The 125,693-nt window shown below is 38.9% G+C and overlaps 1 protein-coding gene across 1 annotated transcript; it reads right to left on the bottom strand.

The window, feature by feature from the left end:
• Positions 1–8,711: 8,711 nt before the first annotated feature.
• GPR149 (G protein-coupled receptor 149) lies at positions 8,712–80,824 on the bottom strand (the record flags this gene model as incomplete). Its single annotated transcript, XM_081301819.1, has 4 exons — positions 8,712–9,284; positions 72,541–72,989; positions 78,760–78,952; positions 79,844–80,824. The coding sequence occupies 4 exons, from the start codon at positions 80,822–80,824 to the stop codon at positions 8,712–8,714; spliced, it is 2,196 nt and encodes a 731-aa protein (XP_081157945.1).
• Positions 80,825–125,693: the final 44,869 nt, after the last annotated feature.

Here is a 125,693-nt window from a genome sequence, read left to right as displayed (position 1 = left end):
TGGTTGTCTGTTTTTATTTTGCTAACTGCTTTCTCGGCCCCTGTATTCGGTTTGCTTGCAACTTGCAGAGTCCATAGAATGTGGTTTTCTTCCTTAAACACTCTGGCCACAGACAGCATGAGGTTGTTCTCCCTTAGGGTCCCTTGGACTCTGTGAGGGACAGTCTTTGGCCAGATAATAAAAATTCTTAAAATTGGCTTTTAATTTGGACTTAAGAGTGTTTTCTGAGTGGGCACCCCATAACATTCTTGAGTTTGTTTCCAACATCAATTCAAGCAGAAGAACCTGTGATTCAGTACGTGGTACTAAAAGTGAAGAAATGAGTTCATCATCTGTCACGAACAGCCTGGACCGCATTTACATATGTAATTAATTTTACGCTTCATCAAAGCACTATCTTTATTTGCCACCTTTTTCCAGTAGTCTAAGAGCAGCATGTGTACCCACCTTCAGTGCATGGCACTTGGGAACGTAAATGAACAGCACTTTTAAGATCTGGACACTCACTTGAAATCATATACTATCAACCAGGACACTGGGGATTGGTACAAACTATTCTGGACTGATAGATTGGCCCACACAGGCTTTCTGCTTACTGGAGAATATCCAGTTCATTCATAAGTCTAACTGATCCACAAGTGCTGGAGATACCCACTGAACAAGGCAAGTGTGATGAGCTTTCATTTCTTAGTGCTGAGTGGGAGGTATGGGCAGAAACCATTGTGCTATGAACTAAAGGGAAATGCTGTAGGCCATCCAGAAGGCCAGATCACTCTGCTCAGTACTGAATAGATGATATTTGAGTTCCTGAAGTCTTATCTATCCCCAAACTGAGTCTCAAAAGAACTTAAGAGAGCTCAGTTGTTGTAAATCCCTTGGCTAAGAAAGGAACCAGAAAAGATCAGAGTCTCCTTGTTGTAGAGCTGAGATTTTCTGAGAAACAGGCAGCTTGAAGACAACCCCTTCTTCAAACCCTGAATCTTATGATCAATTCAGAAAGATTTCAGACCTGCTACTCAGAGTATTAGGAATGAGTTTATTGAAGGAATAGGGGAAGAGGACACTTAAGGAAAATAGTGAATACTCTCAGAGAGGAGGACAGCATGCCTCTCCTGCACTCCAGTTTTACTGGGGATCTCAGAGAAGTTTCCAGAGAGTCCCGCCCAGGCCCACCTCTTGGCTTTTGGCTGATAGCAGCATGACATCAGGTTGTCAAGTACCCACTGTCATGGCAACTCTAGGTCATCTTGGTCCATGCTGACCAGTTTTAATTGGAGTCTTAACCTACATTCTTACATATTATATTATTGGGAAAAATTATCCCTAGCTTCCTGAGTTTCAGGATCTGGTCACAAGAGTCTCCTGGGTTTCTCCCATTGGGTTGGGGCTGCATTTTCTCCTGCAGATTAGTTTGCTGAGGAATGTGACCTGTCCTGTCTACTTAGGCCAGACCAGGCTGCAGGTAAAGTGCTTCTTGGAAAAGAAAGCATGTGGGGATCAGCACAATGTTTTATAGAATTATTGTCTTAATCTCATGTTCCCATATTTGCATCTGTCTGTCCCCAAACATCACTAGAGACTAGGAGTCAATACTGCCTAAGTATAAAACTATCATAGCTCCCATTTATCCTGTGGACCCTTTTATCCGCCCTAAAATTATTCATTTTCCCTAAAGTGTCCTTCTTCCCTTTCCCCTCCCTTATCAGACAGGAAGAAGTTGGCCCACTTTATGCATGTTTTCACTTTACCTGTGGTCAACTATAGTCTAAAAATATCAAAATAGAAAATTCCAGATAAACAGTTCTTGAGTTTTAAATTGTATGATAGTCTTACCAAAATGCTGGAATCTCTTACTGTTCTACTCTGTCCTGCTGGGAATATGAGTCACCCCTGTGAAGTATCCTCATAGTGTAGGCTGCCGGCCCTGTACTTAGTTAATTGATCCAGCGTGGTGGTATTGGAGTGCTTGTGTTCATGTAACCTTTTGTTTTGTTTTGTTTTTTACTTAATAATGGCCCCCAAAGTGTAAGAGTAGTGCTTCTGGCACTTCAGATATGCCAAAAAAGAAGCCATAAATGAAAAAATGAAAGTTCTCAGCTTAATCAGAGAAGGGGAAAAAAATCTTGTTGAGGTTGCTGAGCTATATGGTAAGAACAAATCCGTCTCTAAAATTGTGAAGAAGGAAAAAGAAACTCATGCTAATTTTGCTGTTGCACCTCATACTACAAAAATTACAGCCACAGTGCAGAATATGTGCTTAGTTAAGATGGAAAAGTGGTTGTGTTTTAGGTGAAGGACATGCACAGAAAACATGTTCCTGTTGACAGCAACAGGTTGCACCCAAAAGCACCGTGTCTGGCTTCAGCTCACAATGTGGGAGTGTTTCATCTCAACATCATTAGAAAGGTAAGTTCAGAACAATGAGATAGTCTAAGAGGGGAAAGAAAGAGAAGAGGGATACCACATTCATATCACTTTTATTACAGTATATTTCATAATTGTTTTATTAGTAATTAATTTTAATAACTTAATTACCTAATTTATGAATTAAATGTTATCATAATTATGTTTGGGTAGGTAAAACATTCTTTATCTTGACATGGTGACATTTGGGTCTGATATTTATGAAGGTCTAGGAGTAGGTTTATTGTTCCCTTTGGAAGATAAAGCCCTTATTTGACCCCTGCCTCCACTTGGAGATAAGGATGATAGGAAGACATGGTGATGAATGTGACCCTAGCTCTGTATAGATTATAAAAGTATGGATATTTGTGAGGAAGGGAAAAGAGGTAAAAAGGGAGAAAATGTTTCTGTGTCACATCAGGAAGAATATGGAAAAACTTTTAAAATAAATTAGTAGATTCCCATGTTCAATTTTGGAACAAACTGGACATTTTAATTACCTTGAAAATGAATTTGTAGAGAACAGCTCTTCCTAACTATAACTGGTACAGTAAAATCATAACTAACTTAAAATCAGCTGGGCAAAGAAATTGACCGATTTAAAAAGTATTACTATTGTTTTTACTAATTTGTTCTCCAAGTTCCCTCCTTGCTAGGCAAAACGGGAATAGTGGGACCCTCTTAAAATTGCTAGCTAATATTTGTCGATTTCTTCAAACCAATCTTTTTGTTGTCATTACTGTTTTTGGTTTTGTTTTTTGTACTGGGGACCAAACCCAGGGGCACCTTACCACTGAACTACATTCCCAGCCTTTTTATTTTTCATTTTGAGACATGGTCTTGCTAAGTTGCTGAGGGCCTCCCTAAGTTGCTGAGACTGGCTTTGAACTTGCAGTCCTCTGCCTCAGCCTCTTGAGCTGTGGGATTACAGGTATGTGCTACTGCACCCAGCCTCTTTAGGACAGTCTTGTTTCAGGTAATTTTGAAGTTCCACTTCCTATTAGGCTTTTTTCTCTCTGTTCCCTTTCTCTAAGATGGGGCATGATTGAGATGTCTGGCATCCCAGGCCCTGTCATTGACTGCTCTTCTGAGGCTGCTGGTTTGATCTGGTGCTTTGGCCTGTGCTCATTAATGAAGTTTCTGCTAATGCACTCATACCCATCATTGCCTGGTGGTTGGCCCTGGCTAATTTAGTCTTGCTTCAGGAGTTGTGTCCTGGGCCCCCTGCAGTGGGCTTTCCCTTCCAGTTGGTTCACTGGCAGGTAGCCCACCTGAGACTTTCAGCTTCTGGCTCACTTTGCTTCATCTCAGCAGTCTCTCTGGCAAAAACACTAGCTAGATCATCACCTGCCTCCTCATCTCTTGAGCAGTAAGCAGCAGCTTCTGCATCTCTCCTAAGCTACGTGTGTGGGGAGGAAGGTTCTAAAGTGCAGTTACAAGTATTTTTTTTTTTTTTGTACAGTGAGCCACCTGAAAATTTGGTGTAAAAACAATCATTATGCTTATGTAGTTCATGCATCAGGAATTTGGACAAGGCATAGAGAAGAGAGTTTTTCCTTGCTGCAAGATGGGTGGTATCTCTTCTGGAAGGCTTACTAGTTTGCATCTAGAATCATTTGGAGGCATCTTCCCTGGAATATCTGCTGGTGGCTGCAGGCTTTGGCTGGAGCTTGGTTGGCTGTGGGCTGGGAGGCCTCCTTGTAGCCCCTCCCTTGGCTTCCCTGTGTGGCCTCCTTTGAGCCTTGCAGCATGACAGCTGGGTTCTAAGAGCAGGTGTCATAGAGCAAGGAGGAAATGTTTGGCATTAACTAACCTCAGAAGTCACACAGCATTTTACTAGTTGAGACGGTTACAGATGTCCATCTGGGACCACATCTGGAATAAGACCCAAGGTCCATACCTAGCCTACAGGGAGCTACTGACCTGCCTTTCCCTTCCTCACCAGTCTGCCTCCACCTGCCTGCACTCTCTCCCTCTCTCACTTATCTATATTTGTGTTGACCTCCTGGATGGTTCCACAGCATCCACAAGCACCCTCCTGCTTCCAGAAACTTTTGGCTCTCTTTGCTGGGCTAGGATTTCCCGAGAGAATCACAGTATGCATCCTATTTTGAGTCTCTTGTTCATGAACCTTTCCTGACTGAATTATTAGAAAATGCTCTCAGTATTTTCCTTTACTCTAATTTTTTTCCTCAGCACTTACTACCTGATTCTGCTTTTAGTTGGTCTCCTTGGTACTTAACACATGCATGCATGCTCACATGCATACACACATACACATTCACTACTCATGATGGTGTTATATCCAAATAAATCCATCAGAAATTGAGTGTATCCTAAGCTGAAAATGTGTTTGATGCTCCTAACTTGCCAAACGTCATAGCTTAGCAACACGACCCTCCAAGTCCCGTTGTCTGCCTGAGGATCCTGGGCTAACTGGGCACTCCAGCGCAGTGATGCCTCCCAGCTTCTCAAGAGATTAACCTACCATGTTTCACTAGCTTGGAGAAAGGTCAGAAAATTAGAAGTATAGTTTCTGCTGAATGTGTATGGATTTTGCATATTTTTCATAAAGTCAAAATTTTTAAATGGGATCACTATATGTTGGTACCATTTATATATGTATATATGTAATGTGTAGTAAAGAACCTGATCTTATCCAGAGAGGTGTAGTCTCTAATGCCCTACAATGTCATGCTTGATCAGGCTGTCTTTGAGGTCCTTGGCCCAGACAGACAGTAATAATGTGATTGATAGTGGGGGCTTTGGGGCTTTGATAGTGCTGGCTTGACCTCCAAAGGGGCTGGAAACTAGCATCAGTCTGGTGAGCAGTCCATCCTGCTTACCTCTGCCCCTACTGTGATGAAACCCATTAAAGACACTGGACTCAGTTTCAGATGGCTTTCCTGGTTGGCAATATTCTGCATATGTTGTCACACACCGATGCCAGGGAAGTATTGCTGTCCATGACACCACAGGAAAGGTGCAACATAGATTCCACACTTAGTTTTCCTGGATTCTGCTCTATATACTTCTAACCTTGGCAGATTTCAATTTGTAATCTTTTGCCCATAATAAACCATAACCATGAATGTAGTTTCCCATGAGTTCTATGACTCCATCAAGTGAATATGCAAACAGAACCCTGTGAACTTGCAGTTGTGTCAAGAGGGAGGCAGTCTTATATGGTCTGTGTTCACCAACTGCAGTTCCTTGACTCACAGAATATGTATATTTATGTATGTATTTTGTTTTCTTCCCAGTTACAATTCCAAGTAACTAGAATAATTTGTAATATGTAGTAGTCATCTATTGTAGTGAAGAAATGAATGGAATTAATGGAAAAGTACAGAAATTAAGAGGAAATCTGTGAAATCCAACCCTGTAGAATCATGTTAAGAAAGCCTCCAAGAGATGCATAACCAAGTTCTCCTTTATTATATTCTGAGAAATTCTGTCTTCAGAATGAGTTGTCTCTGACAGTCACAACTTTTGGAAGTTTGGAAGATTATGTGTTTTTATTATTCGAGAGGTGTAGGAATTATGTTTGCAGTTTGTAAGTGTCGCCACCAGATGGTGACATTTTTATTAGGTAGCAAGTTGTTTTTATCCTCAGATACATCAATTTATGGAGAAAAGAGATAAGCTATCCAAAGTACTTCCTAATAAGAGCAACTATGTGATCATATTTTACAAGAGTAAGAGATCGGAATATATCTATCACAAGATATCAGTAAGGGTAGTTCCTGTGCCAGGAACACGTTTTGATCATTAGAATCACTCTAAGGAGTAAACAAGCCTGAGCAGACTGTGTAGTGAACTTCCCTCTCCACTGTCCATGTGGGTCTGGAGGAGCCACATGTGCTTGTTCACAGATCTGCCTGGTCTTTCTTGCAGACCCAGCCACTGTTGGTTTAGGGGTCGAGGTGTCACAGCTTAGCCCTATGTTGTGATGAGCAGGTTTCTTTGGGCTACATCATCCCAATACTTCTTCATACAGCAGAATTTTGAAATGTGCCTCTTGTGTCGTTCAGTACCAAGGGCTGTTCAGGGTATATCCTAGTGGGTTTCGTTTTCTCAGTCCCCAGCTGTGTTCTTCTCCAGTGAAAAGAATGTGGAAGACAGCAGGGAAGTGGGTGCTGTCTTCTAGCCCAGTTCCTCTGCTCTTCTGACCTGATTTCTATCGTCTTTCCATTCACTGTGCCCAGTTAAAAGGGGTTTGTTTGCATTCTTTACTGTCTCTTCAGTTTTATTATGATCCTGTTTCTAATTTCCTTGTTGCCCAAAACTGCATTTTTAAGTAGCAGTATCATATACCTCTTCTTTAGAAAATGATATGTCTACATTTATCAGTCTGTCTTTTAAGCATTATTGGAATATTCCATTAACCTTTATTTTTAAAAGACATTTGATGTTAATGATTGATAACATTAGACTGATTTGACATTTGTCATTGTGTTAAAATTTGAATTTATAGGTATGCCTTATTTGAGACTTGATTGCAAGCATTACTAATGGCATTGCATTTGCTTCCCAAATTTAGATAACGAGATATTGAGTAGTTATGTAAAACATGGAGAAAGTCCACTGAGATCATCATTTTGAAAATTATTTTTTCTTGGTGGCAAAAAATGCCTTCTAAAAATGAAGTCATCTGAAAGCCCATTTGAATCAGCTTGGGATTTCAGTTTGGTATAATTAAATCACCAAAACGAGCTGTTCCAGGGAACAATTCACTCAATCTATAAGTTAATAAATGAGATGTGAGTGAGGTGGGCCACAAAAATGTCATTTCAGTAATTTTGGGAAGTATTTATGTGATATATTTACTATCCACATACAGAAGAGAAGAATAAAGCAGTTTGAGGAAAAATCACTTCATAATGTTTGAAATATACATCATAATAAACTGACAAAGGAGATTTTGCAACTTAATGTATTTTGAAATTAATCTTGAAAAGTCTACCTTACAGTCATTTAATAGAACATATTTTGAATCATTTCTTTGGGAGAACATATCTTTGGGGAAGAAAGAAAACAGTGCTTCAACTTAAAGTAATATTTGAAATAAAACTGTGCTTCAAGAATGTCTAAGTAATTCACCCAACTTGCACCTTAGGGACACTTTTGTTTTAGACTTAGAGGGTTTCCCTCTACTTTATCCTGCACCTCTTAGGACTTAATCTGGAAGTTTTCCCAAAAAATTTCCATTCAAATAAACCAGACAGTTCAGGATGAAGTGTACAATTACAGCCTTGTTGAAGCTTGGATCTTAAAAATTCAGGTAGTAGGGTCTTGTCCCAAGGAAAGTGCTGTTGGGAAGAAAGGGTGACTCTATAGGGTCTGGTGGAGGTCCTTGGGTGGTTGGGACATGCCCTTGAAGGGGAGTGTGGGATGGGTCCTTCCTCTGTCCCTTGCTCCCTGGCTCACCCTGACCTGAGTGGCTTTGCCACATGCTGCTACCATGATGTGCTGCCCAGCATAGCTTTAAATACAATTGGGCCAACCAGTCATGGACTGGAGTCCCTGAAATTGTGAGCCAAATAGACCTTTTCTCTCTGTAAGTTGATTATGTCAGGTATGTATTATAGTAAAGGAACACTAACACAAACTTTTACAATAATATTTGAATTAGAGACTACTTTGAATTACACCTGTAACATACGACATACTAGTTTTATAGGCTAGCTGTTACATTTAAGAGAGAGAGAAAAATAAGAACCAGCATTTATAGAAATGAAAGAAACAACTATTTATAAACTAGAGACATGCGTATTTCCAAGATGGAAGCTAATTTGCTTTTAAACACAAGAATGTATTTCCCAGACACAGGTGTAAAGATAACACAGTAATTGGAATAAGCTTGCTTTGCTAGCCACATTTAGACAAGGCTCTTCAAATATAACTTGAAGTTTTGCTACATTGCTTCCATTGTCAAAATGCCTCTTTCCCCCCTTTCTGTGAAGGCCAACACTGGGTGTAGAAACATGTGCATGGGATCAGTATATGCACATGACAAACACAGGCAAACACATTAGTAAACTAGGCCAGGATTTGACTTAGAAAAGATTTTTTTAGAAATCAGATATGACAGGAAATCATTTAATTACCACAGTGTGTGATCTTAGGTAGCACATAAGATGCACTCAGTGTCTGCACTGGTTCCAGTTCCTCACACTGAGCATAATCAACTAGTAGAGCAGTGAAGCTCACACCCACGGGAGATGGCAGGACCTCAGCCCTGGAAGGAGGGCTGGTGCGCAGTGTGTGGTGGCAGGGTCCCCTCTGCCTGTTAGAGTGGCCCATTGCTAAGTCCCCTTGCCTTCCTCCTCCCTCTTCCTGTAAGCTTGATTGAGCAGCTGGATTTCCTCCTGGTAGCCCTCCCTTTCCTGGTGCTGCCTCTTGCTGTTCTGTCTGTGAGCTTCCACGGTGTCTGGAATGGAGATGTTGATGTCTCCATCAGGATTGCTGGTGGGTAAAAAAAGGGAGTAGGAAGCCGACTCCCCTAGATCACATGAAACAAATCTGTTCTCTTTCCGTGAGTAGCGCAGAGATGGGGATCTGACTTGGGTGGAGGACTGGCTGATGTTGCTGATGATTGACACAGTGTCCAGGGCCTCCTCATTGTCGCAAATTTCAAGAACCTCGAGGTGTATTTTCACACTGGTGTCCGCAAATGTGGAGTGAGACTCCTCTGAGTTTGGTTCATGGCCAACGCTTTTAGATCGATAGACTTCTATTTTCTTAGAGGTCGGGGTTATTTTTTGCCCTTCTGCGCTTACCTCATATGTAGAAAGAGAGAGGGTTTTCCCTGTAGGTGCCTGGAGAGACACCGTCCCCTGGAATGCACACAAGGGAATGGCGAGCCCACCACCAGCACGCTGCGGACAGAAACAACATGTTGTTATGGAAAATGAGTCTCTGAGAGAGGCATATTTACAAATTTATTTTATGCATCAGAATAGTAAAATTTTTCTCTTTCAGAACCATTTCCCTAGAAACTGTTTATAGATATAGGAATCATGTCACAAAAGTACCAAGCTCAGTTTCTCCAAGTTCAAATACAGCCTCTAAATGAGCACAGTCAGGAACCTTTCTTTGAAGATAAGGAGCATATTTCCACAGTTGAAGGCAAAATGAATGTACTGATGGGAAGGAATAGAAGTTTCTAAGTGAAGAGTTTGGGCATAAAATTGAATGCATATTTACAATATAGAGTTGCTTTTATATGTTTGTTAAATATTCATTTACATTTAAAAGTTTGCATAGGTTGAAAGAAATGCCAACTGCATTATCAGCCTGTAATTTTTTTTCTAATTAGTATGCCTGAGAGAATGATGATTGTACAATGGTGACTCAATTAAGTACAAAAGCTATTTCAACTTTTTGGTTTGAACATTCGTAAGAGGAACTAAATGTCATCAGAACTATGCTGCAGTGGCTTTCTTTCCAGAGAAACCACAGTCATTAAAGTAACCCAACAATGGAAAACCCCTCTACATCACTGCAAAATCTTTCATAGAAGTTTAAATCTTTTCTATTATACTTTGTATATTGTTATTTTTCAAACCATACTCACCACTGAGATGTGCTTAAGAAATGGAGAAGAAAATAAAATTAATTCTTGTGAAAGTCTGTGCTTCATATTGCTAATTCATCCCTTTATACTTTCAACTGACCCTTTTTCCCCTGCATGTTAATTAGTCTCACAAGCAGATGGCAATATGCAAAATTTCCCTGTACAATGGTTCTCAAAACCAAGTTCCTAGACCATCATCATCATCTGATAACTTGTAAGAAATGCAAGTGTTAAAGCTGAATGCTAGACTTCCTAAATTAAGACACTCTGAACACAGGGTCTAGCAGTCTGTTTTAACAAGCCCTCTGGGTGATGCGGTTCTCTAGTAAAGTTTGAGATACATTGCTCTAACTACAGAAATGTCACAGTTCAATAAAAGAAGGGTGTGTTGGTCTGACATTCTATACATGTGCTTACTACCCTAAAAGCCTGGATTTACCTAACTGTTTCTGTCTACCAGGGGAATTGATAGGTAGCTACTGGTGTTTTACCTGTTTGGGATGGCCAGCCTTCCCAATTTCCCTAGGACTGTTATAGCATTGAAATTTCTGCATTTCCAGAAATTCCTCAGTCTTAGGCAAATTGTTGTTGAGCGGTGGAGAGTGGGAGCTTGGTTACCTGTTTTCCATGAACATTTTGTATCTAGACCCAAGAAGAGTGACTAGAGGAAGCACAGGATCAGGTCCCACTTTTGGAGAGCAGCTTGGGTTCTCTTCTGTTCAGAGAAGTCTGTATGACAAAGTGTACCACAAACTTCTTGGGTGCTTTTACACTGTGCTCCTTCAGTGAATTTCGGGAATATGAAGAATGCATTCTGGTATGTGTATGGCATGTCTCCAGATTTTCCCAGTTACTCCCTGTGGAGAAGTTTTGAATTCCATTTATCCATAAATGGACCTGGGAACCTGACTTCAGGGCCTTGTACTCCAAGGGGCCAAAAACTTTAACAGCATATTCTATAAAGTTCAGTTTGGCCTTCTGCCGAGGCCGAGGACTTCATCAGCTCCACTGAATGATGTGGATGAAGCTGGAAACAACACTGAGTTTCACAGCTGTAAATAGTGGTGTTTGGTGGCAGCTTTTGGCAAAGAGAAAATGGCCTCCATGTTTATTAATCTATTCATTGAACATTTGCTAATTGTTATATGCCAGAATCTTAGCAAGCATTGGGAGTGCAGAGATCCCACAGATGGTTGAACAAGTAAGACATGTCAAGATAAAACATTTTTAGCTTTAGGTGTAGTAACTGAGTTACCAAGTTCTATGGGATCCAAAAAATGATTACCTCTGATGGAGAGATTAAATGTAGGGGTGGCACTTGAAATTGACCTTAAGAATAAAAAGATTTGTAGTTTTAAAAGCCAGCCAGCCAGCGAGCCTGCCTGTCTGCCTGCCTGTCTGCTTCCTTCCAATACAAAATGTAACAGGATATTGAGCCATTTTAGCTTATTTACATACATGTTACACTTCTTGCTGATTATGAAGAAGAATTTATAGCATCACATTGTGAAGCTAGTTTACATATATCCTTTTAAATGACATAAACATCAGTGTTACCGTCCTTAGTATCAGACTTTACAGGCCTTGATTTCTGAGTGACACCTCATAAGTTGAAGGACTATCCTAAAAAATGTCCCAAAACACTTTTGTTATCAAAGACAGAAACTTCTGTATTATTTTTTAAATAAAACTTGAATGAAACATTACTCAATCAGAAAATCCAACTGTCATGTAGTAAAACTTATAAATACAGCTTTCTTTCTTTCTTCTGAGAGTAAATCTGAAAACTGAACTCCCTTACATGATACTTTGTTATGAGAAAAAAAAAATCTACCTCAGTGCTTCATAAATAATTTCTAACATTTTTTACATGATGTGATACATTATGTAAACAACGTGCTATGGACTATACTAGCTTAAGACAAAAATATGCTACAGAAACTTAGTTACTAGGCAGTCCTCAGTGGTTTAGACATGTCTGTCTAGGGAGAATTTTCACTAGACCATTTACCACGTAATCACGTACCATGTTCTTATGTGTACCAACTTGCACCACTGAAAAGCCATTAATATATACCAAATGAGATGATGAATTATGTGCATCTGATTTTATATTTCCACATAATGCACATTGCAATAACTCCCCCAAGATAACCTTCCCTTCAAAGGATTAAACCAACCTCACTAAGGTAGCAAATGACAGCTCATTAAAATTGGCATTTCAGAATTGCATAGAACCAGGGTTTGGTTAAGTATAAAGCCTGATTTTCCTGAAATAACATACAAAGACCTAAGTTATTAAAATCATTCTGAAGCATTCTCATTCAAATGGATGGTCTCCATTTAAAAGACATAGGGGCAAGAACACAAAGACGACAACAAAAATCAGCCTGGTTAAAAATGTGCAAAAAACTTTCATAGATAACTTCTCTAAAGAAGATCTACAAATGGCCAGGAAGCATAGAGAAAATGCTCAACATCACTTCTTACTAGGAAAATGCAAATGAAGACTGCAGTGTGATACCACATGGCACCTGTTGGTCTGACTGTTATTTTAAAAAATAAACCATAAATGAGGAGAATGTGTAGAAATTGAAACTCTTACACACTGTTGATAGGAATGTAAAATGTGGTAACTGCTACAGAAAACAGAATATAAGTTCCTCAAAAAGTTGAAAATTGGAATTATCACATGATCTGGCGATTCCACTTCTGGGAATATACTGAAAAAGAATTTAAAATGGTCTTAAAGGGATATATGCACACTGATGTTCATGGCTGCGTTATCTGCAATAGCTAATGTGGGAGCCATCTAAGTGTCGACTTGTTGATGGGTGGTTAAGGAAAATATGATATATACATATAATGGGATATCATTCAGGATTAGAAAGGAAATTCTGCCATATATTACAACATGGATGAACCTCAAAGACATTATACTAAGTGAAATAAGCCTATTGTGGGAAAATAAATACTGTATGATTCCAGTTCTATGAGGTAATTAGAATAGTCAAAATGTAAAGATAGGAAGTAAAATAATAGATTCTAGGGACTGGGGAGAAAGAGTAATGGCAGAAGGGGCAGGGGGTAATTGTTTAATGCACATAGAGTTTTAGTTTCAATAAATGAACAGAGTACTAGAGATAAATGGTGATGGTCATGGCATTGTTATATAAATATACTTAGTACCACGGAACTATACATTTAAAATTGATTAAGATAGTAAATTTTACGTGTATTTTACCACAATTCAAAAATTAGGGGGAAAAATTAGGAGACAGATTATATAGAAACAGATATGAGCATCCATTTATACTATTAATCCAAAATTGGCAACTTAATTTCAGCAAAACAGTATTACCCGTCATTTTAAGCCAATTTATTAATTACAATCATGCTGGGGTGTAAATATTTAATGTATAAATTTGCTTTGGTTATAGAGTTCATGAACAGTTACTCCATGTGATTCATGCCGCAATATACCCATGCTGAGTTATTATGAAAATATTGGAGAAAAAGTTCCTTAACCTGGATAGATCAAGGGATAAGAAAATCCAGGAAACTTCCTATGTCATGACTCAGTTTTTACAGATGAGTAGAAATATCTGATATAAATGCTTTTGTGTAACATTCTTCTAGAGGTCCTAGCTGGGCAAAAATCAAGAAAAAGAAATAAGGAGCATAAATGTTGAGTAGAAAAAGACAAGAATATCTTACAGATGAAATAATTTACAGATGAAAATATTGTAGAAAATTCTAGAGAAGCACATCCAAAAAAGAACTCATTAGGGAGTTTAGTAAGGTGACTGAGTGCTAGATAAGTAAACAGTTTTTGCCAACAAAAAGCATATTTTGAGATGGTCCTATTCAGAAATAACAAAGCTATAAAAGTGTGTGACACTTTATGAAGAAAACACTACAATAATGAGAAATCCAGAAGAAATTACAAACAATGTTTTCTCATCAGAAAACTATATTTAGATACAAAAATTTGATTAAAATAAGTTTTAATCAAAAATCCCAAAGAAATTTTATTTTGGAACTTAAAAAATTCTGCTCAAGAATTATTTGCTGGAATAAATATGCTTGCAAATAACCAAGAAAATTGGAAGCAGACTAATGAGGTGGACTTTCAAATAGAAAATGAAGTTATAGTAGCTAATAGAGGGTGTTAATGGCAAGATTTGATAAATATGTAAAAGAGGCTAGACAGTCAGGAAGCTAGTTTAGTATATAATGAAAACGGCAATTCAACGTATGTGGGGTAATTGTCCTTTAAACAACAAACCCCCAAATCAAAATAAATAGGAGAAGGATTCAAATGAATTCTTTACATGTCATCGGCTGTACATTACAAAATTAGATCCCTTTTCATTTCACGTGAACATTTTAAAAAATTGTTAATTCTTTTAAAAGCCTAGGTCAATGAGAACTTTTCAGATCTGGACTGAAAACTGGGAGTCATGAAGTAAAAGATCGACATATTTGATTGCCAAAAAAGAACAAAAATTGAATTTCCCCTGTAGAATATATAGTATAAACAAAGACAGAAGGACCACAGGGCAGATACCTGTAGCCTAGGTAAGAGAGCATTTACTAGTTAAAATATAGAGAGTTCCTCTGAATCAATGATAAATCTCCAGCAGGAAAGTGGAAAGGGAAATTAAGCTTAAGTTTAAAGAAAGAACAAAACATGGCAAATGCACAAAAAGATTATCAATTTCACCAACAATAAAAAGCAAGTAGAAACAATGAATCATCTTAATTTCTCAGATTGCCCTCCATGAAAAACAAAACAACAACAACAACAAAAAAAAATCTCAGAAGAAATAAAAAGATTGATGTTATCTTTAGGGTACATTTTTGACCATATTTGACTGCAAAACAAAACTACATATACTTACCAGCAATCTTATTTTTGTGAGTCTGTTCCACCAAATGTCAGCACATAGTAGTGTTTATTTCAGCACTTTTGTAAGCCCCTGGTTAGAAACAACCTAAGTATCCATGGTTTGGGAAATAATTTAATACATTGTGGTAGAGTTATATACTGGGAACTCTGCTGAATGAATGAGGTAAGGCTGTACAGGCTGCATGGGTAAAACCACTTCCATACAATTTACATTATAAAAGCCAACTGCAAATCTATATTATAGTTTTCTTGTAGAAAAATACCCACCAGAAATCAAGCCAGAAAATTATTCAAGTATAGGAATAAAGTAGATACACGGTACTTCTATACTATAGGCCTAGAAAAAATTTTGAAAGACTACCAGACAATTGTTTTCAACATTATTTTAAGATTTTTTCATCTCTAAATTGTATCATTTTTTCTTTGTTACTGTGGTTATTATTTCAGTTATGGAAATGTATTGGGTAGTGGAGGAGGCAGAGACTCTTACTCATGATGGTGTCAGCCCCAGGCCTCCAGAGTTGGATTCTAAACTACATTTGGAGTTTGCTTTCTTATTAGGTTAGGAAACAGAAGATACTCTGGATGGAAGGTTATGTCTCAAAATCTTGCCCTCATGTTTTGGTTGATTGGAATAAGAGTCCCAGTTGGGGTATATAGCTAATTTCTTATTCACATTTTAAAGAATAGAAAATGCCACTAAAATAGTTGAATTATCACAGTCTATTAAAATAATCTTCTGGCTCTAGTTAGACAAAAAGTTACAGCATTCTCAGAGTGCTAGAGTCTATAATAAGTCAGAATCTCCTCCCTAATTTTACTGGAAAAACTGTTTTATAAATATTCAAGTTCAGTGTCCATCATTGTAAATGTAAGAGTTCTGCCTGGGGAAAAATAGAGAAGGAACATGAATTACAACCATAGTGCCGTGCTGTCCACGGATTTGCAACCCATTCAGAAGTTCAAGAACAATTTTTTTTTTTTAAAGAGAGAGAGATAGAAATTTTATTATTTATTTTTTAGTTTTCGGCAGACACAACATCTTTGTTTGTATGTGGTGCTGAGGATTGAACCCGGGCTGCATGCATGCCAGGCGAGCACGCTACCACTTGAGCCACATCCCCAGCCCCTCAAGAATAATTTTGAAAAGACACCAACAGAAAATGGCAATAAAGCTTTATGAGAAAATGAACATTAATTGTGTGAAGTAAGAGATAATACAAAAACCTATCAATACTGGCTTAATCTATCTTTACACTGGTGCTGAGCTGAATAGTGTCCCCCCAAAATTGGTGTCTACCCACCTCTGTGAATGTGACCTTTTTTGAAAATAGGGTTTTTGCAGGTGCAATGAAATTGAGATGAAGTTATTGAATTCAAATGGGCCCTCACACAGCTATTGGTATCCTTAGGAGAAGAGGAAAATTTGGACACACACACACACACACACAGAAGTTGGCCATTCGAGGATGCAGATAATGGTTGGATTTATGTAACCACAAGCCAAAGAACACAAAGGATTACTGGGAGATACAGAGAAGCATGAAAGGACCTCAGGAGAGTGCACAGCCCTGCTGACACCTGGATTTCAGATTTCTGGGCCTCAGAACACAGATTTCTATTATTTTAAGCCACCCGAGTTTGTGGTGATTTGTCTAGCAAAAATGCAATACAATGTTTTATGCAAATAGGTACAAAAATTTATATGTAAATGACTTTATTTTGCAAAGTCCTACAACTTCCCACTTTTTCTTGGAGACAGGCTATGTGGTTGCTTTTCTCCAATTCACAGAAAATATAATCTCCTCAAGGGAAAAGAACATTTCCAGTTGATCTTTATTTTCTCTGACATTTGTAACAGTACCTAGCACATAGCAGGCCCTCAAAAAATATTTGTTGAATGATTATAATTATGCATGAATAAATGCATCTGTAACATTGACCTTACATGATTTTTAGATTCCATATTTTAACCTTCTAAAGCACAAAAAATAGGATCATTTTTTTTAAATATTGCATTTACAACTTTATTTTTGTATTTTGACAGTCCTATGTAATATGTATTGGCAGTCATAAGTGCATCAGAATGTTATATTAGAATGTATTCTTTTTAAAAATAAAATATATAGAACTTAATTGCATGTGAAAATGTATTGCATGATAAAGAATGATAGATTCAGAGAACATAAAATGATTCATTTCATAGTCTCTGTTTTCTTTCCATCAAAAAGTCAATGAATTAGCATATGCTGTCAGAAATAATGATGATCCATTATCGCTGTAATCCTGAGTGGGTGGCAGGGAGCCTTTTTATTTGGAAATGAAAAGCAGTATCTAAACCTCACAAATACTTCAGGAGGGGGAACATGCCATGTGAGCACATTAGCACAAATAATCTACTGTGTTATTTGACTCAGACTTACTGACCTTGGGTACATTGAATACTTTTTATTTCTTTGCTATACGCCTCTAGGTGAATTCAGGGTGAAATTACAATATAAAAAGAGTTCCTTTTAATTTCGCTCCTAACAAGGTGAAATATTCTGTTGATCTGAATCACTCAACTTCAGAAAGATATAATATAGCAGGTAACATCATACCCATTTTCAATGATCTGGGAGGTGGTCATGGGTTTTCTGCCCTGGAAAGGAGGACTGTATCATTAACTCATGAATAATCCAAGTGATTGACAACGCAAATATAAATAAACTCATATAGATGACCTATAGGTGATTTAGATGACTTTTAGTCTCTAAAAATGTACAAACTGAGAAATTTAAGTCAAGCAAGACCACCTAAAATGGTTTTGGGGAAAAGGGATAGAGACACTAAAAGGAAAAAAGTAGAGTGAGAACTTGGTGAGGAAAGGAAAAGCCAATGTTTAATCATTTGCTCTTTGGAGTTTTACTCAGTAAGTAAAATTACGTGGTTGCTGTCTTTCTATTTACTTATTTATTCAACTCCCAAAGTTTCTTTGCAGTATACTGCCATATTCATGTAAATATTTAGTAAACCCAAGTAAGAGCACACAAGAGCTGCTAGAGGCAGGATAGGACAGCTTTGATCAAAGGCCACCACTGGCATGGAAAGGGCCAGGCATGTGAACACACTTCACCATTAGTTCTCCCAGGACTTAGGCCCATAAATTAAGCCTTTTCTTTATAATGATACAAAGCCTATAACTGATTTAAGATTGATATTCTCATAGCAAGTACTTATTGATACCGCTAAACACAAGCCACAGGTCAGACTTCTTGCTGAGCACCTCCACTCTCATAGTTAATATTCACATTAATCTTATGAGAGACATTGATTGTCACCATCACACACACAAATGATATAACTGAGTTATAGGTGGTAAAACAAATCATTTCTTGGCAGAGTCAAATCCAAATCCAAAGTCACTTTCTCAGATCCTCTACTGTTAGCCATTATGTGCTAGGAGCCACAAGCAAATATACGATGTATGGCACCTTTGGTTGTAAAGTGACGCCAGCTAGCCACTGAGATATGATTATGTTAAGATTTACATTCATATGGAAATTGGACTCCCGCTGTTCACCTTGGCCTGCTACCGGACTTATGTTACGGGACTCATGGAGAGTTCCCATTGGTTGGGGAAGGATAGTAGAAAGGAATTCTGGGGGAGGTCCGGGGGACCCCCGGTTCCGGGAGGTGCGCGGTTCCGGTAGACGCCCGCGTGGGAGGACAGGGTTTGGCTTGCCGGCGCCTAGAGAGTATCGGCGGCTTTTTCAAAATAAAGTTTTGTTCCTGCTTGAGTGGCTCGTGATTCTGTGCCCAGCCAAAACTGTGGCAATTATGCTATTTCAAGGTGTAGTGAAAATATGGGTGGCCTCTCACTCTCCCACTGCAGCTAGAAGCCTGAGATAAAAGATGGAAGACATCCCACTCTCTAATTCCTGCAGTGTCTTGTGGATATAGGAGAGAGAAAGCATTTATTCACATTAGGATGTGAGGGCATATTCAGAGAAGAACCATAAGAAAATGGCCTTTAAAAGGTAGTTTTAATAGGCAGAAAAGTGAGACAAGCATGTTCTAGGCAATTGGAAGTTGGGAAAATCACATAGGAAGTGAAAAGTGGGTCAGGACAGGTTTGACTCAGGGATGAGAAGCTGAACACAGATGTGAATTTGCTTGTAACCCACAGACAAGGAAGAACCTCTGTTTCTCATTTCTATAATTGTGGAAACAAGTCAGATACACTACTACCAGGTGCTGCCCTAGGCACTTTGCGTGTAAATCCTCGTTTAATGTAATTGTAAGCATGGTAAAAGCATTTTCATTTTGCAGATCAGAAGGTCAGGTGTGAAGAGGTAACTAACTTGCAGGGTTCCTTAGGGAAATTGAGGTTGAGTGGACTGGGGATATAGCTCAGTTAGTAGAGTGCTTGCCTCATATGCACAAGGCCTTGGGTTCAATCCCCAGCAAAATAAATAAATAAACAAACAAACAAACAAACAAACAAATAAATAAATAAATCACAGAAGGAAAGTGAAGTTGGAACTCTGATCTAAACTAAACTCAAGATTCCAAAACCATTCCATTGTGCCTCTCGGGACCAAAGAAGACAACTGAGGATCCTGTGAGGGGTGCATTGGAGGAAGGACAGTGGGCTAGCAGCGGGAGCTATTAGAGGTTTTAAAAATCTCATGTGCAGAGTAAGGATCTGGACTTCAGTACTGGAAGTAGAAGTGGCAAACCTGGTGAGGACTTGAAAGGCAGTAGAACTCTTGGGACTGTGGACTGTGGAGTGACGTGCACTGGGCATTAAACCCCATGGTCACTATCTCTGTAATCCTCAACTTTCTAAGCCTCAGCCATCTCATGTGCAGAACGTGAATGTTAAGCAAGTGAATGCACCTGCAACAGTAGTGGGACACCTCACACATAGCAAGTGCTCCAAAGACATTAGTTGTTTTTGGAAGGTGAAGCGAGAGGAATCCAAGATGTCTTCCAGACTTCTTTCCCCATGCCTGGTACCAGTGGTTGAGATGAGGAAGAAGTAGGTAAGTCAATGCTATCAAACAATGTTTTATCTCCTGTTTAGCATGTTCCTTTTATTCTTAGAAATTAAATAAACCAAGTAAAAATCAGAGATTAGCAGAATGGATTGAAATCATGTCCAAACTATGTATAATTGTAAAAATGAGTTGGTAGAATATAGAAGAGTAGGAAAAGACATATTATGCAGAAATCAATCAAAGGAAACAAGAGTGTCCATATTAATATGAGAAAAAAGAGACTTCAGAACAAAGAAAATTATCAGCAATTAGGAAGATTATCATGGAGTAGCAAAAGGATCAATGCACCAGGAAGACATAGCGATCCTAAATGTACATATAGCAGACAACAGGGCTGTAAAATAATAAGACAAGATGGTAGAACTGAAAGGAGAAAGAATCAAGTTTGCAATAAAAGAGACTTCGACACTCCCTGTGGACAACTGATAGACTACATGGATTGAAGATTAACACCATCCACCAGTATGATCTGATCACCAATCTGTAGAAAATTTTATAAAAGAAAATTCCACCTAACAACAGCAGGATACACTGTATTTTCAAGTATTCATGAAACATAAACTAATATAGACCATGTCTGGGCCATAGAACAAACGCAGATAAATTTAAAAGAAATTAAATTATACAGACTATTGTTCTCTGGTCATAATGGAATCATGGTAGTAAAAAATAGCAGAAAGATCTAACAGGTAAATCTTCAGACTCTCAGAAACTAAACAAAACACCTATAAATAACCCATGAGTCAAAGTGTAAGTCATGAGGGAAATTAAAAAATTCACTGAACTGAATTAAAATAAACACGTCAAAATTCATGCTAATGCAGTTCTGACAAGGAAATTTAAAGCACTCAATCCACATACTAGGAAAGAGAAATGGTCCCAAGTCAGTAATCTAAGCTCTTACCTCAATACATTGTTTAGAAAAAGGACAAAATATACCAAGCAAATATCAAGGAGGAAATATAAAGATAAGGGAAGAAATCAATGAAATTGTAAACAGAAAAACAACAGGGGAAAAAGTCTATGAAAAAAAAAGTTGCTTTTTTTTTAACAGATCAATAAAATTCACAAACCTTTAGCAACATAGATTAAAAAAAAAAAAAAAGGAAGACACAAATTTCCGGTATTAGGAATGAAACAGAAGAAGTCAACACAGAATCTGCAGACATTGAAAAGATAGGAAATACTATAAACAATGTTGCACATTTAAATTTGACAACTTAGATGAAATGGACTGATTCCTTTAAAAACACAAAAACTACCACAACGTACACACTATGAAATAGGTAGTCTGAATTTCCTTTATACCTATTAAGACCACTGCAATCATTATTTTAAAATGCCAAAAAAGAAGTATATTCAGGCCCAGGTAGTTTCACTGGAGAAATCTATCAAACATTTAGGGAAGGACTAATATAAATTCTGCAGTCTCTTGCAGAAAATAGAAAAATACTTCTTCATCTATCTAATAAACCAAGGCTTGCCCTGATACCGAAACTACAAAAACAATACAAAATAAATAAAACTACAGATTGATCTGATTTATGAATATAGATGCAAGCATCCTTAACAAGTACTAACAAAAGGAATTCTGAAATCTATAAAAATAATTATACACCATGGCCACATGGAGATTATTAAAAAATGCAAGGTGGGTTCAATACTCAAAACTTAATTGATGTGATCAATTAGTAGGCTAAATAAGAAAAATTACATGATCTTATCAATTGATGCAGAAAAGTATTTAGCAAGATCCAATATCCATTTGTGACAAAAACAAACTCAGAAAAGTGGGCATAGAAAAAAAACTTCCTCGCTTTTATAAAGACATCCATAAAACTCTAGAGCTAACGTTATATTTTATGTTGAAAGACTACAATCCTCCTAAGACCATATCAAGTCGAGGATGTAGGTGCTCATCGATTTTATTCAACACACTGCTGGGAGTTCTAGCCAGTGCAGAAAGTTAAGAAAAGGAAACGGGTTATACAACAGGAAAGAAAGAAAGAAAACTGTCACTATGTGGAGACGACATGATTAGTCTAGGTAGAAAATCCTGAGTAATCTACAAAATACTCTTAGAATGATTATCCTACGCAGGATTGTAGGATACAAAGTATATGTACAAAATCATTGGTATTTATATGCACCAATAATGAACATGCGAACATAAACAGTTGAAAATATGGCGCCATTTACAATTGCTGAAAAAAGTTACTTTGATGTCAATCATACAAAACACATATGTACTTACATATTGGAAACTACATGGCATTCTTAAATCAATGATATGAATAAAGGAAGACACCTATGGTGTTCATGGACTGGAAGACTCAACTAGTAAAGATGTCAATTCTCTCCAAATCAAAACATAAGTTTGATGTAATTCCTATCAGAATCCCAGCAAGACATTTTTGCAGATATTAGACAAGAGTCTTTTAAAGTTTATATGGAAAGGCAAATTAACTAGCTAAAAATTACTCTTAAAAAGAATGAATATGGTGATAGGAATCAGTGTTCCTATTCCTAATGTCAGTAAAGGTACAATAATCGACACTATGTTGTTGATAGAGGGCTAAACACACAGATCAGTGGGACGGAATGGAGAATCCAAATGTAGATTCACATGCATATGCAGCTGATTTTCTACAAAGATAATGAAACAATTCGGTAGAAATAAAAGAGCCTTTCTTACAGACAGTGCTGGAGCAATTGGACACAAGTAGAGGAAAAAAATTAACCTATATCTATCTCATACTTTATTCAAAATTTACTGTTGAAGTCAAAAAGATGTAAATATACAACTTCTGTTTTAAAATGTAGCAAAAAATCTTTGAGCTCTAAGGCTGGGCAAAATGTTGTATTAGACTGGAAACCAAAATCAAGATTCATAAAAGGTAACTCCATAAGTTGGACTTCATCAAAATTAAAGACTTGGGTTTTGTGTTAGAATCTGAAGCAGTAGTTCTGTTTGTGGACCTGAGATTCTGCACTTGTTAAAAGCTCCCAGCTGATGATGCTAAGGCTGTGTTTCACAGACCAAACTTGAATATCAGGAGACAATAAAATGCTTGGCTCCTTACAGCTCTAAAATTACATGACTTCACAGATAAGTAGTTTTTGTTATTTTATAGTGTAAGCAATGTACAGAAGTAAAAGAGAATTCAATTTCAATTTAGGGAATAATAGAAATCCCTTAAATGCCTGCTTATAGCTAAATACAATACAAAACAAAATCTTACCTTTTCAAATACCTTTAATATGTTCTAAAGCATTTTTCAAAATTTTATGGCAAATGATGAACCTCTCTGATGAAAAACTGGTCAAGTGCAGCATGAAACCATTCTACACTGACCTTGTAGGCACAATGCGCCCTGTCGAAACCATTCTACACTGACCGTATAAGCACAATAAGCGCTGCTGAAATGGATGTGTCATTGCATTCACTTTACTTCACATTTATGGGAATTGTGTTCTCATATTTTCAATTCATACTTTTAAACTTGTCTGAGTCCATAAGCACAGCCATCACAGGCTATAGAAAATCCTACAGAAATTTTGAATTATAGTGTGTCATTACTCTTGGGATTATTAGATATGTTTTTTTCCCTTTCTCTGATCTAATAGAAACTAAATATCTTGCCTCTAAAAGTGACATTTCAACTCAAATGTGGTATATATTCAAGCTTATTTCCATATACTATCAAGTTTTTTTCTGTTTTTCTGAGATAATTGAGTAACTTGAAAGGAATGGCACACTAATTTAGAAAAATAAGATTTCATCAGAAATAAGTGGATCCTAAGAATTAGAATGATTTTGATTTTCCTTCCTGCCTTTCTTGTCTTTCTTTCTTTCTTTCTTTCTTTCTTTCTTTCTTTCTTTCTTTCTTTCTTTCTTTCTTCTCTCTCTCTCTCTCTCTCTCTCTCTCTCTCTCTCTCTCTCTCTCTCCCTCCCTCCCTCCCTCCCTCCCTCCCTCCCTCCCTCCCTTCCTTCCTTTCTTTCTTTTTCTCTTTTGGTCCTAGGGAGTGAACCTAAGGGCACTTTACCACCGAATCATACCTCAACCCTTTTTATTTTTTATTTTTTCCATAGAATTTTTATGTGTTCTTGTTAGTTACAAATAATAGTAGAATATATTTTGACAATATCATGCATAATATCATATATACAAGGAGCATAACTTCTAATTCTTGTGGTTGGACATGCTGTGGAGTTTCACTGGTTAAGTATTCATATGTTAACATAGGAAAGTTGCGTCCTATTCATTCTGCTGTCTTCCCCATTCCCATCTCCCTCCCTTCCAGCCATTACCCCCACCCCAATCTAATTTAGTGAACCTCCACTCCTCCCTCCCTGCTGCCTATTTTGAGTCAGCATCTGCATATCAGAGGGAACATTTGGCCTTTGGTTTGGGGGCATTGGCTTATTTCTCATATTATCATAGCCTCCAGTTCTATCCATTTATGAGCAAATACCATAATTTCATTTTTCTTTATGGCTGAATAATATTCCACTGTGTTTTATTTTTTTATACTTAGATAGGGTCTTACTAAGTTGTTTAAGGCCTCGCTAAATTGCTAAGGCTGGCCTTGAACTTATATCCTCTTGTACCAGCCTCCTGAATTATCAGAATTATATGCATATGCCACTGTGCCCAGCCAATTTCCCATATTTTAATGATACACATTCATTTAATAGGGGTGTTGTATCAGTTGTAAATATCCTACTAAAAATGACTATAAGAAAAAATATTCTTATATCTTTTTGGCTAGATTAGATGAGGAATAAAGATATATTTTTATTTGTAAGACATTTTCAAAAGATAAAAACATTGATTTGGATAAGACTTCTATGCCAGAAAAGGTTCATTGATGGTGTTTATGAAAGATGATGAGAATGTTTGTGTCAGCATATTGTAGCAAAAAAAGCATCAAAGTAAAAAACACACCTACGGAGATTAGGAATGTCTTGGGACAGGGGAATGGTGACAGGGACAGAGTAAATGGGCACACTAGATGTTGTTGGAGTGATGAACATGTCCTAAAATGGATCCATAGGGATGTTTCAAACCCAGTAACACTAGAAATCACTGAGCTGTGTGCTTGAAATGTGTAAATTATACAATATGCAAATATTCTTTGATAAGGTTTTTTTTTTTTTATTAAACTTCAATGACATTCAGGAGACCCTGAAATACACACTGTTCCACCACTAAATAGGTGCATGACCGTGCAAACAGTATTCTCACTAAAGGTCTCTGTCTCATTATCTATGAGGATGGGGTAGGGCTAGGTGAATCCCAAAGTATTTTTTTAATCTATTTTAGCCAATATAAAAGAAAGCCCACTTTCATTTCTTGACAAGTATCTAAGGGATGCTCCTCTAAAGGAAACTGCAATCACAAAATTTCTATTAATGATTGCCAAGAGATATTATGGAACTAAGACTTCTGAGGACACTATTTTAATTAATGAAGCACTGTGGCTTATGGAATGTTTTCATGCTTTCAAAATTTCTGAAATCCAAGTCACTATGCATGCCACAGTGAAAACATGTATGGTGAGAAAGCATAATAGGGGAGAAAGTGAAGCTGATTATAAACAATGTTTTATGTGTGACAAAGACCTTTGTAAACCTAGAAAGAAATCAATAAGCAGGACTTACTGATGCTTATGCTGTCTTAACTTAAACCCTCCACCAATAGGACACATTTATTGGGCACTGGATACTGCTAAGAGACCTTGTGGGATTCTGCAAATATGGGTACCTATGGGTATGCATATGTGTGTGTTATATATCTGTGTGTTGTATGTGTGTGCATATAAAATAATTTTAGTTAACTTTTTTGATGATAAAATAATATGTTACTGATTAATTTTTGAAACTGATACAGTATTTGAAGAATATGAATATGCACCAAGCATTCTTTAGGTTATAGCGAATTAAGAATGACTTTTATGTGATTTTAATGTTAAAAATTCTTAATCCTTATGAAAAAAGGGTTCATCTTATATAGTTTATATGGATCCTACATGTTAATCTGAATAAATGCAATTTGCTTTACAAATTTTGCAAAATGGAGGAAATTTCTCTAGAAAAGTCTTTGATATTTCTTCTTTCGACAGCTATTTGATAAATCTAATATTTATACCAAAAAAAAAAAAGGGGGCAATACTTGGCGTTATCCTCTGTGGTTTTTACCTGTTGGTGCAACTAACCTGGGAATCACCACAATTCCCTCCCTGTGTGCCAGACTGGAGCTGGCCAAGAGAAGAACTAGGATGGAATTTGGAAAGTGGAACCAAGGCAGTGACTATGACATCGATGGTCTTCTGATAGGCAGGCAGAGACAGAAGAAGAGCTGCCCACTGGAGGCCAGTTTGTCATCTTCTTTCTGCTCTGCAGTTCTTCTTCCTGACTGTGGCACTGAGACTGTCAGTGCCCACGGATGCACCCCCAGAAGCTTGGCTATGGACACACAGTGACAACAGCTTCTCATGGACAGCTCTAAAACCTTTTCTTCCTTATGCTCCTTCAGTGACAAGACATATTTGGCTTCTCACACTGAATAGGTGAGGCTCCATCTCTAATCCTCCAACTTGTCTTCAAGACCTTCACTTGACTTCCTCAAAACTCTCAGATCAATTTCTGATCCTATAATACTCAGTGCTTCTGTTCTAACAGGAATTCCTATTTGCAAGGAAAAGGAAAATCCAAGCACAATAGTTTAAAACAGTGATGACTTTTAACTAATTCAAAACTCCAAACATACTCTGCATGAAGGTGGAAAAACATGTTCCAATCACAGGCTCTCCCTCTGCCAGTCATAAAATGAAGAATAAAGGAACGGCCATGGATTTACTAGCAACAATACAATAAGGCAGAGTTGGGTCCCAAGCATAGACCTCTAGAAGTAGTGGTTACAAAAAGAGGCAAAGCATGCATCCACCTCCACAAGCAGCTGTACATAAAGAAGATGACTTCCAAGGGCTCCAAGAGTTTAGACCATAGCCTCTACTTTGGCAAGAGGTGATTTGAAGTGCTTGGTTGTTCTGCAGATCGTTTCTGCACACAGTTCCAGAGATCTGTGCAGTCAGAACTATTTTCATAACACTGCTAAGGCTTTCTTTGCCGTATTCCCTGTGTTGGCATTTTAATTGATGTTGCAAAAACAGTAATGGATAAAACTTCCAGAACTTTAACATGAAGCAAGGCACTGATTCCAAGTGCTGTTGGTAATCATTGTATATTTCATAACTAAAACACAGAATAAAAAATAAACCAAGGATTTCTTTGATGAAGGAGAATATCATCTCCCCGTTTTGCAAATGAGGACACTGAGATATTTTTTAAAGGTCAAACAGACAGTAAGCAGTAGAACTGGGATACTAATCTGGGCAGTATGACTCCAGAAAAAAATAGTACAATCTGATTCATCCATTCACTGTATTTTTAACAGAGTACTTAATCAGAACCAGGCCCTGTTCCAGGAATTGAAGACAAAGAGTAATTATCCATCTATCCATCCCTTATTCTCTCTGTGCATGCAGAGAAATCTATGTTTTCTTTTTTTGCCAATAGTTTGATTTTTAGTTCAGTTGCCGCCCTCCTCTGAGTACTTTTTGGTGTTGCTTGAATTTTAAAAATAATGAGGATATGCTATTTTGTAGAAACAATAAAGTAATTATTCTTAAGACAAAATGGAATGCAACTCAGTTTTTTTTTCTTTTGAAGAAAATACAAAGTAAAATTGCAGGTCTCAATTCAAAGAGTATAAAAAGGAAGCTTCGTTCTTTCTTCTCACTCTTAAATTTTCTTTACTCCCACTACTTCCATAGCAATAGAACACAGTGCGTGGAAAAATTATTTTTGAAAACTAATTTGGAAGACAAGGTCTCCAAAATCTACCCATCCTACTTAGCAAATATTAAAGCAATCTTTTTAAATACAGTATTACAAAGAGTCTTTAGAAAAAATTAACTAAAAATCCTACTAACATTATTGGATCTCAAAAATGGAGAATGCTAATGATGAATGTGCACCTGTATGCACATGTCTTAGAAAGTAACCACTTCCCTTCAGAGGAAGGGAGGCCTGTGAAGGTGAAATGGCATCTTGGACTGTGGTAGTCCCTCTATACACAGGACACATGTTCCCAGATCCCACTGGATGCCTGAGACCATAGGTAGTACCAAACCCAAAACTTACACCATGACTTCTCCGAAATATGCATACAAATGTAATACCGGTGCCATCTAAAGTTAACTTATGACTTAGTTAGGATGTGGTTTCAGCAGTAGTGGCCCCTCGAGGCCTGGGAGTAAAAGCATGGATTTCTTTTTGCCTTCCTCACAATTTCACAATTTTACCTCAGAGCCTTGCAGGTTCAGCATGTGATTTATTCATTTTTTAGATTTGGAACTTCAGTCTTCTCACTTAAAGGAACTATTTTATGACTTCTCTGTCTTATTCAAATGGCCAGCATGACTACTCTTGTGCATTGAACCAATATTAAGTAAAATAAAGATTGCTTGAACAGAAGCACTGTGATATCAAGACAGTACCTCTGTCACTAAGAGAGCTCCTAAATGACTAGTGAGCATGGATGAGGAGGGACCGGGCAGGTTTGCACAAGATCCCATCTCTACTCAAAACGGCACATCAATTAAAATCTATAAATGTTTTTATTGCTTGAATTTCCATTTAATATTTTTAGACTATTATTGATTTCAGGTAATTAAAATTGTGGAAAGGAAATTTGCAGATAAGTGGTGACTGCTGGATTCTTCTTATTCCTTGGTAGAGAACAGCATATACAACATCAGGAACAGATTCAAGTCCTTGACCTAAAATAGTTGTATGGTTTCCTCAGAACATGTTTGCTAGTTTTTTTTTAATTGATGAAATTACTAAGATTTCTGTGTTAATATTTTCTGTTAAATTTGTTTTAATTCACATTAGTTATTTGCATAGTGGACAAGACAACCATATGCACAAATGCATGTTTTAGTTTCATGAGGTAAATACTGTTGCTGCTCCAAAATCTGTTTTTTAAAAGTTCTGAGAAGTTCATAGCAGGTTTTTCTCTGACAAACTGATAGGGTTTCTGCACAAATGGAATGTGGTAATGAAACAGTCTTATGAATCTAACATAGGGCATCTAAGTTCTTAGGACCAGTGATCTCTGTATTACAAAAGTGTTTGAAGAAAATTAAACGAGCTGATTGGAACTATTTGTTCTTTGGGGATTCAAGCTTACATCTGTCCTTCAATCTTTTAATCCAGTATTTTCCAAATTTGAATCTTAATTTGGTGGCAACCTGACCAAATAAGAATTACCAGAAGGGCTAGATAATAATGCAAGTTTTCTTACCTAATTTTGTAGTTATGATTTGTATGCTTTTTTATAATCTCATGAAAAGTACAGTATTCAAATCCCACACATCCTGGATCCATTCATTTCTAATGTGTCAATATTAAGAAAGGAGCAGGAATATCAGGCCCATTTAGAGACACTCCACTGGAGAAGTATTACATATGGGATCACTTGATGATTCACATTATCAGATAATCTGTGAAAAATCCCTTATAAGAACATTGTGGGCGGAGAATGCAAAGGTCTTGTGAAGCATAAAAGCATGATATGTTCAAGGAACCCAAATTAACAGAGCAGGGTGTTCAAGAAGAAGGAGTCGAAGGGGAGAAGAAGCTAGAGGACCAATCACGTAAGCCACATTAAGGAGTTTTAACTCTGTCAAGGGTTGACACAAAGAAAGTCACATTTTTTTTTGCAATTTTTTTTTCTGGGCTGTGATGTGTAGAATAAACACCATGGATTCAAATAAAGAGATAGTAGGAGATACAGAGTAAGGAGGGCAGTGAGAAAGAATGGTGAGTAGAAGAGCCACCAACAGTGGTAAGACACTGGCATGTCAAGATGTATTTAAGGTACAGAATTTGATGTGAGGTGCGACAGAGAAAGAAGAGAAAAGAATGTTCACTAAATATCTAGCTTGGGAAACTGGATTGATGATGGGTTTCAGTTCTTAAGGGAAGGAACACAGGTGAGAGGCAAGTTTGGGGGATGTGGTAGTTGAATCAAGGGAGCTCAGGAGTTCAGCACTGAAGAGCTGAAATTGAAATGCCTGTGGATCTCCAGCTGGGTAAATTGCAGGAGGTTGGATATTGGAGCCTGAGGCTCAGGAGAGAATTGACCTGGAGTATGTATTTGACATGAAATTGCATCAGAGGAGTGTGTGAGTGGGAATCAGGTCCGAAAGGACACAGACATTGAAAGAATGAGCAAGAGATAGGCGGGACCACAAAGGAGGCTGGGAAGGAGTCCCCCAAGTAGGAGGGAGAAACATAGGGAGGTGTGACGTCACAGAAGCTCCTGAAACGCACAGGAGGTCAGGGTGGGACAGCTCATCGGTTCCTGACTACACAGGCACGCAGGTGAAAATCTGGCCACCGCCATGGGATCACTGCCAAGGTGAACATGTGGGCTCTTCCTTCAGGGTTGGCTAATGAAACCAACACTGAAATGCCCCTGGGAGATTTCAGAAGAAATCCGTGAGCCTTCATCAGTGTTTACCAAGCATTCCGATTAAATAAGCCTGAGTTTTAACTGTCAGTTCCAGTTTTATCAAGCCCTCTTTAAACATATGTTAGAACTGGTCATTCCATTTTCTGTAGTTCAGGAAATGACAGAGCTATAGCTCATCCTGCCTCCTCCCCTCTTTACACTGAAAACCTAGACAAGAACCTACGTGGATTGGATCCAGAACTCTTTGTCCTTTTCTACCTCCCCAGAAATGCTTGGTCCAGGCTAATCTCAACCCCTGTCCATCAGACTGATGTGTGGGATTTTAGGTAAGGTAAAGTACCATGAAGAGAAAAGATGGTTATTCATTCTATATTTTCGGTGCATTAGTGAGTGTCTGGAACACAGTTCGGCCTTAATAAACATTTATCCAATTAACAGATGAAAGGAAGAGGAAAAGAGCAATCGTAATCCTTATGTTTGATAAAAACTCACTGTGGTCCAGCCCTCACCCACCATCCTAAAGCCTGCCGTGCAGGGGCTTAGTAGGCTGTTTCTCTGGCTATCCCTCCAGGCTATTGGATGTGGTACAATTGGAAAAGATGTAAATATTAGAAACTAGCTGTGTGGCAGCTTTGACAGAGGTTTGTTCCTTGAAATTTAAATATCATATGCTCCCTGGGAAATATTTAATATAAAATTTTAATTCACCCAAGAGCTGGTTTTTAATATTGCTTGCTTGCTTGTTTTTTTTTCATTTTCCTATGAATGTACTCTCTCTTTTAAAATGCAACTTAGAGTTAAATAGGAAATGTAACCTTACAGCATTTAATAAATGATTTGAGAATATCTCACCCTCAATAATACCATGAAAAACATTACAGTTAGTAAAGATTGTGGTTTTTTTTTTCAGATGATGTTCTTCTTTTTAAACAGATTTTTTTTCTCCCCATTGAACTTTATTCAATACCATTATCATCACTTACTACAGGGTAGTTTTGTCAGTATTAACTCTGTATAAATTCTGGCTTGAAATACCTTTAGGTTATTTTGTTAACTTCAAACTGGAACACTATTTTCACCCGGGGACCACAGGTATCAAAATATTAGCTGTTAATATGCTAAATGTATCCTAATACTGAAAGTTATTATGCAATAAAATGTAGTCCTCAGTGGCAGTCAGGCTTAGCAAAAATCATAATAGATGAATTATGCTGAAAATGGATGAATATTCTTGTCCCTGATTGTGAAAAGTATACAGTTAATTATATGTGTTGACTTGAGTGGACTTGGCCAGGCATGGTATCTCCCTGAAATCCCGGGAACCTGAGAGGCTAAGGCAGGAGGAGAGCAAGTTTGAGGCCAGCCTGGGCAACTTAGTGAGAAGCTATCTCAGAATAAACCAATCCTCAGTATGGGGAAAAACAACCAACCACTCCACAAAACCACTACCAACAACAACAAAAGGAGTGACTGGATTAATGAATGCCCAGATGGCTGGTAAAACATTATTTATGGGTGGTAAATTAAGTATGAATAGCCCAAAAGGCAGCTCCCAATGGTGACACCAGAACTGTTGCTTTGTCTAGATGCCAATCTTTATGGCTATTCCAGGTGTCCAAGCAACTGTGCCACACCTCTTGCCCCATCTTCATGAAGCACTTTGTGATTCTCTTGTGCCTTAATTTAACTAAAATGCGGAGAGAGCTGCTTGTGAAAGATAAACTAAAATAAACATTTGTGCTGATGAGAATCAGTAGACCCTAATCTGGCATAGGAAAATATTCCTTCCTAATGTGTTTGTGTAAATAGCCTCTTTTACTCTTCAAGAAGCCCTTCAATGTCAGATTAAATTTAAAATGTATTCATGAATTGCTCCCCCTACTTTTAGAAATGAATACATCCCAAATTTAATATTTGGAGCTAATATGTAATACAAATTAATTAATTTAGGGTCAAAATTGTGTGTCTAGATAAATTAAATTCAAACTGCCAAGATGTGATCCTATAAAAGCATTTACGAGTTTGTTATTCATACAGAGTTTTGCTGTATGAATGTTTTTTATTTTCTTTTTTTTTTTTTTTAAAGAAAATCCACTTGCTATTAGGCCAGGTATCCAAATAAATCTCAAGCAAACCCAAGCCCAGCTTCTTCTGAGCTAAGGCAATGTCAAGTATAGGATTTAAGAAATGGGAACAGCAAAGCCAATGACCAGGCTCTAGGGACAGAAAACTGAAGCAGCGTTCCTACAGCTATTCTGTTCTTTAATCTCACAGATATTATGTTCCAAACCAGTGTTTTCCAAATCTGAGTGCATACAAGGATGGCTTGGGGAATGATTTAAAAATGCAAATACCAGGATTCCACACTCCAAGATTTGAGTTAGTTTATGCAGACATCGTTAGGTAATCCTAATGTGCAGCTAGAATCACATGCAGTTTGAAGGGCCACTTTTGTAAACAAAAACTGGAATAGGCAGTTCAGTGTGATGTCATGATTGATGCAAATGAGGCTTTCTCCAGTTAAAATATTGAAACTACTTGGCTTCCTTGAAAGGCCACTGTGAGCACCAGAGCCAGCTACAGACACCAGCACTTGCTGTCATTCCCATGAACTTATCTATTCCATACACTCTGCCACAACCTGACAGAAAAAAAACCCTTGAGTGGATGTGCCCTGGATGCTCTCTGTGCAGTTTTCCAGGTAACAAAGCATCTCAATGCTGCCAATCGACAATTGATGGATCACTTTGATCTGAGAAGCCAAGATTTTTCACTTAATATTTTCCTTGAGTGTCAACAAAATAAAGTTTTAATCTTTGATGTGCTATATTTAGAAACTATTTCAGCTCTGTTCTTCAAATATTTCAGGGTTAGTTTTTCTTATAACTAACAATTATTTTGAAATATTCCATACCATAACAGAAATATCTGATTGCTTTAACTTATTGACAGTCTTTATATTGGCAGTGGTAGGAGTGAGGCTATGCTACATAAAAGGATATGTGGCAGAACTCACTTAATTTATCTAGGTTTAGTTGAAGAAATAAAAGTAATGATTTGAAGCCCACCTAAGAGAGAGCAGAGAAGTCCTCCTGAATATATTTAGTAAATGTATTTTACTCTAGGTGTAATATAAATAATCTTCAATTTATTAAATGATGAATCATAAGGATCATTTAGATTTCTTATATTTTCCTAAGAAAAAGGTTCATAGGAATATTCACATTAATTAAATCTATTCAAAGAATATATTTTTGATTACATTGAAGCAAAAGGTATCCTTCCATATATTATCAGTAAGAATATATACAAATTCATTTAGTATATGTAAAGTAATTTATTAATAAAAATAATTTATGGGAAATTAAAGTATATGTATTTTGTGTATATATAAATTATATATGTTATGCCTATTAAGAACTATGACTGTACTGTAACAGTACTGCAAAGTATATTTAATAAACTAAGTCTCTCAATGAAAATAATTGGAGCCCACAATAATTAAAGAATTGAAAAAATGAAATACAGCTGTGAAACTTAAATTCTAGGGGCTTAAGAAAAGCTTTTAAACTAAATAATTGATAAAGCAATTCCAATCAGAAAAATATTTACACAATAAAAATAAAATTAACAAAATTTTCCTTTAAAATTGCTGATATATTGGTATATATATTCAATTCAGTTATTAAAAATTTCTCCTTCAGGGAATTGACTTTAGATGAATTGTTCTGTTTTCTATCTGGGCTGGAATTGGGGGGTAGGCTTAGGTCTGGGATGGGGGTTGCAAGATCTGAAAGAGGAAGAAAAGCTCTGGTTGGGACTGCAGCGAGGGTGACACAGGACCTGTGCACCTGGGGCCAGCCTACAGGAAAGCGGACACTGCAATAAGCCTGGACAAGTGGAGACCCTGTGCCTCAGGCCACTTCTCTATGTCCTGCTGAATCCCAAATTGCTTTAAAAACAGTGAGGTGGACCTGCAGAAGATTAAGTGAGTTGACCCAGCCTGGAAGAACTGGGGACGGTAGGGACTGAAAACCAGGGGAGGCTGAGGAGGCCACACTAAACCCAGTCAGATCACACACTGCTTCTTGGCTTCTTTGAAGCCAAGAAGACCACGCACAGGAGATGCTCGAGCAGTGCTTGAACACAGGGTTTCTCTCCTAGGAAGGAAGCAGGATTTCTCCTTCTGATTTTGCCTCGGCCATCCACAGCTATTCTGGAATACTCAAGAAACATTCCTCCGCTTGGTACCATGACGTGTGGACTCTCTAGAACTCTTATCAAGTCACTCATGGCCTCTCTTGTGCCAAGTTCTGACTGGTGCTGTGGTGGCAGATCCACCAGGACTCAGTCCCCTGGTCAACAGGTACATGCTGGGCACACAGAGGTACCATGACGTCCCTTGTTCCTGGAAGAGATGCTATGGCCTAAATGTCTGTGCCCCCCAACTCATGTGTCTAAATCCTAACCCCCTGGTTGATGGCGTTAGAAGGTGCAGCCTTTTGGGGACAGTTCTACCCCTATGAATGGGATTAGTGCCCTTATAAAGTAGGCCCCCAGGAGCTGGTTTGCCTCTTGTACCACAGGTGGACACAGCAAGAAGTGGGCCACCTGTGAAGCAAAAGGCAGTCCCTCACCAGGTGCTGTGTCTGCTGACGCCTTGACCTGAGGCTGCACAGACTCCAAAACTGTGAGAAAAATGTGGTTATTTATGGCATTTTGTTACAGCAGCCTAAGCAGGCTAAGAGAGGAAGAAAGAAAGAAAGCCACGTATGAGAGGGACATGGAAGCAAGGGCCTTTCCTCTCTGAGTGCTGGAAGTTCAACAGGGACAGAGACCTCTGAAGATTAAAAACCTGCAGGCATTTTCCTAAAGCTTTCCATAAGGCTTTATTTCGAGTAAATTAAATTTGAAAAGCAAATTATAAATAGCTTTAACTAGTAAAGAAAACTGTTTTGTTATTGTTTCTATATTTTCAGGCTCTTTTAATTATGTAGCAGAATGCCTTAAATATAAAAAGGATTATTCAAAAGTAACGCCTACTTGGTTCATTAATAATCACAAGTGTGTAGCTCTGCAACAGATATAAACAACATCAAAAAGAAATACCAGCTGAGGCGATCACATAGTTGTCGTGGAACATAAAGCTGGGATGTAACTGGGCTGGGGAAGCCCTAATACTATGAAGAGAGAAACTCTTTGAAGTGGAATCTGGGGACTGTCCAGAGTATGAAAGAGAGCTACAGACTATAGCATTTTACGGTGGAAAAAAAAAACCTGGGCTCACCTAGTTCCAGGTGTTGTCTTTTCTCAAATGCCCCATTTTACAAGAGGGAAAACAGACAGAAAGCCTGCCCTATGTCCCAGCACCAGAGCCAGAGTCCAAATTCTGCCCAGCAACAGGAAAGCCACCCTTGATTCCAGGGTTTATGTGACTTAGCTATATTTGCTCTGTGCCAAGTCAGGGTAATTCAGGTGTCTTTAGTTGGAATTCCATTCTCAGGCTGACCACTCTCTCTGGAAAAAATGTAGAATCATTATTTGTGATTCTTTTAGGCAGAAGGTAACATGTGAGCCATTGCTATCTCTTCTTTGGCTCTCCTGGAAACTTCTGTGGACTGAATTGATATGTAAGTTGACATGGCCTTGAATGCATGTTTCTTATCTTATTGTGAGCATGGGTGAGTACATGCTTTTGTGTTTGGGAAATATATATTATGAAGATACGAATGCTTTTTTGGGGGGGATGGGGTTCCCATTATGTTGCATACACTGACTCCAACTCAGGATCCTCCAGCCTCTACCACCCAAAGAGCTAGAATCATAGGTGTGTGCCACTGTGCCCAGCTGAGTGTTTCTTAAACAGTTCAAGTAGGTCATGCACATTTGAGTTTCTGAGTTGTATCTGGGCCAGTTTTTGTCTGGAGACTTAATTCTTATGTGTTGTTAGCCAGAGGCATAATTTGCTGAAAGGAAACTCACAGTATGTCTGGTATGAGACAGGCCAAAAGTAATGAATTTGGAGGTTATGCTGTCTGATTACCATCTCCTATTCGGGGAGACCCTGGAGATGTAAAATCCAGAATGGGTACACTACTTTTTGTACAGTGTGTGAGCACTTAGAAGCTTAAAACTCAAAAGAAGCAGTACAGCTACAGTCCCCTTGGGTAAAACTCTTTGTATAATTTCCAAAATCCAATCCTTGTCTTCTTTGTGAATGACTGCCTACTATTTCCATGGTTTCTTGGAAGAGTAAATAGGTAAAACAGTTAAAAGTGAATTCTGGAACCTGTCACTCTAGGTCGAATCTTGACCCCACTATTCATTAGCTGTGTGGTTTTAGTGGGCTTTTTGTTGTTTCTTTATTATCAAGTCTAAACTTGGACTCTACCCTTAGGAACTGGTAATTGGCCTGGAAAAATACAAACAGCTCTGACACATGTCCATTGCAATAACTTTGACAAATTTCTCTAATTATCTGATTCTTCAGGTGCGGATAAGGGAAATGATTAGTGACTCCTAACAAATATTAGTTGAACATGAATAAATACATATTCAGTGAATGACAAACCCCTAAGCTGCTTCATATTTTCAGCTTGTTTTACCTCAATTCTTACCCTTCTTTTTAGTTGATAGAGCTGAGAGTCAAAAAGAGATCTCATAATAGCTGAGACTCAGAAGTAGGAAGTTCCAGTTTTGAGGCACCTGAGTCTAACTCTAAAGACCCAGAATCACAACTTATACAGTAGCAAAGAGCTAGACATCTTTTCTGAGGATCCAAGAATGCCTGTCTGCCTTTGTTTACAACAGTGTCAGTGTTGTACCTGATGAGGTACAGGCCTGACCTCAAGGGTATACCCTGCTGAGGGGTGGGAGGTGCTGACTCACAGTGGGACTCTATGATCATAACAAAGAGCCATATACAGACGTTTAAAAGAAGAGGAGCTCCAAAACCAAGCCTGTGTCCTTGCACAGGAAGCTCTTAATGGTGTAAAGCAATTCCCTAAAGCAGCGTGCATCTTATTCTCAGGAAGGGACCACCTCCCACTTTTTTGATTCCACTAGGATTTGCCTTAGAGAGACGGTGTTCTGTAAATAAGTTATTCCTGTGAAAGATGTTACTAAAACCTACAAAATTAGGAAGCTGGTAGAGTCTAAATCATTTCCCTAGTTCAATCATCTGCTATCTCCAGGTGTCTCATTAAACTTCAAAAGTTGTGACTTTTCTTTCCTCATAGGAATGGTGGAAAACAAATGAACCATATCTAAAGAGCTAGAATTTCCTTTTTTTTTTAAAGTTGTTCATGGACCTTTATTTATTTATTTATATGCAGTGCTGAGAATCAAACCCAGTGCTTCATACATCCTAGGCAAGAGCTCTACCTCCTAGCTACAGCCCCAGCCCTAAAATTTCTTATAGTACCATATTATCATTATATCAGGGAAGTTTTGGCACTTTCCAGAGTACTAAAACATCTATCCTGAAAAGAAAAAAACAAAACAAAATTAGAAATGGTTTTGCTCAGCGTGTATTTCAGGCCTATGCTCTATGATTACATTTGATAAAGCTTGAGATCAGACACAACTAAATTAAGTGGTTTAGGGGTACAAACAAAAGTGGTAAAAGCCTAAAAAAAGAGGTGGGAGATGATTGTCCCAGGAGTTTGAGCACCATTTACCTTTAGAAGGGGTTATGGGGGCATGGGGGTCAACTCATCAGGATGATTTAACAATCATAAATATATATGCATCACACATCATAGCACCTAAGTACATAAAGAAAACTGTAGCAGAACTCAAGACAGGATTAGACCGCAAACAAAAGTAGCAGGGAACCATGATGTCTTACTTTCAATAATGGGTAGAATATTTGGATAATAAGATCAGTAAAAAAACTGAGGAACCAAACTACGAATCAGGGAGCTACACTTAACATTCCATGGAGCGGTCACACAGAATAAATTCTTCTTAAGTGCCTTTGGGACATTCTTCAGGATGAATAATATTTTAGGTCGAAAGACAAGTTTTAACAAATTGAAAATGATCAAAATCATGCTGTGTCCTTTCCAATCACAGTGAAATAAAACTAGAAATCAACAGCAGAAGAAAGATTGGAAAATTCACAAAATTTGGAAATTAAACACCACCTACTGTGCCAGTAACAGATGAGAAGATAGAATTAGATTTCAGCTACTGAAATGAAAGTCAAGATGAAAAAACTATCAAGCCGCTCTATTCAAAAAAATTTATTAATATGTATTTTTTAGTTATAGTTGGACACAATATCTTTATTTTATATATTTATTTTTATGTAGTGCTGAGGGCCTTGCATGTGCTAGGCAAGTGCTATACTGCTGAGCCACAACCCTAACCCTCAATTTTTGTAGTGATGGAAACATTCTATGTCCTTATTGTCTTGTGAGGCAGCCACAAGGCATGTGTAGCTACTGAGTACCTGAAATGTGGCTATTATTACTACAAAACATATTTTAAAATTTTATTTAATCTTATTAAATTAAAAAAGCCACATGTAGCCAGTGGCTACATTATTAAGGAGTGTAGGCTAGGTCCCAGAAATCTGAGAAGAAATGGCCAATTTAGATTAATTAGGTTAACTCCTTTAGACCTAAGAGAGGAATAGCTGGGTCAAATGGTGGTTCCATTCCTAGATTTCCAAGGAATTTCCATACTGCTTTTCATGAGTGTGCCTTTTCCCCCACATCCCCACCAACACTTATTATTGCTTGTATTCATAATAGCTGCCGTTCTGACAGGAGTGAGATGAAATCTTAGAGTAGTTTTGATTTTCATTTCTCTAACTGCTGGAGATGTTGAACATTTTTTCATACATTTGTTGATTGATTGTATATACTCTTCTGAGAAGTGTCTGTTCAGGTCAGGTCTTTGGCTCATTTATTGATTGGGTTATTTGATTTTTTGGTGTTTAGCTTTTTGAGTTCTTTATATACCCTAGAGAATAGTGCTCTATCTGATGTGTGAGGGGTAAAAATTTGCTCCTAAGATGTAGGCTCTCTATTTACCTCACAGATTGTTTCTTTTGCTGAGAAGAAACTTTTTAGTTTGAATCCATCCAATTCACAATAGCTAAGCTGTGGGACCAACCTAGATGCTCCCAGTAGATGAATGGATTAAAAATGTGGCATATATACACAATGGAATATTACTCAGCAATAAAAGAGAATAAAATCATGGCATTTGCAGGTAAATGGATGGAGTTGGAGAAGATAATGCTAAGTGAAGTTATCTAATCCCCCAAAACCAAATGCCAAATGTTTTCTCTGATATAAGGTGACTGACTCATTGTGGGGTAGGGAAGGGGAGCATGGGAGAAATAGATGAATTCTAGATCATAGGAGGGAAAAGGAGGGGCAGGGGGTTAGCAATGATGGTGGAATGTGACGAACATTATTATCCAAAGTACATGTATGAAGACACGAATTGGTGTGAACATATGAATATGAAAAATTATGCTCTATTGAAATGAAAAATTGTGCTCTATATGTGTAAAAAGAATTGTAATGCATTCAGCTGTAATTTATTTAAAAAAATAAAGAAAAAAGTAAGCTAAAAAAGTAGACTAACTAGGTTAACAACTATGAGTTATGCCAGAACAAAACTGAGAATAGTTTTAAATACTGTAAGACTTAACAGAAACCTAAAAGTCTTCAATGCAGTATACAGACGTGTGGACGTTGATTGAATGGCATGAATCTGTAGCTGCCCAAGGCCTGAAGGTAACTGTCTTCTAAGTGGAATTCCAGCTCTCAATAGCTTCTGTCTACTGTCTATTATGCAAGGTGACTTCTCCCTTCTTGTTTTGTAAAAGAATAATTTTTTTCTCACAGATTGCTATCCAGAGTGGTTGCACCAATTTTCAGTCCCATCAGCAATGCATGAGTATACTCTTTTCTCCAAATCCTTGCCAACATTTATTGTTGCTTGTATTAATAATAATTGAATAGTCTTTATTTTTTCCTGAAATATAAACATGGTAAAAGATAAAAAAAAAAAAGATTGCAAGGCTGACATACAATGCCTCATATGAGGAAGTCTACAGTTCATGTAAATGAAAAACTATAATAAGGAAGATTGTTTTAAGCTGGAATGTTTTTGAAAAATAAATGAGTGCTAGGATACTAACCAGCCTAAAAGATGCAATGAATAAGAATCCCAGGAAGAACTATATTCTTACAATGTAAGCAGAAAGTTAAGGAGGTAGATTTGGGTAACTAACTTTAAAATCAGGTTTTATAGTAACTTTGAGAGTGGGACTAATCCATGGTTGCCCAAAAAAAGTCCACACTCTGATAAGTAAAGGTGGTATTCTCCAAACTTTGATGTACATAGCCAAAAAAAACCCAAAAGGGCTGGGGATGTGGCTCAACCGGTAGCGCACTTGCCTGGCATGACAAGCGCCTTGCCTCAGCACCACATACAAACAAAGATGTTGTGTCCGCCAAAAACTAAAAAATAAATATTAAAAAATTTTCTCTCTCTCTCTCTCTCTCTCTCTCTCAAAAAAAATCATGGGAATCATTTAAATTTTTTTTTGATAGGAAAACACATCCAGAGGCTTCAGAATGTTTAATATTTGAAAAGTATTTATCAACTAATGCTTTCCCAGATCCTTAGGCTCAGATAGTGACAGCAGCTAGCAAGAATTATAAATATGCTTGTGATTCTAATTTTGAATCTAAGGTACTGAGGTCATTTAAATTCTGAAAGACTCTCACTGGAACATTTTGTACCAAGCAAAACTTTTTACATTCCCCTAATGAGCTTTAATTTATTCAGATCAAGCTTTTTATTTATTAGGGAATATTTGTAGAGTGAGGGATCAGTGTAACTACTCTCATTTAATAAGACAGAAAACAGACACTAAGTAAGAAAGGCAAGCTTCTAAGTAATTGTTGAACAAGATTCATACTCTTTTTTGGGGGGTGGGTACCAGGGATTGAACTCAGGGGTACTCAACCATTGAGCCACATTCCTAGCCCTATTTTATATTTTATTAGAGACAGGATTTCACTGAGTTGCTTAGGACCTCGCTAAATTGCTGAGGCTAGCTTTGAACTTTCGATCCTCCTGCATCAACCTTTTAAGCCATTGAGATTGCAGGCATTTGTCACTGGGCTCAGGTCAAAGATTCATACTCTTAAGAGGCAGGGTTAGAAAAGGTCATGGTAAGAGAAACCAGGCAAGGGAGAGGTCCAGGTGGGGCTTGGAGGAGGACAGCTTGTGTTCAGACACTGGATGCTACCATGTGTATTTTATACTGGATCTCAGAGACTGCACTACACCAGTCATGTGCTGCGGTTGGCTTGTTCTGGCTCATGAAATATTCAGGAATCTTGTGAGCCAGTGTTTAAAAATTAAATTATATAAACCTATGATATACTTTAAAATATATTATACACATTAAATTATGAATTAAAAAGCTACATTTAAAACAAGGGTAATGAATATCAAAACTCACCACTCCCCATTGATTCTGCTTTGCTGTTATCTGTGATTTTGAGATGACATGCTCTTTTGTATCTTGGAAACACTATAATGTGCTTGTCTCTTCCAACTCTGACTCAGTGATGTCCCTTTGGTAATGTGAAACCAATCACAGTGAGAGCACTTATTCCAAGACACTCAGCAAGTGCTATAAATCAGAGCCTGACTTATTGTTTTATTGATTGTCTAGACTTAAGATAGTAATGGGAAAAAGTTAATAATACATAGTAAAATTAATAGTTTGTCCTGCTTGTAGTTATTACATTGTAACCAGCACAGAAAATTATATATATGAAAACTATTATTTGATTCAATAGGAAAGTAACTTACGTTATTGAAAAATGAGTTTAACAAAAGTCTTTGTTGTCTCACTTTCATCTTGTTCATTGTTGTGTGGAAATGTAACCAGCATCATGCTATCAGTTGCAACTTTAATCTGACTTTGGATATAAAATTTTGCTAAAAATCAACCAAAGTATTCTGTGAGTATGAAGTGGCTATATGGAAGAATCAAGTGGCTATATGTAGTTAATGATATGTAGATAATGATACATTAGTAGTTAATGATATGTAGTTAATGATACAGTATATGTTATATGTACATATGCTATATGTAGTTAATACACATTTTAATATCATTTGTAAATTGTGTGCTATGCATCCTTTATATCAGTTAAATTTGTCATAAACGTATACATTTGCATCTACATGCATAAATGAATAAATGTGTGCGTAGACACACAAGTGCACCCACACATTTTGCCCACACAGCTAGGTAAATAATTGCTACACACCCCTGAAACGTTAATCTTAGTTCAATTTACTTATATATTAAAACAAAAATAAACATCTTCTGTGAGTAGGAAGAGAAAGAATAAAACCAGGCAATGAAAGTCTAAAGTTTAAAATTTCTTTCTACATTGTTAAATAATCATAAATAAAAATTAAAACAATATTAGGTCAAATAAAAGACCTACTTTCTTGTAGTCCTGACTTTCTTCAAGACTTAAAAAGGAAAGAATGTTCTAAATGTAGAAAAATTGAAAGAATTCCTGCTAAAAACTGGAACAAGACAGAGATGCCCTCTTTTACCACTTCTATTTAACATAGTTCTTGAAACTCTATACAGAGCAATTTTTAGACAGATGAAAGAAATTAAAGGGATTCAAATAGATAAAGAAGAACTCAAATGATCACTATTTGCTGATGATATGATTCTATACCTGGAAGACCTAAAAAATTCCACCAGAAATTTTCCAAAACTAATAAATGAATTCAGCAAAGTAGCAGGATATAAAATCAATACCCATAAATCAAAGACATTTTTTTACATCTGTGCAAATCCTCAGAAAGAGAAACTAGGAAAACCACCCCATTTACAATAGCCTCAAACAAACAAACAAAAAAATCTTGGAAATAAACTTAACGAAAGAGGTGAAAGACCTCTATGATGAAAACTACAGAACTCTAAAGAAAGAGATTAAAGAAGACCTTAGAAGATGGAAAGATCTCCCTTGTTCTTGCATAGGCAGAATTAATATTGTCAAAATAAGCATACTACCAAAAGCACTATACAGATTCAATGCAATCCCAATCAAAATCCCAAAGACATTCCTCATAGAAATAGAAAAACAATCATGAAACTCATCTGGAAAAACAAGAGACCCAGAATAGCTAAAGCAATCCTTAGCAAGAAGAGTGAAGCTGGCAGCATTACTATTCCAGACCTTAAACTATACTACAGAGCAACAAAAATAGCATGATATTGGCACCAAAATAGACCTGTAGACCAATGGTTCAGAATAGAGGGCACAGAGACAAACCCACATAATTACAGTTATCTAATATTAGACAAAGGTGCCAAAAACATAAAAAAAGATAGCCTCTTCAACAAATGGTGCTAGGAAAATTGGAAATCCATGTGGTGTAACAAAATGAAATTAAATTTCTCTCTCATCATGAACAAAACTCAACTCAAAGCGGATCAAGGACCTAGAAATTAAACCAGAGACTTTGCACATAATAGGAAAAAAAGTAGGCCCAAATCTCCATCATGTCAGATTAGGCCTTGGCTTCCTTCATAAGACTCCTATAGCACAATAATTAAAACCAAGAATCAATAAATGGGAGATGCCACTCCCATGCCCGGAGGTCTCTTCTCTGGACACACCTTGGTTACATCGGACATGAATTCCCAAGTTACCTCCAAGGTCGCTGCCACTGAACCAGAAGTCTCCTGTCAATCAACAGCCACCTGAACTGTTACTGCCATTGCTGCTGTCTCTGATTCCTCTGCTGCCAGCCTGAGATGGCCTGGAGGTCTTCTTTCTGAGTGCTACTACCAAAAAAGAAACTGCTGTCCCGGATGCATCTGAAGCCAACACTGCTGCTAACCGCTGGAGATAGCCTGGTGACGCTGCCTCCACAGCTGCAGCTGCACTACCGCTGACACGCTGCCTGCTGCCAAAAACCACAGCCACTGCCACTGCTACCATGGCCTAGAGGACTGCTTCAGGGAGATCCAGGTTTGGTTGCACTTGGCTGCACCCTGCTGCACCCATTTGGGGCCACCAGCCAAGGCCTGGGGCCCAGATGCCAGCAGGTTTACCACCACAAGAGTCTCTTTCTGGGGACTCCAGTGGGACCTACAGGTGCAGTGCGGGGTGCCTGTGGGTTTGGAGGAGCCTGGGGTCTTCCTGCTGAGAGTGCTGTTGGCCCTTGTCTTGCTGCTGCATATCAGAGTTGCTCCTTTGCAGGAGTCTATCTCTGGTGGTCTCTCTGCAAGTGAGAGCAGCATTGAGATCTTGGTACTGCAGTGTGGCTGAGCCTGAGGATATCTGAAGCCCAGATCAATGAGATAGAGACTGGGTTTGTGAGCACTGATGTAGGTTTGGTGAGAATCTGTTGAACACTGACAGAGACAGTTCCACTTTCCAGAAAGATTTATTTTATTTTATTTTTTGATTCACTAATCTCTACCATATTTGGAACAGAATGTTTTTTATCCCATCAGGTGTGGAGGACAAAGATATACGAATGGTATTTTGCATTCTTGTTGTGTTCTTATGTCTTCAATTTTTTCTCTCTGTTCATATTCTTCCTTTCTCTTGTCTATTTTCTTTCCAACTTTCCCCCATCCAACAGCCAATCTGTTGGCCCTTTTTCCACTCTTCCTGTGAAATTTTACTTCTAGCTTCTCTCTTCTTCCATAGCAAATATTGCATACTATACTACCTCTGTTCTCTCGTCCACCATTTGAAATTGTAAATCATTTAAACAAATATTCTGTTTGTACTTTAGATAGTTATTGAACTCATTATTTTGATTTAATATAAGAAAGCAGTAGACGCCTTAGTGGGAGCTAAACACATTAAAAACATGAAAAAAAAAAACAAGGGAATAAAGCACCCCAAGCAAACCAAGATGCTTCAAAACAGAAGCCACTGATTACTCAGTAGAAGAAATGTCCAAGAAGGAGTTCAGATTATATATAGTTAAATTGATATGTGAAGTAAAGGATACTATAAGGAGTGAAATCAAAGAAAAAATACAGGAAGTGAAAGACCACTTCAATAAAGAGTTAGAGATTGTGAAAAAAAAATGAGCAGAAATCCTTGAAATGAAAGAATCAGAAAAACAAATTGTAAATTCAATAGAAAGCATCACCAAAATACTAGACCACTTGGAAGACAGAACCTCAGACAATAAAGTTAAAATGTATAATTTTAAAAGTAGAGTTGAACATACGGAGAAGATGGTAAGAAACCAAGAACAGAACATTCAAGAATTATGGGATAACATGAAAAGACCAAATTTAAGGGTTATTGGAATAAATGAAGGAGTAGAGATACAAATCAAAGAAATGCACAATCTTTTCAATGATATACTAGCAGAAAATTTACCAAACCTAAAGAATGGAATGGAAAATCAAGTAAAAGATCCTTACAGGACACCAAAATGTACAAAATTATAGAAGACCCACACCAAGACACATTATAATGAGAATGACTAACACTAAGAATAAAGATAAAATCTTATAGGCTGTGAGAGGGAAAAAAATCAAATTATGCATAGGGGGAAACCAATTTGAATCTCAACTAATTTCTCAACCCAGACCCTCAAAGCTAGGAGATACTGGAATATTGTATTTCAAGCTCTGAAAGAAAATGGATGCCAACCAAGAATTTTGTATCTAGCAAAATTAAGTTTCAGATTTGAAAATGAAATTAAAACATTCCATGATGAACAAAAATCAAAAGAATTCACAACTAGAAAGCCTACACTACAGAGCATTCTCAACAAAATATTCAATGAGGTTGAAGTGATTAAAAAAAGTGAAAACCAGAAAAGGGAGGATCTACACTAAAGGGACATTCAACCAAATGGGTCACTAAGACAAATCAAAAACAAGAAATAAATCAAAATGTCAGGGAATACAAATCATATCTCAATAATAATCTTGAATGATAATGGCCAACTCATCAATCAAAAGACACAGACCGGCAGATTAGATTAAAAAGCAAGACCCAACAATATGCTGTCTTAAAGAGACTCACCACATAGGCAGAGACATCCACAGGCTGAAGGTGAAAGAATGGGAAAAAACTTATCACTCATATGGATTGCATAAACAAGCAGGGGTTTCCATTCTCATCTCACATAAGGTAGACTTCAAACCAAAGTTAATCAGAAGACACAAAGAAGGACATTTCATACTTCTCAAGGGAAGTACATATAAGAAGGATATAACAATTATAAATATTTATGCCCCAAACAATGGAGAATCTGTGAACATCAAACAAACTCTTTTCAATTTCAAGAGTCAAATAGACCACAATACAATAATACTGGGTGACTTTAACACACTCTCTCCTACTTGACAGATCTCCCAAACAAAAACTAAATAAGAAAACTATAGAACTAAATAATATAATCAGTAATTTAGACTTAACAACATATATAGAATATTTAAACCATCAATAGCAAATATGCTTTCTTCTCAGCAGCACATGGCTCCTTCTCTAAAATAGGCCTTATCTTTTTTTTAAAAGAGAGAGAGAGAGAGAGAGAGAGAGAGAGAGAGAGAGAGAGAGAGTGTTTTAATATTTATTTTTTAGTTTTCTTCGGCAGACACAACATCATTGTTTGTATGTGGTGCTGAGGATCGAACCCGGGCTGCATGCATGCCAGGCAAGCGCGCTACCACTTCAGCCACATCCCAGCCCAATAGGCCTTATCTTAAGCAACAAAGCAACTCTGAGTAATTACAAAAAATCAGAGATAATACCCTGCATTCTTTCAGACCACAATAGAATGAAATTAGATATCAATGATAAAATAAAAATAGAGGCTACTATAACAAATGGAGACTAAATAATACACTATTGAATGATGAATGGACAGTAGAAGAAATCAAAGATGAAATTAAAAAAAATTCTTAGAAGTAAATGAGAACACAGAAACAACATATCAAAACCTCTGAGACACTATGAAGGCAGTACTAACAGGAAAGTTTATTGCATTGAGCTCATTCATTAAAAGAATAAAAAGTCAACAAATAAATGACCTAACACTATATCTCAAAGCCCTAGAAAAAGAAGAACAAATCAACACCCAAAGAAGTAGAAAACAAGAAATAATTAAAATCAGAGCTGAAATCAAAACAAAAGACACAACTGAAAAAATTGAAAAAACAAAACCTTGGTTATTTGAAAAAATAAATAAAATAGATAAATCCCTGGCCATGGGTTTATCTCAAATTACTAAACTCAAATTACTAAAATACAATATGAAGAAGGAAATATCACAATAGACACATCTGAAATACAGAAGATAATTAGAAGCTATTTTGAAAATTTATACTCTAATAAAATAGAAAATATAGAAGACATCGACAAACATCTAGAGACATATGACCTATACAAACTGAATGAGGAGGTCATACATGATTTATAAACAGATCAATTTCAAGAAATGAAATAGAAAATGCCATCAAAAGCCTCCCAACCAAGAAAAGCCCAGGACCAGATGGATTCTCAGCCAAATTCTATAAGACTTTCAGAGAAGAATTAACACCAATATTCCTCAAAGTATTCCATGAAATAGAAAAGGAGAGAACCCTTCCAAACTCATTTTATGAGGTTAATATCACCCTGATAACAAAACCAGACAAACACACATCAAGGAAAAAAAAAAACCTTCAGACCACTATCCCTGATGAACGTAGATGCAAAGATTCTCAATAAAATTCTGGCAAATCACATACAAAAGCATATTAAAAACATAGTGCACCACGACCAAGTGGGATTCATCCCAGGGATGCAGGGTTGGCTCAATATACAGAAATCAATATATATCAGCATAATTCATCATTTTAATAGACGTAAAAACAAGTATCATATGATCATCTCAATAGATGAAAAAAAAGAGTTTGACAAAATACAGCACACTTTCATGTTGAAAACACTAGAAAAACGTGGGATAGTAGGAACATACTTCAACATTGTAAAAGTTATATATGCTAAACCCAAGGCCAGAATTATGGAGAAAAATTGAAGGCATTTCTAGTAAAAACTGTAACAAGACAAGGATGTCCTCTTTCACCACTTGTATTCAATATCATCCTTGAAACTCTAGCCAGAGCATTAGACAAAGGAAAAAAAAATTATAGGGACACAAATAAGCAAAGAAGAACTCAAACGATCACTATTTGCTGATGATATGATTCTGTATCTAGAAGATCTAAAAAATTCCACCAGAAAACTCCTAGAACTAATAAATCAATTCAGCAAAATAATAAGATATAAAATCAACACCCATAAATCAAACACCTTCCTATACATCAGCGATGAATCCACTGAAAGAGAAGTTAGGAAAATTCTATTTGCAATATCCTCAAAACAAAACAAAACAAAACAAAACAAAACAACAAAAACAAAAATACTGGGAATCAATCTAACAAAAGAGGTGAAAGATCACTACAATGAAAACTACAGAACACTAAAATTAAAACACAGAAATTGAAGAAAACCCCAGAAGACGGAAAGATCTCCCATGCTCCTGGTAGACAGAATTAATATTTTCAAAATGGTCATACTACCAAAAAACATTATACAGATTTAATACAATTCCTATTAAACTCCCAATGACATTCTTCATAGAAATAGAAAAAGCAGTCATGAAATTTATTTGAAAAAAATAAGAGATCCAGAAAAGTAATCCTTAGCAAGAAAAGTGAAGCAGGAGGCATCACAATACCAGAATTTAAACTATACTACAGAGCTATAGTAAAACAAACAAACAAACAAATATGGTATTGGCACCAAAATAGACTTGTAGGCCAATAATACAGAGTAGAGGACACAGAGACAAACCCACATAAACACAGTTATCTCATACTAGGCAAGGGTTCATTCACTGAACCCTAACCCTAACCTTAACATTCACTGGAGAAAAGATAGCATATGTAACAAATGGTGCAGCGAAACTGGAAATCATTACATAGCAAAATGAAATTAAACCTCTATCTCTCACCCTGCAGAAAAATCAACTCAAAGTGGATCAAAGACTTAGGCACTAGAATTGACATCCTGTGTCTAACAAAAGGAAAAATAGGCCCAAATCTCCATGTTGGTCTGAGATCTGACTTCCTTAATAAGATTCCTAAGGTGCAAGAAGTAAAATCAAGAATCAATAAATCCGATGGTTTCAAATTAAAAAGATTCTTTTCAGCAAAGGAAACGATTAATAATGTGAAGAAAAAGCCTACAGATTAGGAGAAAATCCTTACCACATGCACCTCTGATAAAGCATTAATCCCTAGGATATATAAAGAACTCAAAAAACTTAACACCGAAAAAACAAATAATCCAATCAATAAATGGGCTAAGAAACTGAACAGATACTTCACAGAAGAAGAAATACAATTGATCAAAAAGTATATGAAAAAGTGTTCAACATCTCTAACAATTAGAGAAATGTAAATCAAAACTACTCTAAGATTTCATCTCACTCCTGTCGGAATGGCAATCATCAAGAATACAGGCAACAATAAATGTTGGCAAGGAAGTGGTGAAAACTGTACACTCATTCATTGCTGGTGGGACTGTAAATTTGTGCAACCACTGTGGAAAGCAGTATGGAGATTCCTCAGAAAACTGGGAATGGAACCACCAGTTGACCCAGATATCCAACTCCTCAGTTTACACCCAAAGGACTTAAAATCAGCATACTACAGTAATTAAGCCAGGTCAATGTTTATAGCAGCTAAATTCACAATAGCTAGACTATGGAACCAACCTCAGTAGATAAATGGATAAAGAAAATGTGGTATATATATATATTCAATGGAATATTACTCATCTTTAAAGAAGAGTGAAATTATGGCATTTGCTAGTAAATGGTTGGAATTGGAGAATATCATGCTAAATGAAATAAGCCAATCCCATAAAGCCAAAGGCTGAATGTGTTCTTTTATATGCAGATGCTAATTCACAATACAGCAGAAAAGAATAGTGCTACCTTAGATTAGATAGAAGGAAGTGATGGGAGGGCAGGGGAGGAGATGTGGGGATAGGAAAGATAGTAGAATGAAACAGACATTATTACTGTATGTATATATGTGACTATATGACCAATGATTCTGCAACATGTACACTCAGAAGAATGAGAAATTATACTCCATCTATGTATGATATATCAAAGTGCATAAATGCATTCTACTGGCTGGTATAACTAATTAAGACAAATAAAAAATATAAAAAAGGAAAATGTTATTAAAAAATTTTTTCCTAGAGAAAAAAAAGAATCAATAAATGGGATGGATTCAAATTTAAAACTTCTTCTCAGCAAAAGAAACAATCAGTGAGGTGAATAGAGAACCTACAGAATGGGAACAAATCTTTACCACAAGAACATCAGACAGAGCACTAATCTCTAGGATATATAAAGCACTCAAAAATCTTAACACAAAAAACCCACAAATAACCCAATCAATAAATGGGCCAGACTCTTCTCAGAAGAGGATATATAATCAATCAGCAAATATATGAAAAAATGTTCAACATCTCTAGCAATTAGAGAACTGCAAATCAAAACTATTCTAAGTTTTCATCTGACCCCCATCAGAATGGCAGCTATCGAGAATACAAACAACAATAAGATTTGGCGAGGATATGGGGGGAAAGGCATACTCATACACTGCTGGTGGGACTGCAAATTGGTGCAGCCAATTGGAAACCAATATGGAGATTCCTTGGGAAACTGTGAATGGAACCACCATTTGACACAGCTATCCTACTCGTTGGTTTATAGACAAAGGACTTAAAAACAGTATAGTACAGGGATACAGCCACATTAATGTTTATAGCAGCACAATTCACAATAGCTAAATTGTGGAACCAACATAGATGCCCTTCAGTAGATGAATGGATAGGGAAACTTTGATATATATATATACACAATGGAATATTATTCAGCATTAAAATAAAATAAAAATAAGAGTATTTGCAGGTAAATGGATGGAGTTAGAGAATATAATGCTAAGTGAAGTAAGCCAATCTCAAAAAACCAAAGGCTGAATATTTTCTTTGATATGAGGATGCTGACTCATAATGGTGATGGGCAGAGGGAGCATGGGAGGAATGGAGGAACTTTAGATAGGACAAAGGAGAGGTAATGGAAGGGAAGGGGCTTGGGGGTAGGAAAGACAGTGGAATGAGTTAGACATCATTACCCTAAGTACACGTATGAAGAAATGAGTGATGTGAAAATACTTTGTGTACAACCAGTGACTTAAAAAATTGTGCTCTAAATGTGTAATATGAAATGAAATTGCCTTCTGATGTCACATATAACAAATTAGAATAAATAATAATTTAATAAAAAAGACTATAAGCAACAATAATAGTTGGCAAGGATGTGGAGGAAAAGGCACACTCTTACATTGCTGATAGGACTGCAAATTGGTGCAACCAATCTGGAAAGCAATATGGAGAATCCTTAGAAATCCATCTTAGAATCCTTAGAAACCACCATTTGAACCAGGTATCCCACTCCTTGGTTTATACCCAAAGGACTTAAAAACAGTATACTACAGTAACATAACACAGCCACATCAATGTTTATAGCTAAAATGTGGTACCAACCTATGTGTCCTTCAATACATGAATGGATAAAGAAATTGTGGTATATATACACAAGGAATATTACTCAGTGTTAGAAGAGAAAAAAATCATGGCATTTGCAGGTAAATTGATGAAGTTGGAAAATATCATGCTAAGTGAAGTAAGCCAATTTCAAAAAACCAAAGCCGAATGTTTTCTTTAATGGGGGGTGGGGTGGGAGAGCATGGGAGAAATGGAGGAACTTTGGATAGGCCAAAGGGGAGGGAGAAAAAAGGAGAGGGCATGATGTCAGGAAAGATGGACATCATTACCCTAGATGAGGACACAAATGGTGTGACTCTACTTTTTGTACAACCAGAGAAATGAAAAATTGTGCTCCACTTGTGCACTATGAACTGAAATGCATTCTGCTGTCATGTATAACAAATTAGAACAAATTTGAAAAGGCTAGGTATGGAGCTCAGTGGTAAAGCACACTAGATTCAGTACCAAAAAATACATAAATTTTTTCTTTAAAAATGACTATCATCTTTATCTCCTTGTAAAATATCTCACAGATTATAATTAAAATGTTCAGCTATTAGCCTAAAAAAAAAAAAAAGGAAAGAATGTTGACTCTAAAGTGAAGAACTTGATGAGAAAGAAACTTTCTTCATGGAGTTGATAAAATTGTGTGGATTTCATCTCTCTCTATTTTTCTTGATTTTATCAGTTATTTTTTCTTTAAGCTACAAAATAGATTATTCAGAATGATTATTTCCATCTATATCTAAATTGAAACCAATATGATCTCCCAATATACACAGCTGAGAGCAGGAAGCTGTGAGTGCAATTAATAAAGAAAGAAAGAAACAGCAAAAGCCCTGTAGTCACCATGAGAGGAGGCAAGCAGGATAATTTCCAGATTTTTTGGAATTTGGCTAGAATGGCACATCCAAGCCCAGCCACCTCCATATGTCCTCCTGGATCTGAAGTTGATCAGTAATGGCCATGACGCATTGTTCTGTGTGGGACTGACTCAAGGGAAGCAGTGTCCCGGTCCAGGGATGCTTCTTCCATTCTAACCACCAGTGGCTTGGCAGGCTGGAGAAAGGCTGGGTAAAGGTGACCTGATCCGTTTTCACCATCTGCTCAAGTGTGGAATTGTGCCTCCTCCCAGTGGCAGAGCTAAATGTGACTCCGTTAAAGATGATAGGAGGAGGAAGGGATCTAATTACTTGGTAACTTTGGTTTATAAAGTACGTAGGAGTGGTGCTCCAGTTGGGTTGCTCATTGGAACCACTTGTTTAGGAATCATCAATGCCAGCGACAACCTGCTGAGATGCTCCTTTGATTGGTCTGAAATGGGGCCTTTCTAAGGTACCTCGTGTGATTTTAATACCCAGATGAGGCTGTGGGCCACTGGCTGGACGCAGAGTGTTTTCCTTTAGCAGGTGCTCTCCAGAGCTCAGGCTGGTGAAGGACAAGTCAGAGCTCACATCTGCAATGTGACTATCTTGTCAGAGATTCAGGATACAGTGATTTTCTTACCATCTTTGTAAAATAAGACAAAACAAAGCTAAATCTCATGTAAAAGATCTATTTACAATAATATTAAAAAGCCAGCAAATTTTATGAAACTAATATTTTATACATAAGAACAGCCAGGTGTAACCTCTTTTCCTGCAAATATTTTAAAATCTTCACATCACTTTTTACAATGAATGTTATCATCTTCAACTTCAGAGTAAGCTTGGAATCCTCCTTTCTAATCTCTGCATCCTTTCTTGGAGCTAAAGTTCTCTTGGACTTGCATCTCTGCGTTGGAATCTGAATTCCCTGAGCATGTTTCCTGAGTTGTCGGCGGCAGCTTTCCTCTGCCCCAGAGATTGATGATGCAGTTACTCAGCTAAGACTGTTGGAAGTGTTTAAGGGAATGGCCTGAGGTGTTATGGTGACACTATTATTAGGAAGTATCTGACACCCTGGGTGTTCTTCACAAAGAGCAGAAAAACAGCTCTGTTACTGAAACCTAAGTTACCTCCATGCTAGAGACTGAACGGCACAATTGCCTTCACTGACAAGTGTTAATTTATTCGAAAGCATGTAACTGATTCCCCACTGCATGCAGACATACAAACCTCAGGCTTCCCTTCCTGATGCTTCTTTGTTATTGTAGTCATGTGTACATGTCAATTAGTACTGAATCTTCATAGCAGTCCTGGGAGCTTACTAAGGGACAGAGGGGTAATATTCCTTGCCTTAGATGTGATTCACAGGGGTTGTACAACCTGGGGGAGGCTCTTGTGTCCTGCTCAGTATAACTCACTTGTGTTCTCAAAGCCACTTCAATAAACGTGTCCTCTAGTGGAAACCAGTGAGCCTCCTATGCAAACAAAACCAGGATTCTTTTTTTTAATTATTTCAATCATTCCCTAGTAAAGTTGCCTTTTGTTTTCTATAGGGGATTGGTTCTAGGACCCTCCCCCCCAAAAAAAACAACTGGTAAGTTTGGTGATTGGTAAATTCAGCTAACTGGTAATTGGTTTCTGCAGGGATTAGTTCCAGGAGGTTGATTCTTATGTAAGGTTGAGTTGAAGTAATATTAGAAAGCAAATAAAATCTATGAGATTAATATTCTGCAGATAAAAATAGCTGGATACAACCTATCTTTTCCCATAAAGATTGAAAAATTTGTCAGTCATCATTTTTTAAGTCCTCTAGGAATCCCTTCTGCAGGATTGTCTTTCCGATTGCTCTTTCTACATGTAGGTTCCAGGGCCCTTCCTGCCATACTGCACTGTGTTCTGTTGAGTTAGATGATGTAATTTCTGAGTGGGTCCTGCCTCATCTTCACTACAATAAATTGGAAATTGCAAAATTACCTTCCTTCGGACACAGAAGTAAGCTATATATAGTTGATAGGAGTTTTCTAGGTGAGCTTAAAACATCTGAGGGAAATTTAAAGCAACTCAGTAGATTTGGGGAAACTACCTGGGATGTCCATCTGTCCTCTTCCTTCCTTTGTAACCATAGTATAGAGATAAAAGAACATACAGAGGAGATAGGCTTCTCTGCATGGGTCCAAGAGAGAGAAGTAGGGCATAGTAAAAGGCCAGAGGCAGAAGATGCTCACTAGAAGCATTTGGACACATTTTACTGATTTATTTCTAACTTCTTTAAATTATGAGATGAACACACACACACACCCAATAGTGCCCTAAGGGTGCACATGCAGTGTGAGGGAGCACACTCACTCCCTGGGGTGGCCACAGAACCCTGTGAGCACCTCAGGCCCAGGTGGGCCTCTCCCACATGCCCAGGCTCCTGGGACAGGCAGCCACAGCTCTCCTTGCTTTGATCCCTTTTGCAGGTATTCCTGAACTAGTGGACGTGACTCTGTCTGCTTCCAGGCTTTGTTAACTGTAGCAAAGTTTCTGTGATTTTTATTTCATTATGTTACTGAAGCTCATTGACATTTTGTGCAGATTTAATTTGTTAAGTTTCATTGCTTTTTAGTTAGGAGTAGAACTAACTTTTAAGGGGCTTGAAGTTTACATGACTTGTAGTCTTTAAGAAAAAGAATAGGTAAATCTCCTTTGTTGCTAATTTAATAGATGCATTTGCTTTTGTGAGCACATTCTAGGAGGATTCTAGGAGCCTAGGAGGAGCTCAGACCAGCACGAGGCCACGAGCTTTGGCCTCATTGGCTTCATGGTAAACACTCTTCTGTAGGCACTCTTCCATGACCAAAACATCCAACGGCTTATCCATTCTCATTGCTGTTTCTAAACATTTTGACCATTAAAAACTGAGCTATCAGCTATGTAAGCATGCTCTACGGAGCACTGGCCAAGAGAACTGTGAAGATGGGAACACTCTGTGGTTCAGCACGGGAGCCATGAGCCAAACGTGGATTGTGAGCACTGGAGCTACAGCAAGGACTACTGAGTTAAGTGTGGCTGTTTAACTTTTTAAGAGGTTTAAGTCAATTTAGCTTAAAATAACCACATGTGACACAGGGCCACCATACTGGACAATGCAGTTCTAGGCTGTGTAACTGAAAGTGGCCGAAGTGAGGCATGCATTGTATTTAACTTTGAGACCCTAATAATCTGTTTTCCAATGTGATTTTAAGAATTTATCACAACAATAGTTTATATGAATTCCTATTTTCCCACATTCTCATCAACTCCTGAAATTGTCAGACTTGAATTTGAACTCTTCCTGTGGGTGTGCAGTGGTGTGATCTCTCATTGCCATTTCAATGAACATTTCCTGATTGTTAAAGCTTTATTTAATAAAGGTTATTTTTATGCCTTTATGACTATTTGGATTTTCTCTTACATGAAGTACCTGTTTACATCTTTTGTTCTTATTCTATTGGTTTGTCTGCTGCTTTCTTGTTGATTTATTGGTGTTCTACGTAAATGATATATTTTAGAATCAAAATCTTTGTTGATTATATCTTTGGCAAATATCCATCTATGGGGAGCTTTTAAAAAATACTCATACACAAATCTCCCTAGGGCAATTAAATCAGGCTTTCTGTGAAAGGGATTATGGCATTTTAAAAGTGCTATTAACTTGCCTCTATGAAGGGAATGGAGCTGAACCCAGGGTAAGAAAGGACTCTCCAGCCATCAAAACTGTCTCTCTGATGCAGTATATGGTAGTGGATATGTGACCATCTCTGCAGTCAGATGATTTAAATTTGCTCCTAGGCTCTGAGAACTTTAAGCTTAATTGATTATGCCTCAATATTTCCATCTGTAAAATTGGGTGACAGCGTCTACCAATCAAATCAATACAAAATAAGCAATTATACGTAAAGTGCTTAAGTTCTCCTGTGAAGCACAGCAAGTGCTCAGTAAGTACTGGCAGTCACATCATCCTTTAATCATTGTTGTCATCATCACTGTCAGTGTCATCCTTGTCATCATCATCGTCATCACCGTCATCATCCAAATTTCTAATCAGCCTCTCCACAAACTGGCAGCTAACAGCTTCCTTAATGGGAGACCCGAGAAACCTTTCCACTGAGGTTAGGAACAAAGTCAGGATGGAGACTCACTGCTCTGACACCATTCACTGTTGTTTCAAAAGTATCAGCCAATGGAGTCAGACAAAAAAAACATTAAGCAGGTAAAAGAACAGGAAAAAAAGGAAATAAAACAGTCTCTATAATGACATAACAATGATATAATGTTATACTTAGAAACCCCAGAGAGTGGTAACACTAATTTAAGCAATAATAATTCAGTTAGGTTGCAGATGTAAAATTAAGTCAGAGCAAGATGCAGTGGCCCATGCCTGTAATACCAGAGACATTGAAGACTGAGGCGGAAAGATCAAAAGTTTGAGGCCAGCGTGGGCAACATAGTGAAACCCTGTCTTAAAAAATAGAAATAAAAAGGGATAGGGATATATCTCAGTGGTTGAAAGCCTCTGGGTTCAATCCCCAACACCACCAAAAAATTTAAGGAAAAAAAATAAAATTAACTGGCAGTAATTAGTACCCTTACTATACATACACACTAATCAGGTATGGGACGTGGTAGTAGAGAAAACACAACAGAAACAAAGAAGAATGGATGCTTAGGAATAAGCTTAACAAAAACATGTAAAATGTATAGGAAGCAAATTTAAAAATGTTTCAGGAGAAAGGCACAAGTGTAGAGTAAAACAGTGGCAAGACATGCCTGGCTCTTTGATAGAACAGCTAGAAATTAAAACACACCCATGGGTTAATTTACATGTTTAACACAATCCTGATTAAGCTTTTTTAATGGAGTGAGACAAGTTGAAATTAGATTTGATATGAAAAACAAATATGCAAGACAAGGACTGAAAAAGAAAAACACGCAGGTGACCAGCTTGTCCAGGCATGAAAATCACTGTACCAACCTCTCCAGTTAGAGCCGTGAAACATCAGTAACAAACAGATGAATACAGCGGAACAGAACAGAAAGACCAGAAATAGACCCAAGTAAATATGGATAAGATGAGATCTCAGCTTACTCTGGGTAATGATTGACTTTTAAATAATGGCACTTTCTAATAAATGCTAAACCACCAAAGGGAAAAAAGAGAAAATTATATCCATATCTTACACCAAGTACAAAAGCAAAGTCCAAATGGATCTGGAATCCAAATGCAAAAAGTTAAGACTATACAAACACCAGAAGAAAACATGGTAAATTCCTTTTAAGCTGGCTTTTTTTCTTCTTTCCACATCTTTTATTGGTATATTGTGATTTTACTTGATGATGGGATTTGTTGTTGCATATTCGTACATGCACACAATACAACAACAACAAAAAATTGGGTCAATATCACTCCCCAGCACTTTCCCCCTTCCTCCCTCCCTTCCTCCCACTACTGGCCCCTTTGCCCTACTGATTTCCCTTTGATTTTTAGGAGATCCCTGACCCCCCATTTTTCTTTTCTTTTTTTTTCTCTCTAGCTTCCACATATAAGAGAAAACATATGACCCTTGACCTTGTGAATTTGGCTTATTTCGCTTAACATAATGGTCTCTAATTCTACCCATTTTCCTGCAAATGACATAATTTCATTCTTTTTAATGGCTGAATAAAAGTCTATTGTGTATATATGCCACATTTTCTTTAGCCATTCATCCACTGATGGATACCTAGGCTGGTTCCATAGTTTGTCTGTTGTGAATTATGCTGCTATAAACATGGAAATGCAGGTACCAGTACAGTATGATGACTTTAATTCTTTAGGATAAATACCTAGGAATGGGATAGCTGGGTCTTGGGGTAGTTCCATGCCTAGTCTTTTGAGGAACCTCCATACTGATTTCAATAATGGTTGCACTATTTTGCAATCCCACCAACAGTTGTAAAAGTGTTCCTTTTTCTCCACATCCTCTCCAGCATTTATTATTATTTATATTCTTGAGTGTTGCCATTCTCACTTGAAATTAGATTTGATATGTGAAATGAAGTAAAATGAAGTCTCGGTGTAATTTTGATTTTCATTTCCCTAATTGCTAATGATGTTGAAATTTTTCATATATTTGGTGGATATTTGTATTTCTTCTTTTGAGAAGTGTCTGTTGAATTCATTTGTACATTTATTAGTTGAGTTATTTGGTTTTTTAGTGTAAAAATTTTTGAGTCCTTTATGTATTCTAGATATTAATCCTCTGTCAGAAGAGTAGCTAGTAAACATTTTCTACCATTCTATAGGTTCTCTCTTCACATTCTTAATTGTTTCCTTTGCTTTGCAGAAGCTTTTTAATTGGATTAAACTGGCTTTCCAATAAGGACTCAAGAAACAGAGGCAGTTAAAGAAAATATTAATAGTTGTGAATCATCAAAAAACCAAATAACAAGGAGGTGGGGGAAGAGGTATATTTTTGCTTTGTTGGTGGGACTGCAAATTAGTACAATCACTGAAAAACAGTACGGAGATTCCTTAAAAGACTAAAAATGGAACTACCATGTGTCCCAGCTATGCCATTCTTTGGTTATGATCCAAAAGAACTAAAAATCAGCATACAATAGTGATGCTTGAGTCCCAACATTTACAGCAGTGCAATTCATAGGAGCTAAGTTATGGAACCAGCCCAGGTGCTGGATGAGGCCAGCTATCTTATCTCGTTCACAAATGAATGGATAAAAAAAAATGTGACACACACACACACACACACACACACACACACACTGGAGTTTTACTCAGATATAAAAAAGAATAAAATTATGACATTTTCTAGTAAATGGATGAAACTGGAGAACATTATGCTAAATGAAATCAACCAGACTTAGAAAGTCAAGGTCAAATGTTTTCTCTCATATGCAAAAGCTAGTGAAAAAAAGGAATAAAAAAGGAATATTGCAAAAAGAGAAGGGATACTAATAGAGGAAGGGGGTTGAGAGGAAGGGAGGACGGAAAGACTTGGGAAGCACTGGGGAACTAAATCTACCAAATTATGTGGCATCCATGTACAATATACCCGGAGTCCTGCTTTTATGTATAATTATCACACACAACTCAAATAACAATAGTGATAATATATGAAAAACAAAAAGAAATGAAAAATTGTGCAGAGTTTAAAAAACATTTCATAAAAGAGAAAAAGATTTTAAAAGTCTTTAAGCATATAAAAACATTTCAAATTTATAAGTGAAATTTAAAACAACCCTGAGCTGTCATTTCTCTCCTGTCAAAATAGATAAATTAGAAAGTATGACAGTATTATAGTGTTACACAGATGAGGGTTAAGGACCTCATCACAAATTGCTGGGGGGAATACAAACTGGCATGAACTTCCGGGAAGGGAATCTGGCAATTCCTAACAAAACTGAACTTACTCTTCAACTCAGAAATCTTAATTATAAGAATTATCCTGAAGGTTAGCTTCCAACAGTGTGAAAATACTTATGCACAAAGATAGTCATTGTGGTACTTTTTTAATTGCAAAATATTGCAAGCAACCTAAAGAGAGTGGTTGAATGGATTGCGTCATATCACTTTGGATTATTATATAGCTATAAAGAATAGTGGGGAAGGTCTCTGAACTGGTGTGGAGTGATTTCTTGGATATATTGTTAAGTGGAAAAAGCAAGCTGCAAAAACAGGTCTATGTGTAAGAAGGATACACATGTATTTGTAAGGGGAACAGAAAATGTTATTCAAAACGAAGGGAATGGAGAAGAAAACAACTGACCTAAATAACTTTGGACGATAATGTTTTGGCTGTAAGCTATGAAAGATAAAAAGAAGTATACACAACTATAATTCTCTAGTTAATATTTTCTCCAGGGGTATGGGTTAGCTATTCTAGAATTACTTTTTGTGTTTGCCAGAATTATGCAGGTAAGTAAGAGTTTTCTAAGAATCAGAATAAGAAGTCACAAATAAGAAAAAGGAAATATTTAGGTGAACCCAGCACTGTGCAATGACAGGCTCTGGAAGCAAGAGACTTCAGGGACAGTGAGCACACCTGCAATCCAGACCTTGGTTTCTCAACATAATCTCCCAACAAAAGAGATCCCTGGAGACGTGGTTAATTCTAGGTCTGGGTTAAGGAAAATACAAGATGTGGCTTTTCTTACCTGCCAGCAAGTAAAGAAATGGTCAAGAGATGATAATGGCTTGCTGAAGGCCATTAGAAACCAACATGAAAGACCTCCCTGTGGCTAGATGTAGAAAAACTGGGTAACAAAAGAATAGTAACAGCAGGACTTACATCTTATAGATTAGAACAAATGCCTGTGGGTGCATACTGACAAATAACTAAGTGAAGAAGAAAAGACAGCTTTCCCTTTCAGTAGAATTCTAACAATCAATCAGCACAGAAGGAATGATAGAAATAGGAAATTAGCCTCATAATTGTTGCAGGAAAGATTCATCAATGAATGGGCAAAAGTTAGTAGGCAAGAGTATAATATGAAACAATATTTGCACCTTATCAAAATATCTCCCCACAAGATATTTATAAATTTAAAATAAAAAAAATAACATGGAGGAATCTGGCAGACACCACCTTTATACAGTGATCAAAGCTTATGGAATCATTGTAAGACATACCAGCATCTTGTACTTCTTGATAGGGCACACCAGTTAAGGCTAACATACTTATATTATTCTTACCCAAAATTCACAAGCTCAATTTGATCAATAAAAAACAAATAACAATCACAAATTGATGAATGATCCTAAAACTGACCAACAAAACTGGCCAGTGGTCCTTCAGAGCATCAAAGCCATGCATGACAAAGACAGACTGGGGACCTCTTATAGGCTGGGGAGAACAAGGAGCCTTAAGAACATAGGACATGTGATGAGGGATTAGATCCTGGGCCAGAAAGAGACATCAGCAGGACAATGGCAAAATTGAAATAAAGTCTGTAGTTAATTTTCTGATGATTGCATTGTTATTTTGTAACAAATTAACAATTAACTAACAATTAGTGGAAACTAGATGATGAATATGTTGGAACTTTTTGTACTATTTTTGCAACTTTTTTGTTAAGTCTAAAATTAGTTCACAGTAAAAGTATTTAAAAATATAGCAAGTTCCCAGCCACTTGAGTTCAAATAGGAGGTAATCAATCAATAGACGGTTGTAGAAGAAATTCAAGGCATAGCCCGGTGGTTTGTTAGCCTTTAAGTTCTCCTTAAGCCATGAGATTTCTTCAAGAACATTAACAGAATTCTTGGTTTATAAGGGCAAATAGAGGGTTCTATATGAGCTTTGATCCAGTGCTAATCCCTTGACTATAGAAAGTGAGCTGCTAGCTCATCTCAGCCAATGGTACACAATCTGAGGATCACAACATGCATTATGAAATAGTTCAGAATAAAATTATCTTTGTTTTCACTTCCAAGACATTACATACTTGAGAACAAATACACAAATACACATTTATTGATGAGTGTTCAGTCTTATACAAGATAATGACACAAAGCATTTCAACAGGGCCGGGGTTGTGGCTCAGTGGTAGAGCACTTGCCTCGCATGTGTGAGACACTGGGTTCCATTCTTAGCACTGCATACAAATAAATGATTAAAATAAAGGTCAATCAACAACTAAAAAATATTTTTTTAAATGGGATTTCAACAATTTAAATGAGGTGAAAATTAAACTACTGGGTGTAGATAGGACACACCTGTTAAGGCTAACATTCCAAAATAGTATTTGCAGTATGGTCCCATTTTTGTCAAAGTAAAAATACATGTATAGGAAACAGCCTCATGTTTTATAGGACAAAATATAAACAGTGGTTAAGTCTGTGCAGTGGAAGAAAGTGATTTTCTCTTTGCTTATCAATGATTTCTAAAATTTCCTCAATAAAATGAAAATAATAAAAATTATAAATGTTTTGAAAGAAAGCAACATGACAATTTTTCACTTCTCTGGATAGTGGGTAATGAACTAAGCACTTCAGATGAGTAGAGGTAGCTAAAAATAACACGTCTATACTCTGGATCATCACTTGTGTTAGGATGACTTGGTAGAAACTACAAATGGGAGGTGATAAGTGAACTTTTCTGACTGTGACTATTTCAGTAGAAATAATGTCAATAATCACTCAAGAGACAATTTCAAGCACTGGTAATTATTAATGTAATAATGTCTCAGGAAGCACTGACATCTATGCCTGATTCATTTTATAAGTAGTTTTCTTTTAAAAGTGAAAAGAGATGGCCGCCGAGGAGGAAGCAGCGACTCTGATGTCTCTGCACTAACGGGATCAAAAAGACCCTTTGGAACAGCGGCAGTCTTCACACTGAGGAACTTCTAGCAGAATTCCATGAAGAGGGGTCCTGCAGGGATCTGTTCCTATTTCTTTCTTCTTTTGTCTTTTCATTTTTCTTATCCCCCCTTCCTTGAATTCTACCTGCCTACTCTCATTCTCCTTAGTGACTTCTTCCCTTCCCTTCTAATACCTTTCCTCCCTAGCATCAAATAAATTTATAGGAAAATAACAGTAACCCAGCAGTCAACCAGAACAAGAAGCAACATGAGCAGCTTCAAGAAGCAAGGAAGAAGAGGAGTACAAGCAATGCAGGACAGCCTAAATATTCAAGAGGACCTAGAGTCATCAGAAAAATGGTCATATAAAGACCTCAAGGAACACCTTAGACAGATGGAATGGAACCTCAAAGAGGATACGAGACAGCAAATTCAAGCAGCGAAAGAACACATTGAGAATGAGTTACATAAACAGCTAAAAGAAGAAGTTAAGCATCTTTATAAGGAGATAGAGATTATAAAAAATAATCAAACAGTAATTCTAGAAATGAAGGAAACGATAAACCAAATTAAAAACTCAATCGAGAGTATCACTAACAGAGTGGAGCAAGTAGAAGCCAGAACGTCAGATAATGAAGACAAAATATATCAACTTGAAAAGAGTCTAGCCAACTCAGATAGGCTGGTTAAAAATCACGAGAAAAACATCCAAGAGATTTTGGATAACTTAAAAAAACCAAACTTACGAGTCATCGGGATAGAGGAAGGCACAGAGATTCATGCCAAGGGAATGAATAACCTGCTGAATGAGATAATTACAGAAAACTTTCCAGAAATAAAAAAGGAAACAGATATACAAATTGTAGATGCATACAGGACACCGAGCACACAAAATCACAGTAGACCAACGCCAAGACACATTGTTATGAAGCTATCCAATATACAGAACAAGGAGAAAATATTAATATTAAAAGCTACAAGAGAAAAGAGACAGATTACATTTAGGGGTAAACCAATAAGGTTGACAACGGATTTTTCATCACAGACGCTGAAAGCGAGAAGATCCTGGAACAACGTATTTCAAACACTGAAAGACAATGGATGCCAACCAAGAATTCTGTATCCAGCAAAATTAAGCTTCAGATACGACAACGAAATAAAAATCTTTCATGATAAACAAAAGCTAAAAGAATTTGCAGCCAGAAAACCTGCATTGCAAAGCATTTTGAGCAAAACACTACACGAGGAAGAGATGAAAAACAATAACCAAAACCATCAGTGGGAAGTGCCTCAGTAAAGACAGAGGGCGAGGGGAAAGATAATCACGGAGAAACAAACTAAATATTTAAAAAAAAAAAAGGATAAACATTCAAACATGGATGGAAGTTCAAACCATATATCAATAGTAACTCTGAATGTTAACGGCCTAAACTCTCCAATAAAGCGACATAGGCTGGTATCATGGATTAAAAAAACAAATCCAACAATATGCTGCCTCCAGGAGACACATCTGATTGGAAGAGACATACACAGGCTGAAGGTGAAAGGATGGGAAAAAATATACCACGCACACAGTTCTCGTAAGCAAGCAGGAGTGGCCATCCTCATATCGAATAAAATCGACTTCAAGACTAAGTTAATCAAAAGGGATAAAGAAGGTCATTATATACTGTTAAAAGGAACCATTCACCAACAAGACATAACAATTATCAATATTTATGCACCAAACAATGGTGCTGCGACATTCATAAAACAAACTCTCCTCAAGTTCAAGAATCAAATAGACCACAACACAATAATTATGGGTGATTTCAACACACCTCTTTCACCGTTGGACAGATCCTCCAAACAAAAATTGAATAAAGAAACTATAGAACTCAATATCACAATCAACAACCTAGACTTAACTGACATATATAGAATATATCAACCATCATCAAATGGATATACTTTTTTCTCAGCAGCACATGGATCCTTCTCAAAAATAGACCATATATTATGCCATAGGGCAACCCTCAGTAAATATAAAGGGGTGGAGATAATACCATGCATTTTATCTGATCATAATGGAATGAAACTGGAAATCAATGATAAAAGAAGGAAGGAAAAATCCTACATCACATGGAAAATGAACAATATGTTACTGAATGATCAATGGGTTACAGAAGACATAAAGGAGGAAATTAAAAAATTCTTAGAGATAAATGAAAATACAGACACAACATATCGGAATCTATGGGACACAATGAAAGCAGTTTTAAGAGGAAAATTCATCGCCTGGTGGTCATTCCTCAAAAAAAGAAAAAACCAACAAATAAATGAGCTCACACTTCACCTCAAAGCCCTAGAAAAGGAAGAGCAAAACAACAGCAAATGTAGCAGAAGGCTAGAAATAATTAAAATTAGAGCGGAAATCAATGAAATTGAAACAAAAGAAACTATTAAAAAAATTAACAAAACTAAAAGTTGGTTCTTCGAAAAAATAAATAAGATCGACAGACCTTTAGCCATGCTAACGAAGAGAAGAAGAGAGAGAACTCAAATTACTAACATACGGGATGAAAAAGGCAATATTACAACAGATCCTACAGAAATACAGAAGACAATTAGAAATTATTTTGAAAACCTATATTCCAACAAAATAGAAGATAGTGAAGACATCGATAAATTTCTTAAGTCATATGATTTGCCCAGACTGAGTCAGGAGGATACACACAATTTGAACAGACCAATATCAATGGATGAAATTGAAGAAGCCATCAAAAGACTACCAACCAAGAAAAGCCCAGGACCGGATGGATATACAGCGGAGTTTTACAAAACCTTTAAAGAAGAATTAAAACCAATACTTTTCAAGTTATTTCAGGAAATAGAAAAAGAGGGAGCTCTTCCAAACTCATTCTATGAGGCCAACATCACCCTGATTCCGAAACCAGACAAAGACACCTCAAAGAAAGAAAACTACAGACCAATATCTCTAATGAACCTAGATGCAAAAATCCTCAATAAAATTCTGGCGAATCGAATACAAAAACACATCAAAAAAATTGTGCACCATGACCAAGTAGGATTCATCCCTGGGATGCAAGGATGGTTCAACATACGGAAATCAATAAATGTTATTCACCACATCAATAGACTTAAAGATAAGAACCATATGATCATCTCGATAGATGCAGAGAAAGCATTTGACAAAGTACAGCATCCCTTTATGTTCAAAACATTAGAAAAATTAGGGATAACAGGAACCTACCTTGACATTGTAAAAGCTATCTATGCTAAGCCTCAGGCCAGCATCATTCTGAATGGACAAAAGTTGAAGGCATTCCCTCTAAAATCCGGAACAAGACAGGGATGCCCTCTATCTCCACTTCTATTCAATATAGTTCTCGAAACACTGGCCAGAGCAATTAGACAGACGAAAGAAATTAAAGGCATAAAAATTAGAAAAGAAGAACTTAAATTATCACTATTTGCAGATGACATGATTCTATACCTAGAAGAACCAAAAGAGTCTACAAAGAAACTACTAGAACTAATAAATGAATTCAGCAAAGTGGCAGGATATAAAATCAACACGCATAAATCAAAGGCATTTCTGTATATCAGCGACAAATCTTCGGAAACGGAAATGAGGAAAAACACTCCATTCAAGATATCCCCCCAAAAAATAAAATACTTGGGAATTAACCTAACAAAAGAGGTGAAAGATTTATATAATGAAAACTACAGAACCCTAAAGAGAGAAGTTGATGAAGATCTTAGAAGATGGAAAAACATACCCTGTTCATGGATAGGCAGAACTAACATCATCAAAATGGCGATATTACCAAAAGTTCTCTATAGGTTTAATGCAATGCCAATCAAAATCCCAACGGCATATCTTGTAGAAATTGACAAAGCAATCATGAAATTCATATGGAAAAATAAAAGACCCAGAATAGCAAAAGCAATTCTAAACAGGAAGTGTGAATCAGGCGGTATAGCGATACCAGATTTCAAACTATATTACAAAGCAATAGTGACAAAAACAGCATGGTACTGGTACCAAAACAGGCGGGTGGACCAATGGTTTAGAATAGAGGACACAGAGACTGATCCACAAAGTTACAACTATCTTATATTTGATAAAGGGGCTAAAAGCATGCAATGGAGGAAGGATAGCATCTTCAACAAATGGTGTTGGGAAAACTGGAAATCCATATGCAACAAAATGAAACTGAACCCCTTTCTCTCGCCATGCACAAAAGTTAACTCAAAATGGATCAAGGAACTTGATATCAAACCAGAGACTCTGCATCTGATAGAAGACAAAGTTGGATCCGATCTACAAATTGTGGGGTCGGGCTCCAAATTCCTTAATAGGACACCCATAGCACAAGAGTTAACAACAAGAATCAACAAATGGGACTTAATTAAACTTAAAAGTTTTTTCTCAGCAAGAGAAACAATAAGAGAGGTAAACAGGGAGCCTACATCCTGGGAACAAATCTTTACTCCTCACACTTCAGATAGAGCCCTAATATCCAGAGTATACAAAGAACTCAAAAAATTAGACAATAAGACAACAAATAACCCAATCAACAAATGGGCCAAGGACCTGAACAGACACTTCTCAGAGGAGGATATACAATCAATCAATAAGCACATGAAAAAATGCTCACCATCTCTAGCAGTCAGAGAAATGCAAATCAAAACCACCCTAAGATACCATTTCACTCCAGTAAGATTGGCAGCCACTATGAAGTCAAACAACAATAAGTGCTGGAGAGGTTGTGGAGAAAAGGGTACACTTGTACATTGCTGGTGGGACTGCAAATTGGTGCGGCCAATTTGGAAAGCAGTTTGGAGATTCCTGGGAAAGATGGGAATGGAACCACCATTTGACCCTGCTATTGCCCTTCTTGGACTATTCCCTGAAGACCTTAAAAGAGCATGCTACAGGGATACTGCCACATGGATGTTCATAGCAGCACAATTCACAATTGCTAGACTGTGGAACCAACCCAGATGCCCCTCAGTAGATGAATGGATAAAAAAATGTGGCATCTATACACAATGGAGTACTATGCAGCAATAAAAAATGACAAAATCATAGAATTTGCAGGGAAATGGATGGCACTAGAGCAGATTATGCTTAGTGAAGCTAGCCAATCCCTAAAAAACAAATACCAAATGTCGTCTTTAATATAATGAGAGCAACTATGAACAGAGCAGGGAGGAAGAGTAGGAAGAAAAGATTAACATTAAACAGAGACATGAGATGGGAGGGAAAGGGTGAGAAAAGGGAAATTGCATGGAAATGAAGGGAGACCCTCATTGCTATACAAAATTACATACAAGAGGTTGTGAGGTAATGGGAAAATAAACAAGGAGAGAAATGAATTACAGTAGATGGGGCAGAGAGAGAAGCTGGGAGGGGAGGGGAGGGGGGATAGTAGGGGATAGGAAAGGTAGCAGAATACAACAATTACCAATAGGACATTATGTAAAAATGTGGAGGTGTAACCGATGTGACTCTGCAAGCTGCATTTGGGGTAAAATTGGGCGTTCATAACCCACTTCAGTCCAATGTATGAAGTGGGTTATGTCAAGAGCTTTGTAATGTTGTGAACAACCAATAAAAAAAAAAATAAGTGAAAAGAGAGGAAGTACTTTTTTAAGGGGGAGGAAAAAGAACTATCCATTAGGATTTTTTTTTGGGTCTTATTTTATGGTCATATATGAAATGGAAAGAATTAATTTTGTCCTGCTTTTTAAACTGACATCCATTCTCCAGGAATCGGAATATATATAACACAGTGCTCCTTAAATTTTCCTGTGTGAACCAGCTTGGGAATTTTGATGACACTGGTCTTGGGTGGAAGCACAACTTTGCACAGGAATCCTCTGGACGTTTTCTAGCACTCTGGATCTTGGGCCCAATCTATACTTACTGGATCACAATCTACATTTTTCCTAGGATCTCCATCTGACCTGCATGCACATTAAAATTTGAGAAGCTCTGGTCTAAAGAACTCAGTCAGTCCAGCTGACTTTGGGTCTCTCTAGTTTCCTATGAAAATTAGTTCACAAAAGAATGGTACTTTTAAAAGATCACAGAAGCTGAAGCTGGCACTGAACTCTACTAGCAAATGAGAAAGCTTAGCTTTGCCTTGTAAAAATGTTTTTAGATAGTCAAAACATTTCCCCTAAAATAAAAATAAAAATTTCCTTGATTTTTTAGGTGGCTTTCATATTTGTTTTTATTGGCTTTAATTGGCTGTGTGGTGAATTCAAAGCCCATCATTTACTGGCACATCCTGTCTCACTTGAGGACTGCTTCAGAATCTGCTTTTTAACCCTCCTGGTGACCTTTCGTCTCTCAGATACTGTGATGGTAGGATTAAGAACAGCTTTAGGTGGCATAATATAACTGCCACCTAAAGATTAGATTTTCAGGGCCTTGAACATGGCAGGCGAGTGCTCTACCTCTGAACCACACCCTCACCCCATATTAAAACTTTCTCACAGAAGGATAGGGCATCCTGACTATTCTTCCTGAATATTTTAGTGGTAAACCACTTCTGATTCTACCTACTAGAAGGCCAAAAAGAAGCCAATTGTGTGCCAGGTTTAATACTGAATTTCAGTCTTACAGACACCCTCATATTGGATCATATTTAAATCCAAAAAGGCCATTCCACTACTATCATTTTTACACAGTAACTTTGACCTGATATACTCACTCCTACTATGAGTTCCAACAAGATGTGCTGAGAGTTTACTTACTAACATAAAGGCTAACATAAAAATTAAGCAATGTATATTGCAAAAATAAAGCTCATGAAATAATTTAAAATCAAATGTTACTACACTATTCATTGTAGTAACATTAGATACAAGCTGAAAAATTGAGCCTAAATATTTGAAAGTGCAAATACAGAAAATCAATAGGTAGTATTTTTTCATGGAGTAAATGCAGTGCCTGCTAAAGCTTGATCTATCATTCTCTCTACTATGTATACTACTTAATGTTGTTTTCAGAGCAAAGAAGCCACTTGGAAGAAAAGCTAAAAATGAAAGTGCTGACTCACCATGTACTCTCTCTCACCTGAGATCTGCTGTTCAAGATTATATAAGAGTTAAATTTTTCTTTTCTTTTTTATTTTTTTCATTCTTAGGAAAAGTTCTCATAAGTTTTGAAAATGTTTGGTAAAATTTATAAAATTGGTTAACATTTAATAATTTGATTTCATGCTAACCTTAAAGATCATAGGCAATTTTGATAAGGGAGTCATCCATGAGCTTGTAGTTTAAGAATTTCTTACTATTGTTGTAAAATCTATGATAATATTCCATCTAACTTCATCAAGACTTCTACAGAGGTTTTTTTTTTTTATTTTTTGGATATTGCACTATCTATTTACCACTAGTCATTTTTTTTCCTATAGTCACCATTTTTGGATAAATTTCTTGCTTATCACTGATGTTAAAATATTAATTATTTAGTAAACAAATCATTACAGTTGTAAGGTTATCTATATTGAGCAAAGTTTTCTATTTCCACACATCATTTTATATTTTGATTTAAAGAGGGTTTGGGGCGAGTTGTACTTCATTATTCTCATAGAACAATATACTTTCATGTAAACAGGATTTGACTGTTTCACATTTTTCTAGGTATAGTTGATTGTTTATAACTTCCAAACTATAAATAAGATTTTAAAATGAGGGTTATGTATTGTTATATTTGACATGATAATTTCCAATTTTTAAATTTTGTTTGTTTTGGTATGAGAGATTGAATCCTGGAGCAGTTTACCACTGAACTACATCCTCAGTCCTTTTTATATTTTGATACAGGGCCTCAATAAGTTGCTAATACTGGCCTCAAACTTGGGATACTTCTGCCTCAGCCACCCGAGTCACTGGAATCACAGGTGCACGTGGTCATGCCTGTCTAAACCGCAATGTTCTGAAAAAAATATAAATTGAGTTGTTTAAAGTAATGTCAACTGAAAAAAAGTCCCATCAGACTGTATATAGTATACTATCATCTTTAGAAGGCTAAAACTTAGAAAATCTAAACACTGTATTGTGCTAGAAGTACAAACATGTGTGATAAAATAAGCAGGGGAAAAAAAAAAGTATGAGCAAGATCCATGACTGCTGTAACCTCTAAGGGGTCTGCATTAGAATGGTTATAGGGAACAGCTCACAAGGTAGCTGCAAGTTATTGGAACACACACACACACACATACACACACACTTCATCATGAATATCACTTAATTTTTAAGTGCTAGAAAACCAGCAGGTTTAGATTCTTCAGGAACAAATTAATGATGAGAATGTAGGAATCCCCTCTGAGTTGAGGGACTATATGGAGCACTGTATTCTTTGACTACCATTTTCCAATATATATTTCAATTTATGACAAATATTTACTGATTTCTTCTGAGATTCCTACTGGCTAAACAGTGTGCATGATCATCTTTTCTAATAATGTGTTTTGTGTAGTTTGTTTTACTATTCCACTGACTTCTTAAATAGTAATATCAGAACAATAATAGTTCTGCTTACTCTGCAGGAGAAAAGGAAATCTTAGATCATCCTGCTCATATTCATAGTTGATGAGATGTGGTCACAATTTAGATCAATGAATATGTTATTCCTAGCAGAATATGTTTGGAATTATATTTTTTATTATGGAGACTCAGTGCAAGTAGACACTTGGCAAGGCTTACAATGGCTCAGGAGAATGTTCTGGAATAAATAATTTTGTTCATGCTGGGTACTGGACAGACTAGTTTTTGCAAGACTTAGAGGCAAGCTATGTTATTACTCAGACCAGTAAGGACAAGCCTCCTTATTACTAGTTGTATAAATATTTTCCTTCAGAGAAAAAAGAAAACCTCTCCTGGGATTTGTGAGGCAGCTTTGGGATGGAGAAGAGAAAAATAAACCCTACAAGTCAACTATTTTAACTAATTAACTCAGAAGCATGAGTTCTGAGAGTCTAGTCTGAATTTAAGCAGATCACTTGGGGTTAAGGTAAAATGCTTCACCCTTCTCGAAGCACCTTGAACTCTGTTTATTCCAAAGGTATAGATTTTGAATGAAAATGTAAAACTAACTTAAAAAAATTAAAGACTGATTGAATGAAAGCAGATCTAATGATTTTCACATCTCTTGTATTCAGGAAGAACATCTACTGTACCTGGCGAGGAGTCCTCTCTGATTTGCTTCTGCACCACTCCCAGTCTGAGAGGTCTGGCTTCTGATTCTCTTCACGAGACAGCCTTCTTTTTGGGCCTTCAGAGAAGGTGGTTTCTTCATCGTCAACACCACCTCCTGATCTCTCAGAAAATGCCCCCTTTCCTTGGTCAGAACCTCCCTGGGCCTCCGCAAGGTCAGCACTGATGCATTTCTCCAAACTGCTGACTCTGTCGCTGTCCAGAGAGGGTGTGGTGCTGATCTGCACTTTGATGGCATTGAAGATCCTGGGGTTGTCTCTCTGAGAGTCTAGCACAGTCGCGCACTCAGGGTTCATCAGGTGGTGACAGGATGTGGAATTTTCATCATCGTCATAGTAATCCCCACGTGCTAGCTTATAGATCCCATAGCTTTGTTGGAATGACAGATTGAATTCAAAGCCTCTCCTCTTGGCTAGGTGAAAATGAGAAAAAAATCCCACAGTTAGGTGGATATAAACAACCCTTGGGTGTACAGTGTGAGTAACAATAGGAAGTGCTTTCAACAAGATTGCTATCTAACTGACTATTTTCAGTTACTTCTTGTCAATTATGTGAAACAATTATTCCTTACAAAATGCAACCGTCTTATCTCTGGTCTAATTTTCCTCCATTGCACATGAAGGGGCTTGAATTACATACAATCTGAAGAACTCCTTTATTCTTTAGGATAATCCACATAGCAAAAATTTAGCCATAAATTAGGAATCTCTCAAATAGATTCAGTTTTAGTTTTTTGGTCCATCAATTCTGAAATTTATTTATTTGGGAATATAACATATTGTGTTAATTATCAAGTAACATTAAGATTACATGTTATTCAGTTAAGAATGCCACAAACAGATATAATTGCTTTAAAACTTTTGCTGTATAACACTTCTGATATTTGTGTGACTATGAATGCCTGTATTAAAAATTATACCATGCTGCCATGCGGCTTTTAAACTTTTTTAAAATAGCGAGTACATTTCTTATACAAATCATTTTGGAATAGTTGGCTAAAAAAGTGAATGGATGTATATCTCTGTGACCTGAAGCATTTAACAGTATGCACAGAGCTGATTAATTAGCAGGAATGTAGAAAATCTAAATAATGATTTAAATAAGGTAAAATATTCTAGAATTTTAGACATAATACTGTTAGTGAGTACGATGCAAAATCTTAGTAGAATAACAAGACTGTGGCAGAAAGTGATAAAATGTTTGTGTGTGAATGCCATTCAATATTAGGTAATATATTTTAAGAATGAAGTTATAGCCAAGTGGTAGACAAAATGCAATTTAATACTTTAGTTGTCATCTTTGAAAACATTGCTTGTTTCAAAGAAATTTTCTACTTTGATAGTTCTGTGTTTTATAGTCCGACATATTGCTATCTTTGGTGGCAAAAGTTAGGAAAAGCTATAAAGTTTCTATGGGAGTCATATGAAATATTTGATTCACTTTCTAATACACTCCAGTTTCGTTCACATACTGATTCTATTACTGAAATGTTCCCAGAACCAGAGATTTACAAACCAATTTTGCTGACTGAAAAATAGAATTTATCTGTATAATTCATTGTCATTTGAACCAGAACACAAACAAATAAAAAATTCTATTCAGAGAAAATGGAAAAACAGAAACAGATGATCATATTTTATACACTGCCTCATTTGTGTTTCTCCTTAGGATTCCTATTAATCTAGTCCAGTAAAATTAAATTAGGATTTTAGACCTACTTTAAGAATGTCAAAGGTGAGGGGAACTGAAAAGATTATTTAATTATTGATGGGCTTCCTTTTCTCCAAACAAAAGGTATGGAGTGACAAATTGGTAATTCAGGAACATTAAGAAAACAAAAATGTCATAAAATGCCAACTTCTTGATTAATACTTGATAAAACTGATGTCTGACTAGATAGCTTATTAGCTGTCATAATTTTGAACTATGTAAAAATGAGCAATATTTTGAAGGCATTGTAGAATATGTTAATGGAGACTCTGACTTGAGCCAGGACATGATGAGATAGTCCCAGGCAGGCTCTAAGGAGCAGCTGGACTGCCAGAGAGACTACAATGTGGCGGAACCTTCCAGGGCCAAGCTGTTCATGTAGACCACATCATTTGGCACACCAGCAGCCCTGCACGACAAAAAGTTTTATTGGTCCTGCTTTACAGTTGAGAAAACTGAGGCTCATAGAGGAAATCCAGCTAAGATGATTTATCTGTCAAAAAGATTTGACTTTGATGCTGATTCCAGAATTGAAGTAATTATCCTATATAGGAAAAAATTTCTCTACTGCCAATCAGACCCATGAGGAAAATGTTAGCCTAAGCAGAATGACTCGGACATGCTATTTGTAGGTCGGAGGAAGAATTTTATTTATAAAGTGTAACCCACAAAAACTTTTTTTCTGTTTTATTTTGTTTTGTTACTGATTTCCTTAATGCTAAAGGTAAAATCTGACTGAGGTCACCAATGGACATAACAAGATATAATGACATCACAGAGCTGACAGTGTTTGAGGAAGGCTAGAAAAATATGTTAAAAATCAAAACACTTAATAATCAAAACAGTATTGAAGGAGATGTTAGTATCAGAGTCAAACCTGATCATCCCTAAGTTCCTTGAGAACAAAGACTACATCTCTTTAACATTATTATTAACAAACGGCAGAAAGTCCACATGACTAAGGGGCCAGTCAAGCAACAGTAATAACTGACAGGGGCATGTGTATTCAGCAAGTGGGGGAGCGACCCTCCATCTTGGTCCCTTCCAGTGAAGCCACCAAGGGGGCGTGTGCAATCTTGATTTTTAAAAGATGAAGCTGAAGCATAGAGTTTGATCTTAAAATTTTGGCCCATAATTAAAATTGGTTAAAAATAAGTATCAAGAGTCAGGTGTGGTGGCACACGCCTGTAATTCCAGTGGCTCAGGAGGCTGAGGCAGGAGGATCCTGACTTCAAAGCTGGCCTCTCCAACTTAACAAGGCCCTTAGTGACTCTGCCTCTAAATAAATAAACAAATAAATAAATAAATAAATAAATAAATAAATAAAGGGCTGGGGATGTGGCTCAGTGGTTAAGTGCTTCTGGGTCAATTCCTGGCACCCCCTGCCCACAACAAATAAATAGTATAAAGGTAGGTTCAAAATAAAACATGTCTTTGAGTCAAAATCAGCTCAGGCCAGGAATGACTTATCGGTGCCTTGCTGGAAAGGCATTGACTTCCCTGTAGGACATTGTGCAGGAGTGGCTGAGAGAGTGAATGAATGAAATAACGCATGGTAACCACCCAGCTGTGTGTGGCAGGGTGTTTGTCAGGACAGCCTGACTCTGTGAGGCAAGCTGAATGGCACACATGTTAATAGAAATGATATCTTTTAAAATTGCTATCTTTATGTACATTTTAAAATTGATTGATTTGGGCTTGAGGGTAATAAAGTTTCCGAATCTTATGTTTATGTTGCTTAAAAAATATTGAGCTGTTTTTAAAACTTTTTGTGTAGTGAGAGGTCTTTCATTGATTAGTAGCTTTCAAGAAACTTAAAGAACAATAGAATACAGTCCATTATTTTCTGAAATCTATATCACTCTTTAAAAAAATAAATATAATTTATTTGTTCTGCAAAGCAAGAGCTTATAGGATCACTAACCTTGGCTAAAACATGAAGTAATTCTAGTCTTTTTCTTTTAATCACATTTTGTCAACTATAATTTTAAAGTAATTATATCAGCTTATGAAATGAATAATTTTTGAGGTTAATAATCACTTAACAGATACTCTGATTTTGTGAAAGAATAAAGGCCAAATATATCTGCTCTTTATATGAAGTATTTGATTTTTAGCTGTTTATGTACAGAAAGAAAATATGTCAGACAAACAAAAGGAATCTCAAGGCTATATCCATCTCTTATGTCAACCATCTGAGATCTCTGTGTTAAAAATCACTTAAAAACACTTTTTGCTTGGAGATCCTAGTAATGCAGATGACTGTCAGAAACCAAAGTTAATTCTTATTTCTGTAAATTAATTCCCAGTACTGACAATCATTTCTCTGCTTGCATGTCTCTTTATTACCATTCTGTGAAGCTGAAATGGCAAATTGTATGTGCTTACATCTGAAAGGTAAACCTATAGGAAATGTGAGTCAGAACAATTATTTTCCCTTCTTTGCTTCTGTGTCCTTCACGGAAAAAGAATGTAAAGAAAAGGGATCTTAGTTTGTTAAGGAGAAAAATTGAGCATGAAACTTTTAAAGAGTTAAGTCATACAGCTGATAAAACCCCTGCCCTTTCTTGGGGATGAGCCACCTTTGGGTGCTCAGAATGTCATTGTGTCACTGTAGCAATAGAAAAATTCATGCTGGCTCTTCATACAGTGAAAACACACTCTTGTTATCAGATTTCCCTATGGCATAACCTGAATCCTAAGAGGGCATGGATCCTATAAAGATCCTAAACTATCATTTGGCACAATGTTTTATGTTTGAAAACCCACCTTTTTTTTAAAAAAAAAAAGCTTTTATATTTCAAGTCCTCCTTTGGAATTTTTAAATAAATGCAAATAAAATTGTGGCAATTTTAGAGGAAAATGTTACTCTGAAAGACAGGTTTTTTATTTCAAATTCGATAGTGATGTGATCATTGACTGTGCTAACCAGGCTGTGGGCTTTTCTATCTTGAGCAGTGCTTGAGCAGTACCCAGGATGGAACATTGAGGAGGTCACTTCAGTGACAGGTCATTGTCTTACTTTAGGCTCTGGTATGGGGGCTCCCCACTTCTTAAGAAAGCCTGCACTCAAACACTTCACCAAGGCTTCACATTGTCACCAGCACTGGACTCTCGTCTCTGTCACAATAGTAAATGTTGTGAGACTGACAGGATTGGTTCACTGTTAGAGCAGGCTTGTAAATGAGTTCCTATTTTATGTTTTTTTTTTTTTTAAAGTGAAGCATAAAAATTCATTATTAATTTTTTTCTGTTGTTGCTCTGCATATTAATCTCCAAAAGAACATCATTATTATATGTCCCATGGTCATTTCACAGACAAAATGAACTTGGCATATGTTAACAATAAAACTTTATGATATTCTTAACAATGAAAATTCATTTTTGTCTGTTGAAAAATATCTAAATGTTATCAATACCTGATAAACGGCCAGCTCATGACTGATATTTATAAAATAACTCTGTTGTAGAATTGATTCAGAGTATACTTTGATATTTTCCAATTTCTACAACCCCAAAATAGTGTGATACAAACTGCATTTATTTAACATAATTTTTCTATCAAAGAATAACGCACTTGCCTATTCTGAAAAAGAACAATTAATGGGACCATTAATTCAGTGTATACTTAGATTTATTAAGTGGCCGAACATTGTATCTTATGTCTGGAATGACAAAATAATGTCATTTTTTTTCTTCCTGGCAGATCAAAATATGCAGCTCATTCTTCTGTTTTTCCTGTTTTATGATATGGAGCAACTACACTGGAGAGAGCTTTACCCTTACATCTGCCTCCCACCCCCAACCTACCTGTGCCTATCCCCTATGCTTATCCTTGGGACATATTTTTTTTAAGTCAGTAGCAAAGCCAGATTCATATATGCATACACAATGACAAAGTCTGCCACCTTACTCCCTTCTTGGAACTGAGGAGTTTTGCTTCCTGGTTGGGGCTTTGCAGGTTTATGTTACTAATAGCAGAGAATCATTTGGGGACTGTTTCAGTGACTCTGCAAAATAGTAAAGATGTGTTTCTTGCTGTTCCAAAGACTAAGTGTGGGCTCCAGCATAATCAGTGTTTGATTCTTTCCAGAGTGTTAATACTCTCTTACCAGATGCAGGATTCTCAGCAATGTGGCTGGTGACACATAGTCCTGGCAGGGGATTTATTTTCCACTGAGAACTTTCCTAGATAAAACATTTAAGAGCCTTTGTTGACATCCTTGAGTCCTCTCTTCCTTTTTTACCTTGAAAAATCATCATTGCACAAGTACTTCTATAGTTGCTTAAAACCTGCTGGTTGAAAAGCTACTCCAACACTGAGCTGAGAATTGTTTCACATAATTGTTTTTCTATTTGCCATTTACATTTGTCCTTGACTCTTCATCCTCTACTAGGCAGCTTTCTCAAGGGCCACTTTTCTGCATTGGGAATGCATATTGCTCCCAACAGCCACATTGTAGGGGACTTACTTTTTTTGCCATCTGATGCCACTGAGTAAGCACTCTGCCTGCAGTTGATGATGCAGCCACAAGGCAAGTGGGTCCAACGTTTGGACAAGACAAACACCGGGGTTATGGTGGTGGCCAGCAGGGTTAGTAGAAAGCTGAGCGTCTCAAAAGGAAGGCTCTGAAGCCCCACCGCGTGCTTGACCACCATGTGGATCTGCAAAGGGGAGAGAACTTCAGACCTAACTCCAATCTCATTTCACTTCCCAAGCCTTCCCCGCAAGCCCACGGCCCCAGTCTCCCTCTCCAGCCTCCTTCCCTGGTTGAGAAAGTTCTGCTTCTGGGCTGCTGTGCTAGGCTTTGGTGGTGGGCTCTTGGGATACACCCTACTGCGCCAGACTCCAAGGTTTGGTGGATTCTGCTCTTGGATGGTGAGCTCACTGCCTGTTGAAATCTCCACCAGGGAGGTACAGTTTACAACATGCGGTCGCTGCCCAGGCAAATGGGCAGCATCTGTGGGACCTGTACCCAGCGCCGAATGGTCTTTGTCAGCCCCCAGAGCCTCATCTCCACCCAGGAGCTCTTGTCAGAGCAAGGCGCCACTGACACTTCTCCCGCGGGCTCGCCCGGGAGGCCAGAACAAAAGCCTGGTTGGCCCCCTCTCTTGTCGCTCTACAGCACATGCGCCCCTCCTTGGTCTCCCTGCTGGGCCTGGGCGCGGTCCTCACCTGGCAGGAAAGGAGCACAGAGAAAAGGGCGACAGAAGGTGGAAAGAACCTTTCTCTCCTGTTCTGAAAATTCCAAATTTTTTGCTGGGAAATTGATCATAACAGAGATAGAAAAACTAAGTCGCCCGTTACTGAAAGTGCTCCTCAAGCCCCTCAGTTTTGAATGGAGAGGAGTGCTTGGCTGGAAAGGCTTGGTGGCGGGTTGCTCCCAGCGGGAAGCCGCCCTCCTTCCAGCGAGTGTCTAAAACCTGGCGAGGCACCTCTGGAAAAGGACTTCACTGCGCATCTTTTGGTGGCTTCCCAAACCCGCGACGCTGGCCTCAACACGCACTCACACTGCCTGGCACACACGCGCGCATTAGGAGCAAGTGCACTTTTACCATTAAAGGCAGCCAGAGAACGACTTTTGTCAGCGCTAAGATCAAAGCGAAGCGCTTCTGTGCAACGCTCCTGGTGAAGCTCCGGGTGCCGTACGGAGTCCCCCGGTTCTCACGCCAGCAGGCTCCCGCCCCTGCGGCCGCCGGCGGACCTGGTCCAAAGGCAGTGTCGGGACTCCGGGAACATCCCCCAGCGCAGCGCAGAGCGGGGCCCGGAGCATCCTCAGGGGACAGCGAAAGCTCTCTCCCCGCAGCAGAAGGGGTCCCAGGAGTGGAAGCCCCACGGGAAATTTCCTGGTAGTTGGCATGGATTCTTGGCGGCTCTTCCGAGCACAGCAACTGGTGAGTGAGCGGGACCGAGAGGCCCGCCAGGAGCCCGAAGGCTGAGGCGTACACGGAGAAGAGCAGCAGCACGTAGGAGCTGGAGCAGTCGGCCAGGCAGCCCCAGGGCGTGCGCACGAAGGCGCCCCAGCCGCATAGCGGGAGCGCGGAGAGCAGCAGGCTGGCTGCCCACACCGTGAGCGCCACGCCGAGCACCTGGCCAGGTCTGCCGGAGGCCACTGGGCTCCCCTCAGCCCGGTGCATGGTGTAAAAGTTGTAGGAGACCAGGAGAGTCGCCTTCAAGTTGCTGGAGAGGCCCTGGCATAAGTACAGCAAGGCGGACGTGGTGCACAGAGACTGGAAGTAGCCCGGGAGCTCTTTTGGCCACTGCAAAAACATGAAGATGGTCACTGACAGGACACTCAGGAGATCATCCACAGACCAGGAAGCCACGAGCATGGACACGACTGTTCTGTTCCGCATTCCCAGCAGGGACACGAGTGAAAAAATGCTGCCCGCTAGGGCTGCAAGAGCCATCAAAAATGTCAGGCAAAAAAGATAGATATTCAGAGTTCCTGGTGAATTTAAAAGGTCCGTAGAATTATGATTTTCTTTCCACAGGCTAGAGTCATTTGCTAGTAAGTTACTGAGAAAGAAAGACATTGTCCTTGATCAATATTTAATTTCCCTTCTCAATGAGTCTGATGATTCTCAAAATAAAGCATGGTTGTTGCCAATCGGATGTCATTTCTCCTACCAAGTTTCCCTCTAGGTGTCCCTCAGTCCTGCAGGAAATGGTCAGGCATGGCTTCTTTAGATCTGACTCAACCCATATCTAAAAACTGAGTTCCATTTCAGGCATCAATAAGCAACTTTTCAACATTCCAATTAAAGACAGACAAACTCCAAACTCCTTTCCACAACCAAATTTCCGTCAAGAAAGCAAGAACTCCTCAGGTAGATTGACAATCAGTGATGTCTAGGTCCTTTTGGGTCCTTCTTATGGAGGAAAGCAGCCCGTAGCTGGATGTAATCAAACTATTCACTTTTTAGAGCAATAAAAGGATGCATTTGGTTCCAGAGCTGGATTCAGAAGCAGAGAGACTGTCAGGTAGGTTTCAGCTTTTATGGCAGAGAGAGAGAGAGAGAGAGAGAGAGAGAGAGAGAGAGAGAAAATGAATATGAGCAAGCAGAGCCAGCCTGTACTCAGGCTCCCATAGGAACCTTTGTGTTCTTCAATCAGCCTGTGATCCTCTGAGCTGCAGGAAGGAGGAGTCAGCTCCAAGCAGGAAAGAAGCAGGGGAAAAAGGGAGGGGAGTTCTGTGTGAACAAAATGATGTGTATCTTCTCAGCCTGCCTCACTTGAAGCAAAACCAGTGCCCTTGGCAAGACTTCCCCTTTGGTTTTGACACATGAAACTAGTCCAGATACTGGATAAGGCTTGATGTGAAGTACAAATGTCGCCTCTGAGAGGGCTAAAGGACTCCAGTAGGTACACGGCTTCTTTTATCTCATCTCCACTTTCCTGCTCCATAACCCACTGGAAGAAGAACATCATCCATACCATTTACGAGGGTAGGATGTACCAGTTTTTTCTTTACAAACATATTGTACAGAAAGACAAATGCCTCATGTCCTACTCTGTGGAAACTGAAAGAGTTGATCTAAGGAGTAGAATAGTGGTTACTAGAGACTAGGAAGGGAGGGAGGGATGGGAAGTTACCAAAATACAGTTAGATAGGAGTAATTCTCACGTTCTGTAGCATAGTAGGGTAAGAATGGTCTATAAGAATTTCTTGTGTATTTAAAAATAAGTAGTAGAGTCCAAAAGTTCCCAACACACAGAAATGATAAATATTTGAGAAGATAGAAATGCTGATCATATACATTGTATACATAAATTAAGTTATCAAACTGTACACCATAAATATGTATAGGTATTTTGTGCCAACCATATATAAAATTGTATTTCAGGATGTCACATGTCCCTCATTACAATTAACAAGACTCTGGAGGACTTGGGGTAGAGTTATATGAGCTTTAGGCTTCATTTTCTATCAATGTCATTAAGTAAGCAAGCGGTCATTTGAATCAATGACATTTCTAGATGTTCATAAGGTCAGATGCCATTATAAAGGGTCTGAAGGAAGGTCACTACACACACACAAATTTTTAAGTGGAGTATTTGGGGTACTGGGGTGCAATGGTGGCATCTCTGAGTTGGCGACTTTATAAGATGAGAAGTGTAGCCAAGAAGTGACTGACAGCTGTCATCCTGGCTGGGTGTTCATTACCTGGGTACTTGACAGTGGCATACCTCCTTGGCTCTGCCTGTGATCCGATGGCTGCATTTCTGGGCTCAGTGCTGGAGGGCTCCGTTGGTTATGGCGATGATCTACATGAATGGAAATGATGATAGAACTGCAATCATTCCTTTCAATTTTAAAATAACTGAAGTTACATTTTGAACCTGAACCTGTTCAAGTGGAAAATGACTGTGTTAGTCACTGTTGGCCACGCCCTTCAGTGACACTAGGCAGTTCACTCAGCTTGGCTCACCAATTGTTTGGTTTTCCTCTCCACTCAACAAATAGAAACAAAACCCACAAGTGACATCTAGCTCAGCAGTCTAGCTCTCCCTGTTGTTAGGAATGCACACACCTTTCTGAGCTGTGTGAGTAAGACAAGGCCGGGGGGTATGATCATTTTAAAATGATTCAGAAAGTGCAATGATCAACAGACCTTATTTTGAATGCTTTCAGAGTTCTGACGTATGTCATGTCACTTCTTTTTGCAGATCTTATTCCTTTTTCAAAAAATTTTTTATTTGTTTTAATTAGTTAAACATGATGGTAGAGTGCACTTTGATACATCATATACAATGGAGTATAATTTCTCATTCTTCTGGTTGGATATGATATAGAATCACACCAGTCACATAGTTGCATACACACATAGGGTAATAAGGTCTGATTCATTCTACTGTCCTTCCTACCCCCAAATCCCCTCCCCTCCTTTCACTCCCCTCTACCTAAAGTAACTCTATTCTTTTCTAGCTTCCCCCTTATTGTGAATTAACATTCACATATCAGAGAAAACATTTGGCCATTGGTTTTTTTGGCATTGGCTTATTTTGCTTAGCCTGATATTCTCTATCTCCATCCATTTACCGGCAAATGCCATAATTTCATTCTTTAAGGCTGAGTAATACTCCATCTTATATATATGTATATATATATATATATATATGTGTGTGTGTGTGTGTGTGATTGTGTGTGTATTATATATAATTTATTTTTATCCATTCATCTGCGGAAGGAAGCTTGGTTCCATAGTTAAGTCATTGTGAGTTGAGCTGCTATAAACATTGATGTGGCTGCATCATGTAATATGCTGATTTTAAGTCCTTTGAGTGTAAACTGAGAAGTGGAATAGCTGGATCAAATGGTGGTTCCATTCCAAGTTTTTTGGGGAATCTCCATGACACTTTCCATTCTTATTCCTTCTTGTCAGAACAAAACTATCTTTCTTCAGGATGGTATTTAATCTGGAATCTTCAATTGGTTTGGATAATAAATATCATGTTGTTAAGATATAATTAGTTAATAGTTTTAATTAGTTAAAATAAGATATAATTAGTTCATAGTGGCTGCAGTATAATTTCTGATCTGGAAGACCCTCTCCATTATTACCATCATTTCTAGATTTTCTTTTAAATATAAATTTGGAGGGGACACCTAACTACCATACTGCTCTGGCCTCCACGATATTCCCGAAGAGTCAAGAATGTTGAACACACCTGCAGAGGTTGGCTGAGGAACTGCAACCAGGAGGGAGTTAGAACAGATAGCAGAGTTTGACTTCAGGCCTGCCCTTGCTGGGTGGGAAACTAAGGCAAAAATTCTCATATTTTCTCTGACCGTTTCTGCGTTACAAGGGGTTTGACTGGTTTATTTTTAGAGAACTTTCTAGTTCTGAATTGGATGATGTTTTTCTTAAGTTCGGGTTAACCTTATCTTAATTTTCTTTCTGCCTACTTCACAATAATCAAAACTGTCATCTAATAGGAGGTGGAGCTTAAGAGCCATTGCTCTGCGTCTGCATGTCTTCTCTTTCTCTTTCCCTGCTCTGACCCCAACGGTGCCTGTCAGGGTGAGGATGGTAGGAGTCAAGCAGCCTGCCGTGTTGGCCAGCTCAGGGATCTATCTCGGCCACCCTGAGAATCTGTGTGGACCTGGGAAGGCTCTGTATGAGTGGGAAGTCATGTGTGGTATGTTACCACTGAGCTTGGGCGGTGGCTCTTATTGGTGGTTATTACTGGTGGTTATTACTGGCATCCTAGCTTATCCTAGTATAATTAGGTGCCCCTGTTGCATAGGTGAGGAAACGGAGGAAAGAAAAGGCTAATTAATTTGTCCCCAGTCACATAGTTAGTCAAGTGGTGTAGCCAGATTTTAAAACTGTGGTTGGGCTTTACATTCTTAATTACAACAGATGCATTTCCTAATAATTTCTTCTTAGTGCTGCCTCCTCAGAGATACATCCAGTGGATGCTGATTATCATCTGCTTTGCTGCAAAGCATGTTTGCAATGTTTCGTTTTCCAGAATTTTAATTTATAATGATTTACCAACCTTCATAATTTATAATGCATTATGTTTATATAATACATAAATGCATATGTTTTATAATGTATTATATGTATTATAACGATTTATATGCATTAGAAAAATGATGCATTATAAAACCTTTATGCTTAGCTTTACATAATTTTATACTTCATGTATTATAAAACATAAAAATTTGAAGTTAATCATGAAAGTACAACACTTCTCTATTTCTAGAAATATAGCACTATGCAGTCAAAGCATTTTATAATATTGGTCCAATTTAAGACTCATACTAACTTATCTGCAACTTTCAATGAAAGATCTCATAAATTATCATGAGATAATTATCTACATATGTACAATTATCTACATGTTTACATATGTACAGATAACATAAAATATAAGTATATAATAAACATAAGTAATATACAGTTGTATATGCAATGATATATTACACCATATAGAGTTTTATGTAAAGAAGATAAAACTGTGTACCTATCTGGATCATATAACAGGTACTCTTGCTCTGCTGCCAAAGAAGTGACTGGCACTTTGCATAAGAGAGCCCAAATGCTGTAATTTATTTTATTACTCTTCAACATCTTATTAGAAACCTACAGTTTCTTAATACTGTGTAACTACCACAAGGCCATGATTTAACTTGGCTCTGAGTCAGAGAGATTAACTTTGTGAATATAACCTATAGTGAAGTGATAAATTCATTGTCAAGCCAAAATAGCCCTTGACATTTATGGGGATTGTTTCAAAGGTCTCAAAGGGGAAATTCCATATTTTTAGCCTATTTCATGGAAAAGACACACAAAAAGTCAGAGGTATGCATGTATGCACGCATGTGTGTGTGCATGCAAGTAAATGTGGAAGGGCTGTTGCTGGTGGTCTGTTTTACTTACTCTAGACCTAGACCTTGACTATAGTCGACCTAGCCATATGTTAAAGACAATTATCTAGAGGAGACTTTTTTTTGGAGATCTGTATGAAGCCATTGAATGGATTAGGAGTGGCAGAACCCATCCCATAGATTGAAAATATAAATAATATACATTTATCCTATACATAATTATATACAATAATTATGTATAGGATAAATTTGTATCTAAATTCCAGAAATGTGCATTAATGGCAAACAGAATACTACAGTTCCCGCCCTTATGAATCTTGTAGTCTAATAGTTTTGTGAGCTATCTTCTTCCTTCAGTTCTGTCTTTGAAAATTACCTTTCTTCCCAAGGGATCCAATTCAATAAATGTTTAATGCTTGGGATGCGATCATTCTGGGAAAAATGGAAGGACCAAACTTTAAATTAGTAATGAGGCACTGCAGGTGAGATCTCTGCCCCTGACTTTGACAAGGTGCATTGGAGCCACAAAGTTTCAAAGAAATGCTCCCTATGTCTCTGTATCTGAAGGATAGAATGCATCTGAAGGATAGAATGCTACTGTGAACTACTTTCTATCACCGTAAATGATGTGCAAGGGATTCTCTTTTTTTTTTATTTCTTCTTTTTTTTTTTTTTTTTTGCTGCATAGTGTTTCCCCAGTGTTTTGCATTCATCTCTCCAGAATGATCCTGCACAATATTCTTTTTTTTTTAATTATTTTATTGTTGGTTGTTCATAACATTACATAGTTCTTAACATACCATATTTCACAGATTGATTCAAGTGGGTTATGAACTCCCATTTTTACCCCGTATACAGATTGCTGTGTCACATCAGTTACATTTCCATTGATTTACAAATTGCCTTTCTAGTGACTGATGTATTCTGCTGTCTATCCCATTCTCCACTGTCCCCTCACCCCTCCCCTCCCCTCCCCTCCCCTACTCTCTCTCCATCCCCTCTACTATAAATCGTTTCTTCCACTTATATAATTTTCCTCCTACTCCTCCTTTCCTCTTATATGTAATTGTGTATAACCCTGAGGCTCACCTTCCAGTTCCATGCAATTTCCCTTAACTCTCACTTTCCCTCCCGCCTATCATCCCTGTTTAATGTTAATCTTCCTCAAGCTCTTCGTCTCTACCCTGTCCTTGGTTACTCCCCTTATATCAAAGAAGACATTTGACATTTGTTTTTTAAGGATTGGCTAGCTTCACTTAGCATAATCTGCTCTAATGCCATCCATTTCCCTCCAAATTCTATGATTTTGTCATTTCTTATTGCAGAGTAATACTCCATTGTGTATAAATGCCACATTTTTTTAATCCATTCATCTATTGAAGGGCTTCTAGGTTGGTTCCACAGTCTTGCTATCGTGAATTGTGCTGCTATGAACATCGATATAGCAGTGTCCCTGTAGCATGCTCTTGTTAGGTCTTTAGGGAATAGACCGAGGAGGGGAATAGCTGGGTCAAATGGTGGTTCCATTCCCAACTTTCCAAGAAATCTCCATACTGCTTTCCAAATTGGCTGCACCATTTTGCAGTCCCACCAACAATGAACAAGTGTACCCATTTCCCCACATCCTCGCCAGCACTTGTTGTTGTTGGATTTTTTAATGGCTGCCAATCTTACTGGAGTGAGATGGTATCTTAGGGTGGTTTTGATTTGCATTTCTCTGACTGCTAGCGATGTTGAGCATTTTTTCATGTACTTGTTGATTGATTGTATGTCCTCCTCTGAGAAGTGTCTGTTCAGGTCCTTGGCCCATTTGTTGATTGGGTTATTTGTTATCTTATTATCTAATTTTTTGAGTTCTTTGTATACTCTGGATATTAGGGCTCTATCTGAAGTGTGTGGGGTAAAGATTTGTTCCCAGGATGTAGGCTCCCTGTTTATCTCTCTTATTGTTTCTTTTGTTGAGAGAAAACTTCTTAGTTTGAGTAAGTCCCATTTGTTGATTCTGGTTGTTAACTCTTGCGCTATGGGTGTCCTATTGAGGAATTTGGGGCCTGACCCCACAGTATGTAGATCATAGCCGACTTTTTCTTCTATCAGACGCCGTGTCTCTGATTTAATATCGAGCTCCTTGATCCATTTTGAGTTAACTTTTGTGCATGGCGAGAGAAAGGGATTCAGTTTCATTTTGATGCAAATGGATTTCCAGTTTTCCCAGCACCATTTGTTGAAGATGCTATCCTTCCTCCATTGCATGCTTTTAGCCCCTTTATCAAATATAAGATAGTTGTAGTTTTGCGGATTGGTTACTGTGTCTTCTATTCTGTACCATTGGTCCGCTCGCCTGTTTTGGCACCAGTACCATGCTGTTTTTGTTACTATTGCTCTGTAGTATAGTTTGAAGTCTGGTATCGCTATACCGCCTGATTCACACTTCCTGCTTAGCATTGTTTTTGCTATTCTGGGTCTTTTATTATTCCATATGAATTTCCTGATTGTTTTATCTATTTCTACAAGAAATGCTGTTGGGATTTTGATTGGGATAGCATTGAACTTATAGAGAACTTTTGGTAATATCGCCATTTTGATAATGTTAGTTCTGCCTATCCATGAGCAGGGTATATTTTTCCATCTTCTGAGGTCTTCTTCTATGTCTCTTTTTAGGGTTCTGTAGTTTTCATTGTATAGGTCTTTCACCTCTTTTGTTAGATTGATTCCCAGGTATTTTATTTTTTTGGGGGATATTGTGAATGGAGTAGTTGTCCTCATTTCTGTTTCAGAGGATTTGTCGCTGATATACAGGAATGCATTTGATTTATGCGTGTTGATTTTATATCCCGCCACTTTGCTGAATTCATTTATTAACTCTAATAGTTTCTTTGTAGACCCTTTTGGGTCTGTTAGGTATAGAATCATATCGTCTGCAAATAGTGATAATTTAAGTTCTTCTTTTCCTATTTTTATGCCTTTAATTTCTTTCGTCTGTCTAATTGCTCTGGCCAGTGTTTCGAGGACTATGTTGAACAGAAGTGGTGAGAGAGGGCATCCCTGTCTTGTACCAGATCTTAGAGGGAATGCCTTCAATTTTTCTCCATTTAGGATGATGCTGGCCTGTGGCTTATCATAGATTGCTTTAACAATGTTGAGGAATGATCCTGTTATCCCTAATTTTTCTAGAGTTTTGAACATAAAGGGATGCTGTACTTTGTCGAATGCCTTTTCTGCATCTATCGAGATGATCATATGGTTCTTATTTTTAAGTCTATTGATGTGGTGAATAACATTTATTGATTTCCGTATATTGAACCAGCCTTGCATCCCAGGGATGAATCCTACTTGATCATGGTGTATAATTTTTTTGATATGTTTTTGAATCCGATTCGCCAGAATTTTATTGAGGATTTTTGCATCTAGGTTCATTAGAGATATTGGTCTGTAGTTTTCTTTCTTTGAAGTGTCTTTGTCTGGTTTAGGAATCAGGGTGATGTTGGCCTCGTAGAATGTATTTGGAAGTTCTCCCTCTTTTTCTATTTCCTGAAATAACTTGAAAAGTATTGGTGTTAGTTCCTCTTTAAAGGTTTTGTAAAATTCTGCTGTATACCCATCCGGTCCTGGGCTTTTCTTAGTTGGTAGTCTTTTGATGGTTTCTTCTATTTCCTCTATTGTTATTGGTCTGTTTAGGTTGTCTATATCTTCCTGACTCAATCTGGGCAGATCATATGACTTAAGAAATTTATCGATGCCTTCACTATCTTCTATTTTATTGGAGTATAAGGATTCAAAGTAATTTCTGATTATCTTCTGTATTTCTGAAGTGTCTGTTGTGATATTGCCTTTTTCATCCCGTATGCTAGTAATTTGGGTTCTCTCTCTTCTTCTCTTCATTAGCATGGCTAAGGGTCTGTCAATTTTATTTATTTTTTCAAAGAACCAACTTTTGGTTTTGTCAATTTTTTCAATTGTTTCTTTTGTTTCAATTTCATTAATTTCAGCTCTGATTTTAATTATTTCTTGCCTTCTACTTCTTTTGCTGTTATTTTGCTCTTCTTTTTCTAGGATTTTGAGATGAAGTATGAGATCATTTATTTGTTGGTTTTTTCTTTTTTTAAGGAATGAACTCCAAGCAATGAATTTTCCTCTTAAAACTGCTTTCAGTGTGTCCCATAGATTCCGATATGTTGTGTCAGTGTTTTCATTTATCTCTAAGAATTTTTTAATTTCCTCCTTGATGTCTTCTATGACCCATTGGTCATTCAGTAACCAATTGTTCATTCTCCACGTGGTGCATGATTTTTCCTTCCTTCTTTTATCGTTGATTTTCAGTTTCATTCCATTATGATCAGATAGGATGCATGGTATTATTTCTACTCCTTTATATTGTCTAAGAGTTGCCCTGTGACATAATATATGATCTATTTTTGTGAAGGATCCATGTGCTGCTGAGAAAAATGTGTAACTACTTGATGTTGGGTGGTATATTCTATATATGTCAATTAAGTCTAGGTTGTTAATTGTGTTGTTGAGTTCTATAGTTTCCTTATTTAACTTTTGTTTGGAAGATCTGTCCAGTGGTGAGAGAGGTGTGTTGAAGTCTCCCATGATTATTGTATGGTGGTCTATTAGACTCTTGTACTTGAGAAGAGTTTGCTTGATGAACGTAGGTGCACCATTGTTTGGGGCATATATATTTATGATTGTTATGTCTTGTTGGTGTATGGTTCCCTTGAGCAGTATGCAGTGTCCCTCTTTATCCTTTTTGATTAATTTTGGCTTGAAATCTATTTTGTTTGATATGAGTATGGACACTCCTGCTTGTTTCCGCAGTCCATATGAGTGGAATGATTTTTCCCAGCCTTTCACCTTCAGTCTATGTATATCTTTTCCTATCAAATGCGTCTCCTGTAGGCAACATATTGTTGGATCTTGTTTTGTGATCCATTCGACTAGCCTGTGTCTCTTAATTGGTGAGTTTAAGCCATTAACATTTAGGGTTATTATTGAGATTAGGTTTGTTCCTCCAGTCATATTTGTTTATTTATGTTACTAAACCTGATTAGTTTTCCTCTTTGGTTACTTTCCCCCCTTTACTGTCCTATCTCCCACTGATGGTTTTCAATGTTATTTTCAGTTTCCTCTTCCTGTAATGTTTTGCCAAGGATTTTTTGAAGAGATGGTTTTCTAGCTGCGAATTCTTTTAACTTTTGTTTATCGTGAAAGGTTTTAATTTCATCTTCCATCCTGAAGCTTAATTTCGCCGGATACACGATTCTTGGTTGGAGCCCATTTTCTTTCAGTGTTTGAAATATGTTATTCCAGGATCTTCTAGCTTTCAGAGTCTGTGTTGAGAGATCAGCTGTTATTCTGATTGGTTTGCCCCTAAATGTAATCTGCTTTCTTTCTCTTGTAGCTTTTAAAATTCTCTCCTTATTCTGTATGTTGGGCATCTTCATTATAATGTGTCTAGGTGTGGATCTCTTATGATTTTGCACTTTTGGCGTCCTGTAGGCTTCTAGGATATGGGATTCTGTTTCATTCTTCAAGTCTGGGAAGTTTTCTCGTATTATTTCATTGAATAGATTGTTCATTCCTCTGGTTTGGAGCTCTGTGCCCTCCTGTATCCCAATGACTCTTAAGTTTGGCCTTTTAATGTTATCCCATATCTCTTGGATGTTCTGCTCATGGTTTCTTAGCAGTCTTGCTGAACTGTCTATGTTCTTCTCAAGTTGAAATACTTTGTCTTCATTGTCTGATGTTCTATCTTCTAAGTGATCTATTCTGCTGGTAGTATTGTCAATTGAGGTTTTAAGTTGGTTTATTGCTTCCTGCATTTCTAGGATTTCTATTTGTTTGTTCTTTATTACTTCTAGCTCCCTGTGAAATTGATCTTTTACTTCCTGGATTTGTTTCTGTAGTTCCTTGTCAATGTGATCTTTCATTGTCTGGTTTTGCTGTCTCATGTCTTCCTTGAGAGTCCAGATCATCTGAAGCATGTATATCCTGAACTCTTTATCTGACATTCCGTCTGTTGCAGCTATTACCTCTTCTAGGGTTGAGTTGACCTGCATTGCTTGTGGTCCTTTCTTTCCTTGTCTTTTCATGTTGCTTGCGTTTCTTTCTGCTTCGTGAAACTGTTGTGTTTTTGAAAATTTTCCCCCTGTTTATTTTTGTTGCTCTTGTATATTTAGGATATCTCTCTTGTAGGGCGGGTAGTGGCTGTGATCCTCCTCTAATCAGGGTGATCTATATACTACGCTGGTTGGTCGTAGGTCTGCCCGCCCCGCGGGCACGGGTGGCTGCTCTACTCTGCCCCCACTCCAATTGCGGTGACGTTCCTGCCACGTCCTCGGATCGTTGGTCCTGATCCGGACGTGGGCAGCAGCTCTTCTCCACCCCTACTCCAATTGATGTGACGTGTCTACCACGCTGGTCGGCCTCCAAGCCTGTTCCGCCGGTGGGTCTCAGATCTGCCCACCCTGCGGGCCTGGGCTGCAGTTCTGCTCAACCCCCACTCCCAGTGGGGGTACCTAACTGCCTCTCCAACGGGTCTCTGGGCTCCTTCCGGATGCTGGCGGCGGCTCTGTTCAACCCCCACTCCAACCAGTGTGACGTGACTGCCTCGATGCTACTCGTCCACTACACTGGCCGGCTGCCGAGCCTGTCCTGCCAGTGGGACGCAGGACTGCCTATCTTGCAGGGTCAGACGGCAGCTCTTCACGGCCTCTACTCCAAGTGGGTTGACTTGGCTACCCTGCCGTCGGGTCGCTGGTCCTGTTCCAGGCGTGGGCGGCTACTCTCCTCGGCCCCAGCTGCAGTTGGGGTGTCGCGATACCACACCGGCGGGACCCTTAGCCTGCTCTGGGCACAGGAGGCAGCTCCACTCTGCCCTCCAGGCCCCCGCAGTACCCAGCAGGACCCAGACCAAGAAGCAGTCCCTGTAGGATCCCCAACCCTGAGCCAGAGCCGCTTCGGGAGCCAGGAGCCGGTCTCTCCGATCCCCGCCACTTTCTGCTAGGAGCAGGCTCCTCAGGGCAACCGCCGCGGGTTCCCCAAACCCAGGCCAGAGCCGCCCCGGGAGCCCAAGCCTGGCCGCACCAGACTCTCCCTGCTAGGTGCCCAAGCCTGGCCGCACCAAACTCTCCCTGCTCGGTGTACGCTCCCCTTGGAGCAGAGTCTAAGACGCACTTTCCGCGGGCTCTCCAGCTCCGGGTCAAAACTGTTCCAGGAGACAGAGTCCCGCTGCCCCTCGTCGCAAGTTTCACTTGTGGGTGGCCTCAGCTCGCGGTCCCCACAGGCTCCGTGGCCCTGGGCTCAAGCAGCCACGAGGGCCAGAACCCAGCCTCTCCGATCCCTGCCACACTCTGCTCGGAGCAGGGTCCACAGAGGTACCCCAACCTCAGGCCCAGGCGGCCCCCGCCCGGACCTGGCAGCTCCAACCTCTCCCAGCTCAGTGTGTGCTCAGACAGGGGCAGGGTCAAAGACACAGTCGCCGCGGGTTCCGTAGCCCCGAGCCAAGAAGGATCTCCCGCCCTGGGCCAAAGCAACCCGGGGAACTAGAATCTGGCCGCTCAAAGCCCGGCACCCGCCTTGCCAGGGGTGAGGCCTGAAGAGTATTCTCCTCAGAGTTTCCAATCCCGAGCCTGAGCGATCTGTCTGCGCGACGCAGGCAAATACCAGCCTGGAATCACCTGTTCTGTAGTTGAATGAGCTGAGATCAGTAGAAAGCAGGGATGATTGCGTCAGCTCCCCATGATGGCGGCTGCAGTTCTCCTGCGTGTTCCGACCGGTGTCGGGAAACGAACTGGACCGATTCTCTCCTGTATTTCAAAGCTGGAATTCAGCACTCAGCGCGGCTAGTGTGCCACTGGCAGGAGCCTGCAGAATCCGCTTCGCTGTAATCCCTCTCTGGTAACTCGCGGCTAATTAACTCGGGCGCGTCCCCGACTCCATCCACGGGGCGGTCCGCCGACCAAGTACTGCTTCGCTCCGTGTGGAAAAATCGCCCGCTACCAAGCCCCTGCAGCCGAATCCCGCGCGCTGGAATTTTGACCTCTAGATTCTGGAGCACTTCAATTTCACTGGGGATTCCCACCAAGGTAGCCTTCAGCCATTTCACCTCGTGTTTCTCCCACACAGTGGCGCAGCGTACTGGTGTGCTGGACTCCCTTGGCCGCCATCTCTCCCACAATCTTTTTATTTCTTCTTATTAGGGAGCTGGTGAAAATTCTCAGAGCTGGGAGAACAGTTCTTGGCTCTGGTCTGATCCAACTTTCTCTTTGTCTTGCATGGTCCATGTTACCCTGCTTCTTGGTTATTGGGGGACATTCCTACTCATTGTTCCTGTCTCATTCCAGGGATACGAGGTATGACTTCCTTTGAAATGAAGGGTTTTTTTTTTGTTTTGTTTTGTTTTTAGCATTTTCAGATATATCTCAGTGGATAATCTGTAATTGCTCAAAGTTAGCTCCAGGTATCAAACCTTCATCAGCCACATTCTCAAACATAGTGGGTGCTCTGATTCTTTGTGGAAGGAATGCCCCCTCGTTACCCTGGAAGGCAGCTGGTTTGTGTTCAGTGCTGTAGCTTTGTTTTCTGTGCCCTCTTGGAACATCCTTATCTTGACCTGGGGACCGCAGTAACTGGAAATACATTTTATCTGATGTCTTTTGGCAGGAAAAATAATTTTCTTATTGAGGTTCCAGCTTCTCTGGCTAAGTATAAATAACAATGACTTTGAAAGGTTTCTTGGTTTTATTTTAGGGCTTGTCAAACTACAGTCTGTTTTGGTAAGGAAGATTTTAAGGGGACATGGTCACACCCATTCATTTACCTCTTTCAATGGCTGCTTTAAGTTACAACAGAATTCAACTATGAGTGGTTTTAAAAGAGTCCGTGTGAGCCAGGGGTCCAATAGAACTTACTATGTAAAAGCACATACTAGCTGCCCCATTGAAAAGACCCTTGGTTTACCTGGAAGAGAATTTCAGAGTTAACTCATTTCTGAATGGTAGAATGTTTGGGTCATTTGTGAGAGTTAGATGCATTTTGTATCTTTTTAATTTAGGTAGTATATTGTATTATATAACCAATGATATATTACACTTATAAAAATGATATATAATAATTGATAATAACATCAATAGCAACAAACAATTACAACAGCTAACATTTTCTACTGTTTATAATATCCTGGAAATTCTCCTAAGCTATTTACATCTATTAACTAATTTAATTTTGCAATCTTACCACATGAACACGAGGTTTGGCTGGTTTTCCAGACATAAGACCTGACGTAGAGAGAAAGTAAATAAAGTACCGCACATCACACTACTGGGGTGGAGGGACTGGGCTTTGAGCCTGGTGATCCAGAGGCATATTCCAGCTCACAGAGGCAGGGTGCATGTGCCATATGGTCTACCCTGGTCTCCAGATCTCTTGAGAAGGCAGAGGCAAACATCCCGTCAGCCTCAACAAATCAGAGGAAGTGCTGGGAAAGAGAATTTGTGGAGAATATACACATCCTTTATCAGGAACCCTTAGATGCAGAAGGCCTCCCATCCCACTTTTTCTTTTTCCAATTGAGTATCACTGAGCTCCAAAGACTATAGAAATTACCTCCAAAGCTCCTACATCCCCAGGGGAAGTAAAAGTTCCCTCCCAACCCTGCAGCTGAGAAGCCAGAGCATGAAAACAAAATCACTTCTTGAAGAGGAGCCTAGAGGCAGCCACTGGGGTGGAAATGGGAATCCTCTTTGCTCTCCTCATTCCTTATCTGCTCATCCAGGAAGGAGCTTCTCTGGGCTATGCTGAGAAGTGCCTGGGATTGGGGAGTACGGAGAGGGAATGTGATTTACTTATGAAGGATTTTAGAATCTTGAATGAAAGAGAAACTTTCTAGAGGCCCAGGAGAAAGAGCCCTGCAGAGAGGAGGCGCCCAGTGGCCATTCTCCAGTCACTGGGCGGAGCTGGCGTCTGCCCGCCTGAGGATGTTTCCAGTCTCCTCTGGCTTGCTCTTGGCCCATCCCCAAGCCACTTTGCCTCACCTGTGGTCCAGTTCCTCCCCTCCATACACTGGAAAATAACAACCATCCTGAGGCACTTTAAAGGGCTACTAGGAACCTTCCTAAGAGCCTAGGAGAAGTAACCCTAATTTCTGGCTCATTTGTCTCCATTAGCAGCAGTTGGGCTTCTGAGTGCCCAGGCCGGCGACAAGGAGAGACCCGGCTGTCATGTACTGAGTGCTCCCTTTCTCCACCTCTGGTGAGTATCAGAGTCCCAGAGTCACTGTCCCTCCCTCACCAGTTTTCCTTAGATGTTCAGGTTAACAGACTGCAATGAAAAGGAGCCGGTGGGGGCCAAGAAACAGCCCCAGAGCTTCTGACAAAACCCAAACTCTCTGCCTGTGGAACGGCAACTGTCAGCCTCCCCCAGTACCTGACAGCCTCCCCCAGCACCTGACAGCCATGCTCTTCTTGCTTTCCAGGAATGCAGCGGCTCTCTTAGATCCCCATGTCAATGACATCATACAGCCTGTGTCATCACTGAGCTGATGTCCTTGAAGCCCACCCGTGTTGCAGCACGTGACTACATTCCTCCATTGCAAGATGAAATGATGCTCCACCGCGTGTCCACGCCATGCTTTGCTGGTCCACTTGTCTGTGATGGACATTGGCTGGTGTCCCCCTCTTGGTTGCTGGGCACTGTGCTGTCAAGAAGGCACAGACACTGCTTCCTGGCTCGGCTTCTGCTGGTTTTGCATCTACACTCGGAAGTGAGATTGCTGGACCGTGGGTCCTGCTTCTCTCTTTCTGATGAGCTGTCCTCATGTTTTCTCTAATGGCACCATTGGAACTCACACCAGCGGTGGACGGGGACTCCAGGTCATCCCCGCCCTCACCAACACTTCTTTTCTGAAAATAGAAGACATTGATATTACTTTGACATTTAGATTTTTACCTGCTGAATTTATTGTGGCATAAGAAATTTAAAAAGAAGGTCACTTTACTTTTATTGCCCAAGTAGCTATCCAGTTGCTCCAATGTAACTTCATGTCATCTGTTGTTTCCCAACTGCTTTGATATGATGTCTTTAATACAGTACAATTTCCCAAATTAATTGTGTTTATTTGCAAGTCTCACTTCTGACTCAAAGATCATTTTCTATTATTTCCTTTCTAATGAAATAAGACTTCAATAAATCCCACTGAAATACAGTATGAATATATGAAAATGTAGGAATGACAAGAACGTACACATCCATAAATTTCGTAGAGTGAATTTACCTGTTTCAACAGCATTTGATGAAAAGAAACACAAGGTTAGAGTGTCATACGTCCTTTGTGTCCCTTCCAGGTACTACCTCTCCCCACTCAGAAAGACAAAGAATGGACAACAGACATGTTTTTTAATATAGCAGCTTGTTCTTTGTCTTCAGTGTATATAGCATTCAAATTCATTAACACTTCACTATTTATTTATCAATTTAACCACGGATGAACATTTGTTTTATTGCCACTTTAGGGCTATTACAAACAAATGTTTGTAAATTTTATCCTGCTTGCAAAGTAATTCCTTTCTTGACAGAACACATGAGATTCCTGGTTTAGAAAGAAGAATGCAACCGCAGTAGCCAGAAAACTATTATTTCATATTGCTAATATCCCAAGCCCAAATTGCACATGCATAGGGTCAGGTAACACCTGCACAAATGACGGCTGTGTTACAAGAGAACAATCATGAGCTGAGGGAATGCAAATAATTCACAAGGGGCATAGGCGTTCCTGTTCTGGACTGTGGAGGGAGAAGCTCTCTGTCCTCCAAAGCTGTGAACAATCCTGCCTTTACCTTGGAAGAAGATAGTTTCTTTATTTTCCAAAGCTGTTTGCAATAAAAACAACAGTGAAAAGAGAATCTAGAAATGAGATACCGATGGAGAACTCCTGTCCCCAGGAACAGGACATGGCATCTACCATTACTATTAGAGTTTAACATGTTCCTGGAGGTCCTAGTCAGGGCTGCGAGGAAAATAGAAATAAGAGTTGGGAAGCGATAGAAGTAAAGAAAGAAATCCATCATAATGTGTAGATGATATGATCATACACATAAGAGCAAAAAGAATCTACAGACAAATGATTACACCCCAAACAAATTTTAATTCTGGGGTATAAGATAAATTTTAAAAATCAGTAGCAGAAACAACCTACTAGAAAATCGAATAAAAATACTATTTTTCATGATTTTATTCCTTGAAGCACTAAAAATTACAAAGAATCCAAGGAATTAATTTAACCAGGAACCTCAATACTTACTTTGAATAATAAAAGTGCATAAATATGATCTAAGTAAATGGAGAGATATTCCATGGTTCTAGGTAAAGTAACTTAATATTGAAGTAATATTATTTCTAAGTTTATCCATATACCTCAATCAAAATTCTAGTTTAATTTCTTGAAGAATACAATAAACTTAAAATTTATTTGGAAGAACTGACCTCCATGCAGAGCTGATCCAGTGCTGTGGATTGGATATGAGGAGTCCCCCCAAAGCTCCTGATAACGCAGGCTTGTTCAGAGGTGAGACAACTAGGTTAGGAATGAACTAACCTGATCAGTCCATCCTCATTTGAAAAGACTACATGCTGGGTGGCAGTTCTGGGCAAGTGGGGCATGTCTGGATGAGGTGGGTCACTGGGGGCATGCCCTGGAGGGGTGCATGTTCCCTGTGGCCCTTCCTCCCTTCCCTGTTTCTTGACTGCTGTGAGGTGAGCAGCACTTCTCCACCATGCTCTTCCCCATGATGCTCTGCTTCCCTTGGGCACAGAGCAGTGCAGGGGCCCATCTGTAACTGTGAGCTCCAAATAAACTTTCCATCTTCCAAGTTTCTCTTTGTAGGTTTTTGGTCACAGTGATGAAAAGCTGACAAAAACTGTCAGCGTCATAGAAAAGTAACAACACATAAAACAAAGCAATATTTACATACGTAGTGAGATATTAGCACATGAAATGTGGTGTGCCATTCAACCGAATGGAGAGAGTTCAGAGACAGGCCCTGTGCATATTCTCACAATCGTGCTGCATGAAGCACTGGCTGTAGTATAGGTAGCGATCGAACCTCACTTACTTTATGGAGAACCATAAAAATGATCTTAACCACTACCGGGTCAGAGTGATTCTAGATGGATTAAATATCTAAACACAAAATGACCAAATCATAAGTTCATTGTGATCTGAAACTATGAAGTTCTTACTTATTAATTAAAGCTTGAAACATAAACTATAACACAAGATTATTGTTGAGGCTTTTTACATCAAAATTTTTAAGAATTTCTGCTCAAAAGAACCATGAACAAGGTTTAGGGAGATATGACAAAAAGAAACGTTAAATGATATGAAGGCAACTTACCAAGGAGTACCTCTAAAAGGGAAGAAGTACAGAAAGGCATCTTCGTGCTAGGGCAACCCAAATTGACATGAGCCACACAGCTTTGAGACTGACAAAGATGAAGTTCAATAATGCCAAGATTTAGAGGACACACAGGAGCATTTTTGCACTGCTGGTGGGAGAATCTGGAGGTGCGATCACCCTGGGAAAGCACTTCTCGGGGAAGTTAGGGAAACTAATTCCCTAAGTCCACACCTAGAATCTGGTAGGAGTGTGAAGCCGTCCTATGGATTCATGAGGGGATGTCTAATGGGTGCTCATGATAGCTGTGGCCCTGTAGGTGGTGAGCTGAAGGCACTGGAGAAGGGGTGGGCACAAGTGGGGAAAGCATTGTTGAGGTGGGCTCAAGGCAACAGGGGTGCGCTTTAGAAACTTGCTGTTAACAGAAGCAAAGATCCTTAAGAAGCAGACGTCTATGGAACAACCACAGAGCATGAATCCACACCTTGTAGAGACTTAGACAAAGGTGTAAATATGGAACAAGATGAATCAGGTGCCTAAGGGAGTGAAATGGAGTCTAGAAACAAAGGGAGAAGAGGAAAAATTGTCCATTTCATCTGGGTTTTCAAACTTATTTGTGCAGAGTTGCACAAATCATTCTCTAACAGTCCCTAAGATTTTTCTATGTCTTGGCTATTTCTCTCCTTCTAAATTCCATTTTAGTTATTTGTGTTTTTACCCTTTCTTTTCTGGATTAGAAAGTAGTGAATCATCTATTTTATTGTTTTATTTAAAATACCAGCTTCTGAAATTATTTATTCTGTTTTTCTTCAACTCCTTATATTAATTTTCTTATTTTTAACTTCTTAGATTGCATATTCAATGTTCTTGTTTAGGAATGTGAGTGCTTATGGTTATTTTTAAATTTATGGCTGCATCCCATTGGTTCTGACTGGGAGTGAGAGCAGAAATGTTAAACTGTGTGTGCTTAAACTAGGTGGGAGTTTCCAATTATGAATATTGGATCAATAGCATTTTCCCTTTGGAGCTCAAATTAATCCCACTATTCCATTTCCAACTGTGTGGGTATGTTTATTTCATTGAATGACTGATCATCATTAATACTTTTCTAATCTCAAGGACAAACCCTGACACTCACAATAGGAGTTGTTTGCTGCTTGATAATGGGTACCTTTCTGTTTTCAGGTTTCTTTGATTCCCAGGGATTTTCCCTGGCCATGGTGCATTCTTTTTAGATGGCTTCCTCATAAAGCACAGTACAGATGTGCACAGAATGAACACGACCTGGAAGGCAAAGGATAAAGTAGGGGCATCATAAGGATTCCATTATCATCAGTTAAAAAATTATATGCAGTAAGAACTGCTTTTTACTCAGCCTGAAAATCATTTGATGGAATTTTCATTTGAAATTCCAGGTGGGAGAATATTTTTCATGTTTTTATATAATTTCTTGTTTTATTTTATTAAATGAGAAAAATGATCCACATTATTGCTAAATTTTGTAATGGATTTAAGTATTTTAGATGATCTAATATTTGGTTCATTATTATGAAAAATCCATGAGCACTTGAAAAGAAGATACATTCTCTACTTTAAGAAATGGCTGTGGGCCCTGAATTCTGGATAGCTCTGCTCCTGGATGACACCTAAGACCTGTGCTTACTCTTGGAATCTTCCAGTGCCTTCATACAAGGCTCATTGCACCAGATGACTGCTTCAAAGGTGGAGTTTTCTTGTATGTTTTTAATTTTCTTTTTGGGGGTGGGGCTTATTCATATTATAGAGACTTATATAAAAATACCTTTTCAAACTATCGTTGATCAGAGATTCCCCTAAATATTTGAAATAACCATTTCAAGTTAAACATCTGGAAACCAAGGATTTAGTTACTACAAATCAAAGATCCTATGGTGAAACAGTTATGTTCTACAATAAAATTATTAGTACAATAAAATTGTGATAATATTTCACAGGAATTTTCCAGTCCTGTTTATGGTGGGATTTTATTATCCCAAAGATTCCTAGGATCTTCTTAGAGTATGTTTAGAATGAAGCTTGATTGTTTTTATAGACTTTGATTGTCATAGGACTTGGCTTTTAAGAAATGAGTACCCATTTATATATTTTATAAATATTTTAAGTATTTGAATATTATAGCCAAAATTTTGAAATAAAGCCAATGATAGAAACAGTTGGTAAGATAAATGATCAATATTATGAAAATTAATTTTAATGTATTTTGATAATGGGTAAAAGTTCTATAAATAATGATTTTGAAGGAGAAAAGGGAAACTTGCAAGATAAATTCTCTCAGAGCCACAGTGCAAGGAGCTTCAGACTGGGTGAAAGAGCAGTCTTACCAGAAATACTTATTTCACTGAGTCAAACTAAACTGTTTTTGTATAAAAGATTATGAAAGAATAAAAGGTGAATACAGAGCCTACCATCTTCTTACCTTAGCCAAGTGTTCAAGCTCTCTGGAAAGAATCTCGGCATCCTAAACACAGCTTGATGTTGATGTAGATTGGGGTCTTTCAAGCCTTTTAAATAACGGAATTTTGAAGAAGCTTTGTATGGAATATCTAATAAAGAAAGAAGTTTAGGTGTTGATAAAAATAATACTAACTCGTTCACTGCATGGTCGAAATGCACTAGACAAAGTCCCTTCTCAGGGCTTCACTTAAGATAGCTGTTTCCACAGTTGTGGGCTTTCATATGAAATATGAATTAGATTTACTCTTTGAATCTCCAAATGGAGAAATTAGGACTAAGTGGTAGCAATTAGAAATGGATGATATAAGGCCAACGTAAGATTTTTTAAAAACACTAGAACTCTCGAAATTCAAGTAAAGATCTCCAGATGCAGTGAGATTCCCTAGCCCAGAAGATGTCCTAAGAACATGTGGAAGGGTTTAGAGATAAGTCATGATTTCAGCTGAAGATCAGTCTGGCCACAAAAAAAAAAGCCTCTTTCAATTCTGAAAATCTGAGATGCAGAAATACATTTCTTGGATCTTATTAAAGTAACATACTTTTAGAAATAAAAATACAGGCTTTGGTAACAAGATGTGGAAATTATCATTAGAGTTCAACTTCTTCTACAAGATTCTGAGGTAATAAAATCCTAGGCTAGTTAATATTTGATCGATAAAACCAGTAAGACCCACTTGTGTCTTACAAAGCTGGAAGGGGGTCAATGCAGCCGATAACCAACACACAGCTCCTATCATCTTATTTAAAGGTCAACAAGCATAATGTAAAAGTTTAAAATGTTCTTTTTATTATTCCACTTAAATACATAATGTGATTAAATATGTACAATCCATGACTTTTCTAGCCCTTTTCTTTAGTTTTTTATTCTTTCCCAAACAATTCCCTTTTAGAAACCTGTGGAAACATGAAGTCCAGAGAGGCAGAATGTAACTGAGACTTTTTTTGTTTTATCAGAAAGATTACAAAAATGGTCTTTTATCTTTTTGTTACACTCTAGCACCCTTGGATAAGGTTGCATCTTGGTATTTTTCTTTGCACAGCTATTGATATTTTTACACTTGCAAAGTGATTTATAGTGCATTAAACTTTCATTGACATACAGTTTACATACAGTACTAAATATAGATCTTGCACGTACCTACATAGCATTCATTATCATTTGTCTTTTGCGTCTGACAGTAGACTTTTAACATCTGCAATAGCTATGTTCTAAATTTGGGGGAGTGTATATAATGATTTATTAGGGCATATAGTTTCCCCCACTGTCTCTTCTTGGAAAGCTTATAAACCTCTGCATCATAATCACTGTCACAAGCATTTGACACTTTTCTGAGGTCATCTTTAATAAAGAACAATGTTTTTTGATTTCGTAAGAATTGCAAGAAGGTAACTTCAAAACCGTGTAGACACTGAGGTTTTGGGTGTTTATCTAGATTCTCTCACTGGCTACGTGTCTCACACATATGCAAAATGCCAGTCATGGACAAAGTGGGAAAAAACTATTGATAAATTAAAACATGTGTGAAGCTTTTGTAATTGCTTACATATATTCAAAATGATGGATGTTTCACTGGGAATGACAAGCTCCAAGTGACGTGGTTCCACAGCCATCCCACTGGTCCCTTCTGAGAAGTGCAGAGAAAGTGGTAGAGCCTGGCTGGGTTGGAGCATGGGTGACAACCACAGTCCATGTTTCAAGCCCACCAAGCAGGTATGGAAGTCCTGATGTGCTGTGAGTCATGCTGTACCCACCTGTCATGCCTTGGCAGCCAGGCCTGGGCATGGTGGAGACTCCTGCTGCATAGCCCGTGCGGCAGCAGGAACCTAAGAGCATAGCCCATCCACAGACCTCAGCCTCCAGCTTTCTGACCTCCAGGAGGAAACAGAAGTGGGCAGACCTGAATGGAAGTCCGGTACTCAGAGTTGACCAATATCATTGGTGCTTCTCAAACCCTAATTAGCATAATTTGAACCAATAGCATTGGTACTTTTCCCAAACCTTAGTTAGCATAAATTGCACCAATAGCAGTCATTGGTGCTATATAAACCCCTAGACTAGTACCCTTGGAGGGAAAATATCTGCTGTAGGGTCCCCTTTTGCACTGCGCGGTCCTGTTTCTATTTTTCAGTAAATCCTACTCTTATGTGCATTCTTCTTGGTTTGGATTTCATTCTTCAAATTCAGGAGCCAAGAAGCCAGAAAGAAGAAACTGACAGTGAGCTGCTTGGGTCTGCAACACCTCTTGGCTACAGAGGCCTACAACCTTAGGCAGACCACAGCTGCTAGCAGAAGCAGGGGATCATAACCCGATGTGAAAAAAGTCTTATTTTCTATTGCTGGGAACTGATTTCATGTTTGGAGGAAAAATAAAGTTGATGTTGACAGGACCATCATATTTTATGGGGCTTTAGAAATCTTAACAATATGAGAAACATTCCCCATGGAGTTAGCAGAATAAAGCACTGGTTTCAGCCTGAATTCTGTGGTTCTGAGGCTGTGACTTTGGTAGCCCCAGGAGCAGCGGCATTGTGACCAAGGGTGGAAGGTACTCTGGGGTCTGCCTGTGGTTTGCAGGTATGGCCTCTGGAATGTGATGGAGCTTCTCTGAGGCTACCACAAGCCCTTATGTGGTGAACTTTTCTGCCAATTAAGATTCAATTTAGAGATAACTAGAGATGGCACATCCCGGGGGTTAGTAGGTCTGGTAGTGAAAACCTCAAGTCTGGTGTCGGAGCCCCTGTGAATCAGGTAAACATAGATAACTGTTTCCACCATTTCAACTCAAGCTTGACACCAATTCCTAGATGTATGATTTGCATGTAAACATCAGTCATCTAACTGGGACTCATTGTTCTTATCTACTCATCTCTTAGTTAGTGGTTGACTTTGTTTTGTTTTTGTTTTTGTATTTCTAAAGAGAAACCACACTCAAATGAGGGGTGCAGCCTTTCAAGTTTTAATAAGAAATGTTCAAGAACTAAATTAGCATTATAATATTTTAAGAATGATTTTTACAAAGAATTTTCAGAGACTTTTAGGATTATGATGGTATTATGCTATTATAGAATTGTGGTGAGTGGGTCAAAATTAAAATTAAATTTGGCCGAGTGCATTAAGCTGAATTTGGGGGGTAATTATCCCAAACTGGGATCTGTCACTCTCATAAGTAAAAGCCCAAAACAGAATGAATTTTAAGGGAAATGGTAGTATTGCACACAGATTGAGATAGGTCTCTGAATAGCTCAATAAATTAAAAAGAAAGCATTTTATTTGTCCTTGGAAGAGCTTAAATTCTCAGTCTTCTGCTAGAATCAAAGACCTGCCTCGCTGAAAGGACTCGGAATCATTACTCAGTGCCTGGTTTGGAGAGGAGGAAGCTGCAGCTCAGAGGGATGAAGTGACTCACAGGGGCCAGGAGCTCGCTAATGACAGAGCTGGCCTGGAGTCCAGCTCCACCGAGCCTTAGATAATGCTTTAACTTCTGGGAAGCATTTTTGAGATTATGAAGTTTCTCTCTTCTGTTAGGCCCATGAAAAGTGCTTCAGTAATGACCTGCTGGTGATTTTCCCCTCCACTGTCAATCCCAGCCTCATCTCCCTCTCTCTGCCTCCCTCAGCACTCTGACAGGTCCTCCCCAAGCTCTGCTCTACCTGGGTGACGTTCGTCCAGTCATAGCTACAGTCCTGTCTACCTTCTGCCTCCATCTGGGAGCATCTGGCTTAATTGCCCTTCCCCAAACTTGTTCTCTACATCAGAAATTCTCTATCTATGGAAAGTTCTCTTCCTATGGAAAATACAGGAAATGTCATATTGCATGTAAAAACCAGTGGATGAGATGAATACCCCTGCAGGGGGTTATTTATGCAACTATTATTATTATATTAATATGTGAAAAAAGTTCTGATTTTCTATTGCTGGGAACGAATTTCATGCATATTTATGCAACTAATATTTGTTGAACAATGATAGGGCAATTGTTGTGCAGGAAGTGGGAATACAGGCTGGTAAGCCATGTACCTGCCTCCAAGACCTCTGCCATCTAGTTCAAATGTCACATCTGTCCCCTGGAGGCACACGTGAGGCTTGCCTGGTGCAACTTGTCTCCCTCAAACTAGAGAATCCCTGAGTGGCCTCTTGGTTCATGCTGAATATCTCACTCTATTGATTTTCTCTTAAGCCTGCTTCTTTTCCTTGGTGAGAATCAGTACCATCCACTGAACCTCCTAGCCAGCATCAGTGGTCCACCATGATTTCTACTTTGATGTACAGTGATGCTGTCTGGGGAAACTTTTGAAACTTCAGAGACTTTCTGGGGGCCATGGTACGTGCCTATCATCCCAGCAGCTTGGGAGGCTGAGGCAGGAGGATTGCAAGTTTGAGGTCAGCTCCAGCAATTTGGTGGGACTCTCCCTCAAAATAAAAATTAAAAAAGGACCAGAGTGGTACTTCTGTGGTAAAGTGCCCCTGGAGTTAGATCCCCAGTACCAAAATATAGATAGATAGATAGATAGATAGATAGATAGATAGATAGATAGATAGATAGATAGATCCATCTATCTCCTGATGCCCGAGTCAGTCTACCCAGTTAAGTCACAGTCTCTGGGCGCTGTGTTTTCTTTTCCTGAGCTGCCCGACTCATTCCAATATTCAAATACACCTGGAGACCAATGGTTGCAAGTGCATTTCAGTGGAGCATGTGGTGGGCAAACTGCTCATCTCCTGGCAGCCGGGAAGCAAAAACAGAGTGAGAGGAAGGGAGCAGGTACAAAGACACACCCCCAGTGACCTGCTTCCTCCAATTGGCACCTCCCAGCCGTCCCTGAAGCTAGGAATCCATCCGTGGGTCAGAGTCCTTGTGATCAAGTCACTGCCTGTGGTTTCACCTCTCAACCTCGCTGCCCTGGGGACCAAGCCTTCAACACATGAGCTTTCAAGGGACATTTCAGATCCCAACCACAACAACTTTTTAAACATAGCTTTCTGGGCCCAGAGTTTCTGATGAAGACAGCGTGGGATGGGCCTGCAAATTTGTATTCTAAAAGGTGCCCCAGGTGGTTAGGAATATCTCAGGTCCTGTCCCCCTCTCCTTCCTCTCTCTCCACTTCCCACTTCCTAACCATTCACAGTCCTCTGAATCCTGCCTTCACTTCAGCACCCACCACCTCCCCTCCATTCCTTCGACTTTGTCCTGCTTCTCCCCTCTTGACATCCTTCTTCCGGTGTCCTTCCTTCCAGTCTTAGCCCCACTTCAATATTTTTCCACAGGATGAATTTTTTTCTTTATTTTTTTTAAATTCTCCCACATGTGGTAAAGCATCCCACATTTCTTTTTGCTTGTAGAGAATTCCTTCTCCTTTGCTGTGTGCACTGATGATGGTATTAACCCTTATGGCGTGTGCCCCCCTCTGTTATTCAGTGGGTGGGTATATGGACCCAGGGAAACCCCCTGACTGCTGCCTGTGGATTCTGGAACCTAATGTTGCAAAAGGGGGGACAACATGGCTGAGCCTGTCTTGTCTAAGCAGTGGTGCCCAGGGTAGTTGACCAGTGGAATACCTTCCATCAGGGATCTAGGATCTCCCTGCTCCAGGTCTGCTCTCAACAGTGCACAGATTCTCTGAGCTGGGTTTACCTCATGGTCTCAAGATGACTGCCCTGCACCCTACTGATAGAAGACAACAGAAAAGCAAAGCTTCCTCTGTAAAATCAAAGAACACCTTTAAAAAAATCTCAATAGTAAATTTTCTCTAACATATCATTGGCCAAAATTGCCTTAAAGGTTCATCCCTAAACCCGTCATGGGCAGTGCAAATGGGATTTCTATGACTGGCTTTGTTGGACATTACACATGATAGATTCTAATGGAACCTCAGTATTTCCAGTACCTATTTTCACTGTTGGAAAAATACCCCAATTCAGCATAATGTGAAACGGTTTCTGACTTTCATTCAATTATATTCTGATTGCTTCAGGTACACTCCCAGACAGAGGTAAGAAATGTCAAGTACACTAGTTCTCTCTATCTCTGCACTGCGTTCCCGAGCAGCCTCTCAGTGTTGTCAGCCCTGGAGGAGGCGACCATGACTACTGGCCTCGCAGTTATTTGGGACAGTGAGTAGTTGGAGCAGTGTTGGGCACAGAGCAGTCTCTCAATACATGCTGACGAGTATCATCAGCTGAGAAGCAGGGGCCGGAGAGCAGAGCTTCTGGCTGCATCTCACTTGACCACATCACCAACAAGGCTCTGCTCTGTCTTTTCAGTGGCACTCATCTTAGTCCAACCGATGACAGTAATGACCATATTGTTTTGAACAGATTTTATGTGAACGGCCGTGGTTAGGCATGTTTTTTTATTTGTGTTATTTATAATTGCATGAAGGGTCATAAAAGTATTCTTTCCTTTTAATAGCTTTTAACCTGTTTAGAATAGTGGTTTTAACCATAAAATCTTATCCAGAAAAGAATATCAACAAGGTCATGGGTTTTTAATGCAAATAGTTTTTTTTTTTTTTTGGAGGGGGGTAGTACAGGGGATTGAACTCAGGGGCACTCGACCACTGAGCCATGTCCCCAGCCCTATTTTGTATTTTATTTAGAGACAGGGTCTCACTGAGTTGCTCAGTGCCTCACTGTTGCTAAGGCTGACTTTGAACTTGCAATCTTCCTGCCTCAGCCTCCCAAGGCACTGGGGTTACACGCATGTGCCACCACACCTGGCATGAAAACAGTTTTCATTAAGCACATTTTATACATTAAAAAGTGGAAGAAGATCATGAGCCTCCATCTTCTAACATCAGCCACAATCAACACTGCAAACCCTGCTGCACACACCATCCACTAGAATCATATTCTAGAGATCATGCCTTTCATCTGAAAATAGCATGTATTTCTCAAAGATGAAAGATGCTTTCCAAAAATATCATCAACCTTAGGAAATATTAACAAGCCCTTGACATCAAGTATCTATCTAGATTGAGTTTTTATTTCTCTAATTGCTGTTTTTCTTCTCTTCTTTTTAAACAGATTGCTTCATAAGAATCTGAATAAGATCTGCACACTGAAGTCATTTGTTATTTAAGTATCTCTGCATCTATAGCACCTTCTTCTGTGTTTTTCCTTGCATTTTATCTGTTGAAGACATGCACAGTTTGTCTTTCCAAGGCTCTCCACAGTCCGGATTTTGCAGAGTGCTTGGTTTTTCTTGCTTTGTGAGTTGGAAGTTAGATGTAGAGGGTTGGCAGTGTTCCAACTCACCTTATAGCTGGAGGTGTGCTCTTGTGATGCCAGTAACCTTTGGAGATCACTACCTGGATGCATGCATCCATCAGAGGTTGCAAAATAGTGATATTGTGCTGTCTCATCTTTGTTCTCAGCTGGGAAAATGATATAAAGAAAGACTTCCTCATCAACTTTTCAGTGACCATGAAGTCTAGTATAGACGCTTTGAAACTGCAGAAACAATTCTTTGATTCTTTCCCTTTCTTTACCAGTTTTCAAAATGAGTTGATTCCCTAAGATTCTCCAAAGGTAGCTAATTATTATTATCCTCAAAGTATTTAAATGAACTTGCAGATATAAATATATTAATGTTTTGTGTTGGTTACAATTATTTTCTTTATACTCACATTACTTAAAGTTTTGCATCTTTGGCTAGTGAGAATTTTATTTTATTTATTTATTTATTTATTTATTTATTTGGTACTGGTGATTGAATCTAGGGGTGCTCTACTACCGAACTATCTCTAGACCTTTTTGTTTCTTCTTTTGAGACTGTGTCTCACTAAGTCATTGAGGCTGGCCTTGAACTTTGATCCTCCTGTCTCAACCTCCTGAGTTGCTGGAGTTACAGATGTGTGCCACTGTAATTGCCTAGTGAGAGCTTCTTAAAGTTGGTGCCTGGATCCTTTGGACACAACTATGGTAGTCTTCAATAGCTTCGTAGCATTTTGGTGTGATAACAAGTAGTATGCAAGGTTCATCTTTTATGTTTTCTGCTCCAGAACTGGCAATGAATTATTTTGCAGTGGAGGAAAGTTTCAGTGTCAGCTTGACTTGATTTATCAAAGTCACTGAGTAGATGATCCTGTAACACAGGTGCTGGGAGAGCTTAAGATGAAGCAACACAGAGCTGGAAACCCCTTCTAAACCAAAATTTGGAAAGTGAACTGTGGAAGAGCGAAAGTCCCTCCTGACTGTGTTCCTGGACTGACTTGACACTTTGAATGTCTTCATTCAGGTCCACAGGAGATGTCACATGGCCCCTGGCTGCACCTATGAGAGCCCCGTCAGACCTGCCTCCTCTGTCCTCTTCATGTTTAACTGCTGACCTGGTGCCTTGGATCAACGCTCACCTCTTTGCCTGACCCCTCTGGGGATTGGTTCTCTCTGTAGGCAGCTTCCTGGGGTCTGAGCTGCCCTTCTGTGGGAAAGGCCTCCATCTCTGCCTGGCTCCTTGCCACAGAGGTGGGCTGGTTCTACCTCACTTCCCATTTGGAAGAGTCTCCAGAAGCCCCTCTCTGATTCCTAAAGATGACTTCAGAGCTGTCAGTGTTATGACTTGACAACAGTCATACACCTGAAGAAACCACATCACAGGCCCTTGGTTTCTGTGAGAGGAAAGATACCGCCTTTAGCACATAATAGGATATTTTTCAAAATAACTTTTTATGCATAAGAAAGCAGTAAATCCTCCAAACTGAAAACCTGCAAGTTATTTCCACGCCTTGCAAAAAGAGCCAAGTCTCTCATTCCCCTGGTGAGGCCTCCGTCATACTCTGCGTTAGCTAACTATCCCCTCAGGAAACTTGAGTCTTCTTATCTAGAAAAATAATTAAGAAGCCAAGTGATAATGACACAGCCAGTTGCCTGAGACAGATCTTAAAGTGCTGATATGCTCTTCATAATTGATCCTACAAACAATAAAGCAATTTTCCAAAAAATGGTAGCAAAGTCCAAGAAGACTGGCTAAAAGAATAAGTGATATCATGTCTAGGAAGACTTCAAATCCTGCAGCTGTCCTTGGGCTGCTTCATATCCCAAAGATGAAGTTGCAACATCAATCACGTAGTGACTATTTACTACTATCTGTCACACGCTATTAGGTGTCCTACTTACTTATTTTATTTAATCTTCACAATGGCCCAGAGGAGTAGATATTCTCCCATTATGAGATACGAATAACGTCTCAAAGAGGTCAGTTATCATGTGCTGTACCATCCCGCTGTGAGCGTGCAGAAGAAATTCAAAGCCATGTCTGCTGGAGAGGAGCATCGCAGTCTCTGCATTCATGCTACATTTCCTTGAAATTGCTGTCAGAGTGTAAAAATGCACTTTATTTCTCATCCCCTAACTTCATTCCCATACCTGTTTATTTTGCATTGATCCCCAGTGAAGCAGGATCACTACAGATAATTTCCAAGATTATCTATTTAGTTGTTGAAAACGAATATAACATAACTAATCTTTAAAATAACTTCTTTTATATTTGCTGTAATGTGTGTGTCATTAGCAGTAAAAATCCCATCAGTTTTAATATTATCTGTGCTTTGCCTGAAGCGATATTAATGAGATTAATACATTTATTTATGAGCATTTATCCTGTGGATGCTTTCAGATTACAAGAACATAACACATGTAGCAGGCTATGAAATAGGGCATAGTTATATTGAGTGAGTTATGCTACTTAACATTAGGTAAGAAAAGAAGATGAAACCAAATGTACGATGCAAAAGTCATCATCCTTGGGGGATAGTAGGGGACAGGAAAGGTAGCAGAATACAACAATTACTAATAGGGCATTATGTAAAATTGTGGATGTGTAACTGATGTGATTCTGCAATCTGCATTTGGGGTAAAATTGGGGGTTCATAACCCACTTCAATCTAATGTATGAAATATGATATGTCAAGAGCTTTGTAATGTTGTGAACAACCAATAAAAAAATAAATAAAAAATAAATAAATAAATAAATAAAATCAGAAAAAAAAAAGTCATCATCCTTTAGGAATCTGGAGAAGGAGTGTTGTGAATATAAAGGGTTTGCATTGTCTTTGGTGCCTTATTAATGGAAACATGCCAACTGGCATAGAAAATGAAAAATGCAGCCTTTAAAAACTAAAAATGGACACTACCATTGTGGGCTGAGAAACTTGGATTTGACTCACGGGGAAAACACCAGCTGGGTATCACACATGCTGCTTCCTGTGGCATCTCCATTCTTTCTAAAAGCCAAACTAAGGGCAGTTTACCTGATGCTAGGACATCTCAATATTCTTAAAATAAGTGATTTTTTTTCTGGAAAAGTTTTGGTTAGATATGATACAAAAAAATAGAAAAATATATGCTTGATTTCTTCTATAAACTATTGAAATATTAGAAGAAAACATTCTGTTTTCTTCAAAGGCATTTTTATAAATGACAATCAAAAGCTTTAGTTCAAAGCCATTGTTTGAATGGCTTATTATGGGATTTTGCTGCACCAGTGACAGATGTTAAGTTCAAATAAGAAAAACATTTTTGACCCTCTAAAACATATGCATAGTAACAGTCCTTTAAAAAGCATTAATCAGGAAGTTTTTGTTTAACCGTGGCTCATCTGATTAATCAAATTCCTTTTTCTTAGGAAAATCTTTTACAATGTGCTGGGGGCAGGGCACCTTCACCAGCAATATGAGCTTCTAGGGCTGCCTTAAAAGATCACCACTAATGTGGTTTTACAAAAACAGAAATTCGTTCTCACAGTTCTGGAGGGTAAAAGTGAAACAAAGGTAGATGCTGGGCCGTACTCTTTCAGATGGCTCTTGGGAAAACTCCTTCCCTGCCTTTCAAGCTTTGGATAGGGCCATGAAATGGCTTGTAGCCACGTCACTCCAGTACCTACCACCATCTTCATGTGGCTTTGTCCTCTTCTCCTTGTCTATCCAATTGTCATTGGACTTAAGGCCCAGCCAGGTAATCTAGGATGAGTTCATCTTGAGATTCTCATCTAATTATACCTTCCAAGACCTTTCATCCAAATAAGGTCACATCCACAGGTTCAGAGGATTAGAACCTAGAAATTTCTTTTTGGAGGTCACTATTCAACCCATTACACTTCTTTATCCAAACTTTATGAAGAGTTCAAGAATGGGTTCTGGATCTGAAAGCTGGGGGATCAACTTTTGCCCCCACCATCTATAACTATGGTATGTGGCCCAGTACTTAGCTTTGCTAGGATTATTGAATCTGGAAACCATACTGACCATGAGTTGATGGACAAAGGAATTTGGTATTAATTGAGAATTGACCCTTTCTTCCTGCCTGCTTAGGTAGGTTTCTTTTGACAATCTGCATTCCATATGGTCACTTATATTTGCCTCCTCTGTGTGTAATTGTGCTTTTGGCCTCTCTCTTCTTTTGAACATCTTCACTGCCTTAGTTTCTAAGACTTGCTTTCTTGATGATCCTTTTGGTCCACTGAGTGGTCCATTCCCATTCTTATGCTCTTATCCTGCCCCTTAATCATTGGTTTCCTAAGGTTCCCAACACAGGACTCTTCTGTAATATCCTATATATCTTCTCCAGGTAACTTAATCTATTCCCAGAATTTCAATCAGCACCTGGTTGCTGATGATTATGAAGTCAACACCTCCAACTCAAAAGCCTCTTCAGCTACAAGCCACGCACATCTGTGCCTCCTGTGCTTCTTCACCTAGATGTCCCACCTATAATCTTCACATCCATATACAAAGCTAAACATAATTGTTTCACACCTGGAAATCTATACCTTCTGTTATGGTCCAGATATGAAGTGACCTTCAGAATCCTGTGGAAGTCACGTGTTGATCCTAGAGCAGCAATGCTCAGAGCTGAGGCCTTTGGTCAGTGATTGCCTCTCAGGGGCCCTACCCTCTTCAGTGGGTTAATCCATTGATGGTGATGAGCTGATGGCATCCATGGGAGGAGATGGGCTTTAGGAGGTGGGGCCTACTTGGAGGAACTGGGTCACCAGCCATGTGCCTTGGAGGGGTATGTCTTGCCTCCGGTTCTTTCTCTCTTTCTCCCTGCTTCCTGGCTGTCATGAGATGAGTGTTCTTCCTCCGCCATAATGTTTTTGACTCGCCATAGACATAAAAGCAAGGGAGCCAGCGTAGCATGGACCCAAGCCTCTGAATCTGTGAGAGGAAGTAACTCTCTCCTCCTTTGTTTTTGCAAGCATGCTGTCACAGTTACTTGCTTGAAGAGGCAGGTTATTTCTGTACCTCCCCAGCCACCCTGGTTCACGGGTGGTTCCTGAAATATGCCACGTTCTCTGGCCCTTCCTCTCTTTGTCCACAGCTTCCCTTGGTTTGCACCATCTTGTGGACGACTCTTTATTTCTCAAGACTGAGCTCAAACATCGCCCCACTCATAAGATGCCCTTTCTCTTACTCTTTGAATCCTGTTGAATCCTGCCTACTTCCATCACATCAAATGACATTTTCGAGGGCTCATTCCCACCCCACCACCACCCCTCTCAACCATGAGCTCTCTAAAAGGAAACTATCCATACCTCATATCTTTTTTTTTGCAACCTTACATTTCCAGATAGTATCTGGCACATGGTACTTAATAAATACTCACTAAAATAGTTCCAAGCCTACCCAAAGGATAGATTACTATTGGTATTATCATTATTATTTGTGTTCAACTTTTTTATTTTTTTGATGCTGGGGATTGAATACAGGGGCACTCTACCACTGAGCCACATCTCAGTCTCTTCTTTATTTTTTATTTTGAGATAGAGTCTTCTAAGTTTCCTGAGCTGGCTTCTAACTCGAAATTCTCCTGCTCGGCCTTCCAAATTTCTGGGATTATAAGCATGTGCTACTGTACCCAGCCCCTGGCTTCTTCTTCTTCTTATTATTTTTTTTCAAGAACATTTATTTTTTAGTTGTAGGTGGACACAAAACCTTTATTTGATTTTTATGTGGTGCTGAGGATTGAACCCAGTGCCTCACACATGCTAGGTAAGTGCTCTTCCTCTGAGTCACAACCCCAGCTCCCCTCCAGCTTATTCTTAAAGGCATTTAGTGGTAGTAATGGTGGTGAGCATTTATTGAGACCTACTGTATAGGGTGTCTGATGGCTTTCAGTAAGTCCTGCTCGGTGTTCATGCCCTAGAGTGCTCCCTCCCATTGCTCTGGTCTGAACTTGGTAACCTACTCCTCATGAATGGAGTGCAGCAGATGTGATTGGATGTCACTTCTGAGTGCAGGTTACAAAGGGACAATGACTTCCATCCTCCTGTGTTCTCTCACTTGCTTTCTCTGATGAAGCAAGCTGCTCTATGCCAGATGAAAAGGAGCCCAGGGTGACCACTAGCCAACAGTCAGTATTGAAAGGTATTCTCAAGCAGTCTGAGAGGAACTGAAGCCGGCAGACAAGCACGAGAGTGAACTTCTGTATTCAGACTTGACTGCAGCCCCAGATAGTATCTGGCACACGGTACTTAATAAATGTGCCAGATACTATTATTAAGTACCACGTGCCAGATACTGAGTCTCTCCCATCCCACATTCAGCCCCAGCATGTGGGATGGGAGACACTCAGCCTGAGGACCAGGTACACTGTACCCAGCTTCCTGACCCAGAACTGGAAGGTGATAGATGTTGGTCATTTCAAGTTGTGGGGTAGTTTTTTACACAATAATAATTAGCAAAAGCTCAATGTTTCAAACAATGCACAAGAATTGACTCATTGATCTTCTGACAACTTTTCTGTTATTTAAAATACCATGTAACAGGTGAGAAAACTGAGGCATAGCTTTGGCTTTGGGCATTATTTAGCGTCTCCTGCCTTCTTGCCCCAGGAGGCTGCCATCAGGGTTGTGGGCCAGAATAGCAGTCCATCTTGGGCTAAAGTTCTCCTACACTCATTCCAGGTGTCAGAATTCAGGTTCCTGTGGCTACACAAATAACAGCCCCATCTCCTTACTAGCTATGAGACTGGGACCCTCGGCTCCTAGATGGCACCCTGTGGCCTCCATAGGAGTTCACACAGGGCATCTGCTCTCTTCCAGGTCTCGGGAGCATCTCTAACCTCTAGACCCCTTCTCAGGGATTATTTGATTGGAGTGGTTAGAATAATCTCCCTTTTGATGGATTCAGCTGATTAAGAACCTCAATCACCTCAGCAAAATTCCCTTTGTCATATGCAGTAACAGTAACAGGAGCCAGAGCCTGTCACACACCCAGGACTCATTGAGGGCATGGGTCAGCGGAGGGCATTTGACAATTCTGCTTCCCACATGTGTGTCTTGTATTCTTTTCATAAGATGTTTTAAAAACATGGTTGTAATAAGAAAGCTCATTCAAGTAAGCGTACAGATTTTTTAAATCTATCATATCACTAGCATTTTCTATGTTATATTTTATAGGCTTTATAATTTTAACAGGTTTATAATACGCTATATAAAATTAAATTTGAGAAAAAATTCCCACACACATTTATGTTTCATCTTGAGGAGATGACATAGAACTGTGGTTCAGATATTGAACTTGGAGGGAGACAATTTTCTTAACATTCTGTCTCTTTTAATTTAAAAAATGCCTATAACATTCCTAATATTGTGTGAGATGATATATATGTGTATATATATAATATAATACATACACACATATATACATATTTTTGCATATATATATATATATGTGTGTGTGTGTGTGTGTGTGTATATATATATATAAATGTCTGGTACATCATAACCATTAAAATTAGATCATCATCATTAGCATTTATTCTTACATCTTAGCACTAATTCTTATGTTTATTTAGTAAAAATTTTCTTCCTGATGTCTGTGCAAATCAGAAACATCTGATATTTGAGGAAGTGTGGGGCAAATGGTAGTGAGTTTTAATTAGTAGCTGTGAGACTTTGGGTAGTTCCTCAGCTTTCTCAACTGTAACTAGAGGTCACAATGGGCTTCACACAGCTTCTTTGATAATGTATAAAAGTCTAGTGTAATCGATACATAATTGGTTCTCAAAATGTTTGTCAATTCACTTTGAAATCTCACAAACATTTTATCCACACAGTGTCCATCAAAATCCTTAGAATCTATGGTAAAATCCCAGGTTGTAAAATATGGATTATATAATTAAAGGAAGCCTGATTTGAAAGGAATCAAATAATGAGATGCTTTAAATTAGTTTTGTTTTTAAAAAATAGCTTTATTTTATTCATTTTATTTTATGTAGTGCTGAGGTTTGAACCCAGGGCCTCACACATGCTAGGCAAATGCTCTACCACTGAACCACAACCCAGCCCCTTAAACTGGTTTTTATTCTGGCAACTAGATGGGTAAATAAAATGGATATTTATAATTCCATAGTTTCCACGATTCTTGAGGATAACTGAACTAGTAAATATACATGTATTCCCTAAACACTATCCTTGATAAATAATGTATTTTTGTCATTTTTCTACAGATTTATTTAAAAAAGCATTAAAAAATTATGATTCTGAAGAGTTTCTTTAGTTATCATTTGCTATGTGTAGATCAATTGATTGTTGTACTTTGAGAAGATTATCTTTATTTTCTATTGAGGTTTTGTCATACTCCAACCTGAAATATTCACAGGGAAGCCTCGTGGGCTTAATGCTGAAATGTACTCTGGATCACTGCATGCTAATTCAATTCAGTATTGTTGGGATATTTTAGTTCCCTTTTTGTAGGAAGATATCTAAGAATAATGGATGGAAATATTGCAATCAGAGAAACATTCAGGCCTATGTGCAATATAAAAACAAAACATGCAACACTGATGCTGAATTGGGCAAAAAAACCAGCTGCCATCGGTATATAGAGTGGGTAATTTAATTGAAACTGTTTTATAGTTGTGAGACTTGATAAAACAGGGTGTCTCAAGCATCTCTGCTAATGATGATGGACTTTTCCACTAGACAAGTGGTCGCTGCAGAAGACAATGTTTGGCAGGCTGGGGAGCCACCCCATGTGATGGGCAGAAGCAGAGGGCAGACTGGCCCTCTGTGAGCTCACCTCTTGGTACCTCAGCTTCCTTATCTGGAAAATGGGAAATACATTGACACTTATCCTAAAAGGGTTTTGTAAGAAAACAATGAAATCATCGTACTGAGTGCTGAGGCCTGGGGTATCAGAAGTGCTCACAGTTCACTTTGTTCCATTACCATGATTTATGGGGCCATTTTCGCTGACAGTTTCTGGAATGCCATGCTTTACTAATGCCTCCCTAATGGCATTTCTTTCAAGAAAACTTGATAATGTCAAAACATTAAATTGAACTGAGGCAGCCAGGGCTGGGTTCCAGTGGGACTTCACTATGTTTCAGTGCCCTCATTCTAGAGGGGCATGGGAAAAGGGTTTGGCTGTCCACAGAAGGGGATTTAAAGCTGTTTGCTTTCAAAAGTCAGAAACCCAAACCTCCCCAAAGCCATTTGAGAAAGAGTTAAAAAAAGGAAAAACCTTTCATGATGTCCATTATGGAGAGCTGGCCCTGGAGTAAGTGGTCTGCCCTTTTCCCACCTTCTGTCTTATAATACTAGATCAGAAATGTATTCAACTTAGAGCAAACTCGTATGATTTCAATGTGGGTGTATTTGTTACACTGTCTTCTCCCACAAAAATCTTGGCTACTTATAAAATCCTGTGGTCACATCTCTCAGGTCTGGGAACCCCTGTCTGTCCCACCACCCACCTCCTGCTCCCAGAGTTGTGGATGGTGTCTCTCTTTTGTAATCTCTCTGATGGTTTATACTTGTATTTTTTGTCCTGATTCTGGCTTTGTCCTTAGTGGTCTTTCTTTTATTCTTTCATCCTGCTACATAGAATCTTGGCTCTGGTGAGTCACCTCAGACCTGGCTTTTCTGAAGATGGAGAGCAAGAACCCAAGTCTTCCCAGTCTGGAGATTTTTCTGGAGAACTAGAGCCCATGACCATTTTTTCACAAGGTGACTCAAGGTTTTTTGAAGGGGGCCTCTGGTGTCAACTTAGACCCTGGTGTTAGTCAGTTTTCTGTACTTGGAATAAATACCTGAGATAATAAATTTATAAAGAGAAAAGGTTCATTTTGGCTCACAGTTTCAGAGATTTCAGTCCAGGATTAGCTAGTCCCTTTGCTTTGGCCTATAATGGCTCATCATGGTGGGAGTGAGTGGCAGAGTAAAATTGTAACCCTCTAGGATGGGACTTGAAAGAAAGAGCCTCCATTGTCCCCTTCAGGGCACACCCCCAGTGACCTGCCAGTCTCCCCCTAGGCCCCACTTCTTCGAGGCTCCTCACACCACTCTGGGGACTAAGCCTTTATCACCTGGGCCTTGGGATCCAAACAGCAGCCTTCAACCAGGACTAAGCTGGAGCTGACCCCAGGATGCTGGATACCTTGCTCAGTTCATGCTAACTAGAGCGTAACAAACTCTGCAAATGTCTCAGGCGAACTCACCCTGGGTCTACGCCTTGGGGTTTTAGTTTGATAGTGTTTGTGTCTCTTGGCACAGTGAAACATATTTTGGTAGGTATTTCTGGGGAGCAGACTTGCAGGAGTGGGATAGATAGAGCCTCTTGCTCAGAGTTGCCTCTTCCCTTCAGTCACTAGATGGGTCTGTCTGGCACCAGGCAATTTTCTGGACTAGTGTCTCACACTCAGGAGAACTCATGGATCAGAGGTGAACCTCTAGGGGACTTTCCCAGCCCAGTGGTAACCAGCTTCCGTGGGCTGTGAAACCATGGTCCACTAAGGCAATGCCAAAGCCACGTACTCTGCAGTCCCAGTCTAATTTTCCAAGGTCAATTACTTAACTGGTGGATTCTTTGGTAAGATACTGTTTACCCCACACACTGCATTGTTAGGTTTGGTGGGAATTACAGAAGATGTGTCAACAGTTCTTTTGGTTTGTTGTTGTTGTTGTTGTTGTTGTTTCTTTTGTGTTTGGTACTAAGGATCAAATCTGATAGGTAGGAGATAGGGCATAGGGAAGGGCCAGGGCCCTCAGCCCCACCTAACGCTACACATCATACTTCCTGTGAGGAGAACTGGACTTTCTTGTGCTTAATGGGAGAAACTTAGAAGACCACAAGAGGAATTCAAGACCCTGAAGGGGAAGTCCCCAATCTTGGGCACGAGCAATAGCCCAAGGGACTGACCTGAAGTTAATGTATCATTAGCATTGAGGTTTGCTGCTTTCTGTGTCTTTTCTGGGGGGAAAAGAAACTTACATACACAGTAGAAACTATGTCAGGTTCAGCTGTCAATCTAGGTGTCAGTCAACCCCAGATCTATCCAGGGAAGAAGGGGTAGAACTAGCACAGCCCAATAAAAGTGGGCCTCAAACTTCACTGTGTAGACTTGAGCTACTTCGTCAGCTGGTCCTACTCTGCTTTCCAAGAGTACTTTCACTTTCAATAAACCTTTGTTTTATTTGCAAATGTCCCATATCTCTCTCAATTCTGTGTGTAGGTCACCAAGACCCTAGACCTGGAACCTCCTGAGGACCCCTGCCTAGTGTGCTGGTAACAAACTCTGAGGTACACCCTCAGTCTCACCCTGCACCTCTCACCCCCGCCTGTGGGAGGCCAACCTTACGGGTGACTGAGTTACACTCCCCAGCTGGGTGCTGAGGCGCTCAGTCACAGAAATGGGTGTGTCTTGCTACAGCCCCATGGGTGAAGCTATGCTCACCTGTTCCTTTGTCATATAACCCCTTGCCCTGTTTAGGATAGAATCTTCCACGGAAGTGCCTTGTGTGTGTCCCCTTCTCTTACCGTGCCCTTGGGTGTGGCCAACCCAGGTGTCAGTCAACTTGCTGACAGTGGACATCATGAAGATAGATTCAGCCCCCTGAAACCTGACCCCTTGCCTCATTTGAATAGCTTCTCCTCAATAAAAGGGGTCAGCACGTGCTCTGGCTCTCTCTCTTTTTGCGGATCCTTAAGGTCAGAGGAGCCGTCACAGCAACCCCAAAGAAAAAGGCATTTGTGTCTCTTGTGTGGTTATTTCATGCAGCCCAGTTAGCCCAGTTTAACTAGAGTGACCCCTGAGCCTTTTAGTCGTGAGAACAGAAACCTGGTACCCGCCCTTATTTTTTTTCTTAATTTTTGAGACAGGGTTCAATTAAATTGTGGAGGCTGGCCTCAAACTTGTGATCCTCTTGCCTCAGTCTCCCAAGTCACTGGGGTTATAGCATGTGCCACTGTGCCTGGCTGTATAAACAGTTCTGATCCTTCAACAGATTTTCACCTATGAATGTCAAAGAAACAAATAACTTATAAAACTTGCTTTTGTAGTCTAAGAGTTCAGAGAAGGAAGTGATCATTTCAGGTTGGTGGTAAATGGTTTCATGGATCAGGGAGATCTAAACGGGGCTTGAACAGGCAGACAGTCCGATGATATGGGAGGTATTGATGAGGAAAATTCAGAAAGACTCCACCTGCAGGCTGAATGATACTGATTAAGTTGTTCTTGGAGTAAAGCCCTCAGTGCTTTTCTTTTGGCTTCTCCAACTTCAGTGAGCACATGTGACCTTGTTAATTGCAGATTCAGATTCAGTAGGTCTGTAGTGGGGTCTGAGATTCTGCATTTCTCACAAGTTCTTAACTTCTGCTGCAGCTGCAAATCTCAGGTAAAACTTCGGAAAGCAAGAGTAGGTGTGGGGAGCAGAGCATACCGTCTGGGCCATATCTAGTCTGCTACTTGCTTTTCAATAAAGTTTTATTGGAACAGGGGCACATCTTTTTTGCTTACCTATTGTGCAATACACTTTTGACACTATACTGGCAGCATTACATGTGGCCCACCAAGCCTAAAATACCTGCTATCTTATCCTTTACAGAAAGAGTTTGCCAACCCATGGCATATAATGTCTAAGTACTTAAGGGCTGTGTTGGGAATGGTGAATGAATCACAGGTTTCTGTGAACCAATTCTATGCAGAAGTGATGCCCTCTGAGAATTCTTCTCGGGAATGTACTGATTGAGGCTGCTCAGTTGCTGGTGGCCGTTTGTTTAAAGAAGTTTTGTGTCTCATAGAAATTATTGGTTCAAATAGCTTTAGGTTCAAATGCCAGCAGCCCAGGGGGTAGAAGAGACATGGGTTTAAGCTGATAAGCTTTATTGGGCTGTTCCCCTCACATGCCTCATTTTCGTTTTTCTTTTTTTTTTAATTTTTTTATTGGTTGTTCAAAACATTACATAGTTCTTGATATATCATATTTCACACTTTGATTCAAGGGGGTTATGAACTCCCATTTTTACCCCGTATACAGATTGCAGAGTCACATCAGTTACACTTCCACTGATTTACATATTGCCATACTAGTGTCTGTTGTATTCTGCTGCCTTTCCTATCCTCTACTATCCCCCCTCCCCTCCCCTCCCCTCCCCTCTTCTCTCTCTACCCCCTCTACTGTAATTCATTTCTCCCCCTTGTATTCTTTTTCCCTTTCCCCTCACTTCCTCTTGTATGTAATTTTGTATAACCCTGAGGGTCTCCTTCCATTTCCAAGCAATTTCCCTTCTCTCTCCCTTTCCCTCCCACCTCTCATCCCTGTTTAATGTTAGTCATCTTCTCATGCTCTTCTTCCCTACTCTGTTCTTAGTTACTCTCCTTATATCAAAGAAGACATTTGGCATTTGTTTTTTAGGGATTGGCTAGCTTCACTTAGCATAATCTGCTCTAATGCCATCCATTTCCCTCCAAATTCTATGATTTTGTCATTTTTTAATGCAGAGTAATACTCCATTGTGTATAAATGCCACATTTTTTTTATCCATTCGTCTATTGAAGGGCATCTAGGTTGGTTCCACAGTCTTGCTATTGTGAATTGTGCTGCTATGAACATCGATGTAGCAGTGTCCCTGTAGCATGCTCTTTTTAGATCTTTAGGGAATAGACCGAGAAGGGGAATAGCTGGGTCAAATGGTGATTCCATTCCCAGCTTTGGAAAGCGGTATGGAGATTTCATTTTCATTTTTCTTGGAGAAGCTTTCTCAAGCAAATCCTTTTGGTGTTTAATCCTGTATAATCAACGTGGGGAGCCTGCTCTGGGTTAGTCACACCTCATCAGGGCTGGCTTTCCCAGCGAGTCCTGCTTTCCTCTATCATTGTTGGTCTGACTTATTTCCCGTCCTCTCACCATATATATCTGGGGATGATTCAGGGGTCATCACACAGGTTGTGACAGGGCTGTGTTTGAGGCCCAGCAAGTCTGACTTTCAGCATGTTTGTTCCCCATCTGTTCTGCCTTCCCAGGTGCTCGGCTGCCATGTGATCAATTGGCTCCTGCCCAGATCCCACATGGTCTTGCACATTGCTTTGCATGAGCCCTCTGCTGGGAACAGCCCTTCAGCTGTCCTACCTTGCTTACTCACCAATATATTCTCACCTCCTGATGGCTCTCCTGGGAAGCTTTCTCAAGGCTGCATCCCATCTTCCCTGGCATTTGTCATTGTGTCCACTGCTACCTTCTGTCAACATGGGTGCCTATCAGTGTGTACTTCTTCCATCGGTCTGTCTCCTTCTCTTGAAGGCTGGGAGGGTATCACAGTGCATAACGCATAACAGATGTTCCATAAGTATTTAGTGAATGAATAAACAGCTAATAAATATTGCTCATTGGGGGTAGGGTGAGGAGGCCGATAGGAGGGAGGAAGGTATGATGCCTTTTTCATCCCTCTCAGGGTACAGCTAACCCTCCCTAGCAAGAGGTAGGCAGCAAGAGAAAAGCATAACAAATCTGTTTCATAAAAGCATTTATTTTGGGGGTGGGGGAGTGCAGGAATAAAGACTGAAGATACCCAGGGAAAACTATCCATTCTTATGCTTAGGCTCAGTGAAAAATGGACAGCTATCAGAAATGTGATTGGACAGAATGGGTGTTATCTGATGTGGTAGACTGGATGGGGAAAACCCCACAATGCCTGCCTGTTCAGATTCTTTTATAGCATTTCTTCCTTCTGGGTATAGGTCAGGACCCCCTGGGATGAAAGTCTTCAGGGTTTTATTGGAAAAGATAGGTTAGAGAATTTCTTCATGCCAGCTCCTAGATAGAACATGGGGAAAGGCTGAGGTAATGCTTTAGGTTTTATGACTTGTTTTGGAGAAAGTATGTGTGGGGTGTCTATTTCATGACTGACCTGGAAGAGAGGCATTCTGGTTTCTGCATCTTGCTTCAGGGGAGGATGAGGGATCAAAGACAGGAGGGCAGGACAAGGTCACAGAGACCTTGGTCCTGAGGTTGCATCTAAGGCCTTCCCATGTGCTTTAGGGTAAAATGCTCAGCATGTCCAGCATGTATTCTGCTATGGTGTTTTCTGGACCCCATGCAGGCTTAACACAGGGCTCATTAAGGAGAGTGGTGGAAGCAAGCCAGAGAGAATGGATGTGGTCAACAACAAAGGCCTGAAAGCCAGGCCCAAGAACTTACTTTTCTTATTCTGAGTCAGCCATTCTCCAAATGACTTCTAAGAAGCGTTAGGCCAGTGAGATGTTCTTTGATAAAAGGTCTCCATGGTCAAGCAGGTTTTAGGAACTTGCACAGAATGCCCTCCCTTACAGATTGACAGGGCAGAGCTGTATGCCAGGGAAGCCAGTGTCTCCTGTTTAACCCAGGACAGTAGAGCTTTCCTGACAGGAGTCTTCCCCTCCTTGGAATAGTTGGCTCAAAGTTTGAGGAATGGATACTGTGTGGAGTCTGCGCTGGGAAAGGTCAGTGTGGCAACCAGCCTGGCGGTCCACCTCCAAGGAAATACTCTAGCAAGAAGCTCTCTGCAGAGGAGGCACATGCCTTGGAAGTGAGGACAATTGCTGAGGGCCATTGCCAAGTAGGAATGACGCATCGAAATTTCCTTGCCAGCGTACCCCATGTTAAATGGACTTGCCTTGGAATTTCACTGTTGACATTACATGTAAGGTGACCTTGCTCAAGGACCAGGGCAGATCCGGGTTTAGAGCTGATCAGGTTTGAGGAAGTATCCTGGTTCTTGGGTTTAGGGCGTTCCCGGTTTAAGACAAGTTTAAGGCGTTCCCGGTTTAAGACAATATGGGTTTTAGGGAAGTTGGAGGTTGAAGATTATTGCGTGCTGGAAATAGGGCGTTCCTGCTGCCTGAGCTCCCTTGAGTTCTCGTGAGATTGAGAGAGTATTTTGGGAAAAGAGCCTCGTGGAGTAGGGGAATTGGGCGGCAGCAGAACTGGGATTGCCCCAGAACGTGTGTAGAGGCCGGTGTGAGTTCGGGAATAAAGAATTGCTGTTTGAATCTACAAAGCTGAGTGGCTCGTGATCTTGTGCCCAGCCAAGACATTGGCAGACAATGGAGCTGCAAAACTTCCCCTGAAGCTGGGCACAGGGTGACAAAGGCTTAGCAGACAGAGGAAGGAGGGGTGTACACAAGTTGATGCAGGATAAAGAAAGAATCCAGGAGCTAGTGAGACACTGAGACTCCCTAGTGTAACCTCTCGGCTGAGTTGGCCCTCTGGAGCACCAGCTCTAACAGGCAGGGACAATTTTCTAAAGTACTTGCTGCAATGGGGAATTAGCTGATACAAATTACAACTCTTTCACATACTGGAGAAAAGTTTTGCTTTGAAAAAATTGTTTTTTACTATTTTTCTGCACTGGCAGAAATTCTCAGGTTAGAGTAATTGGACATGAAGTAGCAATGCAGGGTCCAAAAGCCTACCCGTCCCAAGAAGCAGTGTTTCCTTTCTGCTCCTCTAAATTGACAATCAGATTCCTGACCTTAACTTTAGGAATACACCACATGAGGACATATTGAGCACATTATTTGAAAATGAAACTTTTATTGATTAACAGCAAATTTGTCTTATGTTTCACAGTTTTGCAGGTTACCTATGAAGCCCCTGTGTCCCTGTGTATGGGTGCTGGCTAGTGGGCACAGAGGATGCAGGAGCGACAGCTGGGGTGCAAGACAGTGGGAGATGCCATGACACTTTTTAAAGACAGTTTTGACCTCTACTCATGTGAAGTTGAATTCTTACCCTGAATTTACGAGAACATACTTGCATATTGGTAAGATGAGTGTTGCCTTTTTCCCAAACTAGGTATTATTAAGATTTTATCAAGTATTATAATGCACAGACAAACCCATTTTTGGAAAATACTCATTCAACACATTTTTTTTTTTAGAAGCAAGAATTCTGAATTCTTATTTAATAATATGCTTCG

Source organism: Spermophilus citellus (assembly GCF_964194105.1).
Source record: "Spermophilus citellus genome assembly, chromosome: 7".
NCBI classification, from domain to species: domain Eukaryota; kingdom Metazoa; phylum Chordata; class Mammalia; order Rodentia; family Sciuridae; genus Spermophilus; species Spermophilus citellus.
This window is presented reverse-complemented; position numbering and strand designations above follow the sequence as displayed.